At 45.1% G+C, this 105,343-nt stretch overlaps 6 protein-coding genes across 7 annotated transcripts; 5 read left to right on the top strand and 1 right to left on the bottom strand.

Moving 5' to 3' along the window:
• Positions 1 to 794: 794 nt before the first annotated feature.
• EIF5B (eukaryotic translation initiation factor 5B) lies at positions 795 to 36,957 on the bottom strand. Of its 2 annotated transcripts, none has more exons than XM_084269824.1 (24): positions 36,829 to 36,957; positions 22,496 to 22,621; positions 22,325 to 22,409; positions 21,292 to 21,940; positions 20,641 to 20,861; positions 20,318 to 20,468; positions 18,695 to 18,790; positions 17,462 to 17,548; positions 15,986 to 16,069; positions 13,936 to 14,231; positions 13,201 to 13,308; positions 12,969 to 13,079; positions 12,016 to 12,083; positions 10,753 to 10,894; positions 9,193 to 9,324; positions 8,400 to 8,582; positions 8,120 to 8,281; positions 6,544 to 6,675; positions 5,097 to 5,228; positions 4,894 to 4,970; positions 4,613 to 4,777; positions 3,535 to 3,673; positions 2,816 to 2,977; positions 795 to 1,576 (listed from the first exon to the last, which is right to left on the bottom strand). In XM_084269824.1, exons 1-24 carry the CDS (start codon positions 36,861 to 36,863, stop codon positions 1,469 to 1,471), a joined length of 3,651 nt encoding a protein of 1,216 aa, XP_084125950.1. In that variant the 5' UTR covers positions 36,864 to 36,957; the 3' UTR covers positions 795 to 1,468. The 2 variants fall into 2 exon arrangements, with proteins under 2 accessions (XP_084125950.1, XP_084125951.1); XM_084269825.1 differs by having other exon boundaries at positions 15,986 to 16,066.
• Positions 36,958 to 39,251: 2,294 nt separating this feature from the next.
• TXNDC9 (thioredoxin domain containing 9) lies at positions 39,252 to 48,808 on the top strand. The gene is made up of 5 exons (XM_084266962.1): positions 39,252 to 39,330; positions 41,135 to 41,351; positions 43,601 to 43,719; positions 45,570 to 45,824; positions 48,454 to 48,808. The coding sequence occupies exons 2-5, from the start codon at positions 41,163 to 41,165 to the stop codon at positions 48,569 to 48,571; spliced, it is 681 nt and encodes a 226-aa protein (XP_084123088.1). The 5' UTR covers positions 39,252 to 39,330; positions 41,135 to 41,162; the 3' UTR covers positions 48,572 to 48,808.
• Positions 48,809 to 60,183: 11,375 nt separating this feature from the next.
• LOC311201571 (lysozyme g-like) lies at positions 60,184 to 64,159 on the top strand (the record flags this gene model as incomplete). The annotated part of the gene is made up of 5 exons (XM_084275983.1): positions 60,184 to 60,226; positions 61,055 to 61,144; positions 62,192 to 62,388; positions 62,957 to 63,095; positions 64,029 to 64,159. 5 exons carry the CDS (start codon positions 60,184 to 60,186, stop codon positions 64,157 to 64,159), a joined length of 600 nt encoding a protein of 199 aa, XP_084132109.1.
• A 10,718-nt stretch (positions 64,160 to 74,877) lies between these two features.
• LOC311197616 (lysozyme g-like) lies at positions 74,878 to 77,510 on the top strand (the record flags this gene model as incomplete). Its single annotated transcript, XM_084271397.1, has 5 exons — positions 74,878 to 74,920; positions 75,269 to 75,370; positions 75,631 to 75,827; positions 75,987 to 76,125; positions 77,377 to 77,510. The coding sequence occupies 5 exons, from the start codon at positions 74,878 to 74,880 to the stop codon at positions 77,508 to 77,510; spliced, it is 615 nt and encodes a 204-aa protein (XP_084127523.1).
• Positions 77,511 to 86,301: 8,791 nt separating this feature from the next.
• On the top strand, positions 86,302 to 88,588 carry LOC311196753 (lysozyme g-like; the record flags this gene model as incomplete). Its single annotated transcript, XM_084270376.1, has 5 exons — positions 86,302 to 86,344; positions 86,693 to 86,794; positions 87,055 to 87,251; positions 87,410 to 87,548; positions 88,455 to 88,588. 5 exons carry the CDS (start codon positions 86,302 to 86,304, stop codon positions 88,586 to 88,588), a joined length of 615 nt encoding a protein of 204 aa, XP_084126502.1.
• Positions 88,589 to 98,816: 10,228 nt separating this feature from the next.
• On the top strand, positions 98,817 to 101,095 carry LOC311196765 (lysozyme g-like; the record flags this gene model as incomplete). Its single annotated transcript, XM_084270386.1, has 5 exons — positions 98,817 to 98,859; positions 99,203 to 99,304; positions 99,565 to 99,761; positions 99,910 to 100,048; positions 100,962 to 101,095. 5 exons carry the CDS (start codon positions 98,817 to 98,819, stop codon positions 101,093 to 101,095), a joined length of 615 nt encoding a protein of 204 aa, XP_084126512.1.
• Positions 101,096 to 105,343: the final 4,248 nt, after the last annotated feature.

Genomic DNA, 105,343 nt, shown 5'->3' with positions numbered 1-105,343 from the left:
ACAGAACAGAACAATCCCAGTAAGTTAAATTCCATTGCCAGAGGCAGTCAGTATTGAGTGGGGGGGAGGTGTGTGTCTGTGTGATGCCAATTGTAAATTCTGATTTCTCCAACAAAACCCACAAGTGACAGGAGAAACTGATCAAACTGCTTATTGCAGGTTAAAGTCTTGTCAATATTTTAAATGCTAAAAACCTCAGCGAGGTGAAAGGTCAATATGGATGCTGTTTCAGTTTGCACCTTTAAAAGGGCCTGTTGAGCTCCTCTGGGAGCTGGGGGTTATGAGGAGCCTACCCACAGAGAGATGGATGGCAACCCAGCACCCCCAGCAGGGAACCATGGGGGGAGGGAAGGGCAGGAGAGTGCTGGGATTACAGCACTACTGACCCTGCTCACTACAAACATGAACCAAACACCTTTTGAACTGGGTCATTCCCACAGCACCAGGTGACTCAGGAGCAGCTTTGACACAGCAGCCAAAAGTCACCACTCGCAGACAACCGTCTTGCAGGTGTTTACCATGATGAGAAGCAGCCAGAAAAGACCTGCTGCCTCCACCCTTCTCCCAGCAGAGCCCCTCTGCCACCTGCGACTTGCTCAACCCCTGCCCTGCAACCTCAGGTGCTCCGGGAATTCCTGAGAGCCACCCAGATCACCAGCCACACCCAGCACATGCTCAGCCAGAAGAAACCCACCTCCATTGCTCTGCAGTGCAGAGAGAGGCACAAGCCTCCCCCTGGCACAGCCCACGGAGGGAAACCTTCAGTGAAGCAAACTGTAAAACAAACGGGCAGCTGCGTCCATCTCCTTTATTGGCGGCTCTGCGTTACGATGATTACAGGTTGACTTTCATGAACTGTACAAGCAGTAAAAGGCAGCCAACTATGCTTTACATCATTGTTTCACACAAAGCAAATACAGAAATACCCAATTGCCTAATTTCCTATTTAAAAAAATGTCTATAGGCACAAAGCAGAAGAATGTTGGAAAAGAGTCAAGGGAAGAGGTACGCATAAATAAAGAAGTACTTCTTACATCAAAAATGTCCCAAGAATCACAAAGTCTGCAGAAGCTTGGTTAATCAAATACTGCAGTACTGATCTCATCAGTATAAAAGTGAAAGAGCTTTAGTTCTGTAATAAAAATTCAATTTATTTTATTTTATCTGGGAGAGAGGGAGGGAAAAAGGGTGGAAGGTGTAAGAGGAGGAAGGGCAAACTTTAAAACAGCAGCCAGTATTAGGAAGGGCAGTGGGAGAGGTGAACAGGCACATCGGAACCATGGGAACATGTAAATTGACCACTGTCAAACCAGTGTAAATTTCTTGGTTTCTCATGGAAAACATTTTATCCACATATTTTCCTCCCAAACATATATCCAACACTGTCTTCAATATAGGACTTTGTTGGTATCTCTTAGAACAGGAATAGCGCATTTATTCCTGCCTCCCCGTGGCTGTAAAAAGTTACCTAGATGATTTCAAACACTTTCTTCAGCTCTACTATAAGCTGCCAGTCAGACTTCTGCATTTCGTCCCTGAACCAGTCCTTCAGAGCATCGATGGACTGACGGCTGATCTGCAAGGCAAGACAAACCCATCAGAACACAGCGGGCATATTGACAGAGGCAGCTCTTTGTGTGCTGGAGCCTACTGACCTGAAGAAAGAGAACCCCAGGGTTGCCACTGGTCCTGCTGCACAGCCTGTCCCATTCCCATTCCCTTCCCTTCTCCCCATGATCCTACATGGAGCTGCTGGAGCAAGTCCAGACAAGGCCACAAAGATGGTCAGAGGGCTGGAGCACATCTACGCAGACAGGCTGAGAGTTGGGCTTGTTCAGCCTGGAGAGGGGACGGCTCCAAGAGGGGGCCTATAGGGAAGCTGGAGTGGGACTGTTCACCAGGGAGTGCAGTGACAGGACAAGGGGTGATGGCTCTAAGCTGAAGGAGGGGAGATTTAGAGCAGACATCAGGAAGAAATTCTTCCTGGTGAGGCCCTGGCCCAGGCTGCCCCCTCCCTGGCAGTGTTCAAGGCCAGGTTGGATGGGGCTTTAGGCAGCCGCCTGGTCTGGTGGAGGGTGTCCCTGCCCATGGCAGGGGGGTGGGACCAGGTGCGCTTTGAGATCCCTTCCAACCCATCCTATGATTCAGCCTGGTCTTTAGAGACCACAGAACACAGACAATCTCCCACTTTGTGCAGTAAGGCAAGAACCTGTGACCAGAGAGGATCCCCCGCCCCCCTTTCCCCAGTGCCCAGAGCACCAGCACCACCTCCCAGTCCCTGCATCACCACCTGACAAGCCCCTATGGCCACTCACTCCCCATTTGTGGGTACAAGCCCCCAGCAGGTGAGTGGCAGAGGGTGTCCTACTGCATGGTAACTGCAGCAGTTGAGGATGTGGAGAGCCACAGCTTCGCCTCTGGCCACAGAAACCTGAGCAAGGGATCATCTCCCAGCCCAAGCCCAGCGTTCCAGAACGGGAGCAACCGAAGCGTTGCTATTTATGGCACAGTTTCACAGCTGGGCACACGCCGTCCCGCTGTAATACCACACGGGACGCCAAGCTGCTCCGAGCACCAGCTCCATACAGCAAACAGTATGCACACAGCTCATTTACTGCTGTACCCTCACAGGGGCACTGAGGTATTTTTGGCTGCAGTACCTCACTCCTGCGGGCCTCTTGAGGGGGACAGCTACAGACCTCAGCAAGACTGAGCAGTGCCCCGCCCCACCTCACTTGTCTGGCTTCACACAGCACCCCCAGGCCTGCAAGCTGCCCCTGTGCCAGGAGCCCTGCAGAGCACAGGCTGCCCTTACCTTGCTGACAAGGATATCCGTTGCTTCGAAGTGGCGCCCGTACATTTTCGGCGACTCCCCGGGAATGGGCTCTATTTTCACACAGACCTCTTGCCCTTTCTTCGCCACCTCCACCGGCTTGTGGTTTATTTCAATACTCGTCACTATTCCGATTTCTATGAACTGTAACACAAGGGAGCAGCTGTGAAACACACCTGCAAAGCCTGTTCCCCAGAGTCCTGCTTGGATACACACGGAGGCCTGCTCCTGGGAGCTCCATGGCGCTGCCACCGCGGAACTGGCCGAGCACCCTAAGCACATCCTACTGAAAAGAGCAGTGACATCACACCATGCGTACTAACACCTGAGATACAGATTTGTTACCCCTTTGAAATGCCCCAAATTGATTCCCCCAGCCCCAATTAGCTACCAGGAATGACAGTTTTGCTTGTTACTTTGTATCACAGTATGGAAGTTTCAGACTGGGAGGAGGGAGGCTGACCACTCCATACCCTATAGCCACCCTTCTTGGCATGGCCCAGCGGCAGTCTGGAGGCTGCACCCTGCTACGGGACTCAACACTGTTCGCATCACTGGGATGGAGATCTGATCTAAGATTCAGAATCTCTCTTCCTGACAAAGCCTGGGACCCCAGGGAAAGGCCTGCAAGTGTTTCCTGGTGCATCATCCCAGTACTACCAGGTAGATGAAAGATGCACTGGGCAGAGGCGCTCACTTACGTTTTTGCTAGGTACACACATGGGAGTCCCCTGCTTCACCTGGCCGGCCTCCACGACGACACCCATCACTATTGGGTCACGAGAGTTGAAAATGAACTGAGGGAGTATTTTCATCTTGCAAGGAAACACTGCTATATGCCTGGAAGGTGACAAAGCAAAGGCATTTTAGAGAAGATTCCAGAAGAGCATACACAGTGTTAACAGTTCTGCCTCCTCCTGCACTTCTGGGCTGTTTATTCTAGGAGTGTCACTCGGGCAGAAATCGAGTGACAAAACCACCCCTTTGCAGCCTCGCTAATTCTAGTCAATACTGAGCTTCACAACCTCAGAGACAATAATCCAGCATGGCTGGCAGAGAACTTATTTTGACTGGCTTGGGCAGCCAGCTAAGACTAAGACCAAAGGAACAGTAATTTTCCAGGAGAGTTACAGTCTCAGAAGAGCACAGGAATAGAAACAGTATTGCCTCAACCCATCACAGGCTCCAAAAACTCGAGTTTTGTTTCTGAAGCGAACAAATATGTTCAAAGGCCGACATGTTCAAACTCAAACTGGGATCAATAAGACAAGACAGACACTGTCCTTTGTTTCAGCTGTCCTTACTGAAGGCCACCCAATGACACAGACTCCAAGAATTCGTTTTGGGTCCCTATAGATTTTAATGATTGCATATTCACGTCACTGCAGTCAGAATTAAGCCCTGTATGCTGGAATTGCATAAACATGAAACAATAGAATCCAAATCCCTTTAGCTTTGTTTTCTTAACTCTGCAAGACTAACCCATCTGTCACAGACTGGGAACAGAAGCCAAGTATACAAAGCAAATCTTAATACGAACACTCAGCATTACATGATAGTTTTAGCTAAATCCTGGAGCGGCTTCACAGCTCTCACCACACTAAACCTCACTGCAGATGTAAACAATTAGACTCCAGTACCAAATTCCTGAAAATTATCTATTTATTGTCCTATCCTCTTCCTCCTCTCCTTCCTTCCCATCAGAACTACAAACTAAAGAGTCCGATGGAGATGCTGATTTGTTTGGGAAGCACCCAGAACAGGATTACTCTTACTTACTTGAATTCCTCTTGCTTCTGTTTTTTGTAGTCTTGTCTATATTTTGTGAAGGCATCAAATAAGTGATAAATTATTTCAGCACTAAAAATCCGAACTCCTAAACTATCGGCCATCTCCTGGGCGTCACGTTCGATCCTCACATCAAACGCCAGAATGACTGCGTATCTGCAAGGAAAAACACGGCACATGGCTTACTGGGGACCACAGAACCAGAGGAGCCAAGAAGGGACCTTCCCAAAACACCACCACACGCTTCTCAACATCGCAAAGAAGTTACTTACTGTGGGTCATGCTCCAGCATAACTGATGCCTTCATGACGTCTTTTTTATGGACAGGACCTATATTAATTCCTGAATACTGTTGAAGAAGAAAGCCACATAAATCAGTCAAGATCAAGTCAATCATCGTTCCTGAGTCAAGAGGAACCAGTTACCAACTAAAAGGTAGAAACATCAGCAGCAGGTACAGCACAGGAGTACTTACTGGCACTTCCGATGTTTTAAGAAATTCAAGTAATGCTTCTAAAGAGCCTAAAGTAGAAGCCTGGACATAGACACCTTTCTCTTCTAGCTTGATTGCATTCAGTGTTTGCTTCAGTTCATGTATTAGTTCGTCCTTCAGAGGAAAAAAGAAAAAAAAAATAGAGAAAATGTTTTAGTCCTGTTGCTATTTGTGCCTCAGGGCCCAAAGGCTTTGCTCAGGAGCTGCAGGAAGGACGCGGCAGCCACACCGGCAGGTACCAGCGTACGGACTTGCCGCGGAGGTGACACGCAGCCCTGTGACGTGCAGCCCTGTGACATGCAGCTGCTTCTTCCTGGCATGAGAAGAGCCTGAACTGAACTGGACCCGAGCATTTTGCAAGAAGGTGACGATATAACACAAAGCAGATGCCCGTCCTGGGAGTCAGCAACGCTTCTCCGCAGGCCACACGTGTCTCTCCCCAGCGCTGCAAGCGCTTCCTGGCACAGCTGAGCCACCGCAGGCCCCCGCGGCGTGTGGCAATACCCTGGGCTGCCCACGGTGGAAGCAGACACTCCTACAACAGCGCGCGGGAAATGGATTCTCGGTGCTCTTTAGGCTTAGGCACAAGTGAGGGGATGTGAGAGCAGCAAGGCCATTTTGCTGCTTTCAGAGAAGGTAAAAAACCTCACAAAACCCCAATTTTAAAAGCCCATTACTTTTTCAGCCCGCTCACTCTTCCTCTGACAGGTGAGTAGGTGTTGCCATTTAGTTTAAACCTTCGCATACCTACCACTAGTACACCTTACATACGTACTGACATGTGCCCACAAACAAGGTCTGTATTTGGAGGACCTAAAAGACTAACCTCCCTTTAGAGGTAAAGGTAAATAGGCAAAAGGCTGAGGCAAAACTATGGCTAGAAATAAGCTATCAACATGTGAGTTCCCATTTTCAATTAACTTCTTGTCTCAGGAGAACAGAAGTGTCTCTCAATTTTAGTTTAAAAGATAGCTACATTCTTTCCTCTGCCATTTTAAGGTGTTAAGTCTCAAAAGAAATTTACTACAGAAGTCTTAAATCAGCTTTGCAATTGCAACAGCTTGACAAACTCCACTAGCACATATTTCCCAGTCCAATTTAACTGAAACATATGTATACATTACTACAGATACCAAATCAGTAATTGACACATAGCTGAGCTATGCTATGATACTGGTTTTCAACCCTTACTGTACCAGCAGAGACACTCCAGCACAGTCTCAGGGAAAAGCCAAAGGTCAAGATACTAAAACCTTCACCACACTAACACTTTGCACAGGCACAAGGCTACAGTGTGTTATTGTAGCAGTTTTTAAAACACAACAAACAAGTTATTTCCACACTGAGCTCTCACCACTGGAATGAGCTTCCTCAGAGAACTCAGCTCCCCTCAGTTCAAACCGCCTTAATTCAACGTTAGCCATCTCACCTTGAGGACCGGGACTTCATCCTCTTTATGAGCTACGAGTAGTGGCAGACCTGCCAGTGTTTTTTCCAAGTCTTTCCCAAGAATCTTCACACCTTGAGCAGCAACGACCTCTTTGTGCTTTTCATACTGGTTCTGAAAAAGAGAACACAAGCTAGTGAAGAAGCTACACAGCAACAGGTCATGCTGTGCCACCCACAAGCACAGCAGAGAGCACGACTGTAAAGTTCAGCAGCTCCCATCTTTCATCGGTGTTTCTCTCTACACCACATTCCTGACGTGCATGTTGCAGTCTGCGTGCTTCCCTCCAATCCAATACCACCCACCCCCACCCCTCTGCCGAGGGAACACTCTGAAACCAGAGGAGTCCAAGAAGGAACAGATACTAGAAAAGAGCAAGCAGTGATGGGCAGCTGCTCACTACAGAAAGAAGTCTCATAGAAAAACCTTCAGCCTCCTGAGGATTTCACACACCACTATCTCCTGCTTTAAAGGGAAGCAAACAGACAGAAACACTTTCAATTCATCCCTCTCCACACCACAGTATCTCCAACCGCTCCCGACGGAACAGAGAACATCACCTAAGTGAGAGTGTCAACGCTCCCTTTCCCGCTCTCAGGCCGTTATCACTGTAAGGCCGTGATAACAGCTTCCTTCCAGATAACAGCTTCCTGCCTTCCAGAGCAGGAAGCCTGACTTGGACTTTCCCCAGCAGCTGTCCTGCCCTGCAGCTGAGACCCACACAGCACTCTCGTGGCTCCTGTCTTCCTATTTAAAAGGCAGCTGAGCAGCTCTTGCTCAGATTCAACACCAACACTGTATCCTTCAGCACCTCTGCAGCCACAGGGGTCTCAACAGAAGCCCACCCCCACCAACCCAGGCCCCAGCAATCTATTTTCCAAGGGTATCTACGTTTGCAGGCAGGAGCAAGATTATACACAGAGGACTAGAGTGGCCCACAGGGACACAGCTCTCCAATGAAGCAAACCACACCACAATTACTACCGTCCTATTAGATTAGGACCCTGACACTAATTTTCCACCTCTAAACCAAACCTTTAAGCCCTGGCCTATTGCCTTCACCTAGGTTGTGTCTATATTCTGCTTTCAGCAAAATCTGTGCACCTATTCCTTCCCTTTTAAACAGGAAAAATCACAACAGCTCTTTTCACCGGTCATCAACTACTCCTAGCAACTTGCTTGTTCCCATTTCTCAAATCTAAGTGTACACCACTTTTGTTAATAAACCCCACTTTTACTAATAACACACACTAACTCAGAAGTGACTGTAGCAACACACTCCAGTTTCCACATAAGATGGGTATCTGCCTCTCTCACATAGCCACATGCTTGAATCCCTTATAGAAGCGCACACATCTTCACCCTCGCTGCAGGGCAACTCCTCCATCCTTTTCTCTTCCACTGTTACAATACACACCCCAACAGGTACCAACAAGTATGTTCACAAGAACACTAGATGTGCACTCTACTACATTCTTGCTTTTTAGAAACATTGTCTGGGCTTTTTGTCTGGTTCTGAATCTTCTCTAGATGTCAATACAGTGACCACTTTCCATACCTTAACTCGCAGCTCCTTCATAGGAGGAGGTAGCAGAAGACCTCTGATCTGAGTTACTATAGGACCTTCTACACCAGGAACAATAATGGTGTCTCCTTCTTTTAGACGTCCATTAATCAAAATAACATCTATGGTAGTGCCCATGCCTGGCAGTGCTTTAACCTGAAAGAAAGGGGAGAAAAAAGTTACTCCTTATTTGAGCACTTTGAACACTCCTTACTGAAGCTGGGAATAAGGGGGCAGGGGAAGGAGAAAGTTCAAAGAGCAGCTACTGAATTACCTCCATGACCTGAGCTCTCAGCTCCTGACACTCAGCCAGTCTCTTGGTCAGCATAGTCTGTGTTAGCTCCACGAGGAGAGCTATCAGACTTCCCATGCCATCCCCTGTGTGAGCAGAGGTAGGTACAAGAGAAACAAAAGTGCGGGGATCCTTATTCTCATAAAACAAGGCAGCGTTCAAGCCCTGAAATCAGGGAAAAACATACACACACATCAGTATTAACAGTAACATTCAACCCCAGCCAATTACTAGTGCCTTTTTTAAAATCCCAATTAAAAAAAGACAACCATTGTTACTGGCAGTATGCTATGGAATATGAAGCCTCAACCCACTCTTGGAAGCAGTCTGGGATAACTCTACAAAGCTAATTACCACATCTAACTACTAGACAGCATCGTACGTCGCCAACAGAAGTTCCCAGAACTGATGTGATTCATGCCCTGCCAGGGGCTGAGGGAACCAGAGACAGATGGGATTCTCTCAGGCGATTCCCAAAGAGAGAGAGAATAGGGACAGAAAAATTAATCTGCTATTCACAACACCCCTGACCACACACTGCAAGTAGCTGCTACTTCTAAGGATAGAGCAGTTAAAAGACATTAATTTAAGAACAACAACAAAGTTTGGCTTACAAGATGTAAACACCAATGTACCAGAAAAAAATTGTCAGTTGTCTTGGTATCCCAAGGTGCCAAAGTGGAAAGAAAAAAACCCACCCAAGAAACACACACACCTCACTCACCCTCTTACTTTCATTTATGTTAACAGCAGAACCCCAAGCATTCCAGCCTACCTGTTTTGCAAATTCCACTATGATAGCCTTTGCCCGTTCTTCAAATTCATCTTTTGTATTCTTTTTCTGCTTCTTTAAGGTAACTGCTACATCCGTATCTGGACTTTTCTTCCAGTCATATAACCTATCAATCTGGAAAATACAGTAGTATGTCATCAAATGCAGCTTAGTGAAGGGCATCTTCATGCTTAATGCCACACCATCTGTGAGAAACACTAACAGCCAACACATCTAGCCATCTATTTGCTACAGCAAAATTTCTATTTGCTTGAGCTGCTATATTTATCTCTGTCAGAAGGTATTTCATGATAGCAAAAACAACTTTGTGTTCTAAAAATTCAAGCTACAATAATCTAGGTTCATATGGGAAGAGTTTATACATTGATTATGTCAAGTTTAAGGTAAAATATTCAGAAGAAAGAGACCCACATACACAGAAAACATGAAGTGATCTGTGGTTGTGATTTTATTTTGGGGTTTTAACCTGAAAAGAGACTGTACGAGTTTTACAAAGACCTTTTAAATCTTGGTGGTGAACTTGGACCCTTTCCCACCTTGACACTGAGAAGTAATTGGGGGAAGGGGGTGGTGCAGGCACCCACAGGAGTTGTGCTCAAAAGACAACAGCATACTCCAGAAATACTTCCCTAAGTTTTCAGAGCAGGATTAGCTTAGTCCCAGCAACTATTATATTTGCTGTACAAATCAGTGCTACATCTTTAGCAAGTGGATTACAGCCTGGCCAAGCAATGGAACTACAACCTGAAATGCAAGAACTGCTGGCTGTTTACCCTCGGGCTCACAGGAGGCTCTAACACCTTTCCACCCTGTAAGATTTTTAAAAGCAGCTGTTTTCAGCAATAAGATGATGGCCTCCCTTAGTTCCAACAATCCTCAATGCTAACTTTTTTTTAAGTATACTGCAATTTTTGCACTGCACATGAATGCCCTTCTCAAGTTCCCTGTCAGCATGTCAGGGAGCATCCAGAGTCACTGGAAACAAGTAAATTCCTTCTATAATTCATATAAGTCATCACAAACAAGCAGTGTAATTTCTAAAAACTAAGGCTGAAAGTAACAGCTTTCACCAGCTAATACTGCAGAGCCTGAAATACCTCCCATCAGCCAGCAACACAGTACTGTTCACTGAGCTTAAAAGCCAGCTTGTCTTCAAGTCTAACAAGTAGCTAAATTAAAGTAGAATTTTTTAACATGAAGCTTTCTTTTCATTTTAACCAGAACACACACACAAATGCATACAAGTAGGTGCAAGAAAAACACACCAACACCACAACTGAACTCTGCCAGAAGCACGAACCATATGCTGACGTTGCATAAGGTAAAGAAACTTATCAGTGAGGCCTCAGAGCCGATAGATTGTTCTGCAAAGCTCCTGTAAAACCACTGGAGCATCAAGGACATGAAAAATGCAACAGAGAGGATCTAAGAATCACTGCTTCAGGCTTTACACAAACAGTTCAAGTTCATGGAAGAAAACAGGAAGTTACTGGGTGCCAAATGGTGAGAAACACCCACCATAAGGCTAAAAAGCTGCCTTACCTTGTTGAGAGCTACTATAAAGGGGCATTTCTTTGATTTCAACAGATTTATTGACTCGATAGTCTGCGGCTCCAACCCATGCATGATGTCAACCACGAGTATAGCGATATCACAAAGCGAGCTTCCTCTATTTCTCAGATTGCTGTGGCATTGAAAGAAAACAACCAACAACTCAGTCCTGTAGTACCAGAAGTTTAATAGAAACACCAAATACAGTGTCAAGCTTACACTGACCAACCCAAAGCTAAAGCCAATCACGTAGTTATTCTTCTCTCAAATACCTAAACTACATGAAATAAATACTCAAACCACACTGTAAATTCCCTTTAACAGAATATATGTGTAAGCAAAAGTAAAAAACTATTCTTCCTCCAAAGAGTTTTCCTAGTAGTATATATTTTTACAAGATATATTCTGATGTTTTCTAAGTGAGACTTGAGATGGTGCACCCAAGAGTGCAAAATCTGAACAAGGCTGTTTATTATACAACACTGGAGAAACACTAAGATTCTCAGTCATTTTTGGTGCCAAATTAAAACCTGGCTAGAAAATGACAAGCTGTAAGGGGCGTGATGCCAAGGAACTGATCAGAACATTACTAAGTGCCCCTGACAGGACACTTCAGTGCTTGCAGGGGTTTAAAAATGTCACAACAAAGTCTTGACCCTTCTGTGATGTCACCTGAGCACTACCTCAGTGAGTACAGCCATGCATATCATGTTTTAAACTTAAAGGCTGATTTAGTGGCTTGCCTGCCTGCCACTGGTGTTCCTAGACAGCAGGAGAACTCTGCTAGGAATCAGCTGATGTGTGCAAACGGTAGCTCCCAGTCTTATTCTTTAACTGGGACACTATGAACTGGAGGGTAGGACAGCAGCTTTCATTTTGCATAGCAGAGTACTTGGGTGACCTGAAATCCTCACCTTTTCTTCTCCAGCTAGCTTCTTTCCTCTTACACTAGCTATTAAGATAGATCTTATTTACATACTTTTGCAGACATCCACTGCTCAACTGGCATGAAGACAGAGAATTCAGATATAAAAGGACAGCAATTAGCCAGGTAATAAAACCACCTACAAACCAAGCAAATCCACTTATTCTTTTCCTTTAGGTTTGTTTGGGGTTTTTTCCTCATTATTTTGTTTATTTTTCAAACGAGAAGAAATACAATGGATTAGGCAAAGACCTAGCAATTTGTTAAAACTATTTCCAGATGCTTTAGCCATCACTTCTGGGAAGTACTATATTGTGACTAAACATTACCTGAAAGACTCGTGTCCTGGAGTGTCGATTATCAGCATGCCTGGAATTTTTATGTTCTCTCTGTCAAACTAAGATTGCAAAATATTACCCATCTTGTAATATTACACAAGAACTAAAAACCACTATGAGCTGGCAGCATTACTGGCAGCCTTCACTTCAAAACCCCAGATAGATACTTTAAGGTCAGCACCCTGCATAAACTAAATCAGTCCAATTTTATGTCTACATTGAAAAAAAAGTTTAAAAATGCAGCACATTCCCCTAGGTATCAAGTGACCAAGGGCTCAACTAAAATTTTTAAGACAAGGAAGGCAGCCTACAGTGGGAAAAATAGTTCAGGCTAGCAAGATTTATCATCCTGTCTTTAACAGGTCTTCCCCTGCCTTTATGTTTTTAATAAATTGAGTAAAATCTTGGAAAAAGCCATCAGTACCAAGGGTTTTCAGTCAGCTGCTGCTGCAAGCCAAACCATATAGTATCCAAAGGAAGCAGCACAGAACACAACTAAACTCTCCCTATAACACAACACAATTCATCACCCCAGAATCGGCTCAATTTCAGCACACACAGTAAAAGCTACGTTTTTTAATAGAAAATGTACTCAAAACCTTTCAAAAGCCTCAATTTACAATCAGAATATCGATGAGTAAGCAGATTACGTACACGTGTGAACCCCCCAGAACAGACTAAGCAGTATCTCTATTTTTTCCTGAAGTAGCAACTTATCAACTAAAATGCAAAATGAGACAGCCTCCCGTTTTGGGGCAGAGAAAGTGTGTGTGTGGGGGGTGGGTGGGTGTGGAGGTAGCAATAGGAGTTAGAAAACATCAACACTAGTGTTAAGAGAATGAGGAAAAGTACATCTGCCCAGCTCAGGAAATCTCACAAGGCCTTAAACTATTTTACATTTCATTATTTGTAAAAAATACAGTCTTTGAAGTGCTCTAACTTACGTTTTTCACCATCTTAGTTTGCTCATTAATGGCTTCAAGAGGAACATTAGTCGCACCAATCTGCTGTGTAATACCACCGGCTTCACTGTCCTGCACGTGAGTGTGGCGGAGCTGAAGACAAGAGACACAGACCAGAAAGGCTTACAGGCAAGACACTGAAGTCATCTCTGAGTGCACTTTATAAACACTCCTAAACAAGCTGCAGTCATTGCCTTCCCATTCCACATCTTACCTTATCTAAAATTTTGGTCTTGCCTGTGTCTACATGCCCCAGGACACAGATAACTGGTGCTCGGAGCTTTTCGGTGTTCATGTTTTTGCTGTTTTCAGCTCGTCGCTTCTATGGAAGAGGCACAAGAATGGGTAAGTAGAAAGCAAAAACCACAGCTCCCCTCTCAGCTTGATTACATTCACACACAGAACTGAGTTAGCTGTGGGGCTTAAATTTTCAAGGCGATTGAAGGTCTGTGAGTCTCTCTTGCAAATCAAAAATTTACAACTAATAGTTAAGTTTTTTTGCTTATTTGCTGTTTTAGTTACAGTCTAGTAAGGCCAAGTTGTCATATCCACCAACAGGATTCTGAAGAATAAACCTGGGTAAGAAAACAAAGAACACTAGGAGCCACAAAAATGTTGAACAACTTAGAAATTTATCTTTTAAAACTCTGAAATACCTATCTGTATAGGACAGAAAGCCTTTTTCTCCAGGAGGGGGACAAGTGGAAAGGAAGGATGCTGAAATGCACATTCTTTGTGATCGAGTTGTCTAAAATCAAATACTTCAGCTTTGGGCAAAACCAGGTCTTTTTTCTTCATTAAACCAATTTCAGGACCTGCTTAATATGAGTCCAGAAACGTCCATCATTTGGACAAATATGGTTAAAAGGTGTTTCACTGAACTGAAGACTAAGCTGTTTCTTACACCACACAAAAGCCCAGCTGTGCAAGCAGAGCTGTATCTCAGTACCTCAATTCTCCGTTTAGCTTTGTCGTAAGCCCGCTCTTCCTTAGTGCGGTCATCGTCCGAGTCGTACTCAGAATCAGAGCTGATCTCTTTGCTGGGCTTCTTTTCCATAGACTGTTTTCCAACAGCTTGGGAGTCTGCCTCTCTCTCATCTGAAGTCTTTTCGTCCTCATCTTCACTCCCTTCGCTATCTTCAGATTCTTCACTCTCTTCATCCTCTTCCTCCTCCTCGTCTTCTTCCTCCTCGTCCTCATCCATTTCATTTTGTTCTTTGACTTCAATGTGGACGGGTTTGGTCTCTGTCAGGAAACCCAAACAAAATCTAAAGTAAGAATTCCCCATCAAGTTCTCACTTGTAGGAGAGGGGAACCAAACCCCAAAGTATACTATGGGAAGTATAGAAAAGTGAGGACTGGAAGTAGATTCTGTTCAAGAAATGCTAGTCAAGATCACTTTCCAATATAAAAAAGTGTTTCATGTTCAGAGCTGCTGACTTAAGCATTTAGGATCTGTGCAAGCAGAGTGAGTTCAGGGTGGGGGATGAATGATGTCAGCACACTTATGCTTGACATCATTTGCAAACACTCAGATAAAGTAGCATTCTTTAAAGCTGCATGCAGTCGCATAGAAGAATGTACACCTTTAAACAGAAGGTCAAAATACTCCAAATTCAACTCAACATTGTGTATTACTGATCAGGAAAGCATATTTAAGCAGAAGTAGCAATCAGAACAAGTGTTCCCCCTACATCTTTAAAAACATCTCATCTTTAGGTGCTCCTATGCTGTTCAGAGAAGATTAATATTTTTTCAGAGGAATTCTTCAGTAAACAGAAAGAACTATCAAAAAGTAATTTTCTTTCCTTGAAAGCTTGTCATTTATCATACTTGCTAAATCATAAGAGACAAGCTAATGAACACTTCAAAGCCATGCATTCTTCTCCTTATAGAGCTGCTCTTAGAGCATAGTTATGTTTCCTTGCTATACTGAAAGTCCACCAGCTTAGTAATACACTAACTCCCAGTAAGGCTCTCTTTCTGGATCATGCTGGCAGATCCATCAAATCCAAGCAGAATGAAGTGGGATGTGGTATTCTCCCCAGGACAGTGGCAACAGCCTAAAACAGACTTTCAAGAAGGTGAGTAGCCCTTAGTACTCCAAGTGGAACAGTCCAGCACCACAGGAACACACCCCTGTGCTGAAATAAAATCCATACTGCTGTACATATACGTACACAAAGCATTCCACTTGAAAGCACAGGTGCTGGGTGTACAGGGCTTAGCAAGTCAAAACATACTTGATGGATAGTCTTTGATCTTAAGAAAGAATGAAGACATGTCACAAGCACTAAGAACAGTAATCAACAACTGTTCCAGAAGACTAGCAGTGATACAGCTTTCTCCACCATTGGAAAAACACCTGATAAGTTATCCCTGCATTCTTGTGCAGCTTAACATCCCCATAAACATTGCTGTTGGCTAAGGCAGAATATGGGCTTTGATATATATATGCACAGAAACATGAAAGTTCTGGAAATTCTTTCTTCCTCCCAAAGAAGCAGATGAGACAAGGTATCTAAAAAGCTTACAATAAGGCATACACACTAACCTTCAGCTTTAGCCCCCACTTCTCTGAGAACTTCTCTCAAAGGTACTCTAAATGTTGCAGATTCACACGGTAAAACTGTTACGACTTTAGAATGATTACTAGAGAAATACAGTCCCAGGTAAAAGGTTTCCCTGAACTCCCAGAAGTTAATCACATATTAAGAGGAAAATTATTACTCAAAAAAATTCCAACTGACTTATTTTAGATAACTGCACCTCTAAGTATTTCCAAAAGGTCTTCTTGAGCAGCAGCTGTGCAATTTCTGAAAGCTCTGCCTCTGAGAAAAAACAATCTTGTATCTATATATAATCACACTTGCCTCACAAGTTATCTAACAAGGCAGGGGGAGAATCTAAATACAATATTGTTTTCTACAGAAACAAAAAAAGTCAGCCCAAGGAAACCTTATCAGAAAAAAGGACCAATTTGGTATTTACATGCCCACCTTTCTCTCCATCTTCATCACTAACCATAGCTTCCCAGTCATCCAAACCCGCATCTTCTGTTTCTTCTTCTTCCTCCTTTTCTTCTGAAAGTAAGGGATCCAACATTAAAGGAAAAGAAAGAGCGAGTCCAATACCACACAACATTTTTAGACTCCCTTTGACACACTGACAGCTGCAACTTACAAGATTGCTGCTACCATAATTCTACAAAAGTATCTCAATTTTCCCTAAACAGAAAAGGCTGCACACTCTGGAAATAATCCTTCAGTTCTCTCCACAAATACAGCACTCACATCTTTGCTTAGTGAAACACATTTTTGGAAGACATGGCTAAACCACTCATTTGCTTCCTGTCTGCATATCATGCAAGTGGCTGCCTAATGCATGCCACAAACCTTTACTGTAACCACGTTCCTTGAAAGGAGCTGCCCAATTAACAGCTAGCCATGTGTAACAAAATGACAGAGAAACAAGACAACAAGTTGGGTTACAGTATTAATTTTAATTAGTGGGAAAATAACAAATTGTCTATGAAGAGTGCTGTAGTAGGACTCCAGGTGCCTTAATGTAATTATACCATGGATTCCAGAAGCATTACATGTATTTATTCCATCAGGAATTCAGTCAGATATATGAAGAGACTGCAACTCTTAACAGACAAATGAAAAAAATGCAAGCTTTTAACCCTCTCCAAAAGAGGCAGAAAACATTGTGGCACATGGAGTGTCATGAAATTTCAGCTATCTGAAATGAAGTCTAAGTTCCAGACTGCAAGAATATTATCTGGGAACTACTATTCTCCCAGTTAGCCCTTCTCTTCTAGGGCAATGGAAGGGCTCCTTCAAGAGATAAGTCATTCTAGAAATTCTGTCAGTATTGGCCTGACTTAAGGATAAGGGTAACAATTGAAAGTATCCTTGCTGAGGAAAAAGACCAAAAAAAGTGTGGTTTTGCCAAAACAAGTGCTGTGTGTAGGCAAAAATAAGGGCGACAATCACTTGCTATGCTGATACTCAGATTCACAAGCTCATCCGTATCCACCACTTCAGCGCTTCTGAGAGCAAAACATTTGGAATCTAGAACATGATCACTGTGAATAGTGCTGTATCAATACTAGAAGCAGCATATTTCCTCCCTGCCCCCACCTAACCACAGACAAAACAGCCTTTGAGAACACAAATGAAACGTCAACTGATTTAATCATAAGGCAGTGAATGTGCTTATTTGAGATAGCTGCCTAAGCCAATTGAACACTGGTGTTCACCCAGAAAAAGGGACAGTCTCGTTCAGAGCTTTGTGCCTTTTTGTTTAATAAAATTCCATCAGTTCCTTCCTTAAGAAGAAAAAAAAAAGCCAGCAGCTACCTCAAGTAAGGATGGCAACTCAGCTTCCATCCAACAAGGTTCAATACCTACCACGCAGTACTGCCACACAGTCTTATTATGCACTATAAATGTATGGACATTACTACTAACCTGGCTCTACTGGAAGAGGAGTCTCTTCTTTTACTGGTGCTTCCAGTTCTACAGCATCTTCAGCTGGGGAAGTCACCTCCACACTTTCTGAAATTGCAATAAAGAAAGTTGGTTGCTACATTCTTCCAAAGCACAAACCAGCCTTGTTAGACACAGCTTCACATTTAACTTCTATTTTTAAGTTGTGCTGTTATAAGTAAATAAAATCTGAATTTATTTAATACCAAACTAACTGAACTCCCACTTACTGAGCTAAAACAAAAGTTAGAGCATGTGGCTAATCTGAAAAGCATTTGGCTTTCTAAGCAGTTAAACAGATTTTATATGACAGGTCAGATATTGGCTAAAAGGATTACCATTGCTTTTGAACACTAAAAAACCTCACATTTTAAAAAGAAAATGAATACTAGTGAACTACCAACTCTTGCTCTACAGTTCCATATAAAATAAAATCACTGATACAATTCAGATAAACACCGTTCTCAATTCTTTACACACACCCCTCAAGTGTTACGTAGCCATGTAACTCATGTCAAAATTAAACCTCCCAAACACACCAAACAGCTAAAAAACACCTAATGCAACAGAGATTTTGTTTTGTTTAAACTAAGGAACAGTCTTGAGAAGAGTCACAGTAATATTCCCACCCACAGGAAAACCATAAGAAAAAAATTGACATATTCACTTCATGTTTAACTAGTGCAATAAATTTTAAGTTTTCAGAAAGGCAAGCTTTCTGAACTATTCACACCCTAGAAACTAAAAACTTCTTTCATATTTGAGAAAACACACAAACAACTATCTCCATCTTAAAAGAAAAAGCAGTACAACTAGGATTGATGCCCTTTCATCTTGGGACATAAACACAGACTTAATTATAAGCTAGTATTATTTACACTACATTGTATATAACCTACATATACACACAAAGCATTTAAGCTCCCATTAGAAGACCTCTACATTCTGTCTGTTTCCAACATGTAGACATCCTAAAGAAAATACCCAGGTTCGGAAAAAAATGCCAGCCAAGTAGGCTGTGAAACAAAGGATTAAGTGAGCAGTCTTCAACACAACTTTAAGATCCTAAAGCATCAGAACTCACACGTGGGGGTAGGGGTGTGAAAAGAACCTGAAAGGCACCCTGAAGCGTGATTAGCTTAGGACTAGCTGATCTATATCACACCTTCTGGAAATATGACTAATATATTAAGCATCCATATATGCAAACCACACCTTCTTTATTTTCTGGCTGCTGCTGCTTCTTTTTCTTTTTGTCTTCATATATTGGCCTCTTCTTTGGCACAGAGTCTTTGGATGGCACTTCAACACCTGCAAAATAAAAAGTATTGTTGAAAAGAAAATCCAGGCGATTAATTACTAAACATAAGCTTTGGTTAAAATGAGAAGATGTTTTCCAGAATTTAAAGGTGGAGGAAGGGAGAGAGTGGAAAATAGGTTCAATGCATATCTTGCCTTTTTTTTTAAAAGTCTGTTTTTTTCAACAGCTGCAGAACTTGAGCTAAATATAGTTCTTCAGATACTCCAAACACTCTCAAAAGTGTTAAATTACTAACAGGGAAAAAAACCCCCACAATTCCAAAATACAATTTGATCCTGAGATTCCAGGTTTGATGCTACCCCATGCTTACACAGCATTTCATGGACACACGTACCTCAAGTTTAACAAGCATATGTCAATTTAAAGTCTGCTATGCTAAAACTCACTTAAAAGCCAGCCTGCAAATCATTCTAGTTACAGATAATTTGGAGCACTTAAGAGGCGGAGCTGCTCTTCAAAGCTTAAAATAGTTCAGTAAATATTGTTTTCCCTTTTGCTTAATGTTGGCTTTTTTTAGCATAGATGGGTTTAGGTACTAAGATAACACCAAGTTCAATTCATCAGCTTCATCTTCACCTCACCAGAAAGACAGCACTGTAATGGTGGAAAGGATTCAGTTGAAAACAGAAGTTTAGTGCAAAGACAAAAATAACAGTTAAATTACAACAGCACCTTCTGAAACACTCAAAATTCTTTCAGGCACTGTGTGATTTAGAGCAGAGATCTGACAAAAATCCAGTAGTGTCAGCACACAAATAGGAGGATTCTAACTACAGCAACTGGAAAGAAATGGCCTTTGTGTATGTTTAAGAGTTCCAAACAGTTTAATAGCTACAACAGAGATTCCTACTCTCATACTTCCACTTACCAAAGTGTCAGATAGTGATCTCTACAAATACCAAGGGAAGGATACTTAGCACTCAGGAATTCATTTCTGGTTCATTTCTACCAGGAACAAATTGGGACATAAGCCTACACTACCTTTACTTCACTGCAACAGAAACAGGTAATTGACGGAAAAGCAGAGAAGCTTCTATGTAACTTCTTCCTGAAGTAAACACAAGAAAATAACATACTGTTCCCAGCGAAGGTGAGGCAAAACAATGCACTTGCTTATCAAGAACATGATATAATTCAAGAGGACACAGATCACTGGTCTTCCAAGACCTGCAGCACAGCCCATCTGCTTTTCCTGGCCTTTGGACTAAGCAGTGGGAAGAAGTGATTTTTCCTACGTTCCCTAACTGACATCTTCAAACTGTAAGTGGAATGTATTAAAAAGCTGGATATTTATAGTGTCAGATGAAAAAACTGTATATGGACATTTAAACCTACTTAAAAGGGAAAGGGAGGTGGGAAGCAGCACACACACTGCCTTCCTTGACATCAGAAAAGCTTTACATGGAACTTCTTGGTATTTGCCTTCCCAGCTCCAAATAAAAAAAATTAACACAGACCAGTAAGGGTTACGAATTATTTTTATTATTATTACTATTATTTTAAACTCCAGCACTTACCCTGAGCTTGAAGTAGTTTAAGAGTAGCCTCTGCTCTGGCTCTGGCTTCTCGTTGAGCTTTTGTTAAGAGTTTTCCCTCCTTCTTCAAACGCTCCTTCCTCTCTTTCTCCTTCTGTTTCTTTCTTTCTTTCCTCTCTTGCTCTAATCGTTCCTAGAAAAGGGGTAAAAACCGCGCAGACATTTTAAAGCATGCCTGACACAAAAGCTGGCCAACCATATATTCTACTGATGAGAAACACATTAAGGACCAACCCACCACCTGCACCACCAGCAAGGGTACAGGTTAAGACTACCGTTATTCCTGAGAGCAAAATACACAGTACCTCCTCTTTGCGCTTTGCTTCTAGTTCCTCCAGTCGTCTTATGCGTTCTTCCTCCTCTCTTTTTGCCCTTTCCTCCTCCTCTTTCATTTTAGCCAAGGCTTCCTGCATAGCTTTAACTGTGGCTTTGCTGGGACCCTTTTTCTTCTCTTTCTCTTTTTCTTCTTTCTCACCTTTCTTTTTTTTCTTGTCTTTCTTCTTTTTGTCCCCTTCATTGTCATCAGCTACAGAAAGAAGAGGCATATATTCAAAGATACCCAAAGTTTTAAAGACACTCGAAATACAATTAATGTTTTGAATATAAATAACACCAATGACTTGCTACTAGATAAGTACTTCATAATGAAAAAAAAAGTTACAAAGTCAGAACCTGAAATCTTGCACTGGGAAGTGCAAAAGCAGGTCAGCAATACAGAACTACTGGAATGAGATTTTGCCATTTGGCTTTTGTTTTCTCATGTACCTGAACAAACTACAGGCCAGAAAAAAACAGCCACATGTGAGCCAAAGCGAAGAGGCAGGCAAGGCTACCAAAGTTATAGTATTTCTTATTGAGAGGAAAGCAGCAGGTCATCCTCACTGCTTGTCAACTCTCATACTTTCTTATAAAAGCTATAGTGTTTAAATTACAGTTTTAGAAACTGTAATACAAACCCTCTGCTCCTGCAGGAGTGTCTCCTTTTTCTCCAGGGCCGGGGGTTACCACTTCAGAAGCAACCTTCTCTTCAGATTTTTTTGGAGGTTCCTTTGACTTTGCTGGTTCTTTACCACCTTCCAATTCTTCCTTCTCTTTCTGCTTCCTCAGTTTGGCTTTCTCTTCTTCACGCTTTTTCCTTTCACGTTCCTTTTTTTCTGCCTTCTTCTGAGCTACTGTCTTTACTTTAAATGAAGGTTCTTCTTCATCCTCCCCACTTTCAGCAGCAGGAGCGGACTTTGTTTTTTGGGTTTTCCTTTGTCCTTTTCTGGTCTGTGAGAACTCATCTGATTCATCCCCACTCTCACCTGTAGACGCTGCCCTCGCACGCTCTTTGCTTTTCTTAGCGTTAGCGTCATCTTCCTCTGACAGGTCGTGCTTTTTACTCGACTTCTGCATCTTCCCTTTGCTTTTCTTAACCTGTGTTTCACGATCATCATCATCGCTGCCAGAAGGCACATCTTGTTTTGCTTTCTGAGCTTTTTTAGATTTTTTATCTTTATCTTCCACTTCCTCACTGTCATAGTCATTTTCCAGATTGGCTTTTTTACTCTTTCCTTTCCTTTTTTTATCTTGTTTTGATAAACTTTCTTCGTTGTCATTTTCAGCCTGGTGATTAAACAATTGAATAACCAGAAATAAAAAATTACTTATTGTGAGCTAAGAAACAGCACAGAGACATCAAGAAAAACTAGTCTTATTGAAGGCAAGAGTTTGAAAGCAATAACTACTCCTGCCTAGTGTACTACAACTCAACCCACAACCTATTCTGATTGACTTCAAATAATTAGCAGCAGGAAGACATGGCTTCTGGTAAAGTCTTTCGCATTTGACTTTACTATTTAAATATGATCAGCTATAACTAAAAATACATGCTAGCTACAAGTTTCACATAGGATCCCCAAGCACTGCAGCACCAGAAGTTATCTGGGATGGAGCTCTCAAGTTTCAACAATTTCCTATTAAACAGCCCACCTCTCCCTCAATATTCACCTTTCCTGCAGAAGGTTCCCTGTCAACTTTCCCTCCTTGCGCTTCTATCGACAGTTCTTCCAGCTCCTTCAGGATATCATCTTCACTAAAATAAGAAAGAAGTTATGGTACTTAACTGAGGTTTTGTATAACAAAATAAAATAAGATAGATTGAAAAAATAGTAAGCTTACTCAAAATCCTGTTTCTTCTTATCTTTCTTCTTTTTGCCTTTGGATTTCTGAGGCTCTTGATCCTTTGCAGCTCCTGCACCTTCTATCTCAGCAGCAAGGGCATCAATATCAATATCATCTTTCGCACTAAAATGCAAAAGGGAAGCAGAGTTATCAAGAGTTCAAATGTGAAGTTTACCTAATTAGAAGCCATCTGCATAAAACGAAAGCTTAAAAATGTAAAGTCAGTCACAAACCAGAAGCAGTGCAGGGGCAACCCCCACTTTAACAAACCATTATGCACTTTATAACTTATTCCATCTAGCAGGACAAAAAGGAAAAACCTTCACACGTGCCATGTGCTTGAAGGGAGGTGGAACAGTAAAACCTGTTCAGCTCTTGCAACACTGACTTTAAGAGTTTAGATTTGATAAAACTTCTAAGAACATAGCTAGACTGTTTCACTTCCTTCCTCCAAAAGATAAATTGTTTAGCCCTTCAAATCACAGTAGGTATCATGGATAGAAAAGCAGTTCCCACAATGAAAGCGTAAACATGAAGCAAAAAAGCAATCTTGCAATTTAGTAACCAGGAATTTCTATTAAGCAACATTTACCTGCTCCTTTAAACGCCCTTTAGCAACCAAAAAAAGCTACTGTATTTTTATTTAGCAAATAAGTGGAAGTTCTTCACAGCTTCCAACTTACAATAACAATTGCCTATGCTTTGCCATCAGACTGAAAAGTTTTATTCTTATCTTGTTTTTCTTGAAAGTCACACAGAGGAACACAATTTAGCCCCGAGCCAGACTCTAAAGCAGATCATAAAAAATACCAGTGCGGTTGGCCAGCGTTTATTTTCACCACAGGCCTTACTGTTGCTGCTTCCAAGCCTAAAGAAAGCCAAAAAGTTTCATTAAGCATCTCAAATACGCATCTTTCCTCATCAGATCTCATTATATCAAGTTTCTCTTTCCAAAACATTTTGTTTTCTTGCTATAACCTCTCATCTGCAACAGAGCATTAGTTGCTTTTTTCCTGTCCTTTACCAATAGTTGTCATTCAGATGCACTTTTTTCTTGACTTGTGCCACAAGAATTGCAAAAAAAGACAACTTGCCTATTCCCTGCTTTGCACAGAGAATTTCAATACTCACACCAAAACTGGTCTATCCAAGTAGCAGACAGGTGCTACTTTTATCACAGCTTGTGGTTTCAAAAACCATTTAATCAATATGCAATTAATACCCTGTCTAACTCCCTCTTACGTGGGCAGAAAACCATTCTTTGTTTCACAATTTCACTGTTTCAATTACTACCACCCACTTAGGAAATATCAGTCAGGCAACGGCTGACCCATCAAATACCTGAATCTAAATCAAGAAAACACTGGAAAATAATTTCTTCCAAACTCAGCACCTACTGATTTTTTATCAGTAAATTCTAAACTACCAGAGCTTCAAGTCTTTCCAATCTACAACCCCAGAAATTCAGTATTAAGAAAGCACTTACTGAATTTCAGAATATCTAAAGGAACAACTTTGGCTTAGTTATATTTCGCTTTGCAAAAGTAGAGGGCTGAGAATAATTTTAAAACTTTAAGTGAGTGCTGATATTCACAAACCCATTTTATGAAACAATCTGGCATAAGTCACCAAACACTGTCTATGTGCGACAAAAGCACAAGTAAGCAACAATGCACTTCCTGGTTTTTTCCTTAAGGGACAAGACTATTTTGCTTTCAAGAGTTTAAGTTTTCTTCTGCAGAGACTGAACAAACCAAATAACAATGAAGCACTTGACTGTACAGGCATCTTTATTCCCAGAGATACTTACTTTTTGTCAAGAAAAGAAAACATATGGCTGAATGTACCTAGTAGTACTTACGTGCTGATGTGATAAGCAATACACTTCTTTGAGAAGTGCAGCCCTCAAATAGTTCATGGAAGATCTTTAAACCAATCCCTACCCCTCCAAGAGGAAAGAATAACCTTTCTGGCCGTTTCCACCTTAAGACCAGCTAACTTGATATTTCAGCAATTTAAGAGCTGGTTTTATAAGCAGTTTAACTGGCTGTGCATCAGGGTAGCACAGAAATAAAAATGTCAGTCACCTCTGCACCCTGATATTAGTCTAACCACATGCTATCTAGGCCTACACAAAGGCCCTCACATTTATTTTCTCATTCAGTGAGGCATATTAGTTTATCTAGAACACTTGCTTACCCTCTCCTAATCTAGGAATCAATGGAGGAGATGGAATCAAATCCAAGCTTGAAATAGCTTGAAGAGACCAAAATTAAAGCTCTACTACTACTTCTTCCATGGCTGTTCTGCTCACACTACTATCAGGACTTAACCATGTGGCTGTACAGGCATTAAAAAGCCAGGCCTTTCAACAGGTTATTTTTTACATGGATATTCCTCAGGGTAACTTTTCACATTGTAACTTTGCAGAAAGCTATGTCCCAACATAAACCACATGGTTTTTATGCTGCTGGCAAAGAGGATGCTTACGGTACCTTATGTTTTCCAGGATACAGGTTTTAAAAGGGCAGGAGTTTATTTGGTTTTAAATCACTCACTTCAACTGAACCTTCAGGAAAACTTCTCTGGGGAAAAAAACCTCTCAAATCAAACACTGAATAAACTAATTCACAGACATTAAGCTTTAACACCCACCAGCATGAACACTTCAAGAATAATAATGAAGACTGTTCAGCTGTCACAATAGTGGCATAAATATAGCACAAGAGCCTTTCCAGTCTTGGCTTCTACTGCTCAACAGTCAATGGCTTCCAAGAAATCTATACTTTCCACTACATTTCCAGTTATTAAGAAGTGACATAGCAGGCTTCAAGCATCTGAGCTTGGATGAAGAAAACGTAAAATTAAGGCTGCATGCATTTATATCTACAGCAATGTATACAGTTACAATTCCTCTTAGGAACTGTAAAGCAAGAATATTATTGGAAAGCCAAGGAATGAAAATATTGACTTCCATTACTAAGAGTTTATTCCCATACTGACCTTGAATTTCCTTACCTTTTATAACTAATAACATTCCACTAGAACTTCATACCAAAGGCAAGTTCAAAAGAATATTGATAAGGTGCCCTCGGTCTCCTCCTGAGAGATTCTTATGTCCTAAGGAACCCACTGCACTCAGATGTGTAACAGAACTTCTTTCCGACTGGCACTGGAAGATACACATAGGAACTTTATCCTATCAACATTTTAGAAACTCTTGCAGGACCCTCCTCCTCCAGGTGCTCCAAAAGGTCTCCACACAGCCCTTCTCTTACCCCTCCACCCAACCTTTAAACCGGTCCTAAGCCCCAACCCTAAGAGTACCCGATACAGAAACCTGTATGCTGAAAGCAACAGTGTACTCTAACAGTTTTCAATTCTGACCTCAAACTGCTTTATATAGAGACTCCAGAGTCTTATCACCATGGCCCAATCAAGCTCCATGCTTTGGACTCAAAGGAGGCTTGCAGCTGATCAGGTTCACATACCAAGATAAGCTCACACTTCCCCAGCCAATACAAGAAGCTCAAGGAAGTCTGGAAAGCATGAAACTGAAAATAAAGTGCTACTGCACCACTGGGAAAGGTTTCCCATTTCCCTGATTTTCTTTTGTCTGTTTCAGAATTGAAGCCTGAGTCACCTTTCTTATTAATCTATTTTGATTACAGCCTCTGTGTTCGCTGCCAGACATGAAGAGAGTTCTGATACTGCTAAAACAGCATTTCAATGCTTAAGTTGCAGCAAGAGTTCGGGGTATGTACTTCACTCAAACCTAAACAAGCAATTTCCAAAATATTAATGGCTGCAAACATTCCTCCACAGAGGTCTGTACCTTAAACAGGGCAAAACTATGCAGCAGCAAGAGACACAGCAGTCAGGCTAATTGAAGGAGATGACAGTAACTAATAACAAGCTTGCAGAGATCACCACATTTCGGATACCAAGCGAAGCCAGGATCAAATATACCCATACCACTCCAAGTAAGTCTTCGGAGATTTTCTTAAGACAGGCACCAGCAACAAAGAAAAGTCAACGTTTCTCATGAAATCAAAGTATCAAATCAGGCCAGTAACAGAAAGCAAACTCCAACCCACAACCTGTGTTACATGTTAAGCAAAACCAGTGACAAAGCTACAATCACAAAACCTGTTTGGAAGAAAAAATATAAAACATTTCAGTGTGACAAATAAAGCAGAGTTAGGAAATAAATTAAGAGCTGTCACCTACCACTGCTCAGTCATGTACAAAGACAGCCAGCAGTAGCTCTCCTACTTATAAGACCCCAGATAGTTGCAAGCTATTGAGTCAGAAAAGTGGAAAAACCTCGTGACTGAAAGATGCATGGTCTGTAAAAAAATATTGCTGTGTTTCTCTTGCTAGTACAGCAAAGAAACAATATTTAAGACTAGAATGCCAGTTAAAAAAAACCCTCAGCTATTACATCGTATCTGCTGAAAAAAACCACTAAAATAGCACATACCTTAAGCTGTCGGGCTTTTTTTGGGAAGGAGGAGGAGAAGGAATGGGCAGAGGATTTTTTTAAACGTGAGAAGCAAGTTTTGGAGCCAGTTCTTTTTCTGATGCAATGGCCTGAAACAGCCAGAACCTAGAAAATCCCTGTTGAAGCCATGATGAGGCCAGAGTTTGCCTTATGCAAGCTTTGATTTACTGATATTCAAGCTTACATTAATCCTAGCTTCCACATGCTAGGGTTTGCTTCAGTCTTAAGGCCATCCTTTGCCATTGTGCTTACAAACAGTAAAATTTTAAAGTTTCATAGTTTCATTTGCACACAATTAACAAAATGTATTTTTCAAGTTTAGTTTTACCTTATCTTTTGCAGTCTAGGATATTACAGTTGTTAATTAATGCACATCTCACCAGAACAGAAGCTTCCAAATCAAGATTTAAACTTACAATTCTGAAAATAAGATTAAAAAAAAAAAAATCAAAGTTTCCTAACAAGGGATTTCAGAAGTTACAACTGTATTTTAATTGTCTATTACTTTTCTCTTCTTGGAAGGTTAAAAAAATGACTTCAAGTTCTGGCACAGCTAATACATTCATCACCAGGGATTTTCACAGTGTGAAGCTTCCATACTAAAGTCAGATAGAGATTATATTCCACGCAGTGTAACAGACCAATCTAGGTTTAGACACCTGAAAGGCTTCTTGGGCTTTGCCTCAGAAAACAAGACCAAATGTGGGGCAGATGGGACTGCATATAACAAAGTAAGGGTTAATAGACTTTTAGCACTTTGTTCAGTGAACTTCTGCAGCTGAAATGCTTAACTGTCCCTTCTTGCCAAGCAAGCTCCTCCAGCTTTATGTGCAGGTTTAATGAAGAATTGATAGCCTCACAAGCCAACTGACACCAACACCGTTTCACAGATATTCTCTGATAACTGACAAGCATATTGCACTAGCGAGACCACCAGCAAATGTGTGTGCTCTTTCCTAACACCCCCACACAATTTATGACTTTGAGTATACTTCTTACAGTACCTGCAATACATATATCCCAGAACACAGGGAAAAACATCATTATAAACAGGCACCATGCATCTACATGTGACAGAGATGGCATCCTGACTAGGCAGCATTAAGATAAAGAGCAAAGGAAACTATTAATCCACACATGAAGTGAAAGAGTGGAGCAATGGGATTAATTAGTGGTATACAAAGGAGCCCTGATTTGTATGAATTTGACTCTATTGTAATTAGTTAAATGAAAGAACAGAAATGAAAGACTTCAGCTTAAAAAGAGAACAAGCCCCTTATGGGAAATCTAGCATCCAGCTTTGCAGAGTCAGCAAGGTAACACTCTCCTGCTGAAACTAGAACTGAAGGGTACAAACAGACTCAATTATTACCAGTAGTTTTTGATCCACTGCACTGACCAACACAAATACGACTACTAAAGCTTGCCTTCAATTTACAGCTGAGATAACAAGCAAAGTCAAATTAGGCTAAAAATATTTTGCTAGGATCAGTTTTAAGCTGTTTCTGTGAAGATGAAGTTCAGAAAATGCTGTACAATTAAAAACAGACTAAAGAAACAATACATTCACATGCATGGGGCAGCAGAGTCAGTAAGAGGAGGAAGCAAAATTGCATCACTACTGTGAACTCCCTGCCCACATTCCTGAATAATCAGAACACTCATTTTTGCTGAGGCAACTTTGGAGATATTTCATCATTTACATGACACCAGCTCTTCTAACCACCTTCAAAGCAACATCACTGTCATTAAGTCATTTTCCTTTGCTTAAAAAAAAAAAAATAAAAAAAAAGCCCTTGACCTTCATAATGACTGGAAACAGATGGTTCAGCTTCTCTTCAGGTGCTTGGTTTCGCAACAGCTTCAGACCAAGTAAAACTAATACTTTTAGACAGAACTTTACTATTATTACCTCCCTGGAACACCTTACCCATCCTCTGTACACGTGGGTCACAAGCCTAGCAATATGGATGTATTTCTAAATAAAAGCTTACCTGAAATCAGCAAGTTATCAATGCTGAATGGCTTATTTGCAGTTGGTTTTGCTTGTAGATTTTAAGATAGATGGGCACTGTCTTCCAAAAAAGAAGTTCTTTTAGACCAACTGGTTTAAAATGCTACAGAACATAAATTGCTTTGGAAGTAATTATTTAACAGTTCAAAACCATGCACCACCAAACATCTGTTGGATCAGAAAGGCTATTGAAAAAATGAAAATGAAGCCATGGCCTTTTTCTCATTATTAGCTATCCAAGAATGTGACCTCCACAAACTTCTGAGAGTAGAAGCAGCCACCTTGTTTTTCCTGCTGAACGTGTTTAAATTACACATACCTGAGTCAATCTGAAATTCGGGAAAGAACGAGCTACACTCCTTCCTCAGCTCAAGCAGTGAGTGCCCACACGAGCACCAGCTACGCAACCCACCACTGCAACTGACAGTACTGAAAAAATAAATGAAATTTTAAAAATATCACAGCCCCAGAACAAAAGGCCATCCTCTCCTTGCCTTTTCTTCAAACTATGGGGGCAGGGGAAGGGAGAAGTGACTTCCCCATTCTCAGCCAGGCTTTCACCCTCTCATCAGCTCTGGCAATCCTGTAGCCACAGGTCCTTACAGAAAACCCTTTTTTGGCAGCAAATCAAACCACACACCCGAGTTGAAATGCAGGCATATTAAGCATCGGATCCAATGCAATGGATGCAGTTACAGCACGTTGCTGGGAACAGCAAGAGTAAGACCACAAGCCCTGAAACCTCTGACAGCTCCACTGAATTATGGGTGATGTGAAACTACACTTCAGCTATTTTTCTCTAGGAAGATGAAGGAAGCTGGGTGAAGCTACCTAATTACATGAGACAGCAAGGAAGTAAAATTTGACTAAAGGGGTAACTGCTTTTTATTTAGGCTCCCAAGATAATGATTCCATACTTAATATTAAAGAGTCATGCCTTCTCTTTTAAGTTTGGCTGGGGAAAAAGAAGAGTGGAACAACTACCTGCTGAGCAAAACCTTCCAAAAGAGACAGAGAAAACATATTTTAGCCCCAAACAGATTCCAGAAAAACAGAAAGTCTCCTTTAAACAACCACAGAATTAAAGAAAAAAAAAAAAAAACAGCTCAGCACAGCCTAAAATTCCCATTTAAACAAATGGAAACAAGAAAACTTCAAAGATTAAAAGCTTGTTTCAGCTAGAGGTTGACAACACAAAGCTACAGAAGAAAGCAGCTCTTCAAGGTTCCATTCAAGTATTTATGTTCTAAGATAACAAGATGACTTAAAGCAAAGTAAAAAATTAGCATGTGAACCTCCCTTAACTAGCTTTTGGGTGTTTTGTTCATTTCAAAAAAGTGCAAAGATTACAGCAATCACCTCCAAGTCCAGTGTTTCACAACTTGTATATCCTATGCTCTATTACTGTACAAAATCAAAATGCATCACAAAAATACTATTATAGAACACTTTGTGAAATACATGTTACCTATAATCCTGAAGAGCAAAGATGCCCACCTACATTAACCATAATTAAAACCAGTACTTTATCTAACAGCATGTATCTAAAGAAACATATTTTGGTGTTAAGATAGCAGATTCGTGCTTAAAATCTCGACTACACTGTTGTAAAAGAAAGACATGATGGAAAAAGTTATCAGCACTGCAAACCCCAGGATCATCAAAACACACATCTTATTTAAAATAACCAGCTGCTTTCAGGCCACAACACCCAGACTGCACTATACTTTTTAGCAAGCCAAAATAATGACTAAATTATATGCAGAAAAAGTATTTCCTCTACCAGTCTAGGGGACTCCTTTTGTGGATAGAGCCAGAGGGAGGAAAAGGAATATTATGCAAGTATTAAAAGCTACTAAACTGAAGGTTTTGTCCAGAACTGTAACCTTGGCTCCTAGGCAGCTTTTAAGTGACGAAGAGCACAGAACAAAGGTACAGAAAGGCACATGAGCCCAGCATCAGAAAAACATGTCAGTACTAATGCAATTAGAATCAGCAAAGGTATGAAGACCTTTCAGCTTGTCTGGCTTGTATTAGGCGCGTCAACAACATCAGCCAAAGTTAACTTAGCATAAACCTCTCTATTCGGAACAGGGCTTTCCAGGGATCTTCAGAGAACTGCAAGAACATTATCTGCCATTCCCGCTGGCTTGAAATGTAGTATTTTCATAGCTTTCACAAACAGTAGTTATAGATAAGGTTTAGATGCCTTCATGAAGGTAACAGACTAACACAATCAAGATTACAACAAGAAAAGCTGCTTCTAAATCGACTTAGTGTACCTGAGTGCTTTGTGCTTTATGTTGCCATTACTGCAAATATTTGAAGATCCTTACAGGTTTTGTGCTTTTGGGTTTTGTTGGGTTTCTTTATAATGATGCTTTGCTTAAAAAAAAATCCAGGAAAATACACTGAAATATTACTTTTACATATGCTTGTATCAGAAAGAGCGTGGACAGTAGGTCTAGGGAGGTGACTGTCCCTCTGTACTTGGCATTGGTAAGGCTGCATCTCGATGCTGTGTCCAGTTCTGGGCCCCTCACTACAGGAAGGACATCGAGGTCCTGGAGCATATCCAGAGAAGGGCAACCAGGCTGGTGAAGGAGCTGGAGGGCAAATCATATGAGAAGCAGCTGAGGGAGCTGGGGAGGTTTAGCTTGGAGAAGAGGAGGCTGAGGGGAGACCTTATCACCACCTACAACTACCTGACAGGAGGTTGTAGAGAGGTGGGCGATGGTCTCTTCAGCCAGGTGACAGGAGATAGGACAAGGGGAAATGGCACAAAGTTGTGCCTGGGCAGGGTCAGATTAGATGTTAGGAAAAAAGTCTTCACCAAAAGTGTTGTCAGGATGTGGAACAGGCTGCCCAGGAGGGTGGGTGTGTTTAAAAGACAGGTAGATGTGGTACTTAGAGATATGGTTTAGTAGAGGACAGTATGGTACTCAGTGATCTTAAAGGTCTTTTCCAACCTAGCCATTCTGTGATTCTGTGAAATGCCTGTATTAGAAACTGTAGGGTTTGGGGGAGCAGAAATTTACATTTGCATAGAACAGGCCAATAAATGCCTGTAATAGAGAAATCTTTTTCCATTCTTGTACTCCGTCTTTCAGTACGGAATACTGGCATCTTCCAGATGGGATACGCCAAAGATTTCAAGGGTTTATCAGCTGTTCTCCTTGACAGAGCTACAGAAAGCTTTGCTTGGGGAAATATTTTTGAGACAGTTACTGCAGATTTTCTGGTGTACAGAATGTTTCTAACTACAGGTGCTTGCAGCCTTTCCAGCCTCCACAGAACTTCCCTATACAACAGTAAGATAAATTTACTTAACACACTGTCCTGGTTCCAGCCAGGCCAGAGGTAACCTCCCCAAGCAGTCAGCAGGGCTAAGATGAGTTGTCACAGGCTGTTTTCCACACCACCTGACATCACTGCCTCAAAGGTCTCATTGGAGAGAGAAGAGACCCTTTTTCAATGCCCAACTCTGGTCTCAAAGGGCTGGGAGGTAGCAGTAGAGCATGAGACTCATAATCCTAGGGCCATGAGTTCAAACCCTGAGTTTGGCACCAAAATGAGGACTGTTGTTATCCCAGAATCACACTATCTCTCTCCAACAAGCCCCTTTTATGGAGGAGTGATGTCAGGTGGTGTGGAAAACAGCCCAGCCTAACAGCTCACCTTGCTGGCTGCTTGGAGAGGTGAACTCTGGCCTGGCTGGAACCAGGACACACACTAATAAAAAGAGACCCAAATGGAATGGCTATTAGACAATGCCAGACATTTAATTTACAGAAGAGAAAGCAATATATAGCATCAGCAATGGCACTGTAAGTCTTATTTTAGCAGCAGTGTTCACTCTTGGCTGCAGAACCACAGCTGGCACCTGTAACTTCTAAAGCAATAGGCATGAATGATCAGAGTGGTATGCCTCGGCAGCAGTTCCCAATAGTAAAGGGTACAAGAATAAACACACCTAAAGACTACCTAATGGAAGCTAAGGAAAACTACTAAGAGAAGATTATGACTTAAAAGCTGTTAGAAGAGGAAAAACACATTAAAAGCTAACACCATCAAGGGGAAAGATCCACATTCCAGAAAGGGAGTAATTTGTAACATACAGCAAATAGCACATTTACTTGAAAATCTGCAGCAGCAGTTTGAGGCTTAAATTCTAAGCAGAGTGCTGTAGTTCACAGCAGCCTTTCTTTCCCAGACATTAAAAAAAAATCTATACTAAATTCACAAAGACAGCAGGGAAGAACCTTGACATACCTTCTGCCATTACAGCTCCATCCAAGAACCTATCTTCCCAGGAGGAGCTGTACTACACAAACAGAACACCCACTCTTCCATCACGAAAGCCTGCAAATTCAGATGCCTCATATTTTTATTGAGAGGTTTGCTATAAAGTTTAATTTGAAAATGGATAATCAACACAACCCTAAAAATTCCAAAAAGGAAACATTAAAGCAACTTCCAAATGGCTTAGGAGCTATTTATGACCCAAGTCACTCTCCACCTTTACAAAACACCTAGGAGACCACACTGAGTTTTTTCTACAACAACCATATATATATATATGACCATTAAAAATAATTATGCTCTCCCTAGACAGATGCACAGCAATCAAGTGGCAGGAGTCAGTAAGAGCATTCCAGAGGAATGTTACAGTGATGCTGGTAGAATAGAAACAGATTTGTGGGTATGTGTGTTCAGGTAGGTATATTCATAACAAGCTATGGCCCTGCATGCCCATTCTTTTCTTGCTTACCATTGCTATTACCTCACCCATGGTCTTCTCCCTGTGTACTTACACCTCTTCCCACGACAAAATTCATCCTCACCCTCATTTACCAGCACATTTACTAACCAGGTATACATCAATTCTCATCAGTATGACCTCTACTTGTACTCACAGTGGAAACAAGAGAAGGGGAAACTACAAAACAGAAGCCAAAGCAAAGATGACTTGTGCCTTCTATAACTTGTCTCAGTATGTCAGAAGACAAGCAGAACATCTCCTTCCTGTCGCATCAATTCTTAAACCAATATTCACATCACAGATTTACCACCTGCATCTTCCCACGTGCTTCCTCTGCATTGCAAGTTATGTCCTTGAGCTGCTGCATACTTTGGGAGGGGCACTCAAAAGGGAAGTAAGGGACTGTATCTGTAACCTAGTTGTCAGGGAAGGAAAAGAAAGGAAAAGGAGGAGGAAACCAGTAACTCTGCATAGCACAGAAGTGAAGATGTGAGAGACAAAACTCTCTGGGATCCTCTGATTCCACAGTGCCATTCCTCTTTCACTCTACTGGGAATGGAAGGGAGACTGATCAGGGATGCTGAAGTCTGACTTCAAGCTACAGATTCAAACATGCGATGCAGCCTCTGCCTTGAGGGAGCCTGACATTTATGGAAGCATCAGCTAGAACTAATACCACCAGACAATGGGCATACCTCTGCAGGCAAGAGCCTATTCCAAAAGAGCACTGGCCCATCGGGTCCCTCTTCATTCCCATCCCCTCAAACTCTCTGCTATAAAATATACTCATCCTGTCTACTTCTCAGACACATACCAGTTTGAATTCTTCTCCACCATCCCTCCCACTGCCATAAACTGCATAGCCTTGCATCACAGTATTGCCACTGCTAGTAGCAGTCCATAAGCTCTGTACTGCACTTGCAAGGCCTTAGGACAAAAGTCTGTCAGGCTTACTTTGGCTGAACTTTTCCTGACCTGCCTGCAACTTTCACTTGATTTAGCTGTGACAGCAATTTCTCTAACTGACCAGGTGCTATGCCTAATTGGTCCTACTTCTGTTTACCCAGGCATGCTGCAATCAGTTTCATACACAGAGAAGGAGTTACTCTGTACATTCACAACTCTACAGTAAGGACAGGGAGAAATAGGGGCCTGACCTGTTAACAGAGGCTTTGAGAAGTGGGGGCACAGGATTCAGAGAAAAGCAGGGGCATGAGCTAAACAGAAGTGGCTCATAAAAGACTGGGCACTGGACACCACACAACTCACCGGTAGTGCCTGGCTAAGAGAAACACAGACCTGGACAAAACAGGTTTTAGGGATAACAAAGAAGAAATAAATGGTAAGTATAACTGTTTTAACTGCATTATCCCTCTTTCTTTTTCCGTAACAGTGAGAGCTGCACTAATAATCATTAGACTCTCAAGATTTAAATTATTCTAGCAATAAATTCTTGTCTCTCTTTTAAGGTATGCTTCCATTTTTGAGACATAAGCATGACTTTGTGCATACCACCCAACAGACACCCGTGCTCGGTAATTTACAGATGCAGAGATACACAAGAGAACAAGGTATCCAGCAGGCACCAAGACTCTCAAAGCTTCCCCACTAAACCTGCCACTATCACTGGAAGGGCCCCAAACAGGGAGACTTCAGTACTCAGAGCTTCTGCATGATTCTGGCCTCTACCACACCAGGTATAATGAGGAGCACCAGGCCTTCTTTCCTCTAGAGCACAAAAATCCAACCCCTCCCTCTTCTTTCTCAAATCACACTTGACTCATCTCCTCCACAGAGCTGCTCCAAGATATACCTGTGAAATAACAGCCCCTGAAACAAGCTGGTAACAGACATAACAAAGCAGAATATGTGGCATATCAAAAGGTGTGAGGAAACAGTGAGACAAGCAAAACACTCATTACCCAGAAAAGACTACAGAAGCTAAAAGGGTAACAACCTTAGGTCACCAGCATGAGTACCTTAATGCTTAGAGGAATTAGTATTTTGTGAAATAACCTTTACAGGGAATACTTTCATTAATGAAATGCTTAATGACTCAAAAAGAGCAAACAAAGTGTGCCATTTAGGAGACGAAAAGGAGTTTTACTGTTTTTAGTTCATACACATTTTAAGACAGTTTTCATTTAACCCCCTGCCAGTATTAACAACTAAAACAACTCTTCAAATTGATTGCATCTTTGTATTTATTATTTTACAGTGACAAATAACAACATGTTCCCTCCTGCTAGCGTATATACACACAACATTAATCAGTCAGCATTCCATATGGTTAATATAACCAGCGTTCTAATAACCCCTTACAAAAAAGAAAGCTCTCTTACAGGACAAACTCCAACACGATATGCTCACAAGCACGGAAAGGACCCTCTTATCCTGTAGTCACTTAAATATCGAACACCTACATTTATGAAACGTGCACGAGGCACTAAGTCACACAGTATGAGCTACAGTAGCCTCCCATTAAAATAAAATCAGAAAACCAAAACCCCCAAGCGAACAGAAAGCTTCAGGCACCGCATCTGAACCCAGAAGTTATTTCCAGCTGGCAATCGAGATCCGCGCTCGCAACTGGGAGCCGTCCGCCACTGCCTGCTCCCGGGCAAACTCCGGGCGAAGGCGGGCGAGGCTCAGGGAAGCGCGTTGCAGAGGAAGCAGGGCAACAGCCGAGTTTCTCCTGCCGCCGCCAGCCTCCCCCCTCCGCGCCGCGGGACGCCCGGCCGCCCTCCACGGCCGCCGTCTCCTCGGGCCTCCGGCGCCGGACGGGCCGGCAACTCGTAGCCGGGTGCCGCTCCCCCGGGCGGGGAACAAGTCCGGGCCTTCCGCCCGGAGACGCGGCCCGGTGAAGGGCCGCCGGGCCGGGCCTAACGAGCCCCGCCTGCCCGCCGCCTCCGACGAGGCCGCGAGCCCCGGCAAGGCCTGACTCAGCGCCGCAGCACCGGCGCTCGCCGCGGCTGCTGCTGCTGTCAGCAGCCCGGGGGAGGTGGGAAGGGGGAGAGACGAGTAAGGGGAGAGGGGCGGCGGCGCCCTACCTGTCCTCGCTCTTGTTCTTCTGCTTCTTGCCCATGGCGGCGGCCCCGGCGCTCGTCCCCCGCCTCAGCGCTGCCCGGCCGCCCGCGCCCGCGCGCAGCCCCGTGCATATGGCAAAGCCGCCCCCACGGCCCGCCCCGCCGCGCGCGCCGCGCACGCGCCCGCCCCGCCCCCGCCGTCCCGGCCTGCCCCGCGCCGGCACGCGACGAGCGAGCGAGCGGCGGCCGCGGCGCTTGCCGGACGGCAAGGTCCTCTCCTCCGCGCTTGAGCGCCCCCTGCCGGACGGAGGACGAGCCAATCGGCACCTGCTTAGCTCCTGGCGCTGAGAGGGGGGACCCGGCCGCCCTCTCACCGGGGCCGCGGCTCCTCTCCGGGGGTTCCAGCGACCGGCTCCTTAAGGTCGGCTTCGTTTCCAGCAGTTCGGGCCTCAGGCGGCCCTTAAGCGATGCCCCAAATCTGCAGTTCCCCCCCCCCCAGTCCTCCCGCCTCCCGGGACGCCGCGCAGGATGGCAGCCCCTGCGGCCGCCAAGCCCCACCAGAGCGCCACAGCGAAGGAAAGACGCTGGGAAAGCTTCTATCTGGAGGCAGGCGGGACAGCTGGGTTGAAGGGGGAGAATGGAGAGGTTAAGGGGAAAGCTTGTGGGACGCAGGCGGTCATTCAGACGCGGGGGCACGTTGGCAAGCGCTGCCCCGTAGGCATCGTCGTTCTTCCTCCGTGCTCCTGCCCTTCGTGGGGCTCTGCCAATCCTTCATTGTCCGCAGGTGAGGTGCGAACAGAAGCCACCATCTGACCCTGCAGTGACCAGCCTCCAGCCGAAATGAGGGGGGTGGGTTCGGAGGCGGCAGGGTTGGGTTTACAGCTCAGCACAGGAGCAGTGATCGAACTCAGTTCCGGAGACACAGCTTTCCCCGCGGGGAGTTTGGCTGCCGGGCAGCACCGTTACAAGTACCGTATTTCCTTCCTCTCCTCGCCGGATTTCCTCAGTGTACAACGTTTTTCCTCCCCCTCCCCTCCCAAGCAGCCCTTGGTGGTGCGCTCTCTCACAGGACAGCCTGGATACTGCTGCCTGTGGCGTGGGAGAGGCTGGACCAAGTTCACAGAAACAGGGCACAGAAGCCAGAGAGCAAACGCAGCCTATTGTATTATGGCAGAGGCGCTCTCAGGTGCAACCCTGTCTCCTGCTGGCCGCGTTTCTCAAGAGCAAAGCACGATGAAGCAGCGGTCACAGACCATTTAACACACTTTGAGCACGGCACGTTTTGTTCTCATCGCCCCGTTACAGTAACTCCTCTCGCAGACATGGCGAGCCTCACGGTTCTCTTCGCCTTGCAACCTCTGGACCCCCGTCCCCGTCTTGCTCCACTCCCTACAATCCCCCATTTCCTACTTCCCTCTGCCTTCGTACGGCTACAACTCCTTATCAGCCTCCCCCACCCAGGCTCCCAGCTGTGCGCAGATAAATCCAGCGACTTATCTCTCTTCCCGCCCCACCTTCCTCACCAGCGTCCTTCGGTACCGGGAAGCCGCATTTCCAGGAAACAAGCAAGCAGAAGGGTTAAAGAAAGACCCAAACCAACAAGCAGAGTTTAATATCCCGTTATTTAAACGCGCGGGTCTTCTACGCTCGCAAGAGCGAAGAGACAAGCCCCGGGTACTCCGCCGTCTTCGCAACGAGCCCGCCGGAGCCCGGCGCCCGCTCCCTGACAGCCCCCGCCGAGGCGCCGCGCGGGCCGCCCTTACCTCACCGCATCGCTCGAAGGGCCCGGCCCAGCCCCCGCCGCGCCCCAGCCCTCTGCGGGGGCTCGGCCTCGCACGCCCAACCCCGAGAAGCAGCCGACACACGCAAAAAGGAGGCGGAGGCAGGGCCTCCCGGCTCCCGCCAGTAGCCGCTACAACCACACAGCGCCACCGAACACCCACCCCACCCCAGCCGCGCACTGAGGGGAGAGGTAAGGTGAGGGAAGGGTCAGGGCAGGGCAGGCCCCGGCGCGGCCAAGTCCCGCCCAGAGCGGCGCGGCTGCGGGAGGACAGCAGCCCAGAGCCGCGTCACACCCCGAAACGCCTCCGCTCGGCGGGTCCGGGAGGGAAAGGTGGGGAAAGCCACTGCGCATGCCGGGAGGAGGGCGGTTGCTAGGGGGACGGGACGTGGGTGAGCGGCGCGGCCCGGCGGAGGTAGTCCCCCGCGAGGCGGAGCGGCGGCGCGGTAGGGGAGCGGCCGCGGGTGAGCTCCGCCACGCCCGCTGCACCCGTCCTCCTGACCGCTGCCCGGGAGGGCGACACCCCAGCGGGCACGGCGCATGCGTGCTGGGCGCCGGCCGCCGCAGGGACGCGGCCGTCTCCCCGGCCAATGAGAGCCACGGGGAGGTGTGCGCGCGCATCCGGTAGGTGTTCCGTCCCCGTTCTCGCGAGACTCTGGCGGGGCGCGGCCGGCCGGCTAGCTGGAGGGGCGGGCAGCGGCGCGGGCGTGGCGCGGAGCGGCGGCAGCGGAGGAGGAAGAGGAGGGGTGAGTGGCCGTTGCCGGTCGGGGCTTCGGCCGCTTGAGGCGGGGAGCGGCTGGGCCGACGCCGTGGCTGGGGGACGGGGAGGTTTTCCCTGAGGAGCTCCTCAGGGGCTGGGTGGGTGGGTGGGCGACCGTTGTCTGTAACGGCCCCGTGGAGGTGCGCGGCGCCTGCGCGGTGTCCCGCCGCGGCCCGCCCCCCTCGCCTCGCAGCCGGCGGCCCTTCTCGGCCCCGCGGCGGTCTCAGCGGGCTGTGTCGTCTGGGGGCCCCAGCGCCTTTCCTTGGCGGGAGCGGGCAGGGCCGCGGCCCCGTCGGTGGTACCGGGTCCCCCGGGAGCGGGCCTCGGGCGCAGCCCCCCTGCTGCGTAGGAAGCCCTGGTTGGTACCCAGGCTTCCGCGGCTTGGGGAGCTGGGAGCTATCTGGGCACCTCAGGCTATAGCAGAGACTGCTTGGGGTTGACTCCCTGTGTGCGTGGAGGACTAACCCTCCCTTTGCCCCGGCTGAGCTGGGTTCCCCTGCTGTCTTGAAGACCCAGTGGCCTCTGATCTGCCCTAGCAAGGTTCTTATTTTCTCCAGAAACGCAAAAAAAAGGGGATGGAAGGCACGATAAGAGAGACTTTGTAGTAAGTTTTGGGGAGAGGGACTCAAGGCAAGGTACTTGCAGGTCAGAGCAAGTGTGAGACGTGTGGAACGTGGCTGCGGGCTTGGCGCTGCTGGTGTTGCATTGCACTTGGAGTGCTGCCGCGATCCTGGTGCTTTGCCCATCCCTACTTAAAACGCTTTCTTGCTTCCATACGCAAGGTGTTTATAAAGCCAGCAGCTCTGGTAGCTTGGCTGTTTTGAAGTACAGCCAATTACTCTGGAACCCAAATTCTGCACATCAAGTCCTGGCATGCAGGTTGATAGTTTGATTAGGGTGACTGTGCACTGTCCCGGTGTCAAATCTGTCACTCGTTGCAGTGATAGTTTCTCTTGTGTAAGTCGGTTGGGGAGATCAGTCACTTATGTTGCCCAGCTCATCGTGCATCCCGGTCTTAGTATTTTTGCCTTGTGAAGTGTTAGGGCTCCCCCAGCTCCTCGTGCACCCCAGTCAGTATTTTGTGCCCTGTGAAGTGTTTGAGCAGAGAGAACTTTACAGAAAATCACTTTAGCTGTGTTTCTTCATACATCAATTAGGTAGTGGTTGTTGGGGCTTTTTAATCCTTTTGCTGTCTGCCATAGGGTGGTGTTTGCAGTAGTTTTCTTATACTAATTAACCAGCGTGTTGGCCTAAAGAGCTCAATGTTGAGGGCCTTGTCTTGTCTTTTAGCTGAAGAGTGTTAATTCAGGTATTTAAATACATTAATATCCATCTGTTACTTAGAGTAATTGGATTTAAACTACCGGTGGAAACCTATAAACTGAGCATTATTTAATCTTATTCTGAGAGCAGCTTGGAGCTTTTTGATTACATCTAATAATTTCAGAATATTTATTAAAGGCACATGGATCTGGCACAGGGTGAGTGTTCCTTTGGAACCAGTGAATTTTACTCGTTTATATTGACAGGTAGTTTCAGGTTCCTGTGCTTTCAACAGCTGCCTTTGGGATTGAGAGAACAGGACTTGACTGGTACCATTGTTGTTATCCGTGTTTGTTATGAAAGTATTCTCCAGAGGGGGTTGCAGTATAGAAAAAAAAAAACCCAAAGCTGTTATCTTCAAATGTTGTAACATTTTATTTCTCTACAGTGTGAGTTGCAAGCAAGGGAGGTCAGGCTTTTAATTAAATGTATAAATATTAATTCCATGTATATCGCTATTTCCACAGCTCTGAAGAGATCACTTGATAGTTAAAGATGGCTGCTGATACCTCTGTTGAAATACTTCAGAAAGTTCTGGAGAATGAAATACTTCAGACTACCAAGGTTGTGGAAGAACACCTGGATGCTGAACTGCAGAAGCTGGACCAAATGGATGAAGATGAATTGGAATGCCTTAAACAAAGGAGGCTTGAGGCCCTAAAAAAGGCCCAGCAGCAGAAACAAGTAATTCCTGTAGTAATACAGACCTTTGATCAGTGCAGTGTAACAAACTTTTTGGAAATCCTAGGAAAACTGTATATGTGAACTAAGCTTTTAGGGGTTGTTTGTTTTGTGGTGGGTTGTTTTTTCTTCTTCACCTTTCTGTACGTATTAATTGTGAATTATCCAGGAAAGCAAGTCCCTCTCCAGGTGTGCATGCTTTGTGTTTTTTAACAGGAGAGAAGAACCTCTGTGATTGTTTACAGTAAGGATAGGATAAATAGTTGTTACCTGGTACAGTAAGCTTTTTAGGCAACCTAAGCATCAGCCTTTAGGCTCCTTAAGCTTCTGAATTCTGGTGATTGTTAGTGAAGGCATGTAAGTGATGCATGCTCTTAAGGTATCTTGTGGAAGAATGATTCAGGATCTTTACTTTTTCTTAGAGCAGAATTAGTTTTCATGTTCCTTCTTAACCCCAAGGAACATTTGCTTTGTATGGCTGTTCATTTCTTCTTGCAGAAAAGAAATTCTGCTTTGGTCCCTGATCCCTCACACTAACTGGTGGTCTTTATGCTCCCAGAAAAGTCTTTTTGAGCATGGTTATCACCGAAATTTTTGTCGTGTGTGGTGTGTGACCTGAATTATAAGTAGAGAAACCATATGTTTCTTAGCTTGCTGTACCAGAGCAAACATGAGCGAAGAAATAGGCTGGGCTGAAAGAAGACCGATGCTCTGGCAGTGGTGGAAGGTATAAAAGCTATCGCTGTGCTTTGAAAGGGGAGCGCAGTAAAAGCATCATGGCATGGTTGGGGTGCTGGAGCACAGGCAGTGTGAGCTGCTCTGATTCTCTAAACACAGAAATGAAGCGGCACAGAGCTAGAGAATTTGCTTGTCTTCAGAAATTCATTTTCTATGGGATTCTAGTGGTTTTCCTTTTTCAGAAGTCATAACATATGGATGGTCTTGGATGTGAGCGTGTGGTAATTCTCAAGCGAAAACTTGTTCAAGTCGCTCTTCCCACATATTTTTAAATGCAAATGTGAAGTAGGATACTACTCAGTAAAGGGAATAAAATGCCACACTATGCTGGAAGAGGTTTGTGCAGAATAGAATTAATGCATACCCAGTGCTGAAGGATAAGTCAGTTCTTGATTTGCATCGTAATGACTTCTTCGTGTGCTCACATTTCCATGCATTTTTAATGTACAATGTTCAGGAAATTCTTTGTTCTATCCTAATTTAGCATGTAGAATATTTTTTGTTTGCTTAGAAACTTTTTTTTTCTCCCCACTCTGAGACAAAGCTACAAGATCAAGAACAGTGATTTCCCTATTTTTTTTTTCCTTTCCTCTGGAGACTAAAGGCTGCTTTATTTTTTTTCAAGTTCTGTTTTACTACACTGCTTCTAATCATTTAGCTTAGTTGTACCTGTTTTACTGCAATACAGGTAACTTTCAGTATTGTATGAAAAGTGCTGGGTTTTTTTTTTTTTTCTGAAATGTGCATTTGTTTAAAGTCTTGAAGATTAGCTTTCTCTCCACTTTATTTCCACGCTTAACCAGGCAGCTTTGGAGGTTACCTGTAAATTTTAACTTGAGAAATTTTCTTTCTCTGTACACTTTGTGACTAATGGTACACGTGTGTTTTATAAATGCTTTTCTGGAAGCCTGGCTCATAGTAAGATACCTTCAGTGCATGTTTGGTAGATAGACATCAGTTTAAAAAGCTACATCAGTTTAAAAAGCTACATCAGTAGCATTTTTTCTCCCTGGTTTTTTTTTTTTCCATACAGGGGAAACTCAGAAGAAATCTATTTTAAGACAGGTAATGACTTCAGTCAGTTTCAAACCCGTGTTGAGTGCACAAAAGTGTTTCAGAGGAAGCCCAAGCTGTCAATTAGCAGGTTTTGCACGCTGAGAATTTTCTGTTGCTGGTGTTCTCTTTGAACTAGTCTGGCCTTTCTGAGAGGCCATGCTGCAGAAATTTATGCAGCTCTGTGCAAGATTTGTATTTCCAAAACAGAGGCATTTCCCTACTTCTCAACCACCTATTGCTTGCTGAGAAAGTGGCAACCTAAGACTATTGTCTAGCCTAGTGGCATTTGTGTGTTTTCAAAACAAAACTAAAGGGGGGAAATAATTTGTTTCTCCTATTAGTGTACAAAATGTGTTTCTCCTGCAAGAGCCCCTCTTATGTTTTTCTTAAAAGCTGGAAGGCTTGAGGGACGACGCAGGGCTAACAAACTAATTATTTCCTGTTATGTTTTCCAAAAGGAGTGGCTTTCAAAAGGACATGGAGAATACAGAGAAATCCCAAGCGAGAGAGACTTTTTCCAAGAAGTCAAAGAGAGTAAAAATGTGGTTTGCCATTTCTATAGAGATACAACTTTCAGGTATAGTAAGTCACCTGTGCTCAAGAAATAATTTAGCTACAAAATATACAAAACCAGATATGCTCTTTTGTTCTTTCAAATCCCACAAATAAATAGGCATTTTTAGAAGTATTAAAAATCTTTACATTTCCAAATCTTGCTCCCTTCTCAGGGCATTTGAATTTTTATTTTTTTTTTCCATTCCAGTTAATCTGAACATGACTTGACAACAATTAATAAATATGTATTTGTTACACGTTTATATTCTAATCATCTTTGACAGTATTTGAGACTGCTGTGTTTCATTATTGATTTAGTTTGAGGGAGCCAGGTCTGTAAACATAGTGACCACACACCACCAGCATTTCAAAAAGATCACTTTGGTTATTCCAGACAGATGTATTCTCGACAGTTCTGACAAATTAAAATATAAGCAAAAACTTGCCTAGGCACCTTCAGAATTTACCCTTTTGTATATTTTTTAAAAAGATTTGTGGATACCAGTCCCAGCTACTTTCCCCTTGTGTCTGTGTGATTATGTCACTTTTTTTTTTAGGGTGTTAGAGACCTAGATCTGTGAATATGTCCTGACTCGGGATAGAAACTTAAAGTAAGATCTCCCGCTTCCTTGAGAGAATTTCAGTTCTGGGCTGTTCCCTAGTGGGTCTGTCACAGTGTCTTCTGTTGAAGGGAGTAGCCAGTTGTCCTGGTTTTGTTTTTACCCCCAAAGTGTTATGTTCTCTCTAGTTTATAAACTGAAAGAGCCTCAATGTGAGAAATTGAAGGAGGTCAAGGCTGGATTATGCAGTGAGGTATCTGCTTCCTGCATTTTCTAAGTTAAATGTTTAAGTTTCAGAAATACCCAAAGTGGTATTTGGCTGGCTTTTACTCAAAGAAGCTTGAAAGACTGTATCTGCAAATACAGTAGCTTAGAACAGGTTTGGATTGTTTGGTTCCTGTTTCTTGAACCAACAAAGTATCAAGGCTTCGACAGGAGGAAGAACTGTACTGTGAGTTCTTTGTAAAATGTGTCCTGCTGACAACAAGCTTGAAGCTAGCATTTCAGGTTTACCAACCTCAATATCGAGTTGTTTTCATCCTTGCCCACTCCAGCTTTTTGATCTGCTTGGCTTTCCTCTTGACTTAAAGGACAGTCACATCACAGAGTTCATTCAGCTAAGCCATACCACTTGAACAAGACAATCCAGAAAGTTGATGCTGCAGGTGCTAAGTCCACAGATCTCTGCCATCTGACAAGTGTTTTGAGCAGTTCCCATTACTGTGCCTTAGTTGAGAAACAGCAATTGTTTGCCCACTGCTATTGCAACAGAGAAGTGTAGTACTTCTACCTGTAGCAGTACTGAAGCAGCCTGCAGGTCACTCCTTTCTTTCCTCACCGCCCCCCCCAGCAAGTTACTGCATCTCAGTTGTTGAGTTGGTGACTGGGGGGGAGGGAGGGAAATGAAAACTCTGTAACATGTTAGAGTACTTCTCTGAAGGGGGCTATAGAGAAGTTTCTCCAGTTGACAGGCGGTGAGGCTAGAGCCAGAGGGAAATTTCATCCAAAAATGCAGCTCCCAAGAAATTAGAGGCTTTCAGGTGTCTGTGGGAGTAATTAGGAAGAAATTAGAGAAATTGATGGTATGATTGCTTAATGAAGGTGCTCCAGGCCGTAATTCTATTAGCTATTAAATCCAGTTACCTTCAAAATACCGTTTCTATAGACACGAAATTCTTAATTACAAAGGTTGTATCTGAGAAATTAACACTGTAGAACTAGCTCTTTACTGTTCCTTATAGACTTTCTCTAAAATACCTTTTCTTCAGCTTATGGATTCTAACACTTGATATATTTTGTTTTTTCCCCACAGGTGTCAAATAATGGACAAACACTTGACTGTGCTGGCAAAAAAGCATATTGAGACAAAATTCTTGAAACTAAATGCTGAAAAATCTCCGTTCTTGTGCGAGAGGCTGCGCATCAAAGTCATCCCCACTCTAGCACTAGTAAAAGATGGGAAAACACAAGACTATGTGGTGGGCTTTACTGATCTGGGGAACACTGATGACTTCACTACAGAGACCTTAGAATGGAGGTTAGGCTGTGCGGGTGTAATTAATTACAGGTAATTAGTTGTTTTGTGGTGGCATTGTATCTGAAAGTAAACTGAGGAGAATGTGCTTGCAGGGAGGAGAACCTGCTTTGATAGGCCTCGGAGTCATGCATCCAATGTAGTCCTTTCTAAATCAGCTGCAGGTGCTTAGACATTGCAGTGCAGTGAAGTGAGCATTTTTAATCCAGTTTGGAGAAAACTCAGTCATCCCTCAACTGCATCTCGGTCCATATTACATACACTTTGTTCAAATGAACAGTACAGAGAGAAAACTAGCTGCAGAAGTGTACATAAATTATTTGTGTAGCAGTACAATATAATCATCATAAATCCAGTACAATATGATCATCATAAATCCCACATTTAAAACTACAGGGTGACAGGCTGTTGAAGGTAACTGTCACCACAGTAGTCTGACTTCACAGGAGAATCACTCAGCAGACTTTTCTGCTTTGCTTTCCAGTGTGGCTAAAACATAATCTTTTAAGTTCATTTTGCTCTTTTGTTCTGAATGTCTTTGGCTTCTTTTTTAAAGCTTCATTGTCTGAATTTATTTCAATGTCTATTTTCCAAATTTTGGCGAAAAGTGTTGTATCTTAAAGGCAACAAAACTACAGTTTAGCTTAGTAGCTGTTGAACTTCAGGTGAAATGACTGAAATGAGAATTTGTAGTTCAAAACAAGTAGTAATACTTCCCAGTTCAGTCACAAACGAATATGCAGAGGACTCAAAGATAACTTGCATATATATGTTCTAGACAGCAACAGCTTTTTATGGGAGAAGTCTTACAGGGGATTTGCACCAAGCTGCACTGAATTTGCTAAATGTTAGCACATTGGCTTATGGTGCAATTTTGCTTCCTACTCGACTCTACCAGTACTGTGTAATTCCACTCTTGGCTCCTTGTGGAGTTTTGTTCTTTGCTCATTTTGCCAGATCGTGAGTTTGGCACCCTGGCTTTGCAGAGCGAGCCACAGTCTGCACAGCCCGGGTGGTGGTTTAACCAGGCTGGCAGCAAAACAACCACACAGCCGTTTGCTCACTACCACCCCCAGTGGGATGGGGGAGAGAAGCAAAAAGAGTAAAATTTAGCAGCTGAGAAAAACAGTTGAATAGGTCATAAAAGGAAGATGATAGTAGAGTATGTAAAATAAATGATGAACAGCACAGTTGCTCACCACCCACTAACTGATGCCCAGCCGTGGCACTCCCTGGCCAGCTGCCCCCCAGCTTGTATTCTGAGCATGCCATCCCATGGTAAAGAATATCCTGCAGGGCAGTTGGGGTCAGCTGTCCTGGCTGCACACCCAGGTGCTTGTGTGCCTACTGCAGAAGGCTCATACTTCCTCACTGGCCAGGCCTGGGAAGGTGAAAAGTCCTTGACTTCATTGTAAATACTGCTCAGCAACACCTAGGTAGACATCAGTGTGTTACAAAGATTATTCTTATCCTAAATCCAAACCAGCATTATACCAGCAGCAGGAAGAAAACTAACTCTCTCCCAGCTGAAACTAGGACACCCTGGAAAACCCCTTCCAGGAGACATCTGTTTATGTACAAGTGCTTCATTTCCATGTGGCTCTGAATGTGATGTCCCCCACTCCATAGTTCCTGAAAAGGAGATAGTCCTCCTTGGAGTCTGGAAACAGTGCTTTTCCTTCAACCTGTGGGATAGCAGATGGGGAAAGGATATGTTGTATTTAGGGGGAAAACTGTTCTGGTCCCATTGCTTGACCAAAATCAGGAATTGAGTGGTGTATTGACTTACTACTGACATGTAATTAACTCACAGTCATTGAACCTGTACATTTAGGATCAATGTCAGCAAAATGTTATTTACCAAATGTTAATACCTACACATTTCCAAACACCCTTCCATAGCTAATTCCAGAAGGTTCTATTTGCTCACTCACTGACACTTAAATGCAGCCCCCTCACAGGTGTTGCGAGTGAAAACACTCACACCCTTTTCTGAGCAAGGAGAGGGGATTCCCTTCCTTGCACAACCCAGCTGTAGGAACTGTGGGTGCTCCAGCTTTTATGTGAGCACCTGCTGCTCCTAACAACCTGCTGACTCGCTCGCTGGTGGGAAATCCCCCACAGGTTTACACTGAGGAGTCATTTCCTCCATAGTCCACTAGCTGGTGTGTTGTGCCCGAGGGGGAAGCGGCTCAGTCTGGGCCGGGCAGAGAGAAAGGTGACTTCTGGTAATACAAAACCTGTATTTGTCTGTTTCTACTCCAAAGTCCCTGTTAGGGAATTTTAGGCTTCTTTTGCACTTGTGGCTCCTCATTTGTTTGTAAAGTTCTCCCTGTAGTTCCCTGGTTGCTGTTTAATCTGACAGGTGTCTGTCTTTAACATGATCAGTCTGCAGCAAAAGCCCCTTCAGACAGTTTTTCTTCAGAGCTCTACTCAGGGGGGCAGTTTACGCTCACACTCCTGTCTTAGCTACAGGTATCAGGGCCACTTTGCCCAGGATCTGCTATGCTAGCAACACTGCAATGCTATATAGGGTGGCTTTGGGAGTAGGAGTTGTGTTCTTTACAATGTCTTCCTGGAGAAACAGGGAATTAGTGGTACTGTTTAACTGTCTGCATGAATATGGCTTTAATCAATGTCTCACTCTTTTTTTTTTCTGTAGTGGAAATTTGATGGACCCACCTTTTCAAAGTAAAAAGAAATTTGGAACAAGCTTTACAAAGTTGGATAAGACAACCATCAGAGGAAAGGAATACGATTCAGATTCTGATGATGACTAGAAGAACAGCTAAATGTGTTTGTAAATCATCTTTTGTTTATGCTTGGTACATTTCTAAGAATGTTTTTTATAAAGCTTACTGCTTTACATTACATCTGCACATAATGCTCATTTTTCTATACAGTTTTATACAACTGAGTCATAGCAGAAAAAAGCTTAAATATTTTTTTTTCCTCTTTTGAAAGTCATTTGTAATTCAAAAATTTAAGTCCTTCTAATTAAATAACGTGGCAAATTATGAACTGTGTCTTAAATATAAGTTTATGAAGTGTGTTGAAGTAACTGTTAGAAACAACTGTACCAAGTCAGACCAAAGGTTCCTCTGGCCCAGCATCCAGCCTCAGTGGCCAAAAGCAGAGGCACAAGGAAGAGTGAAAACAGGGTGAGCAGGTAACAATGCTTCCCCACAATATACTTTAAGCCATCTGTGGCTTGGGGAACTCTGTATCTGAGAGCATTTACTGGTTGAAATAGTGGAAGAAAAATCTCTTTAACTCCATATAGTGGAGTTTAAAAAAACTCTTTAACTCCATAGTGTCCTGGCATCCACATCATATGGCAAGGAGTCCACACTTTACCTCTGTTGTGTGAGGAGCTACTTCCTGTTGCTTTCCTTGAATCTGACAGTTCCAGGTTTTTTCTAATTTTCTTTACTGAAGGAGCTTTTTAAAATCTTTTTTAAAAAGATTTTCCCCTCTCAGTTCCTCTTCCAGTTGTCTTTTTAAATTTAATACTACTTACATTATCGGTAAAGCACCACAAAATGATTAGTAAAGGAATCATGTATTTTAACAAACAATTGCTTACCTTATGGTGCCATATCATGACGTTGAATAACTTAACTACATTGCACTATAAGTTGTAAAAAGAGTTGTAACTTGTGTGAATCCTGAAATAGATGGTGAAGAGAAATGCCTTTTTGCCATCTACGTACGCTGCATGTCAAAGCTGATGCCAGCGGGTGATAGCACATAGCAACAAGCATCTTGAAAGCAGCCTTGTTCACAGGTTTGCATAATTCTGTGGTTTTTGAATGTGTGGATTTTCTAGCAGATGCTTTGTACAAGAGAGTAGAGTAGAGAGACAAGTATTTGGGAGAAGAAGTTTAGCTATAGCGCCGCATACTGTGTACTGTTCTTTGGTGATGGACAGAATTTCCATGGGAGATCTTCCTTGGAACGCCATGTGAAATTTCTGGCTAGGTGAAGAGTTGGTGAGTCTCCGTTTAAAAAATACAAAAATTAGTTTGCTGTGTGCTGAAGGACCCTTTTTGAGGTGGTACTTTGATTCCAGTTGGTCCAAAAAGCAGTCAAGTGGGTCCAGTCAGCCTTGCTGCCTTGTGGGGGAGAACAGTAGTGATCGGGCCGGCCCAGCAATATATCTCTGTAAGTTTTAAAAATTCTATTTTATTTCTGTTCATGTACACTGAAATAAAATTATTTTAATTCTAATATCGACTCTTTTATCCTTTCAGATAAGATGGTCTGGGTGCTGTGAGTTACTTCTTTTAATGATGTCTGTCAAAGTTGCTTGGGCTTTTTCTAGATTTCTAGCACAGTACATAGAGTTCTGTCTAACGTTCTGACTCTGCTTTTAGAAGGCAATCAAGATGTAGACAGCTACACATTAATCTGCTAGAAGCATAAAGTAGACTTGCTTCGAGTTGATCTTTTTAATGTACAAACTCTTGCAGTGCTCTGGAAAGTGAACCTTCTTATTTTTCATCCAGGTGCATGAAATTCAATTTAGGAAACCGATGTTCCAATGGTATTTTTTTTAAGAGTGCCTTAGCCACACTCATCTGAGCCCAAATTATATTGAATAGGCTGTGGAAATATAAAATCCTGTCTAATGGAGTTGGGTGCTGCGTGGGAATACACGTGGGCTCGTCAGGATTCCACCATTGCGAGAGGTTGTTCCATTCCGTGTGTAAATAGCCCCATTGCAAACTCAGTGCAAATTGTAGCCAGGGTCTGTGGTTTCACGTCACTTTTAAGCTGATGATTCCTTTTTTCTAGGTTAATCTTCAGCTGGGTTTTTTTTGCTTCATCTGGCTGGTAATATGGCCACATGCCCACCAGTGCTGATAGAGGGAGTTTGCAGGAATGTTTGGTTTGGCTAAAAGGGGGACTCTGCTAATAAGTTTAAATTTATTTTGAAATAGCAGCCCCATAGATGTGTTTGCTTTGGGTCTTTGATGTCTGCTTTCTGCATTTTCTGTCTTGAATGAAGATTAAAACAATCACTTAACAGTTCTCTTGATAAGATCTTTATTCTTGATCTGCATATTACTTTGAGATCCAAATCCAAGAAGTTTATTTTGGCTGAAATGTAAACATTCATTCAGAACTGGAAAATTCTTGTTTGAATACTGAGGAACAAATCATTCTTCCATGGCAGAGCTCAGTGAACTTGCAGCACAGATTAAATCATGGTATTCAAAGTCAGTCTTGATGGGGCTTTAAACCACCTCGTCTAGTGAAGATGTCCCTGCTTACTGCAGGGGTGTTGGATGAGATGGCCTTTAAAGGTCCCTTCTGAACTTACAGATTCTGTGATTCTAAGTGTCTGTGATAACAAGACCTGGGGCAGCAAACTAGAAGTGTGAGCAATGCAGAGAACAACTCGGATGTCAGCTGTACAGACTTGAAAAGCATGTAAGCTGAACTTTGTCAACAGGGATCTAGTGGCAGTGTAGGTGAGGTGGCGGTGGTGGTGATGCACAGTATCTAGAAAGGATGCAGGTTGTGTGTGATTAATTGCCTACAGCAGATAGATCATATATGTCAGGACGTGACTAAATAACGCTCCTGAGCCTGGACTAGTCACCAGATGGTCCCTGGCCTGGCATGTGAGAGCTGTGAGAGGGTATTGCATAATAAAGAGGTGAGAAAGGTTCACGTAGAGCTTTTGACATTATGGGGCTGGTGCATGAACTCAGCACGTAACTTCAGTAATGATTAGTACTTAAGCCTGTGCTTGATGCTTCCATGAAGTAATCATTAAATGCAGGGAGCCAGTAATAACCAAACAAGATGTGTGGTGTTCAGCAATTGATGCTGGGTTATTTGGCCTTGACAGGGCAATGCTTATTGATCCTGCTTTATGCTTGTGATGGTCTGCTCAGGAAATCCACCTGGAAGTTAAGTGCCGAGTTGAGCTTTGGGATTTGAGAAGGGTGAAGAAGTCTTGTCCCTGGAGGAGGTGGGGTGAGAAATAAGCTCTGGAGAGGGCAACAGCTGAGCAGCTGCTGTGGAGCCCCATTAGTAGGTTGGATTGGCTGCAAGTGTAATAGGGGTCAACTGAAGGAAGCCGACTAGAAAGATGAATCGATGCCTTCCAGCCATTGGTTCCAAGTAATCTGCATTGTGCTACTTCTCATCCAGAATTTTTAAAGGGAACACTTTCTACAGAAATTCCAGTAGAAAATCTGGTCTTTGAGCAGTAGAGTTTCTAAAGCAAGCCCTTTGTCTTCCATGTAAGTGTAAAGCCAGCATCCTCAACCCAGTGTGAGGGATGCTGTTCATTTTGTCTGTCACACACACCCATGCACAAGCAGGCAAGCACAAGCTGATGCAGAAATGATCTGGCTCTTGTACTTATTGCATATTCAATAGCTGTGTATTCCACTTTTTCAAAGGAAAATTCTGTCAGGGGTGATGTGCCTGTCTCTTTAGAACAGCTCTGCACAGCAGTTTGGGAATGGGTGTTAGTGCTCCAGAGTTTAAGGAAAAGCCTCTCTAGTAATTGGAAGTGGATGGTACTTGACGCTGCAGCAGAATAACTTCTGAGGGGGTAGGTTGCCCTGACCTGTAGGTTCCATCACCTTTGAGCAAATTACTGCTCTGAAGGTCTACCCTGATCTTTTGTTCTTGGATCACACTGGAGCCTTCAGTGTTAAGCCTGTCTAATGTGACTGTGGTGATCCAAGATATTCCAGTCTCCCAGATACTCCTTGTTAGCCACCCCCCCGGAGAGCACCATTCTGTACCATACACTGCAGAAGGGAACGTATGCTCACACCTTCTTCACCAGTTCAAGCTGACACATCAAACTGGCTCAAGTAGTGCATGAGAGACCAGAGCATCACCCAAATTTGGGGGTTCGAATTTGGTGGATTAATTTTAAGGGCATCTATACTGTGAGATATTTGATGCTTGCTGATGGAAAGAGAGATCCCATGAGGTGCATATTCTAAGGTGAGGTTTTTCAGGATTAGCTGGTACAGCCATGGCTTGAGCCACCTCAGATGAACCACCAGTGATCCAGGAGCCGTGCAGCCGTGTCACCTTGGAGTTCAGTCCGTGTTAGTGTAACTCTGCCTTTTGAACATTCCCTGTTCATGCCTGGCAGTACGATTCTAACGCGTGATTCTTACACAAAAAGGGGTTTAAAATTAAGTTATGGGCTTTGCAAGCCATGCAGTCTTCAGTAACCACTGGTTCTTCCCAAGATGATGATGTATGAAAATCAGGTGATTGTGATACACAAAACCAAATTAATTCCTTTCCCCATCTTCCTCTTTCTTGCTAATTATTTCTTTTGTTAGTGTGCTGCCCTAGAAAACAGTCTGAAACTGTTTCCTGTTTGGTTTCTAAAAGGTTGCCAGTCCTCAATGCTTTGTATCATGAATTCCAGGCACACAGAAATGCTCTTAATAGTTCTTATGATTAATGGGTAAAGTTAATAATTATTAATGGGTGTCAGTTTGACATCCCTGTGAGTCATGAATGTACTATCCTTGTTCCCTCACGTGGGAAACTAAAACCAAACCAGGTCTACTGAAGGACCTAGGAACATCAAGATTTAGGTGCTCCTGTATCTAATTTCAGTCTCTTCCTGGAATCCAGATTTTGGGGTTAGGTGTCTCAGGTTCCCCTCCAGCCAGTGGTACCCTGGGGCAGGATCCAAGACACCCAGAAGGTTGATAGGCACTGGCAAAGCAAGTGACTACAAAATGTTTAGCTACAAAGTTCCTCTCCACCCTCCCTTCTGAAGCTGTACAGCACAGCGTCAGACTTGTGGGACCGGAAAGAGGGAGCAAGAGAAAATGTGACTCTGCAGCTTATGGATTTGAGAGGAGATGGAGTTCTCACTATCCTGTTGCTTTGTGTATTTTCCACCCTACTACAACATAGTATGTTGATTTTTTGTTTGTTTGTTTTCTGTTACACCCCTCTCCCTGTCCCATGTGAAACACCAAGGCAGTCTTGGGAACATGAAGCTGGTGCAGCTGTGTCCTTCCAGGGCCTATAGAGTCACTCTCTTCCCACCACCTCTCACCGTGGCATCAGTGTTCCCTGCTGTACATAACACAACCATGACCAGCTGAAGAATGAACACGTGCATTACACAGAAGGGAGGTTAATATAGATTTCTGCTTTGTGAGGTTACCTCCTAAGAGTGGTCCTGCTTCTGCCATGGCTGGTTTAAACAAAGTAGGCATCATCCCACTTCTTAGTGAGGAAATGCGTGAGTGTGCGCTGTAAGCTGCTGCTCACCCAGAGGTTTTGGCATTAGGATATGAAGCCCAGAGCCAGACTTCAGGACATAAGGACCAAGCTCCTCCAGCTGAGCCGCTTTAGACTCAAACAGGAGTGGAAGTACATCTTAGCCAAGTACTTGGAACGCGGTTTCGGAGCATGACAGTGTTTTGATTCGTATTTTATGAGCATAAACCCTCTCCTGGCTCAAACATCAAATGACTTGCTCTAGGTAATAGATCTGTCTTTAAGCTGGGATGTGAACCAAGCTCTTGTAAAATCCAGTCCAGTGACCTCTTTGCCAGAACACCTTTCCTACAGTAACATTCAAAGTCTCGTTTTAGAGAACAGAAGGAAAATACTTCCTTCCTCCCTCATAAACACTTCTGCTCTTACCTATTTCACATGGGGCTAGAGAGATGCTTTGTGTGGAGTGGGATGCCGTTTCTGTGCCCACTTGTGTTCTTCAGAAAGGCAAGATAAAGGAAGAGAGTGGGTTCAGCACCTGTTTACTTCTGAACATGGTGAAAGCTGAGATCCCCACGTCTTATAAGTTTGAAGACCTTTTCTATCATTACCTATAGATATACTATATACAGAAAAGAGAGTCTATGGAAGTGTAATTATTAAACTGGCTTGTATCCCTTTAAAAGTTGGGAAAGACAGCTCTAGAGGGTTTGTTGGAAATGATGCTACAGATGCACCTTTAACTGGCCAGTTAGTGGTAGGCATCCAATGTGCGTCAGCCGCCGCGGGCAGCTTCCCTATAAAGCAGCTACAGAGTCTGTGAATACCCGGTGTTACCTGTAATTACACCCCGGACAAAAGGAACGAGCTGAGAAATGCATCTGCCTGCTGATGTTATGAAACCAGAGTTGAAACTCACAACAGAGACAGTAATTAGTCTGGGTATTGTTCCGGGTAATTTTAGACAGTATTCTCACCGCCCAGTGAGACGTGATGCTCCAGCCTGCAACCTGGAGGAGAGTAACGTGTAAGAAACATGAATGATGCTCTGCTCAGGTCATGTCTCCATTAAGTGGAATGAGAGAAAACTTCACCCTGGTAGATCATTTGGCATGAGGACCAAAAAAAAAAAAAAAAACAACCCAAAATAAAAAAGAGTGAAAGTCCTTGTGTAGGAAAGAACTGGTGGTGCTGAACCCTGGTGAGCTGTAGATCTCAGGTGTGCTCCTTTCTGGCTTGTGTAAAACAAGTGGAAAAAGCTATTCTGGCAGGTAGTGGGTGTTGTCTGCTCTCTCCTCTGCTTAGCTCGGTGTAACTAAGAGTGTGGGGAAGCCATGGCTGTGGTCACTCACTGAAGCTTGTTGCCAGGATGCCCCTGTGAATAAGAAGATGTGGATACCATTTGATCAGTGAATTCCTCCTCTTCCTTTGACTTTCCATCCCCTCCCTCCCAGTCGCACGCTGTGCTGACCAAAACCCAGCACAAGGGCAATATGTGCTGGCATCCTTCCTGTTTAAACATTACACAGCAGCAAAAGGAGTTTAAAATCAGAGGTTTGGTGTTTGGTTGGTTTGGGGCTTTTAAAAATTATAACATTTGCATCCTTTTTCTTTAATATTAATTTAATATCATATTTCCATAGCTTTCATGTATTTTTCCTGACTACCAAGCATGATGGCTAGCAGCTTGCTGTCCTTCTAAATCAGTCTCTCGCAGAATTATAAACCTGTGATCCTAAACAAAATACCAAGAATAATAAGGAAAAATATAGAAAGAGGGATGGTGGGGTTATGAGAGAAGGTAACGTTTTCCAGGGACAATCCTGGTATCCCTTTATAAAAAGTCCAGCCACTTAGAAAGAGCTGCTGTAGTCATATACTGCAGAGGAACTTTTTCACAGTGAGGGTGACAGAGCCCTGGCACAGGCTGCCCAGGGAGGTGGTGGAGTCTCCTTCTCTGGAGATATTCAAGACCCATCTGGACTCTCCTACCTGTATGACCTGTCCTAGGGAACCTGCTTTGGCAGGGGGGTTGGACCCAATGATCTCTCAAGGTCCCTTCCAACCCCTACAGTTCTGTGATATAAACAAAGATGCCTTCTAACCCATCCCCTCTTCAGCCCATCAAACTCAGCATCATATCACAGCCACAGACATCCCTTCTGCCAGGCTATGGGCTGTCAGAGGCAGACCTTATCTGACTCTTGACACAATCTAACATCTTGAAGGTCCTTTTCTGTGGCCCAGAGTGTTGCCCCACTCAGCATATGTGAGCACGACCTTGTTTCCATAGAGGCTGCCTGCTTTCTGCATTCACCCTAAAAGGCAGTTGGCAAATTTCCTGAGGATAAAGAAGTTTTTAGCAATAAAAGGTCCCACACATAATGCTGCTGAAAAAATACCCTGTTACTTTACCTTACACTGGGAATCGTGCAGATACAAGGAACCTGCCCCAGGGACCTAAGAGTGTACAGCAGCACAGGTCAAAAATAACTGTGCTTAAAACAGAACATCCACCATTCAATGAGTAAATAAAGAGCAGCAAAATGCAGAGCAGGCATTAAGAATTCATGTGACTACTGTGAAATGTAGAAAATCTGTGGTTTTCTAATCAGGAAGCCAATAAATGAGAGAGAAAATGCATAGCAAACAGTATTTAAATTCAAAACTTTATCTTAAGGACCTTCAGCAAGTGGCCAGTGCATTAGGAAAGAAATCTTACCCAAGGTCAGAGGCTAATTTTCAAAAAAAAAAAGCTCCCAAGTCATCAGCACGAGCAGAGGTTCAGTGGCAGAGGAACGCTGCTTTGTTATCACAGAGTCGTAGAATCACAGAATCATAGGGTTGGAAGGGACCTCCAGAGATCATCGGCTCCCACCCCCGTCTTATCTCTAACAAAATACTGGTTTTATAAAAGGCAACCAGATGTTAATACCAAATCTCTTCATTCATTTCAGGTAACACATCTCTTTCTAATACAGATTATCTTCTTCTATAGGGTGCAAATGAATGTATCTACCAGATTTGTTGCCATCAAGCTGCACGCTCAGAGCTTTTCCCAGCTCCTTTCTTCTGGCTTTCCTCCCCTCCAGCATTCCTTCAGTCACTATTTCCTTTTGAAAGGATTAAAGCCACATTGTACGTGTGATGTCTCTTATTTTCTACCTGTTAGTTCCAAAGATACTGCATAGATCCTTACATTATCTCAACCATTAACTTTCACTAGTTAAAATATTAAACACAGGTATAAGAATTAATTGATAGTCTAGTCTGACCTGGGCAATCTGTCCTAAGGAGCCTGCTTTGGCAGGGGGGTTGAACCTGATGATCTCTTGAAGTCCCTTCCAACCCCTACGATTCTGTGATTCTGAGACACCACCATAAGACATCAGGTTTGTACATGAAGAATGAACCCCTAGCCTTGCTGCAATCTTTGGGAATATGTCTATTATTTCCATGTTTCACCCAAATAAAGGAGTTTTATGCCTAAGACTCACCCTAACTCATATCCCAACCCTCCTGTAACAACAGGGATAGTTTCTCTGGTGAAGCTTCCCTCCTTCATACTAATTCAGGATCTAAGTTAATCATATTTGTGTTTACTGTTTTTTAAGGTGACAAGGCCCATTTGATCATGTTCTGTGCTTTACAGGCTAATAACCATCGCTTGGTTTTTGAAACCAGTAATTAGTATCTGGCCAAAACAGCGTTCGCTACCCACCACATCTCAAGCTCAAAAGAGGACAATGGGAACACAGAGATTTGTGCTGTATTGAGCAACGTAGAGAAAGCTACTGGAAGAAAATCTTGCTTTCCTAGCCCCCATGCATGCAGGGCAGAGTCTTGGGAAGAGAAAAACATGGGGAAGGAGCAGGTGTGAAGGTTTTCCAGGTGGTCTTTTCATATCTAAGCAACTCAGATGTTCTTCATATGTGAAAAGCGTCTTGGCTACAAGAAGTCTTTCAGAGGCCATCTGCATGTCCCCACTGGCTTCAGCTGCTGAGAGAACAGTTCCCTTCCTCCTCATATCAGCTTCAGCATCCAACCTCCACAAATCTGAAACCCAAACCCTTCCTCTGCTCTCAAATTATCCCAGTCACCTTCCTGAATTAGGCTCGCTGCAAGCAATGAAGCGGTGAGATGCTTTTCTTTAACTGCCCTCTTTAAAATTCATAGGAAAGCATGATACTTAATTAAAAGCTTGCCAATCCAAAACCAGTGAGGAAACGAGCCAAAAAAAACACCTCCTTCCGGAAATGTGTCCAGACTGATCCCAGATGCCAAGCCAGGAGGGCACTAGACAGGGATGTGATTTTTGCCTGGCTGCTGCCACTGATTCACTGCGATGCTTTCTGCGAGTCATTTATGGTGCCTCAATGTGCTTATTGATGGAGGAAAACCGGCATTTATTTCCTTTCACAGGGTTGCCCTGAGTCTTACTAACCACTGCTTGTGCAAATCTTTGGATGAAAGGAATTGTAAGAGTTCTAAGCTCTTAATATATATTACATATTGTACTTTAAAACAAGTGTAATCACACTAGGTAGGAATTAACATTCCAAAGCCTGTAGGGTGGGTACCTTTCCATACACGTATATATATAAAAGACATCAAGTGACCTGCCTCAGAGGAAGGCTGATTGAAGACAGGTGAGTCTGAATTCACTCATAGAGTATTCATTTAGAGCCAGAAGCCTTCATTTTGCTTTGGTTTAGCATTTTGTCAATGTTGTGATTGTTATGCTCTTTCTACTTGAGGCCTGTGGTGATTTTTGTCATGGAGGGGCTGGAGGGGTGAAGAAAAAAGCGGGTAACTTAGAACTTTATAAGATGGCAATTTTCTGCATGTATAAACAGGTACAGCCTGTAGCTTTTGAGGGGGCCCCATCTGGGTTTGCCATCAAATTCATAGGGTTTGCATCAATCTAGGCTTGCAAATACCCTGTGTTAGAGCTCAGACTGAGTTACTGCGTGTACCCAGCTCCGGCTGCGGGTGTTTGCTGGCCTGAGTAAGCTCACTCAGGGCAAGGGTCTCTTTCCAGGAACACCAGTGGATTTGCCTGTGTTTTTTGCAACCATCTGGTGTGGTTCGTGGTAGCATTACAGGCCAGAGAAAGGGTCCCGCGTTATTAAAATCAACAAGGCCTTTCAAGTGTTAATAGCATTGTGTGATGATTGTCTGCAAGGCTTGTGGCGTGCTTTGTGTTTGAAACCCTCATGGGGGGAAAAAAACCCAACACCAAATGCATTTGGGAGCCATAAAAACTGCTTGGTGTAAATGCATTCACCAGCAAAGCGAGTACAATGCGGGGGGTGGGGTGTTGCAGTTGATAGCTGTTACCTGATGACATCTTGGAATTTTATTAATAAGCACGTGAGTTGCACTTACTACTAAAGTGATTCTCTGTCATTATTGCACAGAAAAAATTAACAGAGAAGTATTTTTTTCACCAGATAAACCTTGGAACTGCCTTGCATGCTCTTAGCAGAGAATTAAGGGTCTTATTGCTTGATTTTTTGAAAGCATATTTTTCCAAAAGCCAAGCAAACTTCCCATTGCCTTTGGAACAGAGGGACAAAGGATGTGTGCATGCTGTAGCACTTCAAGTACCTATAAATTTAAAGCAAAGGTACTGTACCTTCACATCGTAAAGACGTGCTACGGGTGTTCAGGAGGGACCAAACGAACAAGCAATGAGAAGTGACATAGGCTAAAAAAATCCCTCCTGGCCCAGGCTGCCAACGGGGATCTCCCTCCTCCCAAGCTCCCCAGGCACATCTCTTCCCTCTCAATGTGATGGTGTAGTAGTGGCACATGAGATGGAGGAGACATTCAGCCACAGGAGAAGCTTGTATGCACCAAAAAAGGAGGAAATAAGGAGCAGATGGGGTTCCCATCACTTGCTTCTCCTCCCACCACCACTCCCTGAAGCTGGCAGCTGCAGCCGGTGCTGGGGGTGAGGTGGGCAGCGTGCTGCAGAGAGGATGTCTCCACTCCCCAACCCACCTTTGGCTAATGCCATCCCTGTCTGGTGCCTCAGGGTGGAGAGCTTTTGGCATGCCGACTTTGCTACAGGCCTGTTGAAAACCAGCACCAATTTCTTCACTTTTTGCAACCCTCTGTGTTTCCAGGTCTCCTGGGGCAGCTGAGGAGAGCCATCACCATGATACCTGCACTGCTCTTGCTGGGCCTCACGGCCCTTATCGGTGAGCAGGGGTTTGGGTTGCTGCTGAGAGCGCTCGCGATCTGTTTGCAGGGGGAACGCAGAGAGGAGGTGTGCGGTCAGGCCTGAGGGCCCCTTTCTGCATGGTGCTGTAAAACCCTGTGTGGCTGAAGGTCCTCAGCTACCATATGAGGCTGCTCATCACCCACCTATGTCCTTTAAACCAGCTCATCTGGAGCACAGGACTGACACCAAACAGGAGTGGCAGCCATAGCTCCTCCTGATTTCCCCAGCAGCCCTTACCTGATTTCTCTGCCTACTCAGAAACGGCCTCGCAGATGTGGCAAGCTGTCTGGTGGAGGTTATTTGCTTCTCACTTACTGAGGAAGCGGGGTCATTTGCCCAGCTGAGGCAAGCACTCTCCTGAATTAATTCCTCACCAGGTTACGATGGGACAGAGGAGATACTCCCAGCCAGGGTGCTCAGGTACCACCACCCCACCATCCGAGGGGGCCCGGACACTGGGAGGCATTGAATGGGAGGTACCTTCTGAAATAAATGCAGAAGCTGTGGTTGCCCCCCTCCCACACCAGTCTTCAGACCTAATGGGACAGATGCCTATTCGTGTAGATTGTCATTATATTAATTTGTTTCCACCTACTCAATTAGAGAAGAACAGATTTCTGTTCTCTAGCTTTGGTAGTGTTACTGGTGGAGAGCCGTGGCTACCAGACAAGCATGGCCAATACAGGGTGCCATGGAGCACGGGTCTGGGTGATCCCCTCACGCTTGATTTGTATGCACGTGCAGTGCACTGTGGGACACTGCTCTGAGATCTTACGTGTTCAAACACCTCCATTTAATTTTTCAGCTCCATCCATGAGTTACAGTTGCTATGGCGATATAAGTACTCTTCAAGCCCCCATGATTTCCTGTACACCCGTCAGAGCCTCAGACTGTGGTAGGTATCGTTCATTGCTTCATTTGTCAGCCTCCTTGTACCTGACAGGGAGATGTTTCGGCTTCTGTTATTGCCAAATTAAAATTGGTGCAGTTATTCAACCAGCCAAAAGGGAGAAAGCAACACCTCCTCTCCCAAAATGGCAGAACCCTCCAGACCTGGTGGGAAGTGGAAGGACAAACTTCAGGTCTCATAGTCAGGATCCTCAAAGCAAAGGGAAATGGCACAACCCCTTTTCAGTTAAAGCATCTTGTTCCTCAGCCAGAACTTTAGCATCAGCATCCTCACAAAATCCCAGGGCCTGTCTGCTCGAATGAAAAGATGCACAGAGACAGGTCCTGGGTGCTGCTGTGCTGGCTGAGCTGGCCAGTGGTCACCTGCCAGAGACAGCGTGCTGGAGGAAGGTCCCGGCTGTGTAGCCATCCTACCTCTGGGTGACCTGGTTTCGGTAACTCCTTCCCATTTCCCTCTTTCTTGCCTTGTGTTACCACCCTGTGTCACTGCACAGTTAACTACATCATGTTCATGCTGCTGAGACCTCCAGGGACTGCAAGGGGCTTTGCCACGTACCTTGGACGTAGGCACCTCCAGGACAGACACCTGAGTGTCCAACTCACTCATTTGCTTCCAGACTGTTCCAAAATTACTTTTAAAAGCCCCACCTTTCTATCCACAGATTAATACCACAGCTGTTAACTGCAGTTTGGCCGGTCAGTAGTAACACATCTCTAGATTTTTTTTCAAATGTAATTTGAAATTTCACATTTTTTGGCTCCAGAGCCACATTTCCAGCATTGTGGCAGCAGAAGAGGGCCACAGACAAACAGTCCCACCTCCTGAGAAGCTGCCCTCTTCTCCTTGGCACAGCAGTTTCCTGGCCACAGTCAGAGCTGATAGGCCTGTGCTTGCTCCTCAGGTGCCACTGCCCAACTTGAAGTAGCTGAGGTTTTTTCAGAACTCAAGTTACACCTTTGATACACACACTTGAGGGAAAAGTGAGGGGTTTGTCCGGGAGGTTGTGTAAGTCGGCCTTTTCCTACACACCAGGACTTTCCATGATACGGAGGACTGCTGAAGCAGACGTCATACGCCTGAAGAGATACGAGGTCCCAATTAAGAGAGTAGCCAGAAACCTGTGCTTGGATCCGGCGCTCATCGCTGGCATCATCTCTCAGGAGAGCCGCGTCGGCCTGCTCCTGGACAATGGCTGGGACCAGGGACGACGCAAGTACGGCTTGATGCAGGTACATGGGGATGACAAGCATGAGCAACAGAACAGTAATGTAGAATCATAGAATTATAGGGGTTGGAAGGGACCTCGAGAGATCATCGGGTCCAACCCCCCTGCCAAAGCAGCTCCCCAGCTCATATCACTCAGGCGTCCAGACGGGTCTTGAATATCTCCAGTGAAGGAGACTCCACACCCCCCTGGGCAGCCTGTCCCAGGGCTCTGTCACCCTCACTGTCAAAAAGTTCTTCTGCATGTTGGTGCGGAACTTCCTGTGCTCCAACTTGCAGCCATTGCCCCTTGTCCTGTCCCCACAGACCACTGAAAAGGGGCTGGCCATTTCCCCCTGCATCCCCTGCTTCAGATAATGTTGTGTGTATCCCAGGGCCTTGCCATAGCAAATGGCAGTTCTGTGTTCAAGACAGCACTTACATGCCTTCCCTCTATGTCAAAGGTTGTGCTCAAGTGTCGTCCTGAATAAGGTCACCTCAATGAGCCACAGCCTGGGAGTATAAAGAAGCAGGGGAAGTTGCAGTGGTGGTTGTGTTCAGAGGGAAACCCGTTTTCTTGGTTGACTTTTCCAGATTGGCGGGCAGCAATACCAGCCCTTCGGAGTGTGGGATAGTGAAGAACACATAAATCAGTGCTCAACTATCCTGGTGCTTTCAATTAATGAAGTACGGGAAAGACATCCTACCTGGAGCTGGGACCAGCAGCTGAGAGGTACGTGATAGGGTATCTACTAGAAAAGGACACGCTGAGTGACAGAAGATCTGTGCATTTGTTAGTGTCACTTTAAGGGAAAAAATGTAGACGCAGCCTCCCAGCTCAAAGCACTGTCCACAGGGTCTCCATGTTTCTGCCTGCAGAAGAGAGACTCTGATGGGACACCAAGCTTTGTAGAAGCTTTGCTGCAGTACAAAGAGGTGGGAAAACAGCCCAGCCTGGCAGCTGCCACAGCAGCATGGAAGCACCCCATGCGTAGCTGGGTGAAGGTGTTGGACAAAGTCCTGGCAGGTTGCCCCTTGACTGGAGTGACAAACACCCTCAGAGGGCTGTTTTGAATTGCTGGGTCATCAGTGGTCAATGGCCAAATCCAGGACCTCCTTAAATACCCTGGAAAGGCAAGGTGCTCGGTCACTGTGAACATGTCTCAAGTTAACTGTTTGTCCTGCAAGTGAAATGGATGCCAGGGGGACAAATAAGGTAGAACTCAAACAAACAAAAGCCACCTGGGAGAGCAGAAATTGAGGCACTGTGACACAACAGGCTTATTGTGGAAGGCTGTTAAATTGTATCAAAGGAGGACTGGGATCCAGGTTCACTTGTAGTCCACATTGTCTGTATGCTGGTTTGTTCACCCTGTACTATTTGCTCTCCCATCCCTGCTCTGCCACTGCCTTTTTAGATTATGCTCTTTTCTGGGACCAGCTTGCCATTCCCACCTGCCTTTGGAAAAACTCAGGGGTTCCCTCACTAAGGAAATAAGGATTTTGCAAAATCGGTCACTGTTCAGCAAGAATGAACCATTAGCAGTTTCCCAAGCAGTTGTGTAGGCTGGGTGAGACACATGGGCCTTTCGGGTAGGAATTTTTGCTTTTAAATCTCTATTTCTTACTTATAATCCTATAACTACTCCTTCTTTACTCTTTCCAGGGGGAATCTGCACCTACCGTGCCAAAATGAGCAACCTCCGGGTCTATGAGGAAGACCCATGCGAGAGAGACTACTACTACCCCAACAGCGTGATCAGGCGAGCCCAGTACTTCAAGAGAGTCGGGTTCTAGCTCATGAACCCGCCCCGCCACCCAGCCTCTCCTCTACATAGACTAGCCCAGTAGTGATCGTAGTACCCAGAGCAGTTCCTCAGGTCTCCTGGCAGGACCACTGCTGGTGGCAGCAGCATGCTGCTCGCTCCAGCAAACCCCAGCTCCCCGCGTCCGGATGGGTGAGCTCAGCACTGCCTTCTAGGAGACCCACAGGGGTGAGATACCACAAGCTGAGGGCCTTTGAAAGGCAGACAAGGATGGACCAGCAATGTTCAAGTGTCGGGTGAGGAAGGTGCTGCTTCTTCTGGGGCTGTTCGTGCATCCCCTAGGCTCTTCCTGAGCATCAGCTGTGCTCATCCCATGTCCTCATCCACCTCCTTCCCTCTCCCTGGCCAGTGGGAGCTTCAAGGCTCTAGGTTAAACTTTTCCTTCTGCTTGATTGTGCTGGCTACAGGGCAATGGAAAGGCTTCTCACCAAGCCTTTGGTCTCTGCACTGGCTGCACATTCCCGCAGCCAGCCTTTTGGAGGATAATGCCAAATATGCTTCTATCAGACTCCCAAGCCCTGGAGACCATGGCTGAGGTGAGACTGGAGATGTCTTCAGGATGAAAAGCAGCCTCACACAGGGGAAATCCTCAATTTGGGAAGTATGGCACATGCCATAACAGGCATGAGAAACACCTTTCTGTCAGAGAGCAGCCCTCTGGGCAGGAGCCAGCCCCCTACGCCCTCACCCCAAGAGCTGTATCACAACAATAGTGTTGGTAAAAGAAATACAAAACCACCACAACTTCTCCTGCTTTAGCTTTTGGCACTTTTTTTTGCTGGGCTTCCTTTGAATTTCAAAAAGTTTCAACATCTGTCCCTCTGCCAGGAGTCTCAACTTCTAATATGGAGTGAATTAGCTCTGGATTTATAAGCTCTGTTTGAAAGTGCTTTTCAATGTGGATGGGTTTGGGTGCAAATTTAAGGTTACTGAGAATAAAACAAGAATAAGAGAGAAAATAAAGATAAATGTTGACACCAAATATTTCTTTTTTTGCTTTTTCTTTTTTTTTCCTAATTTCATGGATGGTAACCTGCGACTTGAATAAGTAACCTAGCTGGGTACTCTTGGAATGGATCTAAACCTGAATTTGAGAACAGGGAGAGGAAAATGGTGCTGCAGACTGGGCTGGATGAGAAGACCTGGGCTGGGAGGGAGGGCACAAGGCAATCTGAGCCAGGCTGTTGACCCCCCAGCCCACGAACAGGGGAATTAAGGACTTCTGGAGGTGTCAGGGCACCTTTCTGCCAGCGGTCACCGTTGCTGATGCAGAAGCGCTGCCTGTGTGCCTGGGCTGCCAGGCAGGGTTGATGCCGGCAGCATGAGAGCTGGTTTGCAGACCGCTTTGGCAAGCAGAGCAATTTTAACACCATGCTCCTGGTCTTGCCACAACACAGCAAAGATGGTGCACGATTAACCTATTTGCAAGCAAACTCATTTCAGCATCTCTGGAGACCAGAGGGAGTTCTAGGATGTCTCTAATGTTACTGACTGGGTTTGGGTTTTTTTAAGACTACAGAAGCAGTTCAGTGTTGAGCAACTGCATGCACTAAATTATACATTATTTAGTCTTTAGTGAATTCTGTGCTATATTAAGATAGCTTTTATTAAAATCATTACTTTGTAATACAAACTTGCACTGCGTATCACGTGCTCTGATGCCTTCTATTTGAAATAGCTCATGTAAAATTAATAGGTTGGAGTCCTTGGTGCATTATGTTACGTAAGGGTCCATGTTATACAAACCTCTTATGTAAAGCCTATGAATGCGTTTTTGGTAGGTCAGTATGAACTTCAAAGTGGGCAGAGAATCTCATTGCTGCCTATGTGTATTTAGTTGGGGGTTGAGTTTGGAGGGTGAACAAGAGTGGAGGTTTCGTTGGTTCCCTTCATGTCTTCCATAGTTGCTTCTGGCAAGCTCCCAGTCACCGCTACTGGTGTTGCCACCCCTGCAGATCTGTGAATTGGATCTCCTCAGGAGTCCAGTTCCTGCATGCCTTACTGATGAAGATGCTGATAAACATTATGGTGAAGCCCAAGAGCCTGTGGAACCGCCTCGGTGGTATTGCAAAAAAGGATTATTTACTTTTTTTTTTTTTGTAAGTCTATTTTTAAATCCTGATTATGGAAATTCCATATTTTTGTTGCAAATATTATTTTAGGGTATCAGCACATCAGCACTTTGTAGCGAGCAAGGAAAATCTCTGCAGAAAACGAGTTGAAATATAATTGCTTGGTAAATTGCTGGGAAAGATTAAATAATTCAAGGAAGTTTAACAGTAGAACATGGCCTTAAGATCTAAGCAAAAGCTTTCCTGGCAAACAGTGAGTTCAGAGTGTTTTTTCCCTCTGATCTTAGCTTGGTCACCCGTGTTCATGTTACTGGAAGTTACTCGTCTGGCTGGCATACCAGCCAGCGCTGCCGCAGTCCCGCTCTTGGTCACCCTTTTGATGTGTGGCCTATTGAAAAAAAATGTGTAGCTTGCAAAGCAAATGAGCTAATAACAAATAAAAAACATCACAAAAAGCAGAAGCATGAGTAAGGAAAGAGAAAAGGTGGCTCAGAGGGGAAAGAAAGGTCCAGGGAATCACAGACCAGGAGACCTGCTGCAACATCGACAAAGCCCAGGGAAAAGGAGGCTGAGCAGGGACCTTATCACCGACTACCATTACCTGAAAGGAGGTTGTAGAGAGATGAGTTTAGGTCTCTTCACCCAAGCAACAGGTGATAGGACGAGGGGGAATGGGCTCAAGATGCACCAGGACAGGTTCAGATTAGACATCAGGAAAAAGTTCTTCACTGAAAGGGTTATCGGGCCCTGGAACAGGCTGCCAAGGGAGGGGGTTGAGTCACCATCCCTGAATGTATTTAAAAGATGGGTAGATGAGGTGCTCAGGGATATGGTTTAGTAGAGGCCAGGTATGGTTGGACTTGATGATCTTAAGGTCTTTTCCAACCTTGTGATTCCATGAAGATGCTAAAGGATTGGGTGATTGCTTCACTAGCACGTGTGGGATGACAAAGCAGCCAGAAACAGGAGAGCTCTGGCAGCCTGGCTTGGCAGGGAAAACCCACCTCAGACCAACCAAAGCCCTTATCTGACCAGGTAAGTAGCCAAGATAGAAGCCACGTTTGTGCCATACCATGAGCTTGATAAGGCTTTTGGTAGCAATCTGAAGTGCCCATGTGTGTGAAGGGCCTTATAAGTACAGAAAGCTCTGGTTATCAGCAGCTTGCAGTCAGGCTTGTGAGGTATTTCAAGGTGAGCTGCACAAGGCTGTTCTACACTGTTTTCTCTCAGATTTCTGGTTGGAAAAGGAATGGTGGACAAGAGCTATTGAATGATGGCTGATGGCCAGGATGAAGGGGGATGTGAACACTTCCACTAACAGGTAAAAACTACAAAAACCTGTTAGGAATCAAAGTCATGAAATAAAGCAAATCCAGGTGCAAAACGCTTGAGGGGCAAAAGCAGCAGGGGAGGGGACAGGCAGCCAGGCTGAGGGGAGTCCAGTGGGAACCAAACCCGTAGATACGAGGGGAGGTGGAAGGAGGGGAAAAAAAAATAGAAGAGAGAAAATGCCATTTGGGCATTTGTCTTTATCACAGCACAGTGTATGAAGCATTTGGGGCAATTTTCCTCTCAGCTGTTCAGCTGTCAGCATCAGTGAGACTCAGCCATGGTGGTGTTTGTGTTGCACCAACAAAAACATGCTCAGGAGGATTGCAACTCAAATGGAAGGTTCAGCCTACAGGAAACAAGGAATTAAACTTCCTTTTATTTTCTCCAGAAAAGAGAAGGCAGGCACAGTTATGATTTCCTAAGATGTAAAAGAAATGGAAGGCAATGACCCATGTCCTTCCATTCCCCATGAGGGTAGGGCAAGTAGCACTGAGTTTGGCAGGAGCTTTGTGTCGGATACTTCAAAAAGCTTTCAGGGTAACAAAGCAAATGAAAAATTCACTGGGCATTTTAAAGAACAAACAAGACCAAGATGTGAAAGTAGCTGTGTGTCATACTGCTGGGGAGCAGGGAAATGCAGCAGGTGCTGTCTAAGGACATTTCCAGGCCAACATCGCCATGTCATAACCCATAGTCAGCAAACCAAAAAGACAACAAATTACCGGCAGGGAAGTAAATCTTCTCTGTTGGGGCCCTGTGCTTTGGTTTTACAACTGATTTCAGGATTGGGAAGTATATCTAAACATGCTTCTTACAATAAACAGCTAATGTGAAATGGTAAGTTTTCTCTCTGACCCCCTTGTTAAGCTGCGGGTGGTACGGGACAATCCATCTATGGTTCAGGCAGGGATCTGGGGCTGCAATGGCTGGCTTTCATAGATACACCAGGCAGAGGGAGCAATTAAACTATTTATTTCAGCAGTCACTGAAGGAAGCAGGAGGAAACTGCTGTCGTAAGCAAGGCCCTGTGTGCCAGAGCCAGAAGCCATGTGGGTAAACAGATTGTTTTGATGACTGACACAGAAAGCTGGAGTTGCATCAGTTTGAGACACATGTCCATGTGTCTCTGAGAGATGGACAAAACAAAGGCACATGCCACCACAGCAATGCAGTGATGAATGATTGAGTTCATTCTGCTTTGTTATTTACTGAAAAAGTGGGCTGGGATTTCCCAGCCAGCAACCTGTTCCCACAACAGAGCTGCTCTGGTGGCTGCCACTCAAGACCACACCCCAGAACACTAGGGTCATCTTATGGTATTTTCTTCTTGATAAAAACAAACTCATGTTTTACCCAGGCCAGAAAGGGCAAGACTGGTCACCCTTTAAATTGTGGATGTCAGATGAATGCAAGAAATGCAGTGTGGGATATACTGGTGACTGGTCACCCCAAAGCCTGTCTCCAGCAGCAGGAGCAGATGCTACCTGTGGATGACACACAAACTTGGCTGCCTTCTGCAGTCCATCTTCCTTGCACAGGGCTGGCATTCCCAGGATGTCAGGAGGCACATCTCCCCTTTGTATGGCCTTGCTGTCCATGAATCCCATCCAGTTGTTTTGGGAATGCACTAGTGCTGCTGGTCTCCTGGGTGGCAAGACCATGGCCATAAGTTCCATTATAATGTTGGCTTGAAGATCCAACTACACTTCACCCACTGGCCTTCACCCACATTCTCACTGACACTCAGATGTCCATCAGGTACCAAGGTAGGATTTCCCCTTACAGGAGCCAGGCTGACCCTCTCCTAGCTGACCAAGTGTAGCCAATCACCTCAATGATATTTAAGGTTGTCCTGGTTCTGGCCAGGCCAGAGTTCACCTCCCCAAGCAGCCAGCAAGGTGAGCTGTTAGGCTGGGCTGTTTTCCACACCACCTGATGTCACTCCCCCATAAAAGGGGCTTGTTGGAGAGAGATGGTGTGATTCTGGGACAACAACAATCCTCTTTTTGGTGCCAAACTTGGCTCAAACCCATGACCCTAGGATTAAGAGTCTCATGCTCTACTGCTACCCCAGCCCTTTGAGCCCCCCAGTCCTTCAAGCCTAGAGTTGGGCGTTGAAAAAGGGTGGCGTGAAAAAGGGGGTGATGTCAGGTGGTGTGGAAAACAGCCTGGGATAACTCATCTCAGCCCTGCTGAGTGCTTGGGGAGGTTACCTCTGGCCTGGCTGGAACCAGGACAGTGTGTTAAGTAAATTTATCTTACTGTTGTGTAGGAAAGTTCTCTGAAGGCTAGAAAGCCTGCAAGCACCTGTAGTTAGAAACATTCTGTACACCAGAAAATCTGCAGTAACTGTCTCAAAAATATTTCCCCAAGCAAAGCTTTCTGTAGCTCTGTCAAGGAGAACAGACAAACATACACTTTACTACAATGCCCAGGATGGGCACCAACCTGTTGTCCCAAGGACCCCTCCAGAGCTGGTGCTGCAGCCAGGGGTGACACCGGCCACCCTCCAGTATGCCAGCACTGATGTCACCCTGCAGCAGAGCCCTTGCCAGGACATCTGCTCTGCCATGGCATAGTGCAGTGCCCACAGCTGTTGCAGCCAGGACAGACTCACTGATGGGGAATCTTCCTCTTTGCTACAGTACTTGGTAACTATTTATACTGAATTAATCTGACTCCTGTTAACTGTCCTGAGGTTGGAACCTCACCATGGCCTCCACAACAGACTGGCGCAAAGGCTACAAAGGACTACTAAGGCCTTGCTCCCCACACCCCATTGAGTGCCCCTTTCACACCTGTTTCACCCTTGGCTGCTTTTGATGCATTTGAGGACCTTGTACTGATGGTTTGAGCTCCCCTTGCAAGGCACTCCCCAAACCCTTTTTCAGTTCTTTGCCTTGTTTACATGTGACCTCCCCTGTTTTATGTCACTTTGCCACTGTTTCTCACATGGACAAGTCTTCAAGTTCCTGCGTAGCAGACTTCTCCTACACTTTTATCCTTCACATACAGCATCACTCCTCCTATATCCCACTCTGTCATTCCTATACGGCTGGAAGTGCTGTGTCTCATTGGTTTTCTAGCCTCTACCAAGTCTCTGAGATGCCTGTTATCTCAGGTTGGCACTTGGCACTAGGCATCCTGGTCCTCCTGGCTTGTTTTAGAAGCCACTAGAAACAGTGCAGAAAACACTTTGAAGTTTGGCCTCCCTTCATTGCTTCATATTGCACATGCCAAACCCTTGCCACTCTGTTGTGTCTATTTTGTCTTATTTCTTGTGACCATGCTCTTTATTCCCCTCCCTAAACTGAACATCAGCCACATCCACCCTGTAAATCACAACAGTTCAATTCAGGTTGTCCTCTGCATCCCTCAGCTTTTCCCTGCTTCTAGTGGAAATGCTCCTCTACAAGCTCATTAATTTTGAGTGCCACAGCCCTGACTGCATTACAGCTCAGGGGCATCTCACCCATGAAGTTTTTGCCAGTACCTGTCATGCCTCAACCATCACTCCCATCTCCCCACAAGGTCATGGTGCAGCCTCAGGACCAGAGACCTTACCGCAAAAGCCCCAAGCATCCAAAGCCCCTCTTCCCTGCCACAAGCTACATAACCTCCCACACCTTAAATTGATTTGGGAAGTTTATATCAACCAGTTTGTCCCCTGAAGACATAATTAGGATCACTCATTTTTTACCCTAGTCTTATTAAGTTAATTAGCAATAGAGGAGAAATGTTCAAGAGCAAAAAAAAAAAATTCTTCAGTGTCTTCACCCCATGAGCTGCTATGCTGCAGCCCTTGACCTTCCAGAAACATTTACAACATCTGGGAAGATTTCTTGTTGCAAGGCAGGCAAGGAGAAAATTGGCTGCATTTCTGGCCTTTTAAATCAGGTTTTATTTTATTAATTCCTTGCCTAATCAGCCACCACACCTCAGATTCAGGTCAAGGAACTGCAGTCCAGCCTCAGGGTAACCCAGAATTGTCTCTCCCGTGTGACTGCTGTGATCGATGAAGAGCTGCCTACTGATAGATCATGAATACTAGTTATTGTCTGGGTCACCATGACCCTGTCTATGGGTACTATAGGTAGGTGTCCTGCGCTTACCACATGCCTGAGCTGCTGGGTTGCTCTGTACGGAGGCTGAAGAGCTGGTTGGGCTGATGTGGTCATAGGCTGATGGCCAACAGTTCAGATTCTCTCTGGTGGACAGCTACTAGAGGCATCCCTCGGGGATCCTGCAGCCAGGACTGTTCAGTGTCCTCAGCATCAGCAGCGCTAGGGACAGAGAGCACTCCCAGCAAGTTCTCAAGGTGCTTGGTGGGACAGGCCTGCCAGCCAGAGGAATGCAGACAGGCTGGACAGGAATCTCTTTAAGTTCAATTCCAGGTGCTGCCAAGTACCACACCTGGGACTGAAAATCCCCATGCACCAGTACATGCTGGAGGACTGCCAGTTTGAAAGCAGCTCTACAGAAAAAGCCCCGAGGGTCCTGCTAGACAGCAAGTTGACCACAGGTGGGTAATGCACACTTGGAGCAAAGGTGACCAACAGCCTCCTGGGTGGCATTAGGAAAAACATCGCCAGCAAGTCCAGGGAGGTGATTCTTCTAATCTACTTAGCACTTGTCCTGAGTTTTGGGCTCCCCAGTGTAAAACAGACCCTAACATGCTGTAGGCCAGTGCAGGCCACCAAGGTGGAGCACAAGTTATACAAGCAGAAGCACCTAGGTCTGCTCAGCCTGGAGAAGACGACTTTTGTGGGACATTTTCAGCTACCTCTGTGGAGCTCAAAGAGAAGATGGAGTCATGGTTTTCTTGGAAGTACACAGAAAGAGGGTCAGATGCAACAGTTGCATGTTGCAACAAGGCAAATTTGGAGTTTTTCACAAAACCTTGTGAGTGACTAAGTACTCTACCAGGGCACACAGAGAGGCTACGTAATCTCCATCCTTGGAGGTGTTCATAACATGGCAGGGGAAAGACCTGAGAAACCTGATCTAGCTTCAAAGTTGCCACTGCTTTGAGCAAGAAGTCCTATTTAACCTCTGTCACTGTGCTTCTGTGACTCTGTGAAGGTGTAGCCAGAGGGGATAATGGAAAACAGAGATGTAATCTTCTTGCCACCCATGGTGAGAGAAGATGGAGTTCTCAGGTCGTGCTGCATAGCTTACCTCACAGAGGAGCTCCCGGCATTGCCTTTAGGAGCATCAACAAGGTTTAGGCATCAGCCATTCAAGGGATGGGCAAAAGACAGTCAGAAAAAACACAGAATCACAGAATCACAAGGTTGGAAAAGACCTTTGAAGATCATCAAGTCCAACCATTCCCATCCTATGCTAAACCATATCCCTAAGTACCTCATCAACCTTTTTTTTGAACACATCCAGGGAAGGTGACTCAACCACATCACTGGGCAGCCTGTTCCGGGCCGTGACAACTCTTTCAGTAAAAAATTTTTTTCTAATATCCAATCTGACCCTGCCCTGGCACAGCTTTGTGCCATTTCCCCTTGTCCTATCTCCTGTCACCTGGCTGAAGAGACCACCGCCCAACTCTCTACAACCTCCCTTCAGGTAGTTGTAGGTGGTGATAAGGTCTCCCCTCAGCCAAGGAGGAGCTAAACAGCCCCAGCTCCCTCAACCGTTCCTCACATGATTTCCCCTCCAGCCCCTTCACCAGCCTGGTTGCCCTTCTCTGCACTGGTGTCTTTCCCCAGGTGGCAAACGCGGTTTCAGTGGTTGGAAACGCCTGTCTCCTTACAGCCCCTCCACTCACAAGCAGGCATATGCCAGAAACCCTTTCCCCTTGCAGCAGAGAGAGGTGTTGAGGCAAAGGCTTGTCTGAGTCATTTCAGAGAAGTGTTGGGCTTGTGAAAAGCTATTGTGGGGGGAAAAACCTGAAATGACAAGTTGTCGTTATTTATTTCAACTGAGAAGGGATGTCATCAGAGCATGTTGTCATGGATGTGTCCCCCCAGGCAGGGGGAGATGGGCTAGCAGCTATGGCCAGTCTCTTAGGATGCTGATAGCCCAGGCTGTAGGCCTGCATGCCCCTCAGAGCCATGGAGTGGACAGTTCAAGGTCAATAGCAGACCTCTATTCTTGAGTGGTAGGGTCACAGACTGGGATGCTGGGGTAGGTCTGGGGAAAATACCTGCAGAACAGCTGGCTGCTGGGTCTTTAGCTGGGCCCTCACTACACTTCCCTCCAGGAATAGTGTGTGAGATGTTGATGGAGAGACGCCCACAGAAGATTAGGGCGGGGTTTTTACCCTTTACAGATCTGGGAAATGCCACTCCCAAGAACATACTTGCCACCATGCCAATGTCTATAGTGCAACAGGTACTGTTTACATTAGAAAAAATCGCTGTTAAGTCTGACAAAACCACAGCCCGATGTATTTAATCACGGTGTTGGATTACCACCAAACAGAAGGCAGCTCTCCCTATAAATTAAACTTCCTGAAACCTCAGTCAGGTACAAGAAGCTGAGCTGCAAACAAGTAGGTAAGATGCCACCGCTCAGGCTTGGGAGATCTCCTCATCCTCTTCAGCAATAGCGGCTCCTCAGCAGCCCAGGAGCTGCAGCTCTTTGACGTGTGAGATTTCTGATAGAATAAGGGTTATTATTTAGAAGTGAGATTTGTCCTGTACTTCTGGATTTAGGGCACCTAAGAGTAGATAGATGGCTGTCATCCATATGTGAAATGATCTCCCTAGGCTCCCCTCACAGCCAGTGAGGGGAAATGGGTGCTCCAGGACTACTACTCACCCAAAAGCAGGTATCCACAAGGGTTTAGACAGCTTGAATCCTGACAGTGCCAATTTCTGAGGATAAAGAAAGTTTCCAGAGATTCAGACAAAGATGTCCAGGTGTGGTATAGGTGGTTTGTAAACAGAGTATGGGCAGGGAATAAGGGTGTTCGTGGTGGGACAGCAGGAGCACAGGGCACTGAAAGATACTAATTTATTTTTCTGGATTAAATTTGGAGGAACTTACCAGGAAGACACAGGTTTGAAATACTTGCAGATTTGAAAGTGTTATGTGTCACTTGTGGACAGCTGCAGCCTGGTTTGTGCTGGAGCAGGAGAGCTGCTATTGGGGTTTCCTATAAAAGCAAAATGTATCCCTTTGCTTACCCAGCCGAGAGAAATATCCCATCAGCTCAGAGTTTCTTTGTGTTTATCTGGCAAGCAGTGACCTATATTCAATCTTGACGCTTGCCAATGCTGACGAATTAATTTTCAGGCTGTTCTGTGTGCCCAGGAAGAACCACCCCATGTACCCGATGCTCGTGTTGCTGGGCCTCGCTGCCCTCCTGGGTAAGTCTGGCGTCCCTCGCTGCCTCGCCCCACGCTGCTGGGGACATGCTCCCCGGGATGGGAAGTAGGAGACGTTGATGCTCCTCTTCAGCCACAACCCCCCTCAAAAATAAAAAGTCTCAGCTGCCATGAAAGTCTATTGGAGGGGTGAGGAGGGGTGGCCTCTCAGGGACAGGTGGGTGCAGGTCAGGACCTCGCCTCCTCTCCTTCACAAGGAGAGACAGAGGCAGCCCCGTGCAGCTCCAGTGCCCTGGAGTCCGTCCTCTCCGGAGTGCTGCCTCCCCTTGGGTTTTACTTGCAGTCACAAAAGGACTTCACTGGTTAAGCTCTTCCATGTTTCCTCTGCAGGGGCCTCCCAAGGCCGCACCGATTGCTATGGCAGTGTAAGCAGAATTAAAACCTCTGGGGCTTCGTGCCAAACTGCAAATCAAGAGGGTTTACCCTACTGTGGTGAGTATCCCTCTTCTGCCAGCTGGCTTCATTGCTCTGTGGCACAATAATCCCAAATCCTTCACTTTTCCAGAGTGCTGAACACACACTGGCTGCTCAGCCTGCATAATGCCCCTGTCAGCCGTCATCTACCTCCTCACAGAGGCGAACCAAATAAAGTCTGGGTGCAATTCTCTCTGTATTAGAAGGGGAGAGGTGAGAGACATTTCTGAGGTTTGAAAGCAATCAAGCAAGTATCTTTACTTTGATTTTAACTACAGGAGTTCGTGCTTCAGAAACAATCGCTGAAAGGGACCTAAACGCTATGAATAGATATAAAACCCTCATCAAGAAAGTGGGTGAAAAACTCTGTGTGGAACCAGCCCTGATCGCTGGCATCATCTCCCGGGAGTCTCATGTTGGCAAAGTACTGAAGGATGGCTGGGGTGACAACAGAAATGCATTTGGTTTAATGCAGGTATTTGATGATACTCAACTAAAACCTGATAAACAGATAGTGAATATATATTTACATTAATATGTATATTAATATATTATATAAATAAATGTAAGCTTCTTGAACGTATCATCTGTTACAGAAAGGGAAAGGACTTCTTGTTGGTTTGATTTTTTCTAGGTTGACAAAAGGTACCATAAACCTGTGGGAACATGGAACAGTGAAGCTCATGTTAACCAGGGGACAAACATACTTATCTCAATGATAAAGCTAATACAGAAGAAGTTCCCAAAGTGGACAAAGGATCAACAGCTGAAAGGTAAGGTCATGGGTTTTGCCCAGGAGAGAAGAAAAAATTACGGGTGACAACATACAGGAGTATCTCTGTGTTCTTCAATAACCATGTTGCTAACAGGCTTTCACTTGGCTTTCCTCCACTTTTTTTTACATCACTGTGAAAAGGCAAGCTTTGTCAGTTCTGTGTATTTTCTGCATTTCCTTACCACAGCAGCCTTGCCAGGGCTCCTGCTTTTGCGGCAAATATTTATACACCTGAAATCTCATCTGTGTAAGAGCTGAGCTTTCCTTACCTGACCATGAGGCATTTCCTACAGCCATTCAGGTTAACAAATAGCTGCATGGTTTACTTGAAAGGGGGCAGCAGTTCACTCTCCATGTCTGTTGACAGAGGAGACTAGGTGTTCTCAGGGAATTGCAAAACATGGAAACCATGTGCCGTGAAACATGGAAAAGCTGCCTGCTTCAAAGCAAGCTGCACCCCAAAACCCCCTTGGACTGCTGGGGTGCCAGGGCAGGCTTGTTTTACAGCCACTTCAGATACCTCTGATTTACAACATGGTGTAAGGGTAGCATATAGACAGCTGTGAGACAAAGGCAGTGTAACGTACGTGTGAGTTTTAATTCTCTCCGAAGAGCAGTAATTTTGAAGGAAGAGTGAGAAGCTACGAGGATGTTGGATATGATATAGTCTGATAATACAAGTACGAGAAAGACACCGAGCTGTTGGAGTGACTCCAGAGGAGGCCACAAAGATGATCAGAGGGCTGGAGCACCTCTCCTGTGAAGACAGGCTGAGAGAGCTGGGCTTGTTCAACTGGAGAAGAGAAGGCTCTGGGGAGACCTTATTGCAGCCTGCCAGTACCTGAAGGGGCCTAGAGAGAATCTGGGGAGGGGCTGTTCATCAGGGAGTGCAGTGACAGGACAAGGGGTAATGGCTCTCAACTGAAGGAGGGGAGATTTAGATGAGACTTTAGGAAGAAATCCTTCCCTGTGAGTGTGGTGAGGCCCTGTCTCAGGCTGCCCAGAGAAGCTGTGTCTCATCCCACCGGGCCCCGACCTGGGCAGGTTGGATGGGGCTTTGGGCAACCTGGTGTAGTGGAGAGTGTCCCTGCCCACGGCAGAGGGGTTGGAAATCCTGATAAGTGAAAGCTTTCATAACCAATAAAAGGAGGACACATCAGGATGGAGTTCTCCCTTTTTTGTTTTTTTTCTTTTGGGATTTTTTTGTGTTTTTAAAGTCTGTATGATTTATTTTGGTGCTTCATTTCAGGTGGGATTGCTGCCTACAACGCTGGTTCTGGAAATGTCCGAAGCTATGACGGGGTGGACAGCAGGACCACCCATAGAGACTACTCCAATGATGTATCTGCACGAGCCCAGTATTACAAGAAACATGGATACTAGGCCTTGGAATCTCTACTGCACAACTTCCTCACCATCACTTGCATGACCCCCCTGAGGGAGTCAAGCCACAGAGCAGCTTCACATGAATTACAATTTGCAGGCCAAATCCCTGAATTTTTAAAACAATATTCTGTAAAAAAAAACCCTGGTGCTTGCTCCTAGTCTGCAAGCAATGTGGCTTGGATTTTACAAAGGGGGTAATAACAAAATATTTTTTTCTCCTATCTTCATGTTTCTCTGAGTGATGAGGGCTATCTTGTTTTCCTATTGATAATTTGCTCTTCCAGATCTTAAAACACATTTCTGCCACAATATGTCATTGTCTTAAGAAATCCAAAGGCAAAATGCTTCCTTGGGTATTAGCTTAATGATTTCTTCCTTTTTTTTTTTCAAAGCTGCTTGATATTTACATTATGTTCTGGAGTGGTAAATTTTTCTGACTGCTAATTTTCCATCTAAATGCATAGAATAGGGGTGGATGTTCTCAGTCATACAGAAATCTAATAAAAGTGCTATGAGCAAACAAAGGGGGACTCTGATGTACTCATATTGTCACACGTGTTAGCAAAGTTTGGGTAAGAACAGTGTTCATCTTCGGCAGATAGCGAAATGAAAAGGGACCAGGATGAAACAGGTGTTTGGGTGTCATAAAAATTCTTTCCCCCTTCAGCCACCTGTAGAAAAGTGACACTCAGGAAAACAGCAGTCTGAGTTCAGTGTATTTTTGGTGCTCCTATTTCTTCTAGACCTGGAATTGGAACTATTTCGGGGGCCGGAGGGTGGGAAGGCAGTGAAAACAGAGGGGTAGATGCCTCCAGGACTGAGTGTCACTCATTCTGCAAGGCCACAGGAGGAGTTGGGTTTGGTCTGGCAGCAAGCAGTACTAGCTGTGCCTTTCCCACCAACCTCCACTTGCGTGCTGAGGGAGCTTTCTCCATTCATCCATGCTGAGCACACCTTCTGGGACTGGAAATGACTCCATGTCCAAACAATTAGAAACAACACTGCCTGTGAGCCTGTTAAACGGAATGGAAAACACAACCCAAAGCCATTAACTGATACACGTCCTTCCTGGAGCAATTAGGAACCACGCTGAAAACATCCAGCATGGATTTAAACAGGATAAATAGCGCCTGGCCAACCTGTTTGGTCTGGGGACAACTGGCTGGAAAATAAACTGTGCAGACAGGGACTGGGGTTCCTGGTGGACATCATGGGCCCTTGTGGAGATGTAACTAAGAGCAGCCTGGGCTACATTACCACAATCCTAGTCAGCAGGGAGGGAAGCAATCATTTCCCTCTCTTCTGTGCTTCAGAGACCACACCTAGAGAGTTGCATTCAGCTTGGGGATCCCTGACACAACAGGGACACTGATATGCTGGAGTGGGTCCAGCAGACACCATCAAGGTGGTCAAGGGCTGCAGCACTGGACACACAAAGAGGTGCTGACAGAACTGGATCTGCTCAGACTGGAGAAGATTCAGCATTGGAGTGACCATGCTGTCTGGGCCCTGACTGCAGTGATGGATTCTGCAGTGTCTTCCCCCTCTCTCCCAGGGGTCTGTTTGCCTGCACTGAGGGGCAGCTCTGATACCACTCCATGAGGAGCCTCGTCTGTTCTCTCCCATGCACTTTCTGTCTGCAGGTTCTGGAGTTGCTTTTAAGCTCACAACCCTGGGTCCTCACCTAAGCTGCACAAGTCTTCCTGCACCAGGCTTTGTAACCTACTGATCTTGATTTTGCCTTGATGGCTTTCCTTCCTGTGTCTTGTCTTACCTTGTACTGAATTGCTCAGTAGTACATCTGAAGGCAAGGTCTTAGCACTGCCAGTACCCGTGCTAACTCCCACCGAGCCCATACAGCCAATGTCAGGTGAGGTAAGGGCTCCTGTGTATTTCAATACAGTTAAACACAAGCACCTCAGTATTACCTACCTCCTGGCATCTGATGTTTCAGAGTGTTCTGATATAGAAAAAATGCATGTCAAAACCAGTCTTCATGATAATCACCACCAGAAAGGCTGCAGCTATTTGGTTGAGGTAGCTAGAACTCAGCAAAGATGTGGAGCAGCTGGAGAACCTCCAAACTGCAACAACCACCATGAGCAGAAGTGAAAGAAAATGTGACCTGAAAAGACTGAAGCTGGGATAAATTAGACAAGGACATAGATATCTATCCTAAGGACAGATATCTAAGTCTACAAACACAGAAGGAAACAGGTTTGCCACGTCTGCGTGGAGAGAGTACAGCAGGGACACACACAAACATGCAGAAATACATGTAGTTTCACGTTTTTGACTTTCATTTTTAACCAGCAATGAATACAAAGCATTGAAGTATTGTTCTCTGCTATATATCTGATAACAAGATTGGCCTTTGCAATAATTAAGTGAGGTCATCAACAAGACTTCCAAGACACTTGAGAACTTGTCTAAAGTATCAGCTCAGTATTGCAAGACCCAAAGCTTGAAAGAATTAACTTCTTGTAAGAGATGCTGAACTTTGTTTAATTTGTGTGAATTTCATGCTGCAGTCCTGTTTGTAGTCTCCAGCACAGGGCTTTGCTTTTGCTGATGGGACAAATGGAATTTCTGCAAAAACTACTGGGACCTTTTGAAACCAACTGAATAAATAAAGCCACCGGGGTGTGGAAACGTATGGTGCAACTTTTTCCTGCAATAGTCACAGCCGCTGCTTCCCTTCTTTCAGTGCTCTGTTGGAGCTGCATGGTCAGGCTGAACTTCTTTGTGATTGCTTCAATGCTAAACAATAAAACTGAGCTTGGCTATAATGGTGTCATCAGTTAATTTCTTAAACATGAACCATTATTATAGAAAATAAAATATATAAAAAAATAACCAGAGCAGTAGTTGAGAATAACTCTGGTCAGACAAATGGTGATGGATGTAATTGATGGATGTTTCTCTTTGATTTTTTCCTCTTGACAGTAGCTATGGAAAAGCAAGCTGGAGCCAATGAGGCAAGTTAAAATGAATTATGTACAACCTAGTTCAGCTCACAAGCCACACTTTGGCTTTACACTAGCATGAGCAAGATGTAATCCTCTCCAGAGCATACGACACCATGGCTGCATCTGCTTGCACAAACGCCTGCACTAGTGTCCAAGCAATGCCTTGGGTTTCAGTCATGGATCTGAAAATGTTTTCAGGGCCTGTGTCACACACTGTGCTGGCCTGACAGTTGGTTGTGCGTCCTGCTTGTAGGCTGTTCAGATCTCTATGGGAATATACTGAACGTTGACACAACTGGAGCTTCGGAGGCAACCGCGAAGCCAGAAGGTCTGAGCTATGCAGGTAGGCACCGATTCAGTTACTCATCTCCCCTGACAGCCACGCACAAGCTCACACCTATTACGTGGTCTCTGGTCATCAGTCATTGCCAGGGGAGCAGCTTTTTCCACAGCCAACAAAGACCCTACCTGGGTACACAGGTTTATATTGGGACTAGAGTTGCCTTTGAGATGTTCTAAGGAAATTCAAGACCATCGCAGAGAAAGTGCAAGATCTCATGGATGCGTCCAAGTCCTGCCAACAAGCCTGGTTTTCTCTGTCCCTTAAGAGGGTTTCCCTCACAACCTAAGTTTCTGAGCATTTCTCTGTTACAGTCCTAAATTAAAAGGAACTAAATCTGGGACTACATCACCCAAAGGCTTAGATTTAAAATGAGAAGATTCACCTTTTAGCCGGCACACTAGAGACCTGTCCACTGTATTTGAGAAAACATATTTCACATCATCTGTGTATTGATTTCCAGGGCACTTACCCTTCAGTAAAACTGTTCAATGGAGAGTGTGTGTGTAGGTGTGTGTTTGTGTTTTTAAAATGATGCTTTTTATTAATAGCTATTATTTTGTACCTATGATGAAAAATACCCTGCTGCTATTATTAAAATGGTATTGATCTACTCACACTACAGTATTAATTACTGGACCTGAAACAGCAAGTGATCCTTCAATGGAGAAGTAGCACAGAAAGATAAATTTATTCTTAAAACATTCCTTTTCTACATTGTTACCACATACCACACCAAAGATTTGCTTGATATACTTTAAATACCCCAGCAGGTAGACATGGCGAACGGTTCCTATGCAAGAAGCCAGCTGTGTGCTCAAGCAGCAAAGGGTATCTGTAGCAATGCATTTTGAGAGGAATGGGTTTTGTGACCCATCCAGATGTATTTCTGACCCCCATTTAATCAGGCCTGGGGAAGGCAGCAGAGACATGTCAGTCTGCAGTAACGGGAGAGCAGATGTCTGTGAGGACAGGAGCTTGTAAGAAAAGCCATGAGATAGGGAACTGCAAGAATGTTAATAACTGCCTTAAAAAGGAACAGTGTGACTGTGTAGCCTTATTAGCAATAGTGAGATGCATGTAAGGTGGGTGATCAGAGCATCTAACCAATAGCAATGTAATGTAACTCGTGCACTGATACAGAAACCTATATAAGCTGTGTGTGTGTTTCAGTAAAGGAGCTCAGCACTTGATCACGTTGATTGGAATCACGTCGGCAAAACTTCATCTCCGGCAGGAACTCTGGTCTTTGTGAACAGCAGCACAACTTGACCAAGGGAAGGGGCTGCACGCCTCTACCAAGTGCTTGTTAGATCACACCTTCAGTAGCATCCAGTTCTGGGTCCCCTAACACAGAAAAGTCCAATTAAGTAGAGGGTGGTCAGCAGTGAGACACCAAGGTGGTTGGGCCTGGAGCACTCACCCCATGAGAAGGGAAGCTTCATTTAAGGCCAAGAGAAGACCCACACTTCCTATTTGTGAGGAACAACCAAGCAGATGGAGCCAGGCTGGCTCCTCCTGGTACTGCAAGGTATGGAGAGAAGCGACAAAAGGTTACAAGCCAAAAGAAAAGAGGTTCAGAGTGGTTACAAGATTGTGTTTGGCATATAACCTTTCCCCATGACAGCCAGGCAGCAGAGCAAGCTACCCACACAGGCTGAGCTGTTCCTGTCCTAAAGAGACTTTCAAGACCCAGCTGGGCAAAGTCCTGCGTCTGACCTCAGTGCTGTCCCTCCATTGGGCAGGAGGTTGGACCTCCTGCAAGGTATGTTCCAGCCTGAACAGTGCTTCTGAAGGCTGCAGCATCCATACTGTGCAGTGAAGAGAAGATCCACATTCATACATGTGCCATGTACAACAGAACTGGCACCACTCCCTCTGTTGGAGATTCACCAGACTGCAGCAGCATGGACACAAATCCTGTCATAAAGGATGCAAAAGACCTCCAAGATCATCCAGACAAACTGTCCCCCTACCACTTATATTACTTACCAAACCATGTTCCTGACTACCTCACCCAACCCTTCCTTAAACACCCCGAGGGACGGTGACTCCACCACCTCCCTGGACAACCCGTTCCAAGGCCCAAGCACTCCTTCTGAGAAGAAATTTCTCCTGATTTCTAAACTGAAGCTCCTCTGGTGCAACTTGCAGCCATTCCCACTTGTCCTATTGCGAGTTATCTGTGAGAAGAGGCTGATCCCCAGCTCACCACAACCTCCTTTCTGGTAGTTGTAGAGAGCAATAAGGTGTCCCGTGAGCCTCCTCTTCTCCAGGCTAAACAGTCCCAGTTTCCTCAGATGTTCCTCATGAGACTTGTGTTCCACACCCTTCACCAGTTCCATTGCCCTTCTCTGGACATGCTCCAGGGCCTCAATGTACTTGTAGTGAGGGGCTCAAAACTGAACATAGTATTCAAGGTGCAGCCTCACCAGAGCTGAGTACAGGGGAATGATCACCTGCCTGGGCCTGCTGGCTGTGCTATTCCTGATAAAAATGAGGATGCTGCTGGTGTTCCTTGCCATCTGGGCACACTCCCACAGATCCTCTTCCTCTGTACAATCCACCAGGCGAGTCACAGGGTCAGAGGAGGAAATGAGTTTATTCAGGCAGGACTTGCCTTTCATGAAGCCAAGCTGGGTATGCCTGAGCCCCTGGTTGTCACATTCTTGCTCCATGATTGCCCGCAGGATGACTTGCTCCATAATCTCCCCTGGCACCAAGGTCAGGCTAATAGGCTTGTTGTTCCCTGGATCTTTCTTATGACCCTTCTTATAGATGGGTGTCACATTAGCAAGTCTCCAGTCACCTGGTACCTCTCCAGTTGCCCCTGACCACTGATAGATGATGGAGAGGAGCTTGGCAATCACATCCGCCAGCACCCTCAGGGGGATCCCATCTGGCTCCAGAGACTTGAGACAGTGCATGTGGAATAGCAGGTCTCTGTTTCAACCTGAATTGTGGGGGATTTATTCTGCTCCCTGACCCAGTCTTCCAGGTCAGGAGGCTCCATACCCTGACTTTTGAAGACAGGTGTAAAGAAGGCATTGAGAATCTCTGCCTTTTCCTTATCCTCAGCTGTCCTGTTCCCCACCAGATCCAGTAAAGGAGGGAGATTCTCCTTGGCCCTCCTCTTCCTGTTAATGCATTTGAAGAAACCTTTTCTATTACCTATTACCTGCCAGTGGCCAGGCAGAGCTCAGGCTGGGCTTCAGCCTTTCTCATTTTCACCTGCATATGCCAGCAAGTCCAGGGCGTACAGCTCAGTGAGCCTGGCTTTTGTGCTCTGGGCCAACAAGCCTGCTGCGAGACTTTTCTTACCCCTCATTGTTACCTATTTGCCTAATTTTCTGAGCCCTAGTACTTGTGTCATCACTTTTAAGCTGCCTTGTCCCTTGTATGCACTTCATACATCCTTCAAAAGGGATGAAATTTCAGCTTTACTAAGCACCTCCTTGTGGGACCATGGTCAACACCACACAGAGACTGCAGTTAGGACACTGAAGCACAAGATGCTGTACTGATACTGGAGGTAGGGAGGAGCAACACTAATTCATCAGCTTCGCTTTTTCCTTGCTAGCCAACTTTAGAGTGACAGCAGTATTTTCTGCATCCTTCCCACTGCAGCCTGTAGCTTGTTGAGAAATCAAGTGTTTTCAGCTCAGTTTCATGGTTCTGCCTTCAGCCTGTCTGTGGGAGCTGTTAGACTCTGATGCCACTGCCACAGCCTCGACTTCTTTTTCTCCTGCATAAGAAATCTCCAGCTTTTATATCCCTCTACAGGTACATCTATTCCTCTGAACTCCTACTGGTGTTATCTCCTCTACAGCACACCTAGCACAGGAGTAGTTCAGTGTGGGGTATTTATGCTCATGGGAATGAAAACTACTTCATCATTTGATACAGCAGCAGCTTCTTAACTTTGGCCACAATTCTTAAAACTGTAAATAAATTAAACACACACACAGTGCTATTCAATATCCTTCAGTGAAAGGTGTTCTTTTATAAAATTGCAGCCTCTAATTTCTAACTTGCATCTTAGAGGTATTGCAGGCAAATATTATCATTCAAGGGATGGGCAAAAGGCAGTCAGAAAAACAGGGATGCCAACACCCCAGGTGTAATGGGCCTGGACTGAAAGAGCTCACCCAGCATATTAAGTGGTACTTCAACATCTGTGGCACTTTGGCATCTGCAGCACTTCTTCCTGCAAAGCTCAGCTTTGCTTTCAGTCGTACAGAAGCGATATATTAAGAAGGTTGGTTCACCTCATTCCTCTGAGTGCAGACTACTGGGGAGAATGAAGTGTGGGGACAGAGGAGAGAAGAGCACCACTGATGATGCCCTACCAAATAAGCCCTCCTGTGCTTTCCTTTCTACCCCCTGCACACCCTTTGGAGACTGACCACAGCCTCCAAAGACACCAAGCAGACTCCCCCACCCACAGCAGGCGATACTTTTTCCCCTTGTGGTATTTTTGACATGTGAGGTGGTGGGGAAAGGGTTGCGGGTCTGCGAAACATGGCTGAGGAGTGGAAGGAGGGACGAGTCTCTCAAGGGCAGGCAAGCAGATTGGTGGACAGAGGCAGAGGGCTTCTCTGACTTGGGCAGCTGCAGATGAATAACCCCTCACTAAAGCAGCGACAGTATCCTTAGCACTGGTGTCTTTCCCTAGGTGGCAAACGCGGTTTCAGTGGTTGGAAACGCCTGTCTCCTTACAGTCCCTCCAGTCGCAAGCAGGCGTATGCCAGAAACCTTTTCCCCTTGCAGCAGAGAGAGGTGTTGAGGCAAAGGCTTGTCTGAGTCATTTCAGAGAAGTGTTGGGCTCATGAAAAGCTATTGTGGGGGGAAAAACCTGAAACGACAAGTTGTCGTTATTTATTTCAACTGAGAAGGGATGTCATCAGCACATGATGACATCCTTCCCTATAAATTAAACTTCCCCAAACCTCAGTCAGGTACAAGAAGCTGAGCTGCAAACAAGTAGGTAAGATGCCACCGCTCAGGCTTGGGAGCTCTCCTCATCCTCCTCAGCAATAGCGGCTCCTCAGCAGCCCAGGGGCTGCAGCTCTTTGACGCGTGGGATTTCTGACAGAATAAGGATTGTTATTAAGAAGTGAGATTTGTCCTGTACTTCTGGATTTAGGGCACCTAACTGTAGATAGATTAAATTTGGAGGAATTTACCAGGAAGACACAGGTTTGAAAGACTAGCAGAAATGAAAGAGTTATGTGTCACTTGTGGACAGCTGCAGCCTGGTTTGTGCTGGGGCAGGAGAGCTGCTATTGGGGTTTCCTATAAAAGCAACATGGCTCCACCTCTGTATCCCTTTGCTTACCCAGCCGAGAGAAATATCCCATCAGCTCAGAGTTTCTTTGTGTTTATTTGGCAAGCAGTGACCTATATTCAAGTCTTGACGCTTGCCAATGCTGACCGATTGATTTTCAGGCTGTTCTGTGTGCCCAGGAAGAACCACCCCATGTACCCGATGCTCGTGTTGCTGGGCCTCGCTGCCCTCCTGGGTAAGTCTGGCGTCCCTCGCTGCCTCGCCCCACGCTGCTGGGGACATGCTCCCCGGGATGGGAAGTAGGAGACATTGATGCTCCTCCTCAGCCACAACCCCCCTCAAAAATAAAAAGTCTCAGCAGCCATGAAAGTCTATCGGAGGGGTGAGGAGGGGTGGCCTCTCAGGGACAGGTAGGTGCAGGTCAGGACCTCGCCTCCTCTCCTTCACAAGGAGAGACAGAGGCAGCCCCGTGCAGCTCCAGTGCCCTGCAGCCCGTCCTCTCCGGAGTGCAGCCTCCCCTTGGGTTTTACTTGCAGTCACAAAAGGACTTCACTGGTTTAGCTCCTATGTGTTTCTTCTGCAGGGGCCTCCCAAGGCCGCACCGATTGCTATGGCAGTGTAAGCAGAATTAAAACCTCTGGGGCTTCGTGCCTAACTGCAAAGCAAGAGGGTTTATCCTACTGTGGTGAGTATCCCTCTTCTGCCACCTGGCTTCATTGCTCCGTGGCACAATAATCCCAAATCCTTCACTTTTCCAGAGTGCTGAACACACACTGCCCGCTGAGCCTGCATAATGTCCCTGTCAGCCGTCATCTACCTCCTCACAGAGGCGACACAAATAAAGTCTGGGTGCAATTCTCTCTGTATTAGAAGGGGAGAGGTGAGAGACAATTCTGAGGTTTGAAAGCAATCAAGCAAGTATCTTTACTTTGATTTTAACTACAGGAGCTCGTGCTTCAGAAACAATCGCTGCAAGGGACCTAAACGCTATGAATAACTACAAAACCCTCATCAAGAAAGTGGGTGAAAAATTCTGTGTGGAACCAGCCCTGATCGCTGGCATCATCTCCCGGGAGTCTCATGTTGGCAAAGTACTGAAGAATGGCTGGGGTGACCATGGAAATGCATTTGGTTTAATGCAGGTATTTGATGATACTCCACTAAAACCTGATAAACAGATAGTGAATATATATTTACATTAATATGTATATTAATATATTATATAAATAAATGTAAACTTCTTGAACGTATCATCTGTTACAGAAAGGGAAAGGATTTCTTGTTGGTTTGATTTTTCTAGGTTGACAAAAGGTACCATAAACCTGTGGGAACATGGAACAGTGAAGCTCATGTTAACCAGGGGACAAACATACTCATCTCAATGATAAAGTTAATAAAGAGTAAGTTCTCAAACTGGACAAAGGATCAACAGCTGAAAGGTAAGGTCAGAACCGGGGCAGCAGTTCACTCCCCATCTCTGTTGACAACAGAGACTAGGTGTTCTCAGGGAATTGCAAAACATAGAATCCATGTGCCGTGAAACATGGAAAAGCTGCCTGCTTCAAAGCAAGCTGCACCCCAAAACCCCCTTGGACTGCTGGGGTGCCAGGGCAGGCTTGTTTTACAGCCACCCCTGATACCTCTGATTTACAACATGGTGTAAGGGTAGCATATAGACAGCTGTGAGACAAAGGCAGTGTAACGTACGTGTGAGTTTTAATTCTCTCTGAAGAGCAGTAATTTTGAAGGAAGAGTGAGAAGCTACGAGGATGTTGGATATGATATAGTCTGATAATACAAGTACGAGAAAGACACCGAGCTGTTGGAGTGACTCCAGAGGAGGCCACAAAGATGATCAGAGGCAGGCTGAGAGAGCTGGGCTTGTTCAGCTGGAGAAGAGAAGGCTCTGGGGAGACCTTATTGCAGCCTGCCAGTACCTGAAGGGGCCTAGAGGGAAGCTGGGGAGGGGCTGTTCATCAGGGAGTGCAGTGACAGGACAAGGGGTAAATGGCTTTCAACTGAAGGAGGGGAGATTTAGATGAGACTTTAGGAAGAAATCCTTCCCTGTGAGTGTGGTGAGGCCCTGGCTCGGGCTGCCCAGAGAAGCTGTGGCTCATCCCACCGGGCCCCGACCTGAGCATGCTGGATGAGGCTTTGGGCAACCTGGTGTAGTGGAGAGTGTTCCTGCCCACGGCAGAGGGGTTGGAAATCCTGATAAGTGAAAGCTTTCATAACCAATAAAAGGAGGACACATCAGGCTGGAGTTCTCCCTTTTTTGTTTTTTTCTTTTGGGTTTTTTTTGTGTTTTTAAAGTCTGTATGATTTATTTTGGTGCTTCATTTCAGGTGGGATTGCTGCCTACAACGCTGGTTCTGGAAATGTCCGAAGCTATGATGGAGTGGACAGCAGGACCACCCACAGAGACTACTCCAATGATGTATCTGCACGAGCCCAGTATTACAAGAAACATGGATACTAAGCCTTGGAATCTGTACTGCACAACCTACACCATCACTTGCATGACCCCCTTGAGGGAGTCAAGCCGCAGAGCAGCTTCACATGAATTACAATTTGCAGGCTAATTCCCTGAATTTTTAAAACAATATTCTGTAAAAAAAACCTGGTCATGCTCTTAGTTTGCAAGCAATGTGGCTTGGATTTTACAAAGAAAGTAATAACAAAATAATTTTTTCCTGCTATCTTCATGTTTCTCTGAGTGATGAGGGCTATCTTGTTTTCCTATTGATAATTTGCTCTTCCAGATCTTAAAACACATTTCTGCCACAATATGTCATTGTCTTAAGAAATCCAAAGGCAAAATGCTTCCTTGGGTATTAGCTTAATGATTTCTTCTTTTTTTTTTTTTAAAGCTGCTTGATATTTACATTATGTTCTGGAGTGGTAAATTTTTCTGACTGCTAATTTTCCATCTAAATGCATAGAATAGGGGTGGATGTTCTCAGTCATACAGAAATCTAATAAAAGTGCTATGAGCAAACAAAGGGGGACTCTGATGTACTCATATTGTCACACGTGTTAGCAAAGTTTGGGTAAGAACAGTGTTCATCTTCGGCAGATAGCGAAATGAAAAGGGACCAGGATGAAACAGGTGTTTGGGTGTCATAAAAATTCTTTCCCCCCTCAGCCACCTGTAGAAAAGTGACACTCAGGAAAACAGCAGTCTGAGTTCAGTGTATTTTTGGTGCTCCTATTTCTTCTAGACCTGGAATTGGAACTATTTTGGGGGTTGGAGGGTGGGAAGGCAGTGAAAACAGAGGAGTAGATGCCTGCAGGACTGAGTGTCACTCATTCTCCAAGGCCACAGGAGGAGTTGGGTTTGGTCTGGCAGCAAGCAGTACTAGCTGTGCCTTTCCCACCAGCATCCACTTGCGTGCTGAGGGAGCTTTCTCCATTCATCCATGCTGAGCACACCTTCTGGGACTGGAAATGACTCCATGTCCAAACAATTAGAAACAACACTGGCTGTGAGCCTGTTAAACGGAATGGAAAACACAACCCAAAGCCATTAACTGATACACGTCCTTCCTGGAGCAATTAGGAACCACGCTGAAAACATCCAGCGTGGATTTAAACAGGATAAATAGCGCCTGCCCAACCTGTTTGCCTCCTGATGACTGGCTTTCTGACAGGGGGAGAGGAGCAGCTATGGTATACCTTGACCTAGTAAGGTCTTGGGCCCAGCCTCCTTATAGCCAAACCGCTGAGACCAGGACAGAGTAGAGAGTTGGCTAGAGAGCTGCCAGGCTGTGAGCGTGATGGTCAGTGTCTCAGGGTCCAGCCAGTGGCCAGTTGCCAGTGCGTCCCCCAGGGATGGCTCCTGAAGCCGGTACTGCTTTGTGTCTTCAGCAGCAGTTCAGACCAGGGACAGAGAGCATTCCCAGCAAGTTCACAGCTGATACCAAATGTGGGGTGCTGGAGAAATGGGCCGAGGGCAATCCCATGATGACCAAGTAAGACAAAGGCAAAGCCCTGCACGTGGGACAGAGGAACCCCATGCACTGGTATGGTCTGGGGACAACTGGCTGGAAAATAAACTGTGCAGACAGGGACTGGGGTTCCTGGTGGATCCTACTGATCTTGATTTTGCCTTGATGGCTTTCCTTCCTGTGTCTTGTCTTACCTTGTACCAAATTGCTCAGTAGTACATCTGAAGGCAAGGTCTTAGCACTGCCAGTACCCGTGCTAACTCCCACCGAGCCCATACAGCCAATGTCAGGTGAGGTAAGGGCTGCTGTGCATTTCAATACAGTTAAACACAAGCACCTCAGTATTTCCTACCTCCTGGCATCTAATGTAGCAGAGTTTTCTGACAGATATAGAAAAAATGCATGTCAAAGCCAGTCTTCACAATCACCATCAGAAAGGCTGCAGCTGTTTGGTTCAGGTAGCTAGAACTCAGCAAAGATGTGGAGCAGCTGGAGAACCTCCAAACTTCAACAACCACCATGAGCAGAAGTGAAAGAAAATGTGACCTGAAAAGACTGCAGAGCTGGGACAGATTAGACAAGAGAAAACATCCTAAGGACAGATATCTAAGTCTACAAACATAGAAGGAAACAGGTTTGCCACGTCTGCGTGGAGAGAGTACAGCAGGGACACACACAAACATGCAGAAATACATGTAGTTTCATGTTTTTAACTTCCATTTTTAACCAGCAGTGAATACAAAGCATTGAAGTATTGTTCTTTGCTATATATCTGATAACAAGAATGGCATTGCTATACTTAAGTGAGGTGATCAAGACTTCCAAGACACTTGAGAACTTATCTAAAGTATCAGCTCAGTTTTGCAAGATCCAAAGCTTGAAAGAATTAACTTCTTGTAAGAGATGCTGAACTTTGTTTAATTTGTATGAATTTCATGCTGCAGTCCTGTTTGTAGTCTCCAGCACAGGGCTTTGCTTTTGCTGATGGGACAAATGGAATTTCTGCAAAAACTACTGGGGACTTTTGAAACCAACTGAATAAATAAAGCCACCGGGGTGTGGAAACGTATGGTGCAACTTTTTTCCTGCAATAGTCACAGCCGCTGCTTCCCTTCTTTCAGTGCTCTGTTGGAGCTGCATGGTCAGGCTGAACTTCTTTGTGATTGCTTCAATGCTAAACAATAAAACTGAGCTTGGCTACACTGGTGTCATCAGTTAATTTCTTAAACATGAACCATTATTATAGAAAATAAAATATATAAAAAATAACCAGAGCAGTAGTTGAGAATAACTTAGGTCAGACAAATGGTGATGGATGTAATTGATGGATGTTTCTCTTTGATTTTTTCCTCTTGACAGTAGCTATGGAAAAGCAAGCTGGAGCCAATGAGGCAGGTTAAAATGAATTATGTACAACCTAGTTCAGCTCACAAGCCACACTTTGGCTTTACACTAGCATGAGCAAGATGTAATCCTCTCCAGAGCATACGACACCATGGCTGCATCTGCTTGCCCTGTTCCCCACCAGATCCAGTAAAGGAGGGAGATTCTCCTTGGCCCTCCTCTTACTGTTAATGCATTTGAAGAAACCTTTTCTATTACCTATTACCTGCCAGTGGCCAGGCAGAGCTCAGGCTGGGCTTCAGCCTTTCTCATTTTCACCTGCATATGCCAGCAAGTCCAGGGCGTACAGCTCAGTGAGCCTGGCTTTTGTGCTCTGGGCCAACAAGCCTGCTGCGAGACCTTTGTTACCCCTCATTGTTACCTATTTGCCTAATTTTCTGAGCCCTAGTACTTGTGTCATCTCTTTTAAGCTGCCTTGTCCCTTGTATGCACTTCATACATCCTTCAAAAGGGATGAAATTTCAGCTTTACTAAGCACCTCCTTGTGGGACCATGGTCAACACCACACAGAGACTGCAGTTAGGACACTGAAGCACAAGATGCTGTACTGATACTGGAGGTAGGGAGGAGCAACACTAATTCATCAGCTTCGCTTTTTCCTTGCTAGCCAACTTTAGAGTGACAGCAGTATTTTCTGCATCCTTCTCACTGCAGCCTGTAGCTTGTTGAGAAATCAAGTGTTTTCAGCTCAGTTTCATGGTTCTGCCTTCAGCCTGTCAGTGGGAGCGGTTAGACTCTGATGCCACTGCCAGAGCCTCGACTTCTTTTTCTCCTGCATAAGAAATCTCCAGCTTTTATATCCCTCTACAGGTACATCTATTCCTCTGAACTCCTACTGGTGTTTACTCTTCTCCACAACTGCACAGAAATGATAAACAATCATTTGCAGCCACTGTTTCCCTCTGACCTTCTCACAACATACAGTCATTAAGATTAACTCCTCTGCAGCACACCCAGCACAGGGGAGGCTCAGTGTGGGGTATTTATGCTCATGGGAATGAAAACTACTTTATCATTTGATACAGCAGCAGCTTCTTAACTTTGGCCACAATTCTTAAAACTGTAAATAAATTAAACACACACACACAGTGCTATTCAATATCCTTCAGTGAAAGGTATTCTTTTATAAACTTGCAGCCTCTAATTCCTACCTTGCATCAGAGAGGGGTGTTTCAGGGACTTCCAATTTCTAAAGTCTGTAAAGGAAAAGCATCAAATTTATCAAACACCTAGGATCAAGAAATATGTATATATAACTGCTATATGAGAGCATGTTCCCTGAAAGACAAAATTATACAACCTACCTCCTGTTACTTCCAAATGTTCACGTGGTTTTTAAGCTACAGAGGAGGACAGGTCACAGACTGTTTGCTAAGGAAACAAGTGTGAGATCTGCATGATCACCAGCTAAGTCAATCAAATGACACTCTTGGTGGGTAGACAGTCAATTCTCATGTCACTGTTTTTCAATTCCAGTTCCTTCCTTTGTGCAGTAGAGGTGGAGTCATGGGACCATCATTGTAAACTTTACTGTAAGCTGGGAAGTGTCCTCACCATCACTGGTTAAACCTATTCTACGTCTCTGCTTATCTGACTTATTTCTGAAGTTCCCCAACAGCTAGCCATAAACTGCAGTAATCTAGCCAGAAAAAAACCCATGAGGACAGAAAGCTATAATTCATTTAGTATTGCAGACCAATATTAACATTCAAGGGATGGGCAAAAGGCAGTCAGAAAAACAGGGATGCCAACACCTCAGGTGTCCAGGCTGCCTGGACTGAAAGAGCTCACCCAGCACATTAAGTGGCACTTTGGCATCTGTGGCACTTTGGCATCTGCAGCATTTCTTCCTGCAAAGCTCAGCTTTGCTTTCAGTCGTACAGAAGCGATATATTAAGAAGGTTGGTTTGGGTCACCTGATTCCTCTGAGTGCAGACTACTGGGGAGAATGAACCGTGGGGACAGAGTCGAGAAGAGCAGCTGGGACAGCCAACACTGCTGTCCCACTATGGGAGCAAGAGACTGGCAGGAGAGGTGAAATCGTGGAGCCTGAGCAGGTCCTCAGAGAAGAGAGAGAGAAGGTCACAGGTTCAGCTAATCCAGTGACCACAGCAACTGATTAACATCCCACTCACTGTTATTTGCCTGGCTCCAACTAAAAGTGGGGGAAATCCCCACTCCACTATTTCTTACCAGCTTCTCCTTCTGTGAGATTTCCAAGAGATAATGCCAAAGTGTCACTCTTCTCGAGCAAATATGCCAGGTCCATGAGGCACTCCTCTGCCCAGGTATTAAATAATGAAGGTAACCTGGGGGGTGGAGGTGGGTGGAGGGGGGCAAAGAATGCCGCTCCTTTTGTCACAGCTGGCCTTGTATGGTGGCTCCATCTTGTGAAGATGCTGATGGAGGTGGGACAAGGCCCAGTGCATCCACACAAAGAAAATGGGGGCTTGTGAAGAACAGCATCAGCAGAACGAGTCAGTCCTGTGGAAAATGCTGGGAAATGTTGCTTTTGCAAATTGAAAAGGGTTATGCTGTCTGCATAGTTTTATAAGAAATTGCCTTGTTGCTGCCTTTAACATTAAGGGCTCACTGTTCCCCACCCCTTTTCCCCCCTTGCTGTTTTTTCCTCTTCTCACCGAGAAGCAAATTTGTTTATTATCTTTCCAGGGGGGAAGAAAGAAGTCACAGTGAGGATGCCTGTCTTGTCAGCTGTGTTTTTCTCTGCCCTCATTTATGGGGGTAGAGGGAAACCAATTTCACACACCCTGACCCCCCACCCCCCCGCCAATCCATATGCAGTGGAATGTAGCAACTCACATCTTGCAATGTCGCTTGTCTGATGGGTTGGTTTGCAGCATTCACGGATTTAGCCAACTGAGAGCAAGGCTGGTTACATAACAAAGAAAATGGAAAATAACAGGAATTGGTATTAGAGGAAATACCTCAACTCAGCAGCTGGAGTTAAAGGCAGTTGTAAAAGTGTTTGCAAAGTGAAAAGCCATAGAATGTGATTAATTGTATGTGGTAGGAGTAGTTACCCGAATGAAACCAGCATTATCGAAAGGCATTTTAGATAAGAGATTATATAAGGTTCTTTTAAGGAACTGTGGCTGGATTGTACAGTCATGGCTGGACTGTCGACAGTTCACTAGTGGCCTTGTCCCTGGTGCGAGTCCTCGTGGCATAGGCCCACTAGAAGTTTGGCAAACGGACGTTACACACGCCCCTGAATTTGGTTGGCAAAAGTATGTCGATGTTTGTATAGAGTAGGTGTAAAAGGAAGTTTAAAAGGGGTCAAAGAAAGTCAATGTCAGGTGTTGTTAAAAAAAATGAAATAAAGATGTTGCATGAGAGAAAAGATCTGTTGAGATTGAAATAGGTGGAACACAAAATTGGGGGAAAAATGAGTGGCCTCCCAGCATTACAGGCTGGCCACATGGAATCCTAATGAATTGATAACAGGGGCATGGGAACCAATTTACAACCTGAACTGCATAATTCGCTTGCAAGCAGTTTTGGAAATAATTTCCAACAAAACTGCCAATGCTACAGATCTCCTGAATCAACAATCTCGAGAGACGTGTGCTGCTATCCTGCAACGCCGCCTGGTTTTGGATGATGTATTAGCCAAAGAGAGAGGAGTATGTGGCAAATTAAGTATTTCTACCGTGTCTGATCCTATGGATCCAAAACGTGGTGAACCACATGCAAGCAGTTACCATGACAGAATTAAACATCAGGTTTGTAAAACCAACAAAACAAGTAACTGTTAGGATCATATAACCCTATCCCTTCTATGCTTGCTATAAAGTTATTAGTCACATGGTGTAGCAACTTTCTCCCCCTTCCGCGTTTTGTCTAATAGAATTTATACATAGAAACTCTTGGTTAACTGAACAAAACTGAACTTTATTGGTGTACACAGCTGTAACAACAATAGAAACCAGCCACAACCAAAAACAAAACCAAAATAACAAGAGCTCCTAACAATGCGTAGAATTCTATCATACGGCATTGTTCACAAATCGCCACGGCATCTGCAACCCTGCGACGAGAAGCACGGGTCCTCTGCCTAGAAGTAAAGCAATAACAGAACAGGAAAACCTTGATTCTTTCTAAACCAACTATGTGAGTTTGAAGAGACCTCTCAGTCTCAGTAACACCCACCTCTCTGGTTGCTCCGGGAGGTGAAACCGCACATGTTGGGTAGGCTGTGACGACCTGAAACTCTAATGGAAAGGGGAACAATACACCACTATAGCCATAGCAAGGACATTGTCCCTACTCCCTGGCTATAGTGCTGTAGAAAGGAAACCTTACCACTCCTGGAGTTGAAGGATGAGGTTCGGGGGAGGGATTTGGGGTCTCATCTTCTCCAACGCCAGCCATTTTCTGCTGCTCCAGTGCTTGTTCACCTAACTGTGTGCTTTTGGAAATGCACATGCGCAGTTTTCCCTCACCACCTCCCCACAGAAAGTACTAGAAAAGGAAACTCATGCATGCATGAATCCAGTGAACCCAGTATTTCCGCCATGATGATGGTGCATGACAAAAAAGAAGACTCCAGCCGTTTTTGACCAGGCCTGGAGACCCACCTAAAGCTTAATTTGCTAAGTAATGGGTGATGGGGTGGGAAAGCTGTGGACTTATGTCTCAACATTGCTGAAATGTTGTATTAAGACGCTTGTAAAGGGTTAAGGAAGACTTGCTAACAGGATAGCTTGAAGTGCCACAGTGGTGACCTCCCATACACAATGCCTCGCTTGAACGCCTCTGCCTCACTGATAAAGAAGAAACACCAACTGGGACATAAGTTTGAGTCTAACACCATATTTTAAGTAAATTACACACTCAAGGACTATGTACTCTGTGGAGATAAAATGACTTCTTTGACAAGTTCCAGTACTCCCCTCCTCCTTATCTGTTCGATGAATTCCTTGCTTGTCTCTAATTGGTCACAAATGCAGGCAAAACATTTCATTGTAGCTAGTTCAAGCTCCCCCTTGTCCTTGAAGGTGTACAAAACCTGCTGAAACCAAACCTGTAGTTTGGATCAGAGTCAAGGGGTAACTGAGTCTGCGCAAGACAGAAGGTTACTTGCGGTGACGAAGAGGAGCCATCCGACTTCATCCCCACGACCCTCAACGACCACCACCAAACAGCAGTGCGCAGGCGCAGTGGGGAGGAGTTGATGAAAATCACTTCTTGGAACTCATTTTAATATGAAGCGGGACAGGTTATGAATATGTCTACGTGTATGAGGTAACCTAATGATTTTTGAATAAGGATATGGTATAAAAGTGCTACAAAATCTGACCAAAGGTGTGCCTACTTTGTTAGGTCACCTACTCTTGCAATAATGTATAATAAATTACTCTTTCATTAACGTGTCTACCTCAAGTCCTTTCTTTAGGACCATTGGCATTTCTAACAGTCCCACCACTGATGAAGCTCTACCAAATAAGCCCTCCTGCACATTGCTTTCTACCCCGTGCACACCCTTTGGAGACTGACCACAGCCTCCAAAGACACCAAGCAGACTCCCCCACCCACAGCAGGCGATACTTTTTCCCCTTGTGGTATTTTTGACATGTTAGGTGGTGGGGAAAGGGTTGCGGGTCTGCGAAATATGGCTGTGGAGTGGAAGGAGGGACGAGTCTCTCAAGGGCACGCAAGGAGCATGGTGGACAGAGGCAAAGGGCTCCAAGACCCTCTGACTTAGGCAGCTGCAGACGAATAACCCCTCACTAAAGCAGCAACAGTATCCTTAGCACTGGTGTCTTTCCCTAGGTGGCAAACGCGGTTTCAGTGGTTGGAAATGCCTGTCTCCTTACAGTCCCTCCAGTCGCAAGCAGGCGTATGCCAGAAACCCTTTCCCCTTGCAGCAGAGAGAGGTGTTGAGGCAAAGGCTTGTCTGAGTCATTTCAGAGAAGTGTTGGGCTTGTGAAAAGCTATTGTGGGGGAAAAAACCTGAAACGACAAGTTGTCGTTATTTATTTCAACTGAGAAGGGATGTCATCAGAGCATGTTGTCATGGGTGTGTCCCCCCAGGCAGGGGGAGATGGGCTAGCAGCTATGGCCAGTCTCTTAGGATGCTGCTAGCCCAGGCTGTAGGCCTGCATGCCCCTCAGAGCCATGGAGTGGACAGTTCAAGGTCAATAGCAGACCTCTTTTCTTGAGTGGTAGGGTCACAGACTGGGATGCTGGGGTAGGTCTGGGGAAAATACCTGCAGAACAGCTGGCTGCTGGGTCTTTAGCTGGGCCCTCACTACACTTCCCTCCAGGAATAGTGTGTGAGATGTTGATGGAGAGACGCCCACAGAAGATTAGGGCGGGGTTTTTACCCTTTACAGATCTGGGAAATGCCACTCCCAAGAACATACTTGCCACCATGCCAATGTCTATAGTGCAACAGGTTCTGTTTACATTAGAAAAAATCGCTGTTAAGTCTGACAAAACCACAGCCCGATGTATTTAATCACGGTGTTGGATTACCACCAAACAGAAGGCAGCTCTCCCTATAAATTAAACTTCCTGAAACCTCAGTCAGGTACAAGAAGCTGAGCTGCAAACAAGTAGGTAAGATGCCACCGCTCAGGCTTGGGAGATCTCCTCATCCTCTTCAGCAATAGCGGCTCCTCAGCAGCCCAGGGGCTGGAGCTCTTTGATGCGTGAGATTTCTGATAGAATAAGGATCATTATATTAAGTGAGATTTGTCCTGTACTTCTGGATTTAGGGCACCTAAGAGTAGATAGATGGCTGTCATCCATATGTGAACTGATCTCCCTAGGCTCCCCTCACAGCCAGTGAGGGGAAATGGGTGCTCCAGGACTACTACTCACCCTAAAGCAGGTATCCACAAGGGTTTAGACAGCTTGAATCTTGACAGTGCCAATTTCTGAGGATAAAGAAAGTCTCCAGAGATTCAGACAAAGATGTCCAGGTGTGGTAAACAGAGTGTGGGCAGGGAATAAGGGTGTTCGTGGTGGGACTGCGGGAGCACAGGGCACTGAACACGATTAGTTTTATTTTTTCTGGATTAAATTTGGAGGAACTTACCAAGAAGACACAGGTTTGAAATACTTGCTAAGGTGAAAGAGTTATGGGTCACTTGTGGACGGCTGCAGCCTGGTTTGTGCTGGAGCAGGAGAGCTGCTCTTGGGGTTTCCTATAAAAGCAACGTGGCTCCATTTCTGTATCCCTTTGCTTACCCAACCGAGAGAAATATCCCATCAGCTCAGAGTTTCTTTGTGTTTATCTGGCAAGCAGTGACCTATATTCAAGTCTTGACACTTGCCAATGCTGACCGATTGATTTTCAGGCTGTTCTGTGTGCCCAGGAAGAACCACCCCATGTACCCGATGCTCGTGTTGCTGGGCCTCGCTGCCCTCCTGGGTAAGTCTGGCGTCCCTCGCTGCCTCGCCCCACGCTGCTGGGGACATGCTCCCCAGGGCTGGGAAGTAGGAGACATTGATGCTCCTCCTCAGCCACATCCCCACTCAATAAAAATTTGTTGCCATGAAAGTCTGTCGGAGGGGTGAGGAGGGGTGGCCTCTCAGGGACAGGTGGGTGCAGGTCAGGACCTCGCCTCCTCTCCTTCACAAGGAGAGACAGAGGCAGCCCCGTGCAGCTCCAGTGCCCTGCAGCCCGTCCTCTCCGGAGTGCAGCCTCCCCTTGGGTTTTACTTGCAGTCACCAAAGGACTTCACTGGTTAAGCTCTTCCATGTTTCCTCTGCAGGGGCCTCCCAAGGCCGCACCGATTGCTACGGCAGTGTAAGCGGAATTAAAACCTCTGGGGCTTCGTGCCTAACTGCAAAGCAAGAGGGTTTACCCTACTGTGGTGAGTATCCCTCTTCTGCCACCTGGCTTCATTGCTCCGTGGCACAATAATCCCAAATCCTTCACTTTTCCAGAGTGCTGAACACACACTGGCTGCTGAGCCTGCATAATGTCCCTGTCAGCCGTCATCTACCTCCTCACAGAGGTGACACAAATAAAGTCTGGATGCAATTCTCTCTGTATTAGAAGGGGAGAGGTGAGAAACAATTCTGAGGTTTGAAAGTAATCAAGCAAGTATCTTTCCTTTGATTTTAACTACAGGAGTTCGTGCTTCAGAAACAATCGCTGAAAGGGACCTAAACGCTATGAATAAATATAAAACCCTCATTGAGAAAGTGGGTGAAAAATTCTGTGTGGAACCAGCCCTGATCGCTGGCATCATCTCCCGGGAGTCTCATGCTGGCAAAGTACTGAAGAATGGCTGGGGTGACCATGGAAATGGATTTGGTTTAATGCAGGTATTTGATGATACTCCACTAAAACCTGATAAACAGATAGTAATTATATGTTTATTTATTTGTTTAGTATATAAATAAATGTAAACTTCTTGAACATATCATCTGTTACAGAAAGGGAAAGGACTTCTTGTTGGTTTGATTTTTCTAGGTTGACAAAAAGTCACATACACCTGAGGGTGCATGGAACAGCGAAACTCATCTTAACCAGGGCACAGACATACTCATCTCAATGATAAAGTTAATAAAGAGTAAGTTCTCAAGCTGGACCAAGGATCAACAGCTGAAAGGTAAGGTCAGAACCGGGGCAGCAGTTCACTCCCCATCTCTGTTGACAGAGGAGACTAGGTGTTCTCAGGGAATTGCAAAACATAGAAACCGTGTGCCGTGAAACATGGAAAAGCTGCCTGTTTCAAAGCAAGCTGCACCCCAAAACCCCCTTGGACTGCTGGGGTGCCAGGGCAGGCTTGTTTTACAGCCACCTCAGATACCTCTGATTTACAACATGGTGTAAGGGTAGCATATAGACAGCTGTGAGACAAAGGCAGTGCAATGTACGTGTGAGTTTTAATTCTCTCTGAAGAGCAGTAATTTTGAAGGAAGAGTGAGAAGCTACAAGGATGTTGGATATGATATAGTCTGATAATACAAGTACGAGAAAGACACCGAGCTGTTGGAGTGACTCCAGAGGAGGCCACAAAGATGATCAGAGGCAGGCTGAGAGAGCTGGGCTTGTTCAGCTGGAGAAGAGAAGGCTCTGGGGAGACCTTATTGCAGCCTGCCAGTACCTGAAGGGGCCTAGAGGGAAGCTGGGGAGGGGCTGTTCATCAGGGAGTGCAGTGACAGGACAAGGGGTAATGGCTTTCAACTGAAGGAGGGGAGATTTAGATGAGACTTTAGGAAGAAATCCTTCCCTGTGAGTGTGGTGAGGCCCTGGCTCGGGCTGCCCAGAGAAGCTGTGGCTCATCCCACCGGGCCCCGACCTGAGCATGCTGGATGAGGCTTTGGGCAACCTGGTGTAGTGGAGAGTGTTCCTGCCCACGGCAGAGGGGTTGGAAATCCTGATAAGTGAAAGCTTTCATAACCAATAAAAGGAGGACACATCACGCTGGAGTTCTTCCTTTTTTCTTTTGTTTGCTTTTTTTTTTAAATTATTTTTGTGTTTTTAAAGTCTGTATGATTTATTTTGGTGCTTCATGTCAGGTGGGATTGCTGCCTACAACACTGGTTCTAAAAAAGTCCCAAGCTATGACGGAGTGGACAGCAGGACCACCCACAAAGACTATTCCAACGATGTATCTGCACGAGCCCAGTATTACAAGAAACATGGATACTAGGCCTTGGAATCTCCAATGCGCAACTTCCTCACCATCACTTGCATGACCCCCCTGAGGGAGTCAAGCCACAGAGCAGCTTCACATGAATTACAATTTGCAGGCCAAATCCCTGAATTTTTAAAACAATATTCTGTAAAAAAAAACCCTGGTGCTTGCTCCTAGTTTGCAAGCAATGTGGCTTGGATTTTACAAAGGGGGTAATAACAAAATAATTTTTTCCTGCTATCTTCATGTTTCTCTGAGTGATGAGGGCTCTCTTGTTTTCCTATTAATAATTTGCTCTTCCAGATCTTAAAACACCTTTCTGCCACAATATGTCATTGTCTTAAGAAATCCAAAGGCAAAATGCTTCCTTGGGTATTAGCTTAATGATTTCTTCTTTTTTTATTTTCAAAGCTGCATGATATTTACATTATGTTCTGGAGTGGTAATTTTTTTCTGACTGCTAATTTTCCATCTAAATGCATAGAATAGGGGTGGATGTTCTCAGTCATACAGAAATCTAATAAAAGTGCTATGAGCAAACAAAGGGGGACTCTGATGTACTCATATTGTCACACGTGTTAGCAAAGTTTGGGTAAGAACAGTGTTCATCTTCGGCAGATAGCGAAATGAAAAGGGACCAGGATGAAACAGGTGTTTGGGTGTCATAAAAATTCTTTCTCCCCTCAGCCACCTGTAGAAAAGTGACACTCAGGAAAACAGCAGTCTGAGTTCAGTGTATTTTTGGTGCTCCTATTTCTTCTAGCCCTGGAATTGGAACTATTTTGTGGGCCGGAGGGTGGGAAGGCAGTGAAAACAGAGGGGTAGATGCCTGCAGGACTGAGTGTCACTCATTCTCCAAGGCTAAAGGAGGAGTTGGGTTTGGTCTGGCAGCAGGCAGTACCAGCTGTGCCTTTCCCACCAGCCTCCACTTGCGTGCTGAGGGAGCTTTCTCCATTCATCCATGCTGAGCACACCTTCTGGGACTGGAAATGACTCCATGTCCAAACAATTAGAAACAACACTGGCTGTGAGCCTGTTAAACGGAATGGAAAACACAACCCAAAGCCAAAAACTGATACACGTCCTTCCTGGAGCAATGAGGAACCACGCTGAAAACATCCAGCATGGATTTAAACAGGATAAATAGCGCCTGGCCAACCTGTTTGCCTCCTGATGACTGGCTTTCTGACAGGGGGAGAGGAGCAGCTATGGTATACCTTGACCTAGTAAGGTCTTGGGCCCAGCCTCCTTATAGCCAAACCGGTGAGACCAGGACAGAGTAGAGAGCTGGCTAGAGAGCTGCCAGGCTGTGAGCGTGATGGTCAGTGTCTCAGGGTCCAGCCAGTGGCCAGTTGCCAGTGCGTCCCCCAGGGATGGCTCCTGAAGCCGGTACTGCTTTGTGTCTTCAGCAGCAGTTCAGACCAGGGACAGAGAGCGTTCCCAGCAAGTTCACAGCTGATACCAAATGTGGGGTGCTGGAGAAATGGGCCGAGGGCAATCCCATGATGACCAAGTAAGACAAAGGCAAAGCCCTGCACGTGGGACAGAGGAACCCCATGCACTGGTATGGTCTGGGGACAACTGGCTGGAAAATAAACTGTGCAGACAGGGACTGGGGTTCCTGGTGGACATCATGGGCCCTTGTGGAGATGTAACTAAGAGCGAAGTGAAGGGTGTGGAATACAAGTCTCATGAGGAACATCTGAGGGAACTGGGGCTGTTTAGCCTGGAGAAGAGGAGGCTCACGGGACACCTTATTGCTCTCTACAACTACCAGAAAGGAGGTTGTGGTGACCTGGGGGTCAGCCTCTTCTTACAGATAACTCGCAATAGGACAAGTGGGAATGGCTGCAAGTTGCACCAGAGGAGCTTCAGGTTAGAAATCAGGAGAAATTTCTTCTCAGAAGGAGTGGTGAGGCCTTGGAACGGGTTGTCCAGGGAGGTGGTGGTGTCACTGTCCCTCGGGGTGTTTAAGGAAAGGTTGGATGAGGTAGTCAGGGACATGGTTTAGTAAGTAATATAGGTGGTAGGGGGACAGTTTGTCTGGATGATCTTGGAGGTCTTTTGCATCCTTTGTGACAGGATTTGTGCCCATGATGAATCTCCATCAGAGGAGATGTACACAGCACATGTATGAATGTGGATCTTCTCTTCACTGCACAGTATGGATGCTACAGCCTTCAGAAGCACTGTTCAGGCTGGAACATACTTTGCAGTAGGTCCAACCTCCTGCCCAATGGAGGGACAGCACTGAGGTCAGTTTCAGGACTTTGCCCAGCTGGGTCTTGAAAGTCTCTTGAGGACAGGAACAGCTTAGCCTCTCTGGGTAGCTTGCTCTGCTGCCTGGCTGTCATGGGGAAAGGTTATACGCCAAACACAATCTTGTAGCCACTCTGAACCTCTTTTCTTTTGTCTTGTAACCTTTTGTCGCTTCTCTCCATACCTTGCAGTCATCAGGAGGAGCCAGCCTGGCTCCATCTGCTTGGTTGTTCCTCACAAATAGGAAGTGTGGGTCTTCTCTTGGCCTTAACTGAAGCTTCCTTTCTCATGGGGTGAGTGCTCCAGGCCCAACCACCTTGGTGTCTCTCTGCTGACCTCCTTCTACTTAATTGGACTTTTCTGTGTTAGGGGACCCAGAACTGGATGCTACTCAAGGTGTGATCTAACAAGCGCTTGGTAGAGGCGTGCAGCCCCTTCCCTTGGTCAAGTTGTGCTGCTGTTCACAAAGACCAGGGTACCTGCCGGAGATGAAGTTTTGCCGACGTGATTCCAATCAACGTGATCAAGTGCTGAGCTCCTTTACTGAAACACACACACAGCTTAGATAGGTTTCTGTATCAGTGCACGAGTTACATTACATTGCTATTGGTTAGATGCTCTGTTCACCCACCTTACATGCATCTCACTATTGCTAATAAGGCTACACAGTCACACTGTTCCTTTTTAAGGCAGTTACTAACATTCTTGCAGTTCCTTATCTCATGGCTTTTCTTACAAGCTCCTGTCCTCACAGACATCTGCTCTCCCGTTGCTGCAGACTGACATGTCTCTGCTGCCTTCCAGGCCTGATCATATGGGGGTCAGAAATACATCTGGATGGGCCACAAAACCCATTCCTCTCAAAATGCATTGCTACAGGTACCCTTTGCTGCTTGGGCACACAGCTGGCTTCTTGCATAGGAACCGTTCGCCATGTCTACCTGCTGTGGCATTTAAAGTATATCAAGCAAATCTTTGGTGTGGTATGTGGTAAGAATGTAGAAACGGAATGTTTTAAGAATAAATTTATCTTTCTGTGCTACTTCTCCATTGCAGGATCACTTGCTGTTTCAGGCCCAGTAATTAATACTGTAGTGTGAGTAGATCAATACCATTTTAATAATAGCAGCAGGGTATTTTTCATCATAGGTACAAAATAATAGCTATTAAAAAAAAGCATCATTTTAAAAACACAAACACACACCTACACACACTCTCCATTGAACAGTTTTACTGAAGGGTAAGTGCCCTGGAAATCAATACACAGATGATGTGAAATATGTTTTCTCAAATACAGTGGACAGGTCTATAGTGTGCCGGCTACAAGGTGAATATTCTCGTTTTAAATCTAAGCCTTTGGGTGATATGGTCCCAGATTTATTTCCTTTTAATTTAGGACTGTAACAGAGAAATGCTCAGAAACTTAGGTGGTGAGGGAAACCCTCTTAAGAGACAGAGAAATTCAGGCTTGTTGGCAGGACTTGGACACATCCATGAGATCTTGCACTTTCTCTGCGATGATCTTGAATTTCCTTAGAACATCTCAAAGGCAACTCTAGTCCCAATATAAACCTGTGTACCCAGGTAGGGTCTTTGTTGGCTGTGGAAAAGGCTGCTCCCCTGGCAATGACTGATGACCAGAGACCACGTAATAGGTGTGAGCTTGTGCCTGGCTGTCAGGGGAGATGAGTAACTGAATCGGTGCCTACCTGCATAGCTCAGACCTTCTGGCTTCGCGGTTGCCTCCGAAGCTCCAGTTGTGTCAACGTTCAGTATATTCCCATAGAGATCTGAACAGCCTACAAGCAGGACGCACAACCAACCGTCAGGCCAGCACAGTGTGTGACACAGGCCCTGAAAACATTTTCAGATCCATGACTGAAACCCAAGGCATCACTTGGACACTAGTGCAGGCGTTTGTGCAAGCAGATGCAGCCATGGTGTCGTATGCTCTGGAGAGGATTACATCTTGCTCATGCTAGTGTAAAGCCAAAGTGTGGCTTG

The sequence above is a fragment of the Gallinula chloropus genome (genome assembly GCF_964237585.1).
Source record: "Gallinula chloropus genome assembly, chromosome: 1".
In the NCBI taxonomy this organism is placed as follows: domain Eukaryota; kingdom Metazoa; phylum Chordata; class Aves; order Gruiformes; family Rallidae; genus Gallinula; species Gallinula chloropus.
Note: the sequence above shows the minus strand (reverse complement) of the source record. Positions and strands in the feature narration are given on the sequence as shown.

Coding starts and splice junctions, on each gene's coding strand:
- TXNDC9 (XM_084266962.1), top strand. CDS start 41,163: ATGGCTGCTGATACCTCTGTTGAAATACTTCAGAAAGTTCTGGAGAAT. Junction 41,352..43,600: donor AGGCCCAGCAGCAGAAACAA/GTAATTCCTGTA, acceptor GTTTTCCAAAAG/GAGTGGCTTTCAAAAGGACA. Junction 45,825..48,453: donor GCGGGTGTAATTAATTACAG/GTAATTAGTTGT, acceptor TTTTTTCTGTAG/TGGAAATTTGATGGACCCAC.
- EIF5B (XM_084269824.1), bottom strand. CDS start 36,863: ATGGGCAAGAAGCAGAAGAACAAGAGCGAGGACAG. Junction 20,862..21,291: donor CACTCCTGCAGGAGCAGAGG/GTTTGTATTACA, acceptor TTCTTTCTGTAG/CTGATGACAATGAAGGGGAC. Junction 2,978..3,534: donor TGTGTGTACCTAGCAAAAAC/GTAAGTGAGCGC, acceptor CTTGTGTTACAG/TTCATAGAAATCGGAATAGT.